At 40.0% G+C, this 144,179-nt stretch overlaps 6 protein-coding genes across 6 annotated transcripts; 4 read left to right on the top strand and 2 right to left on the bottom strand.

Annotated features, from left to right (window-relative positions):
• Nucleotides 1-5,632: 5,632 nt before the first annotated feature.
• LOC139208814 (homeobox protein engrailed-1-B-like) lies at nucleotides 5,633-8,777 on the top strand. The gene is made up of 2 exons (XM_070838563.1): nucleotides 5,633-6,185; nucleotides 8,458-8,777. Exons 1-2 carry the CDS (start codon nucleotides 5,633-5,635, stop codon nucleotides 8,775-8,777), a joined length of 873 nt encoding a protein of 290 aa, XP_070694664.1.
• A 74,354-nt stretch (nucleotides 8,778-83,131) lies between these two features.
• On the bottom strand, nucleotides 83,132-92,155 carry insig2 (insulin induced gene 2). Its single transcript, XM_070838506.1, has 7 exons — nucleotides 92,045-92,155; nucleotides 90,225-90,443; nucleotides 89,438-89,610; nucleotides 86,549-86,673; nucleotides 86,161-86,327; nucleotides 85,350-85,449; nucleotides 83,132-85,156 (listed from the first exon to the last, which is right to left on the bottom strand). The coding sequence occupies exons 2-7, from the start codon at nucleotides 90,350-90,352 to the stop codon at nucleotides 85,115-85,117; spliced, it is 735 nt and encodes a 244-aa protein (XP_070694607.1). The 5' UTR covers nucleotides 90,353-90,443; nucleotides 92,045-92,155; the 3' UTR covers nucleotides 83,132-85,114.
• Nucleotides 92,156-99,656: 7,501 nt separating this feature from the next.
• LOC139208316 (U3 small nucleolar RNA-associated protein 14 homolog A) lies at nucleotides 99,657-102,411 on the bottom strand. The gene has a single exon (XM_070837954.1). It carries the CDS (start codon nucleotides 102,389-102,391, stop codon nucleotides 100,028-100,030), a length of 2,364 nt encoding a protein of 787 aa, XP_070694055.1. The 5' UTR covers nucleotides 102,392-102,411; the 3' UTR covers nucleotides 99,657-100,027.
• An 867-nt stretch (nucleotides 102,412-103,278) lies between these two features.
• Nucleotides 103,279-119,218, top strand: ccdc93 (coiled-coil domain containing 93). Its single transcript, XM_070837864.1, has 23 exons — nucleotides 103,279-103,365; nucleotides 103,770-103,883; nucleotides 104,111-104,205; nucleotides 105,225-105,336; nucleotides 105,771-105,869; nucleotides 107,029-107,085; nucleotides 107,292-107,392; nucleotides 109,238-109,274; nucleotides 109,656-109,754; nucleotides 110,367-110,417; nucleotides 110,788-110,874; nucleotides 111,340-111,456; nucleotides 112,281-112,343; nucleotides 112,659-112,732; nucleotides 114,539-114,620; nucleotides 114,769-114,843; nucleotides 115,033-115,104; nucleotides 116,843-116,951; nucleotides 117,105-117,187; nucleotides 117,384-117,421; nucleotides 117,573-117,657; nucleotides 117,907-118,020; nucleotides 118,333-119,218. Exons 1-23 carry the CDS (start codon nucleotides 103,279-103,281, stop codon nucleotides 118,387-118,389), a joined length of 1,908 nt encoding a protein of 635 aa, XP_070693965.1. The 3' UTR covers nucleotides 118,390-119,218.
• A 1,018-nt stretch (nucleotides 119,219-120,236) lies between these two features.
• fgf9 (fibroblast growth factor 9) lies at nucleotides 120,237-122,836 on the top strand. The gene is made up of 4 exons (XM_070838323.1): nucleotides 120,237-120,411; nucleotides 122,016-122,144; nucleotides 122,343-122,446; nucleotides 122,654-122,836. The coding sequence occupies exons 1-4, from the start codon at nucleotides 120,237-120,239 to the stop codon at nucleotides 122,834-122,836; spliced, it is 591 nt and encodes a 196-aa protein (XP_070694424.1).
• Nucleotides 122,837-124,930: 2,094 nt separating this feature from the next.
• Nucleotides 124,931-143,612, top strand: tmprss3a (transmembrane serine protease 3a). The gene is made up of 14 exons (XM_070838321.1): nucleotides 124,931-124,997; nucleotides 125,176-125,225; nucleotides 126,497-126,716; nucleotides 127,615-127,728; nucleotides 132,317-132,433; nucleotides 134,532-134,655; nucleotides 136,897-137,016; nucleotides 138,718-138,764; nucleotides 139,550-139,715; nucleotides 141,460-141,629; nucleotides 142,240-142,335; nucleotides 142,499-142,641; nucleotides 143,374-143,526; nucleotides 143,568-143,612. The coding sequence occupies exons 1-14, from the start codon at nucleotides 124,931-124,933 to the stop codon at nucleotides 143,610-143,612; spliced, it is 1,632 nt and encodes a 543-aa protein (XP_070694422.1).
• Nucleotides 143,613-144,179: the final 567 nt, after the last annotated feature.

The raw sequence follows: 144,179 nt of genomic DNA, 5'->3' as shown, positions 1-144,179 counted from the left end.
GCATCCCTTGTCCTGGTTCCAACAGTGGGTAGAGTACGCCCACAACACCCTATGGGTTCCAGACCCCCCTCTTTCCCATCTGTCCAGGCCTTCTTCCGCTGCTGCCACACAACTTGTACCCAAGCCAGAGCCTCTCTTCTCCGCTCCTCTGACCGCTATGCCAAGATAACAACCACCATCAATCCAAGGCTGCTGCATCTACTTCTTCGTCTAGTTCTCCTTCACTTAGCTGTGCTGCTGCGGCTGCAGTCCTCATTGAACTGTCCTGAGTGACCTCACCGGCTCGCCTATCTGGCTTCACCAGCATGAGTCCTGAGGCGTCCTCCAAACATGGACTCCAAACTAGGGGTGCAAAATCTGGTATCGATACAGGGACAGTATTGCCAATATGATACTGATACTTTTTACTTAGAAAAGCAGCTTATCTACTTTCGTGTAGGGGAGAGCAATGCTTCATAATTTATGAAGTGAATGCATCATCAATATGCAGAAATAAAAATCAATGGGGAATAACCTTGGTGAAATGATAAGATAATGATAATAATAAATAATAAAGAATAATAATCTGCATGTAGCCTAAATATAGGAATACTAATGTTCCTTTGACAGTGAACACAAAAGGGTTATCATATTCAGCCATATTCATATTTCAGGTTTGAGGTATATATCTTCATATGGGTATATACTGTATTTTTCAGTTCCGGTAAAATAATTCATTTCGATTTATTTCAACTAGCTAAATATATTATGACTGTCTGAATAGTCTATATTTGATCAGTCTGCTAAAATTACAAGTATGACGACCACTTACACTTTGAATGACATTAACTAATGCTGGAGATGACTAAATCTTACTTTCACTTCTATAAATCAGCTACCTGGATATTCTTGACCATGCTAAAGGCCTCTGCCAGTGACCTCTGTCTCGGTGACGGGGGTCTGGTTCTGGTTTGGGGACCCCGCGCCCCCCCCATCGGTTTTCTTTTGACTGTTCTTTTATGTGTTCATATAAATATGTGGTGTTGCCACAGTAGCATATTTGTTTCCTGCAAACATTGCAGCTTGCAGTATTTTTGTCTGCAGCTGTAAAATAACTCCAAACGGCGCTCCCCTTCCTCTCTGCCATCATGTAGCCATCAGTGCGCTGCTGAGTGACGTCTTAACCCTTTAACCTTCTGCTCAATCATATAGTAGAGCACATTTTGACTCACTATATCTTATTGAAAACATGTTTTATTTACGACATCTCAACCGTTTGGTAGAGGCCAATATTTCAAAAAATGTGGGGTCTGTTCATAAAAAAACATTGATGTTTGTAATTAGTGCCCCAAGGAAATAAAATATATAAAAAATACATTTTTTCATTGCTTTTTTCTTGGTAAGGACGTTAAAGTATCGATCAATACCGATACCAATGTTGGTATCGATCTATCGATATTTTAGATCGATCCGCCCACACTACTCCAAACCAGGTTGTTCTGAAGTGCACTCACCTGCAGTAAATGACTGAGTTTTCACTGATGTGCTGCATTTGGGTCCGAAACGACTTTTCAGTGAGAATCATAAATCTGCCATGAAATGAAACTTAAGTCCCCAAAAAGCAACAGAAATGTTGAAGTTCATTCAGCAATCATTACATCAGATGGTGTTCAGATGAAAAATGTTTTTGTTGAGTTCATCCATTTTTCCCCTCACCGTATCTGACTTCTAAGTGTAGAAAGCTGTATATTATAACAATGGGTAATACTTTAACATAATCTTTAATAACCTGCACATGTTCCTAAAAGGTTCAGTGAGCTTCACCTCACAACATGGTCCAGGTTCCAGCTAACTGTCAGTGAGCTGCACTGCTACATGTTTTAGTTTTAAGAGGTGTTGCTGTGGCAGCAGATCCAGTAGAAGAACCACAGACCACAGACTCATGCCAGCTCCTGCACGTTGAAAACCAAATGCGCTCAGGTTTGTTCAGCTTGTCAGATGTGTTAAGCAACATGTCTGGCTCATCCTCTAGGTGTTTTCTGTGCACTGCGTGTAATTATATTATGAACAACTGAGAAGTGGAGTCACATTCCCTACGTGAACATGGCTATGACCATTGAAATTGACTGTGACACAGTGCTACAGGTGGGTGGTGCGTTTTAACACGCATCCTTCTTTTTGACCACTAGATGTCGGTCAAATATAATTTTCTCTCCCTGTGTGCTCACTGGGCTGCTGGGCTCTTTCGGTGTTTTGGGGTTGTGGAAATGGAAATGCATTGTGAGGCACCTTTGTGGAAATAAAAGATGAGGAGTGAACAGTCAATTGTAATTTCAGCAGCTGCCTTCTCAACAGGTTTCCTTGGTGCCACTATTCTCAGTCAGAATACAACTAGTTTGTTCTTCTACTTTTTTCCCTACTTTACCACCAAGCTCAGCCGTTAAAATTAATCACTTAGTTCAGGCAAGATGTTCATAAAATATGTATTTGTAATTTTATTTTATTTTTCGATTGCAGGCGTTTCGTCAATAATATAACAGCAAAGTAAATGAAAGGAGCAGCTTGCTGTAAGGTCAGACTACAACCTGTGTAGTTGGTCTGTGTATTAAAGATCAGATCAACGAAGGGATTCTATCAGGCTAAAATGGGCACACAGTTCACAGTTAACACGCATGCATCCTCTGTACACTTCATCTTTAGACTTCATCGGTGATTTTGCTGCTGTCTTTTTACAGATCTTTTTTTTTTTTACAGCTTGGTACTCCAGTTTCTTCAGGTAGAGTTTAGAATGTCCAGCTTCCTGTTTAACAGCCAAACTGTCTCTGTGACATTAAAAGCCAATCTCCTGCAGAGGGTCAACCTTCACATTTCATTTGGATTCAAAGACGAACGGTTCATCTCTGTGTTTGGTACGTTTACTAATAATTAAAAAAAAAGTGTCCACTGTGCTGGAAGAGCTGCCATCATCCGTGAGTATTATTATGGTCATTAAGAGAGAGAGAGCTTATTCAAGCCAAACTAAGAACTACATTCAAATGCGTTTTATTACATTATTTCATCATGTTTTTTGTTTGTTTTGAAATAATGTCCCATAATACCCCTTTCCAAACAAATGTCTCAGAGTAAATGACGGCAACATGGGTTATTCCAACACTCCTCCGTCTGCCTAATGTATTTATTTCAACAGGAAAATAGTTTTTATTATTTCTAAATCATTATCCACTGATTCGTGTGTTTTGCTGTTGTCATTCCGGATCCTTTGGGTGCTGTCTCCCTTCACTGACACCAGAGATAACCTCAGATAGAATCTTAATCTTCAGTATAAACTTTGAAGATGATTTGAATCGGAAACAATCTTTTCCGACACGGCGTCTGAAATGAACAAATGTTTATCCAGAAACAGCCCTTATGAGCCTCACCTTATAGTGTGTGTGTGTGTGTGTGTGTGTGTGTGTGTGCTCTGTAAAGGGGATAATCCCAGCAGCACCAGCATGACTGGTTTGACGTTATTAGAAGTGAAACCAGCGGGAGGAAAACCTGATTCGGGTTTAACTGGCATCTTGTTGATATGTGGATTTTGGCAGTTTATAGTCCTATAGGCTTAACATAAACTGTATGATGATAATTATTATGTTGGCAAATGGCAGTAATCTACAACGATTTGATGGTAAAATTAATTAACACTTACAGAGTAAAGTGGTTGTGTTCTGGTCCTCGTGTTATTTTGTGGTTGTGCAAAATAAAAATACCAATATTACCACTGTGGTTATTATAGGATTATTATAGGAACACAATGGATAAACAGCATTAAGCAGCCACTAAAGACAATACAGAGGACAGAAACAATATAATAATAATAATCCATACAGTCTATCGGCTTCTTTTAAACACACTGAGACCCTTTAGGTGTAACACCGATGGCTTCTGCACTGAAAAAAAAGACCCAGACACATCGAGTCCTTGGAGGAATGTCACGGAAACAGTAAAGGGATGTTATGTTATACACTAAATAAGATTAAAGCATGTTAGAATGTATCAGTTCAAAAATGATAGTTTTAATATAGACTGTAGATAACACAAGTCTTCGTCCATTCTCGGTGTAAAGGGCGCACTCAGGCCTCCGGATTCACATTCAAATAAACATATGAACCAAAAGCCTTAATGTGAATTACACCAATTAAGTTGTTCCTTCATGCAGTCTCTCTGCATTCCAGGCTGCACAGCTACTTTTCTATTAACACCTTGAAAACACTCCTCTGCAGCGCGCCTGTCTGTTACGTTGCATTTATTATTCTATCGGCCCACTTTGCACGCACTTTGATGAAGTGTTCGGCGCGTGGACGGTGACAGAGGCTTTGCGTCGCTTTTCTCCCGCAGCCAGGTGATGAACGTCCGGCTATTCAGGCGGAATACGCAGTAATTAAAACCTATAAATTATCCACCGGCAGCTTCTCTCTCTCATGGAGAGATAAGAGCGCGCTTTTCCAGAGCTCAGCCTGGAAAACAATACCGGCTGACAATAGTGGCTTTACCTCAGAAAGGAAGAGAAAACAGTGGAGGTGTGTGTGTGTGTGTGTGTGTGTGTGTGTGTATCAAATCAGTAGATGCATAAATGGACACGTATGAAGATGTAGCAGGTATACAGTTTAGTGTGGAAAAAAAATATAAGAAATATGGAGATGGTTTGCTGTGTAGGGTTCTGCTCAGCTGTTGGCCTGTTCTCGATGACTGCACTGTATGTGTAGTGTGAGAGAGAAGCCCAAAATGCCCTGCTCACCAAATCTGCACTGTGAGCGTTTACATACATCAAAGCGCAGGTTAAGTTGGGCTGCAGGTTAAGTTTCTGGAAGTTGTTCCACAAAAAAAATTGATAATTCTGGAATTAAAATATACATCTTGTTTTGCACCCAGTTAATAGTTCATTATATTTTAGATCAGCTGTTGAATTTCATCCAAAAACTACTAACAGGCAACTACGGGATAGTGTGTGTGTGCGTGTGTGTGTGTGTGTGTGTGTGTGTGTGTGTGTGTGTGTGTGTGTGCGTGTGTCTGTCTTAGTGTGATTGTTCTCCTGCTCTCCCTCAGCTGTATAAGATGTAACAGATACACCGTAACAAGGCTGAAGGCGCGGAGCAGTGATAATCTCTTGTTTGGTTTCTCAGTGAAGCCTGCTCGCTGCTCCATAGCTCCCCTTTTGGCTCAGAGACGCCTGACATTATTGGACATCGTCACCCTATTTCCAAAAGTGTCCTGGTCCGTGATTGGCCCGCTGCGCTTTGGATGTTATTCATGCGCCTCCGGTTGGTGTGTGTGATCGTGTGTGAGTGTGTATTTGTGAGCATGCTAATGTGATGTGAGGACTTTGTGAAGATCCGACTGTCATGCAGCTGTGAAAATCTCTGGGTGTGTGAGAGCAGTGCGCAATAGCAACTATTGCCAGTCTTATAGTAAGTGACCGACCATGACGCGCTGGAGCGCCTTTACGCAAGCAGGATGTCCACAGTTTGAGAATAATTACACTAACCAGCAATATTGCGGAGACAAAATAACTATGTTTTAGTGCTTCCTGTTGTCATATTTTGGATACAAACACAGGCCCAAAAACTGGAAGTGGATTGACAGAAAAGAAACCACGTTCTTCAGAGAAGCAGCGATGGAGGAGCAGCGGGATCTGAACAGCACGGATAGCAGCGAGGGAGAGAGCGTCTCCCCGTCTCCCAGTCTGCCCTCGCCCCCCATACTGCCTCTGCAGGTCGCCCAGCAGGCCCACCGAACCACCAACTTTTTCATCGACAATATATTGCGGCCGGACTTTGGCTGCAAGAAGGAACACAGCCTGGGCCATCGGGAGAGGGCGCAGACCTCCGGCCGTGAGTGCGTCCACCCGATGGTCAGCAGGCCGAGCCTTCCCGGGACGCCGTGCCAGGACTCAAACTGTAGCACTGACAGCAGTTCGTCCTCCGTCTCCTCCCCCTCTTTGGTGAGTCCCAAAAAGAGCGACGGCAGCAGCGGAGGAACCGCAGCCGCAGTCTCCACCGGGAGCAGCGGCGTGAAAGCCGAGGAAAGGACTGGCGGCGGGGCCGGGGAGAACACTTCCTCGTCGCTGGTGGTGCTGAACGGCACCGGGGCACCCACACCCGAAACCCAGCCGCTGCTTTGGCCCGCATGGGTCTACTGCACCCGGTACTCGGACAGGCCATCATCTGGTAAGGCAATAGTTTCACGAAGAGAAAAAACTCGTCGTTTTGTAATGGAGTACTGATACCACCTTTTGCTACTCCTAGCAATTATTACTGAAGTTTTCAGGAAAGTAAGCGGAACATCTTGTGCTTTTGAAAATCTATTGTTCACTCAATCTTATTTTTTTAATATTTATAATCTATATTTAAAGTTTAGTTCATCGTAATCCTACTCTCAGATAAGGGGGGCAATGTGTGGCACTTTAAAGAATGAAATGTGTTTATGTTGTTGGCTCAGAATTAAGCTTCGTTTCGATTTCAACACAGAATTTACAGAATTTAATGCAAATTGAAAAAAAATGTTTATTTCTATTTTGATTTGCAACGAGGATTTTTTTTTTTAATTATTAATTATCAATTACAACAATACAATATTCCCAACCTGTCAGCAGAATGAAAACATCTGCTTTTATCTTTTCATTTTTTATGGCATGTCTTTTTTAACTACATCAGTGTACTAGCAAAATAAAGATATAAAACTGATATGAAATAAAAAGAACAATACCAGCTGATATTGATTATGTGTAAGAGGTTGCAAACAGAAGATAAAACACTTGCAGCTAAGATTTTTATTTTTATTTTTAAAAGAAAGTAAATAGAAAAAACTTCCATCAAAAACTCCTGTGAACATGAACCCGCAGGTTGAGTCTTATTTATTGAATGACTTCACACTCTTTAAGACTCAACATGTTTTGTTAAATTCACACAAGCATTGATCCTAAAGGATTATGATTGTACAGATGACAGCCTTACGAGCTTCGGAGCTTTCGGCGGTGTGTGACACGTGTTCTGGTTCAGGAACTCGATGTACGGATCCACAGCGGACCTTTTTCTATCGACATGAAGTCATTCCCTCAGTGTGCGTCCTCTGGAATATGAGCTGCTGTCAGTAAAGCATGGCGGAATAAAACACAATGGAATTAAAAGTAAATAATGCCTATCAGCCCCATCAGCCTGCGCTACAGGAGACATTTTGAATTCATTATAAGCGCCTGTTTGATTTTATTGATCTCGAAATCACTGTCAGTTTTAAGATACGTATAAAATACACAGAAGACTCGAAGGCTTTACATGAACTGACTTCCTTTCATGCCATGATCTCACTTACGGTGTTATTGCTAAAACACACACACACACACACACACACACCTACTGATCACTCTGTTGTGTTTGAGCCCATATTTCATTGTGTTCATTTACTCAACAAGTAGCCTAAAGTGCTTCCTCAGAGTTCACTTTTAATCAAACAGCCTGCATGCAGCCATTATTCAGACCTAACCTAATACACGTGGGCTATTTCATAGCTGTTGTGCGTTATTTGATTCGTCGACACTGTAGAAGTCTTTGTGATAGCTTATATATATATAAATATACGACTTCGTTCAGTCTGGGTGAGCTTTCACATTACTTTTTTTAGTATTTCACCTATTTGCTCAAAGTGGGAATTCACTTTCAATTTAAAACAAACTCGTAAAAACACATAAAACGTGGGGAGGGTTTGCGCTTTTCATTCCACGCCAGCTTCTTTTCCATTTAGAGGCGCCTCTGTGCTTTAAACACACACACAGTGTTTTCATTTCCGTGAAAAGAAAACTGCTTTTTCACAAAGGGTAAAACAATTGTTATTATTGTATTGTGTGATAAACACCTGTGTGCTGTGTGTGTGTGTGTGTGTGGTATAAGACAAGAGTTCAGAACGCTGCTATATTCATCAGTGCAGTCACAACAAGGCGGTAATAACGAGTGTTGATGGGCTGATGCTCAGCTGGAGCTCACAGTCTGTAGCATCATTGTTTGTTCTGCAGCTCATATCTGCTGCTGCTGCTGCACTGACACACATAGAACACTGTGCAGATGATGTTACAATAATATAATATATTACTATTATCATTATTATTATTATTATAATCATCATTATTGTTATTATTATTACTACTTTTTTATTATCATCATAATCATTATTATTATTGTTATTATCATAATAATTATTATTATTATTACTAATGTCATTATTATTATTATAATTATGATTATGTCTTTCCCGAGTGTATGGGAAGAGTGTGTGTATGTTTGCTTGTGTGTGTGTGTGTGTGTGGGTGCGTGTACAGAAATCACAGGCCAATACTATACAAATGTTCCCGTTCTGTTTTTTTCGATCAGTTTATTTAGGATTTATTATTGTTCAATACTCGCTGAATATTTATGTTTCCGCTCTCGTGTTCTTTCGCCCTTACTGCAGGCCCAAGGACACGGAAACTGAAAAAGTCGAAAAGCGGCAAAGAGGACAAGCGGCCGCGCACGGCCTTCACGGCCGAGCAGCTGCAGAGACTGAAGACAGAGTTCCAGGTGAACCGTTACATCACGGAGCAGCGGCGGCAGTCTCTGGCCCAGGAGCTCAACCTCAACGAGTCCCAGATCAAAATCTGGTTTCAGAACAAGCGGGCCAAGATAAAAAAGGCCAGCGGCTTCAAGAACGGGCTAGCGCTGCAGCTGATGGCGCAGGGACTGTACAACCATTCCACCACCACCATCCAGGAGGACAAGGAGGACAGCGACTGACGAGCACCGGCCAGCCCGCAGCGGGTGGAGACAGGACTGTTGGCTTTTCATTACTCTTCTCCACACAAAACTTTGTACATAGTAAAGATATAATATCTAATTTAATGATGAGGATGAGGAGGGGAGCTGACGCTTTGTCAGCAGCTCTCATCTTCTTCACTTCTTCTCCTCCTCTTCTAAAGTGACTATACAAACAGACTGCAGACTCCTGGACTGACCTACCACCGCAAAACCAAAGATTTTATTGGAAATCAGACCCCTTTCAAAAACAATAATGAAAACACCCTCTATTTTGCTTATTTCAGTTTCTCCTGAGCTGAGAGTGAAATGTACCCCCCCCCCCCCTCCTCCACCACCACCCACAGCCATAATAAGCCCATGCCGGCAGTTTCACTTCACTTCAGCTCATGTTGCTTTGGTTCTGGGCGGCGTTGCTGCTGCTGCACACACCGGCCCCCCAACAGCCACCAACATCCAAACACTGCAAGAAGAGCCAGCGGCTTCATTACTTAGACTTTTGTTTTATCATTTTCTCTGGACCAATTGACTTTTAAGAACTGTAATAATCCTATAGTGCATTTACAGAGATGTCACACATATTTTAATGTGCCAAAAAGAGACGGATACAGGGATACAAATACAGAACAAGACTGTCATTTTAAAATTACCTCTGAGAAAAGCAGAGTAAATCCCTTCAGGATTATCCCCCACATCGTATAAATACTATAATATCAGCCACCATTGTCAATATAGAGGCTATGTTTTTCACCAATCAGCTGATTCCAGTAATTAAATCAATTTGGGCAGTAAATAAATATAGTGAACAAAAGGACTCTATACTGCCCCAAGAATCCTACTCTAGGCAATGTGTAAAAGGCTGTTTAGGCCATGCAGAAAACATAAATGAATAATTTACAGGATAAATAAAATATAAAACAAAGAAACATTTACAAACAAAACTAGATTTTTGGTGGGGTTCTAAAATCACAAAGACTGTAATTCCCCATAATTAGTAGTATAGGAATATTTAAGTGATACAGCAATATTCAATTTAATATACAGTGTCATGTTACCATTTGTCTATAATAATGCTGTATGACATACACACTTACATGTAGTTATATATATATAATTTTATAGTACTTTATTTGTCCAACCCCTAACCCCCTATTGTGTTCCTATATTTTCATTCACTGCGGACTTTGTATAATATCCCTCTGAAACTCTGACAGACAATAGGATTACTACAGTTTTTACAAAGGCCATATATACAGAAGACTTATACTGTATATACACCGTATCATAAACTGAGTATTTGGCCCTCTGTGCGTCATTTCCTCTGGTGTTGCCTTTATTTTGGCAGGTAAAGCTGCAGAGGCCTGCTGGCCTGCAGACACACAGCTAATAGCATCAGACTATCTGAGATACATGTTAACTACTCCCCGGAAAAAGCGGGGGGAATGTATTATGTACAATTAAACCATGTTTCCAAATAAACACTTTTATATTGAAAAAAGACCAAAAATCCTCAGGAGACATACTGACCCCTTTTTTTCTGGTGGATGACACCGAATATTCAATTAATACATTTGAGTGTGAATGTGTGTGTGTGTGTGTGTGTGTGGAGGAGGAGGGGGGTGGAGTGGGGGGGTCGCAGCTCATTGGTTCAAGTGAGTGGGACAGAGGAATCCATATTCATAGGTTTTTGGATAGAAGGTGAATTTACACTGCGAGACGCGCCGCTATCAGCGCTGTTCAAAGCGTTGCAGAGCATGAAATTGCCTCTCCGTCTCTGTGTTCACTCATTTCATCAGCCAGCCCTCTGTAGGCCTGAAACAAAAATATAAAAATGTTGGAGCTATAGGAGAGGGAATGTTCCTTTGTGTGTGTTCGGCAGAAAGTCAGACAGAGGAGCAACAAACAGCGGCTCTGCGGGCTCAGGCCGTGTCCGCGGACTGCGTCTCTTTCCCAGAATGAAGTGAAAACCCAGTTATATTTAGAAATTAGAGTAAAAAATTAAATGAAGCAGCCTAAAATGAGACCACTGTTTTAAACCATTATTTTACATTTAGAGGTTAACATCATAAACACATAATAACGTAAATAATATGTCGATTTCACATTCCTACAATTTGACGCGTCTCGTCGGATGAAAAAAATAATCTTAATAATTAATATTTCAATGCCGCTAATTGGCCCTAACAAATAATAATTCATTCTTTCAAATCAGTTCTGGTTTTGCTTTTAATGAATTACAGTAAACGATGACGTCAAAGCAGCAGTTCTTTAAAGCCCTTTAAATACAGTGTGGGTTTAAAGATATTCTGCCATAAATGAATTCAGCATTTTGGGTAATTTAGTCTAAATGAACAAAAAAGAAACGTATCATTCGCCATTTAAAATAATAGAATGTTAACAGGATCTGGTGCTTTTTAAAGATGTCCCCCAAAATGCAGCAAAAAACAAAACGAACCATCCAGCTGAACATCTGAAAAAGAAAAGTCTTTCTATACAAAAACGTGTGTGTGCTTGCGTGTGTGTGCAGCAACCTCCAGCCAAAAAGAATCCCTCCTTTTTCTATTTATCAACTGTTTTCATCAAAATTATTGCATTGCTCTTGTACTCCTACTTGGCTGAATTACAGGAGGAGCCTTTGCTACATGTCTTAATTGTTGAGTAGATCTTTATTTACTGAGGGAGAGTCAGACAGAGAGAGATGAGAAGATGTGATTTTAATCTGCCAGTAAGGAAAAAGTATGTGGAAAACTGAAATGCCCTCCAGTTACTTTCAGTAAGTGAATGAATCATCACTCTAATTTCCTCTTTGCCTCTATAACCTACTAAATTGTATCATGCCCCAATTGCATTGCATTTCTTGAGTGGTGATTTGGAGATTTTTGTAAAAGGATACTTAAATTATTCTGCATAGATAGATAGATAGATAGATAGATAGATAGTAAACTGAGAACCATGTTGCTGCTCCCAACAGTCCACTGTGTAATTATTTTGGGCCAAATTACTTATCGAGTGAGCATCTTCCTGATCATTCCCAGCTATTTCCTCCAGCCTGGAGGTCATCTGTCATCCAGAGCCTCATACTTCCCTTATAGGAAGAGTTTGCCTCTTCTATAATCAATCTGGAGTCTGTCCAAAGAAAGTATTCCCCTTCTTTAAAAAAAAGAAAGAAAACAGAGGGTAACAGTAGGCTGAGATCAATTTGTCAAATTCAAAGGTAAATGTTGTGACAGGCTGACTGGATCTTTGCCTCTACCTGTTTTCTTCCACTCTGCTGCTGGCTTCAGATCTGTTGGGTAGAGAAGGGGAGGTTTGCTTTCATAAGCAGGCCTCTGTAATTATCCAATAGAAACAGAGAGATCGGGTAATATAATTTATTCACATGTTTCAGTCCTGCTTTTTCATTCCACATATGCATAATTGTATAATATGTTGTATGGTATGTGCACACAGAGTGTGATGCAAAACAATTAGACAAATTAACATTTCCCTAACAGTTACACAGGCACTGTATATATATAAGTGTGTGTGTGTGTAGCAGAGGACTGAGTTTGCACATGTGAAGCTAAGGGACTGCAGAGTACAGACAGTGGCCGCACAGCCAGCCTCGCGGCTACAAAGCAGCTTTAATTTACATGCAAATGAAGGTAATAAACAGAGAGGAAACAAAGAGTCACTGCTGCTGTTCTCCCTGCTGATGAAGAGCTGTGTGGATGTACAGTATCAAAACCCATGCTGATTTTAAGACATGAAAAGCAAAAAAGAATTTGACATATGATTTAACAGTGATTTTTACAAAGAAGGAAGGTTAACCCAGGATCAGTGCAGGAGCGATGCATCCTTGTTATGTTTTTTCTGGTACTGACAAAAAAGATGATTCAAGTACAAGTGTTATTTTTTTCATCAAAATTCTAACAAATCATAAAAAAACAAGCCAAATTTTTGGGAGTGAGCAAATATTATAATTTAAAGTGGTACTTCCTAATCTGAGATACCACAAATAGGATTTAAACAGGATTTAAATTAGGTTTACATTTTAAATCTGTAGTAATGTAATGTACTATAAGAGATGCATTTTGTTTGAACACACAAGGAATGTAATTTGTCACTTTCGCTCTTGACTCATTTTGGGATCTCATGTAAAGCAACCTATCGCCAATATTTTGTGCTAAAGTTCAACAGTTTTATATTGACATTAAAAAAAAATCGTACAAATTGAAAATCCGACAGAATCTCATTCTCATCAGTGTAAAAACCCACACTGAGAGCATTTACATTGAAGAGGTAAACATGTATGTGCACGTTTAACCAAAATAATGGAACACATTCATGAGAATCAGGTCAGGCTTTGGTGTAGCGACAGACAAACTGTACAGCACTGATCCTTCACAGAATGACTAGAATCAATCAAACTGCATTATTGCTTTAACTGCATTAACTGCTTATTTCCGCTGATCAACTTCATATATGGGTCTCATCTGACCTCACTCTTGGTCAACGACTAGTATCACGTCGAAGGAACCCAGACCAAGAAACAGAAAATCTCCCTGTCTCCCTCGCCCTCGCTCTTTGATCCTTAGCAACACACATTCGTATCCATGGGCAGATAGGCAACAAGATGATCTAGTACCCAAAAACACAAGCAAACATCTTACAAGCACACATGCTTGTATACATGTGTTCTGTATGCACACACACACACACACACACACACACAGTGGTGGGTGGTTCAGGGGGAAGCAGACGAAAACTCCACATGCCTCCCTCTGTCTACCAGGCTGTCAACAAGTGAGCTGTGAGGGCCAGCAGAGCAGTTGTGAGCACAAATGGCCACCGTTGTATCATGGGTGAGTAACAAAAGTGGCATTGAGATGTACAGGCCTCCCACACGGGTGCTTAACCGTGTTTGAGTGTGTGTGTGTGTGTGTGCCAGTGATATGTGTAAATCATACATGGATTAACTGGAGGATGGTTTTATATGTGTATGTGTGTGTCCATATGGCTGTCTGTCTGCTGCTTTAATTCAGGAGGAAACCCAAAATCGCCACAGCACAAGAATGTTGATTGACGACAAAAGCGGCCTCAGGCTAGAGCTACCGCTAACTGTGCCAGTCTCCAGAACCCCTACAGAACCCCGATGCAAAAACACACTGGTGTTTTGGGCATTAAAGCTCTCCGGCCCATCTCCTCTCAGCCCCCATTTCCTCACGGACCATGCAAACAGGATTAGCTCATCCTCAGATGAGAGTGTTTCAAGAAGCCTGCCGTTCGATTGCGCAAAGGGCTGAGCGGGGTATCCCCTGCTGAGGCGACGCCATTTTGATTCAAGCCAGCAGTTAGGTGAGCATCACCCGAAACCCCATGGTCTGCTTGATGTGCTTCTGATTCTTTTTTTGGATCATGTCGCATGTAAGAGTTTTTTCACAGTCTGTGGATGTTTTGATTGCAAATGGTTTACCAAAGCTGAATTTATCATGTTAGTGTGTATGGGTAAATGTCTATGTGAACTACATACTTTAAAAGCTATAGTTGGTACCGTAGATTGCCATAAAACAAAATCATATTGTATAATTGCCAGTGTCAATGAGCTCAAAACAGATTGGTCTGTCTGTAGTGTTACTGATGTTTCTACAGTCTTCAATTGCACAAAGCCCCAAAGTCAGTACATCTCACCATCTAAAGCACACTCCCACTTCAATCTACGTGAAATGAAGAATACCAAAACACACCACAGTTTATTTGTTTTCCGAGCAGCGGTGTAAAACTGTCTTCTGCGCACCTTTGAGCGTCCAGTATGAAAGGTTACAGAGGTAATAAAAGTGACAGCGCTGGCATTTCCCCAAATCATCTGTAGTGGTTACCTTTACCAAAGATTGTCAAACAAAATGGCAGTAGTGTTTTAATTTACTATGTCTTAATATGATAAAAGAGAAGGGAAATTACAATGTACCGTAATAAATACCATACCATCCTTATCATACCAGAGACCGGGCACTAAGACAACAACTAAGACAACAGCCAAGGTCCTTTTTTTATCCCCTCTGCGGCCATAGGTGCAAAAAATATCTAGTATTGTAATGCAGTTTGGATAAACTCAATCACTGAATACATTTACAATACAATAACGCGCTGTTGAAATTGTGTAGAAAAGGTTGGAATTACATTTTTTATCACCTGAACATTTTTTATTGTCTATCATGGTACAACTGAAAGGCAAATGCAAATCAACATTTCAAAATTTAGAATGGACATTAGAGCAATAAAGGAAATGGAATCAATATACGATTCTAGATATAAGCTTGAATTTGAATTTAAAAATGTAATCTGCTATGTTGCTATTATGCATGTGACCCTTAATGATTATATTTGTCTTGCACATTTCATTTTTTGTTTGCGTGAAAGCCCTGCTTTGCTAGATCACATGCCACATAAATATGTATGAGTGACTTGGGGGAGGTTTTCCATCGTCGAAGCAGAGCAGACATTTATAGAGGTGTCAGAGATAGATAATCGAGGCGAGGGCTTCTCCTCCACATGAAATGAAAACACTGTTGCAGGAGCCTGTGTGCAGCTCCTCTGGGCAATAGACTGGCACCATGTTGTGATATTGAATCTTATCATATTCTTGCCTGATAAATGGTTACATAGTGTTTACAGTGGAGGAGAGATGGACAGTAGCACTGGTACTGCAGCTATTACAGAGCAACAGAAGGCAGGACACATGATTGCTATCAACAGTATGTGAGTTACAATGTTTTACACAACAATACAGGCACATAAACACACAGTGTTAAAACGTTTGCTTTATTTAAGCCAAGAAAGAGAATATATTAATACACAATATGGACTATATCGCAAGACAGTAATAAGCTAATTACATCTTTGCAAATGTGTTTGTGTTTCAGGTTGACTTCAAGGCTTTTGTAATTTCTTCAAACTCTCTAACACTGCATCTGATTGTATATGCTTAACTAGTAACACCTGCATTTACATATGAAATGTTACTGGAATAACATGTTTCACTATTAGTGTAATAAAAACCTAATTTGAATTTAGCTTATTCCTACTGTTTGTAGCCAAATACCCAACATAAATAAATAAAACTTACTATATCCAGGGTTTATAAAAGGTTACACACAAATGTATGTCAAAAATGTGGAGGGGTGTACAATAGTATCCCATTTTAATGATTTAATATATCTGACTTTGACAACAAGCCATAAGGTTGATAGCTAGCAACAATGTAGAATCTAGATTGACTTTATCTGCAAATATAATTTGCTTTAAAAGGTGCACTAATCAATATTTTAATAAAATGGGTCAAAGACTACATGTAAAGTAAAAGTGGTCACTTATAGTGACAAAATTACAGAGAATTACTGCCAATTCTGCAGTACCCCTCAGCTTTTTAGCATCTTTCAGCTTGTTGTTTGGATTTTACAGCCTGCAGATTTATTATTTTGGTTTAGTCTCACTGCTCTAATCAGCATTGTTCCCAGCAGCTGCAGGTAACTGTTAACTGTGTTCAGGTACGTTACAGGCTCAGACAGAGACGATACTCCGGATGCTAACATATGAACATGTATGCCACAACAACTTTAAAAGGTGATAATATGTTGATGTTGTGTTTACAGCTTTTCCCCCAAATGATAGATTACTGCTGGTTTAAGGACATTCTTTCCTTTGTTAATTGCATTAACATTATGTCAATTTTCCAAGAGCAGTTTTCCACCTCAAGCATAGGACCAACCTTGTCGCCAAACAGAATGTTACTGGCAACAGTTAAACAAGAGCAAAGCAGTAATTCTAAAACGCATTAATTTCAACACTGCCTGTTCAATGAAACATTGTGGTTAGTTGTGGTTTAGAAAACATAACATGAACCCTTGGTCTGAGAGCATGACCTCTAGTTTCTGGTGTGAAAATCAGACCCTTACTTTAAATTATGTGAAGAGCACACTCCTCCCTGCACAGGTACACACTTCTGGCTGATGGTTTCAGGATGATTTTCACTGTACTAGATTAAGAGTAATTTGAGATCGATACATTTGGTAAGGTTTATGGGCAGTAAGGTGCTGATGTTTTCAATGAGTATGAGAGCATAAAGTGTAGAGAGGCAGAGACTCACAGAGAGAGACATGGAGAGGTGCATTGCCTGTGCTCATCCCATGTGTTCCTCAAAGAGTTCAAGTTACAACTGGAAGGCATTTTGGGAATGGAGTTCAGCACAGACCGTGGCTAACAACTTTAACACCAGCAAGCGTCATGTGTGGTCCCTATGGAATTCTGTGTGTGTGTGTGTGTAAGTAACAGACAAATGAATTGCATGTGTGTCTGAATCTGTACCTGCGTATTTGATTGAGGGAGTTTAAGTGAATAAGTGCATCAGTGGTCTACAGTGTGTACTTACACTGACAGTCAATTATTAGACCAACACGACCACAATAAGCATCCGATGCAAACAGCTGTAGAGTTTCTGTAAGTGGCACAGTTTGTGAGTTTTATTTCTTCTATAGAGTGTTGTAAAACAGTACTGAGTTGACAGGCACAGTGTGGATCATAAGCTACATTGCTGGTCATTTGGATGTCATGATGTCATCTGCAAGATTTTTGGACTCCATACTGGCAGGTGTGAAGAGTGTGTGTTTGTGTGTGTGTGTCTGTGTGTGCGTGAGTGTGTGTGTCATCCAGGTCAGTAAGTTTTTTCTCAATATAATGAAAAATGACAAATAAGGCAATGAAATTATATGTATTTAATTTCTTATGGCATACCTGCATGGAATACTATCATATAGAATAGATGACTACAAATATCTTTTAGTCCATTTTTTCCTATTTTGTAAGGAGCTACAGGTTTTTGCATGCATCTGTTTTACACCCCCAGCAATTAAAGATGAAGATGAAGTTTGCTGTTGGAGACTTTTTAAGGACATACAGGATTTCGATGGAGACATGTAAGAACATTTTCTACAATCACCTTTGTGCTACTTAAGAGTCCTAAAGAACCTGGAGTTCATTTAAACTCATTTGTCTAATGAAATTGGTGCGCCTGAATGCTACACTGTAATCTAAAGTCATAGACTGTATTCCTGAGTGTGCATCTTTATGTGTCACATCTAGCCATGGCCACGGAATCAAGCTTCATAGTGCTTTCAAAGGGGAAGTCTTTGCAGCACAGCTCAATGGGTCAATAACATGGTCAAACTTGTTGGTAACTTGCTAGCTTACTGCACATCGCATGGAGGCTTGCTTCCGTCAAAAAAGATGATTTGAGCAAGTTATTTTTAATGCATTTTTTCATTTTTTTATTGAAGTGAAACTGTTAAAAATGAACTTGATTTTGAGAATTTAATATTACTCATTATACACAAAAGGGGGAATTACCCCACATTTCTAAGCACACTGCCTCATCAACAGAAAATATGTTTTTTGTTTGTTTAGTTAAAAAAAACCAAAATCTATTCTATTCTAATCTATTTAAATAGAGTTTTAGAATTAGTATATGCCTGAGGCAACATCTCGTAGCACCTAAATTCACTACTGCAACACAAAGCTGATTACACCAAGGTGAGGAAAATCCCTTTGTAAAACTCTAATGATTTTGTATTGCTCTTGGAATTAAAAAAAAAGCAGCAACATTTGCCATAATGCAACCTCAAACAATTTTGTGAAGCCCCCTTGCTTTTAAATGCCCACAAACTCCATGCCCCCAATTTGCAACATAAGCTTTCTGTTGTAAATTTGTAGTCTCCAAGTGCAAACTGAGATAAACGTACTGACATCACTTTGACATCATTAAGGTTATTTTCTTTGACTTAAAAAAGATCCTTCAGAAATTAAAAATTGAAGATGTACACACCATGCATAATAAATTGAACTAAATGTATTAAACTTTTAGAAAATGTCTACTTGGCTTAAACTCCTTACAGACCCTATGTGTGAAAAACACAGGTACTATCCTTTAAGAGAAGGTAGATTATCACTAGCTGTGATATAATTGAGGTACTGCTGCCTTAATTAACTGGGCAGTGTGTGTAATCAGCTGAGGGCAGTGTCTGGAAATAAAAATGGCTAATTAATTACCTATAGCTGCCGTTGTAACATGTCACAGAGGCACAAATTAGCTACAGGCCACCCCACAATTAATGAGAAGAATTAGATGGAACGACCTTGATGTACGGGTTGCAATCTGCTTAACACCATATTTATTAGAGAATATGCTATAAAATGCAGGTTCAGGTGAGCTTAAATTCAGCTCAGGTTCATTTTGAGCTGAGTAGCAGCAAATCTGGAGTCTATGTGGATGATTCTGCTGTAGGCCTAGAGTGAGGAATACATAAGATTGTGGGGCATAATTCTTGCTCATCGCTCATCCACAAGCAATTGGTTATATGCTTTTTAGCGAGGCTGAATGGCCACCTTTGTTGGATCCCAATTTATCATCTGCTCGATTTCAGCATGAGGGGATATTTGCTGCTTTTCCAGGGGACCCTCCAGAGTGCAGAATTGCACAGCTGGTCTGTATAAGCTGCCTGAGACACTGACTGATTAACTTACTGCAGGTGCATTTGCCAGCCTGTGTGAGCTCCAATTCAGCAGGAGTTGCTCTTCATCTCTCTGTCTGAGAGTCTGAGAGCCTCTTAAAAGTGTTAAACCCTAAGTTTATGTTATATATGCAGGAGCACATCTGTAATAGATATGGAATGTTATAAATGGGAAATATCAAAGCCGTTGGATACAGAATTCTGTAATTATCATGCGTCTTTAATACCGTGCGCACTTTTTTCAGTGAGTTAGAAGTTTGTTTTCTTGTGCCTGTTCCTTGTGTGTCCCGTGTTCAAGTTTATAATTGAGAGCACGTCCTTATTCCAGCCACCCGTGCCCTTTTCCATTGCCTGCCAAATCATAACCTTCCAAGAAGTTGGATAGAACCAGCCCATAAAAGCTCTATCATTGTCCCACGATCCTCACTTGTTCCCAGAGCTGAACTTTGGAAACCACTGCATGTGCAATTCAAAGGTTTATAGACTCTCTTAGTGGTAGACTTGGAGCCGGGGACTCCCATATGGAAATCATTACACAGTTGCAAGAAACAGATTTGCTTTCAGCTCCCCTTTTGGTGTGGAGGCAAGAGAGTATGAACGAGGTCAATCACGTGTTTTCATGTAAACAGAGAAACCGCATGGCAAATTAGTGCATTGAGCAGTTTATGGAGTGCACCTATTCCTGGAGGCTTCATGATGGTGTCTGCAGATGACGAGGTGCGCAGCGTTAGTAAATGGAAGCGCTGACCCTGCAGAGGTCAAGATGAGCCCCTGTGTGGTCTTTCAACATCTTACATCTGGATCGTATGAGGCACCTCTCGCACACAAATACAAACTAAAAATACCACACATGCTCCTTCTGAGAACATACACTTGATACTTCTTTCATAAAAGACTGACGTTACTTAACAATGAGGCATTGATTAACAGATTTGCTATATCAATAAAAGTTCAAGTTGCCGTTTTATATCACAACTTGTAACTTAGTCAGTCATCAATTACCTTTGCTGGTATATATGTTGCTTTGTAGCACGCTACAGTAACCAACTTACAGTTTCTATATCTTTATGATGTAACTAGTAACAGGTGCAGCAACATACCTACATATTCAGACTTCTGTGGGACAGGGGGATTTACTCTATCCCAGCCTAAAAATAGGAAAATAAATATCTGCATCTCCATCTCTTATAGTAAAGGCATGGGTGGTATGCTTGAGTGAACATAGTTGTTGGCCACATTCAAAGGCCGGGTGAAAAGACAGTGGAGAGGGAGAGAGGGAAGAGACGCTATAAATTGAATTTAACAATATACACTTTAAGACAGTCACTTGACAAAAACACTGATGTTGCTGCACTCTTTTGTACATAAAAGAAGTAGTTTGTGAAAACTCGGTAAAGGCCACTTTCTTTTGAAGTGGGCTTGAGAGAGAAGTTCAAACCGTGCCTACTCTTCCACACACTTGGCTAGTTGCTGCGTGAAAATGATGTTTGGTTTTGCAAAGTTACAGAAATGGTTGGATGTATGGCCCCAAATGTCCGCAATTAGATATTTTAGATATTAGATAATTAGGGATGCTTGACCCAATCACCTTCTCCTTTATCTCCTTCAAACCAGAAAGCCAATGTATTTTTTAAAGAAGAACAAGAAAGCAGTGTTGCTTTATTACTTTAACCAACTAAGAGTGCCCTCCTTGTCTGCTGTAGAGTTTTCTACAGTGTCGTAGAACAATGGCAGCTTCTGACAAGTGTTAGTCCATACACATAAACTGTTCTGGCAGTGCGCACACAGCTACAGAGGAGATGCCACACAGTTTGCTTTCCATCATGTTTCATGGTGTCGGTACAAAGAAGACTTTTGTTCCCTGTCTTTAAGATAGTGCCTCCTCCCAGGCATTGTACAAACTGCCCCAACACAGCATTAAGCCCCTAGGGGAATCACTGTCTTCAAATAAAATGTTTTTCATTTCAACAAGTAGAACATCTTGTACCAAAAACATAAGAAATTTACTCATTATTATTACATTTCCTTTCCACATTTCTGGAGAACCCTTAATAGATATTGACTCTGGCATGCAAAAGAGTTAAAGAAGTTTAGCTTTTCACAGGTGATGTTCTATTAATTCTCTCAAGGTAAATAATAAGGTAAGTATCACCCTGCCAGTTGCTGTAAGGTATATTAGCCGTATGGTATCTGCCAAAAACACGGGGGGCCATATGTGCTGCCATGCTGTTAGCAACAGAGCTGCTGTTACAACCTGGTGGCAACCTGCTGCTGAGAGCTCCCAATTCCCCCATGATACTTTGTCTCCTCTGAGTCGGACTCTTACAATCCTTATTGTGTTTTTTCACACAAATGAAAGGGACGTTATCCTCTTCAGAGTGTGATTCATCCTACTCTCCAACTGCACAGTGAGTGTGGATTTATTGTTGGGATGCAGATAGAAAGAAAGCAAGACTTCACAACACTTTGCAGCTCAACCTTAACAATCGACCTTAACCTTCCTCTGCGTTGTGATAGTGGCAAAGGTCAAGCAGAGATGGAATGAGTTTTAGGCTTTTCGAACCAAGGCACGTCTGACCTTGTCTAATATCGTTCAAGTCAGGGGTAATGGCCTTTACCTGTCTGCTTGGCTAGAGCTGCCGCGTGCGGGCAGAAGATGAGATGCTGTCCTCCTCTTCCTCACCTTGAACACCACCAGACACCACACACACAACCACCCATACTCACACACACACTCTACCGTATCCTCATATGCTCTCACATATGTACTATATAAACACACACATCTACTCTTACATGCATATGTATGCTCAAAAGCAAACACAGTGTATATCTGTTTATTCACCTGCATGCACCTGCCAATCAAATATTCATGAGCAATATGTATTATACACAAAACGAGAATTTTGTTCCCATACAAGCGCACACAAACACTACAGCTTACACACGTCTATGCTTGTAATTTACATGGGTTAGATATTACTACACATTCAAATGTAGTATACACCAATATACAAACACAAATGTGAATACACATAATATACAGACATATCAACACAACATCAACATCAAAATCACACAATATCAAAATCCACTACAGAATCAATTCCTTCGTGTATATGTGTATTTGTATATTTGTATATATGTGTATATATGTATACAAATAACTGTACATGTTTTTAAAATTATTTTTATTCTATCTTGATCAATACTAAAATCAAATGTTTGTTTGTGTATATATGTTTTATGTGCGTAGCATGAAGCATGACTATAACCTTCATTTCATTTTGCAATCCTGTGTTGTAAAATGACAAATAAATTACCTTGATACCCCGTAAGGTCAATAATGAACCTCGAAGCTCAAAGACTTCTTGATTCCTTTGTTTGTTTCCTTAATATAACCAGCTGCTCATTTGCATTTCCTCTGCATTTTTCTGTTAAGTAGCATTTTACTGTAAACTGCTGTAGGATTTTGTGGGAACATGAAATCCAGGTTAAAATAACATTTTCTGCTCCTTTTAATAAACCTGGATTTGTTTTGGGGGGGGCAAAAGCATTTACAGAATAATTCAATAAAACCATACATAAATGCATACATGTATAGTAAGGCCTTCACTGTTAACATGCATCAATGTGGAAAGAATAGGCACAAAAAAGTACACCGATTTTGTGGGTTGGACAACTTTGCCAGACACATGCACACATTGCAAGCACTGACACGCTAGCTAAGTGCTGCAGCTGCTGATCTACAGCTGGTGAAGAGGATCCTACCCAAGTTCAGCTCTGACTTCACCTTAAGGGATTGAGCATTCCTTTGTCATCAGTCACAGTGTGGCAGGACCTCAGTAACTTGTATGTCTCAATCCAGCCACTCTGACAAAATGCATCACAACCCTCACACTGATAATTGATCACACAGAGGTGGATGCTTGAGGCAACAACCAGTAACAGGTGAGTGAGAAGTGTTTGTAAAAATAACATTACCTTTGTGTTCACTCTGATGCTCAGACATTGGATACGATAGCTGTTTTCAACTCTGAGAACAAACTGTAGATTATAATTACCAAGAATCTTATGGACACTAGCAGTGAGACAGTTTTCAGTAACAGGTTGTCCCTTTCAACTAGCTGGTCCTTTAACTCACATATTTTATTTATTTATTGGCCAGAAACTCTTTCAGTATTTTTTTCTATCAATGGCCGAAAGGCTGTAACTGATATTCATTTTGCACTTGGAGCTAATATTTATGCATAAGGATTTCTATTTAAAGTTTGTTCTCTTTGACAGCACCTATGATTATACGATTGCAGAAAGATTTCAGTTGTAATCTCTATAAACAGAAATATGCATATGAATGCAGAAGTTGTAGGCAAGGGACAAGATTTTAATACTGTCCGTAGTGCGAGTCACGTTTGATCGGACAGTCAACAATTAAGATTTTTATTAGCTTTTTTGTTATTTATCTGCAGTCTTATGCAAATATATCTAAGATTAACCAAGATGTCAAAGAGAGGAGAGAGAGATGTCCAGTATCTGCATATTCGCTGGTTACACTGGTAATCAGTGAAACATTGGCCCTTATCCCGAGAGGCTAAATCATCATCAGCCAATGGGTTCTAACATTGGACTTCATTCTAACAAAGATCCAAACAGCGTCCTCACTGACAGTTTTGACTGTTTGTCTTCATCTAAACACCAAATTAATTTGTTTCCTTTTCTTTGGATTTGCACTTGTTCATGAAGTTTCATTGTCTGTGGTCGTCAACCTTTTCTTTCTATTTCAGCCTTAGTAACGATTTATTTCCAGCACTAGCAGACGGGAGAAAACAGTATGCCACTTCCACCAACTCTCTCTGTGGGATAATTGGCGCCACTTGCGATTCTTACCGGGATTGTCGACTTGCCATCCAGGTCGTAATACTAATATACACTGCAAATTCAAAGGCTTGTATTGGTGGGCTTTAGGCTCACTCACCATTGTGTTAACTCATTCAGTGATAGTGACTTAACAGACAGTTGTTCAACTTAAAATCTTCAAGATTACAACTTTAAGGAAAATGTTGTAAATGTCTTGATTAATACTACTGGGCATATAAAAGGTTTCACTCATAGAAGGTCAATATGTGTTGTTTGTACACTGTTGCATTTTGTTTTGAGTCCCAAGTGCAAGGATATTTTGTGATCCTGTGAAGCCCTGGAGGCTGTTAGATAAAAATAGAATACATTATTTTGCCCCTTAACAACCATTAACTTTGAAAATATGTATTGTTTCACATCTATATCCAGCTAAAGAGTACAGAGTAACCAATGTATTTTTGAGATTTGTTTCAAAATGCCAGGTATTCCATTGGACAAAATATTATTTTCAACATTTGCTGAATACTTCAAACACGTAACTGAAAAATGGAGGCCAATATATTTTAAATGCTGGATATTTCATTTGACAATGAATTGTATCCCATTCTCCACTGTAACGGCAAATAATCATGTGGATTGGCAGTGTGTGTATTCTGTGAGTCTGTACGTTCAGATCAAGCCTGACCCGTTGGAGGCTGTCAGAGGCTGAGGTTCAGCCAGAGTTCACCAGGCTACTGCCACCACAAACACCCAGGGAGTCTCGTTTCCATGTGTCACTCTAATGTGGCGGAGAGATGAAGAGCTGCCCACATCCAACCCTCTGTCTGTTGGGGCCAGACACAGGGCCTAACACTGACTTAAAGGGTGAGAGTGTGATATGTGTATATATAGGTTCTTGTGATGTCAGCATCTGGAAGCTCAATTTGAATATTTTCTCCCATGTGAAATAGATCTGATGTTCGTGAACCCTGTAAACACCTACAAACAAGGTTGGAGTCACATTTTTTCTGTTCAGTTGTGGACATATTTGAAAAAAAATCAGGGGGGGCACAAGAAACAACAACCAAAATGATAACAGTAACTATATTACTGACAATAGGAATATGACTAATAATTAGCAATATGGTAACAGTGAAAAACATGACAATAGTCAATATATGAATAATAATAACACAACTAATATTTGTAAAAAGTGGCGCTGGCTGATGATCCGCAGCAGTGATTCATGAAGCCAGAGAACCACAGCGAGGAGAACCAGGACCAGGATCCACAGGAACCAGAGATATGAGAATAGGACAAAAAGGCTCCAGGGAAGATACCAAGTTAGTAACAGACATTAAAGAGACATGTGGCATAAGGATGGAGAGGAAGAGGAGGAGAGAGGAGCCCAGTGCATCATGGGGAATCCCCCAGCAGTCTAAGCCTGTAGCAGCATAACTAGGGGTTGGTCCAAAGCCTGAGCCAGCCCTAAACTATAAGCTTTAGCAAAAAGGAAGGTTTTTAGTCTACTCTTAAATGTAGAGAGGGTGTCTGCCCCCCCGAACCCAAACTGGAAGGAGATTCCACAGGAGAGGAGCCCGATAGTTGAAAGCTCTGCCCCCCACTCCCTCCCATGTAGAAGTACGGTACTATGAGTTCTTTAAGATACGATGGAGCCTGACAATTAAGAGCCTTGTAGGTGAGGAGAAGGATTTTGAATTCTAGTTTGGATTTTACTGGAAGCCAGTGAAGAGAAGCCAGTACGGGAGAAATATCTCCTAACATTCTATTTTCTCGATTACTTTGGTTTATGACTAAATACCTGTAAAGCTAATGACATTCCCATCAACCTCAGCTGTACTGTGTGTTAAATGCTAGTTAGCAAATGTTATCATGCTAAGATGCTAAGTAAAGGATCATGTACACGATTTCTATTGGTTGTGATAAAAATGTAAGAAGTAAGAAGTCTGTCATAGACAATCAGACTCAGACTCAGACAATCAGACTTTTTTTGTCACCCACATCTGGTAATTGGAAAAAAATGCAGATTTAAAGCACTGGCTTCACTTTATCCCCTGTCTATGATGTTTAGCAGGTGTAGGCTAATGTTTACTGTGTTCACCATCTTAGTTTATTACACGAATTTGTTAAATACTAAATTCTGATTGGTCAGTCATTGCATTCTATGACCTGTTCTTTCTGTATAGCAGACCGTTGCTATGTATAACACACTGTTGTTTTGGATGAAGTTAATAAAATAATTTTCAACTCTCTAAAATCAATTTTTAATATCAATATTTTATGTCAAATTATTGATTTCTTTAGTATGAAGCCATGTAATAAGCGTGATAATTCAGTCCTGCATCACCCTGCTGGGCTTTGTTTTGCAAAAATGACCGCTGCATATGTTCCCGTACTTAGTACCATGAGAGAATGAAATAACTGGGTGGGACCATCAGGCAATCAGACAATCAAACACTTTGGAAACAAGTCAACTGGTACTTGTTATTGTGCTAAACCATTTGACATAACTTTCACACTTTCACATAAAAGCGACAGTGAGTCTGTAATGATCACTGCGCAACTACAGTACAGTAATTACAGTTGAAACAGCAAGTGGATGGTAATTTTACCATTCAGCTTAATTTTCTCTTTTAAATAAGTTGGTCATTAGCATATTTATAGCGGAAAGTTTGCTGAATAGGTCCTTGTGTTGGGTACCATGTGAGCTGGAATCTGGGCTTAGACTTGCATCACTGCTCTGCTGAACTTTTAAGCCATGCTACAAGTAACTGCAAGTCATGAGTCCATTCAACACAGCTCATTTTATATTATGTAATGCTCTATAATTATACACAGGATGCACAGTGTGAGTTTGTTTTTGGACAGTGATCAAATCTCTCAAACTTCAGTTGATACAGGAAACTACCTTGATGTAACTGATTGAGGTGTATTGCATCTGTAATACTTTACTCCTCTAGAGCAGCTAAATATATCAAACAAAAGCTCACCAAGAATATTAATGATAAAATGTCTTAAAGTTATGTCATTGCTTCTTAATTAATTTTAACCAATGATTAAATGACCAATGATGATAAAAAGTGATAATACTGAATGAAGTGACATAAATATGCTGAAATCATTTGAGTTATCTGAAGTATTAGCAATAGTAGTTTGCATTGCATTGCCAGATTATCTTTAAACACAACATTCCACAGCTAAAAATCTGGATTCCTGTGTTACTTTGGTCTGCCAGTTGGCCTAGCATACCACACCTCATTGGTCAATCACAAAAGCTGTGTTTCATTTTCTTTTAAATCAAATGCACAGTTTTTCTGAGGAGAAAAAAAAACATATCAAAGGAAAGAAAAAGATGATATGCATGTCCTAATACTGTACATTGAATAGTTGGGTGTACAAAGCACAGGATTGTGGCACTGGAGAAAGGAGTTGATGTGCTCCATTCAACATAGTTCAACACATCTGGCACCGTTTGTAGACGAGGTGACCTATTTAGGTATCTTTATCAGCAACACTAGGATATCAAGACAAGATGGAGGAAAGTCAAATGTGTTTTACTAATTTCTTAAGTCCAGGCAATACAGCCTTGAAACAAAGATTAATTTACAACAATAATGTCAATTATTTCCTGATGTATAGTTGGTAATGCTGGCAAGAAACATAGCTGATATGAAAAGAATGAAGGCATTCCACGAACAAGTCCTTCAAATAATACAATAGCGATTTAGGTGTGTTGCATCTGTAATGTCTTATTCCCCTACAACAGCTTAATATATCACAGTGGCATTTTCTGATCTATTAACAGGGCATCATTTCATGACATAATTTCGCTTTTCCTACAAAAATAAATCAGTTTCATGACCTGACAACGCTATGATTAAGGTTTGTGTAGGCATAGGCACAAAATATGACTTGGTTTAGGGAAAGACTATTAAAACAATAACTTTGTGGTCAAGGTGAAGGAATGAATATGGTCAAAGAAATTAGAATGACCTTTTTCTGAACTCGTGCACTTATGCTCTATAAATCATTTATGTGAAACTCTGCTGTTCATTCAGTTAAAATATGAGACCACACAAGAACCACAAGTGAGTCCACTTTGACTATTTTGAGGGTTAGGTTTAGGTTAGGTAAGATAAAATAAAACCACAAAAACAGTATAGCAGTACAAATAGTTAATTAGCATTATCACTTAATGATAAGATAATGTAAGATAAGATAAGATATTCCTTTATTAGTCCCATGACAGGGAAATTGACAAAATATGGATATAAAAAAATGATTGCTGCATTATCAGCAGTTCCAAAATAATTACATTGCAGTCTTGCAATATCAGCTCTGGGGAGTGAGTGAGCTTTGGAAAAAAACAGCATGTTTCCTCTTCACAGAAGAGGCCAGAATTCCACAGCCTGGCTGGTTCTCATGGAATATGTTCAAAGTTTTTTGGCATGATAACGACTTGTCATGTACTACACAGAAGATCAGGCACCAACATATGGTACCACAGTGCATTCTTTCACTAACGCTGTGTCAAAGTTACACAAGCTTTTTGGATGCTTAGACATCATTGACAAAATAATCCATAACAAGAGTTGTGTGTTCAAGATGAATGAAAAATGTTTGGAGTGATTGGAAATATTTTTATTGAGACTGTGAGCTGTGTTCATGGTTTTCATATGTGGGTAACAGATCACGTAAAAATCCTTAGCTCTGGAACCACATTATAGCTTTGGCATGGGACTAAACACAGCTCAGGTCCCCTCTGCTCTTTATCCAAAGCTTTAATCCATCTTTATCTACTGTGTTGATTGAGTCTGAAAGAGCTGTGGATGACTTCTACAGTGACATCATCTACTCTGATTTCTGCTACAGAGCTGAAGCAATAGGTAAGATAGGTAGATTACTTTGCTTCAATGCATATGCTGAAGTTTAGAAATTACTAAAAATAATTTTGTAGAGGTCACAAACAAATTTTCATTCTCAATGCACACGTTTGCTACAAAGACATTTTCTTGAAGTCATGCATGCCACTGGACATACAGTGACACCAAATACTTAAAACATGTGTGCAACATGGTGCAACAAACCAGAGTGAAAATAAAATGTATGAGCCTCATAAGAGCACTTGTTGTAAATCAGGTGTGGTCTTCAGCACAGCTGATGCAACTTATCAAGGGCCTCATTAGTTTCATGGGGTATGCGCAAGATAGAACACATCAAATACCTGCACTGGCTAAAGCTTTGTTCATAGTGACGTTTGGTTATATGTTAGAAATATAGGTAAGTCAAGCGAATTGTCCAAAAAGTTAAGCCATTCACGAACAAGGAAAAGGATACAAAAAGATTGCAAAGGCACTGAATGTTCTTTGAGATACAGAAGCATAGTTCACAAGTTCAAAGCTAAAGGAACACTGGCTACACTACCTTGACATGGCAGAAAGAGGAAGGTATCAACAGATTTCTGAGGGGGCAGGTGGCCAAAAACTAAAGCAAGACGTTGTGGCAGTAGAAACTGAGGTTTCAGTAGAAACTGAGGTTTCAGTTTCTACAGTAAGGTATGTACTAAATGCTGAAGGCCTCCATGGCTGAACTCCAAGATGCTCCAATATGCTTCAAACCATATGAATAAGCTACAGAAGTTTTGGGATCCTGTTCTGTAGAGCTATGAAACAAAACTGGAACTTTTTGGGATCATACGTGCTTCTCTGACTGCCTTATCACTGCATCATTTTCAGTTTCTTATGTTCCCAAAACACAATATCTACTAGGCACAATTTTGGCTTTGACTGGAGTATCTTGGAGTCTGGGTGGTCAGAGGTCAATGCATTTTTTTAAAAACCTGACCCAAGCTCAAACATCTGAATAGAGCGGGATGAGTTGTCTGATTGCCAAAGATCAATAGGATGCTGACAAATACAAAGGGAAAGGAGACATTCAGCTGAACAAGAAGTACATTAATATAAGGCATAATGTCACCATTGAGTTTGAAGGTGATGATAAGTCTTTGTTTGCACAAATGCTAAATATATGGTAGTGTTATCTATAATCTGTGAAGGGTCTGTCAGCAATTTCATTTTTGCCTTACGTGTCTATGAGATTTTATGGAATGCTTTCAAAGTGTGGTTTTCAGGCTCTGTCTAACCCCAGAATCAGGCACATAGTGGCAGAATTTCTCAATCACATCTACATTTCACGTAATGAAAAACTGCAGTGCTGGTGTTGGTTCATATGTGCTCAATGTTAAGACAGGCAGGGGCTCTAGAGGACCGTGCTCAGGATCAATAAACGTTCTGGCATAGGATTCCCATGCCCCTGGCTCATGCAGAGAGAAAATATATGAAGAACAAAAAAAGGCTTGCCAGCAAGCCTTTGGGGACTTTGTGTGTGTATTTAGTCTAGCTCCCAATGTCCTTCAGCGGTTTTGGTTCAAAGCGCGTGGAGTCTGAGCCAAAAGCAACTGTGAAAGCGGCCCCTTGATCACAGTGGCATTGCTTTTGATTGAATTTAGCATTCAGTGGTGGGTCGAGATCCCAGCAAGAAGGTGTGTGAGGTATAACACACAGAGGTCGAGGTAGTCATGTCCAATTTCCCACTTACGTGAGGCTCAGTTAAGAGTGGGAGAGGCAGAGTGAGAATGAAAGAGAGGGAGAGGGGGGGCACAACAAGGGGAAATGTAGATACCAAAAAATCATGTGGTTAATACCTGCAGAGATATTGTTGGACGTTAGAGTAGGGAAGCGTACTGATGATCTGAAATGAAGTACTGAAGGACGTAAGCACGCAGGTGGCTCATAAAAGGGCAAACTCACCCTGACACACATAAGCAGATGTTCTTGATTTCCAAAACCCCAATCAGGCAGAATAATTTCTGTGGTCAAGTGATTTTAATGTTACTGGCACTGGTCAATGATTTTAACCTGCGACCCCAGTCATAATTACAGTCCAAATTACTTGCTGTTTTTCAGTGCATTCGCTGTTCCTCCCAAAATACAATACTATTTCAATAAGTAATAAACACTTACATTCTTCCAATTAACTTTCCCCTCGATTTTAGCTCAGTCACACCGACAACTCAACTCATATGATGAAGGAATGAAACAAAGCCATCAGAGCAGGACCCCACAAACTCATCAAATGGGCTGCTTGTCCTGTTATGTTACATATGATGAAGGCATTCAGAGGCCAGAGAGCCTTTGCAGTAGTCTGTCTGAGTAAATAATGTAACAACTGTATCAATAATATTCCATCATTATTTGATTAGCCTACTGGTGATTAATGTCACATGGTTCCTAGCAAGACATCCTAAAGAAGCAGCTCTGAGTTTGCTGTAAGATGAGTTTATTTACAGAGAAACAGGAACATTATTTTATTATTATTTTACCTTTCACTCCTTGCCCTTGTAATACTAAACATCTGGATGGGCCATTGGTCCATTCAGTTGTTTAGTATACGCGTCTCTTTATTGGTCAAACCTTAAAGACATGCCAATGCAGCAATTACAGTGATGCAGGAAGAAATCTGATACAGATGAGCAAAGAGACCATTTACACCTGCTTCCTACATCTAACTTATACCCCAAAACCTGTCATACTGAACAGTGAATCAAGAATTCTGAGCAGAGGTATGTTTGGAGGTCACTCATAATGCAATCATTCATCCATCCATCCATTATCTATACTGCTTATTCGTCAGGGTCGTGGGGGGACTGGAGCCAATCCCAGCTGACTTTGGGCTAGAGACAGGGTGCACCCTGGACTGGTTGCCAGTCAACCACAGGGCCTAATGCAATTATACTGAATAAAAAATAAATACATTTTTTAGAAGTACGACACATCATTACATAACAATACCTGAAATGTACTGAGCAACATCAGCAGTGAGCAACACAAAAATTAGTTGGCATTGTAATAAAAACTCCTCAGACACAGAGACAAGAGACTTCTGAGCTCACTAATGCCTGTCCCTCAGTCTCTCTTTCACCTGACTAATTACTAATTATCTTCAGGAAGCCTCATCAGGATTTAGGTGGGGAAAAGGACGGGCGACGGAGCATTCAGACATAGAAAAGAGGCAGACGGTGGGTGTCTGTCTCCTCCCTCGTTGTGAATGAGGCACCACCGCCTTGCTGCTCACAGCACACTTGCCAGCCAGAAAGGAGACAGTCACAAGGCAGGCGTCAAGAGCCAATGGATGGTATGATTACAGTGTTCCCCCCTGCCATTCTTCACGTTGGCCTGATTGTCTTGCATCATGTCTCTGATGTGTTGCATACATCTGTCGCTGTTGAGTGTGATCATTTGCTGTTGCCACTGATGCAAGGCTCAAGCTTACTCTCCTGGTAGTGCATCGGTCAGGTGCACTACGCATTCACACAAGAGGAATCTAAATTGGAGGAGAATATTCTTCCACATGCATTCACAGAGTAAGTTCTGGCTCAGTGTCTTGCCCAAAGACACTTCGACATGCTGACGTAGAGGAGCCAGGGATTGAACTGCCAACCTTCCAATTGATAGACGGCCCACTCTACCTCTGGGCCACAACTTTATAGAAGCATCAAACATTTATGAAGCTGAGTGACAGATGGGTCAAGCTCCAAAAACGCTGAATCCTATTGCCCATATAGCAACTAATAGCATCTTTTGCTATCCCCTCTAAACAAAGGTTTCTCCATGCACCTGGTTTTTACAGGCTCTCTGTTTGTATAATGATGATAATATTATCAGGGTACATTATATCTATCTAATCTGTTTATTTTGAAGAGTCCAGATTTATGAAGTTTACAAAGCCTTTTCAACAAAAGCCCCATTAACATTATTTCCAATTCCAACAATCCTTGTTAAATGTAAACAAGACACCATAGTGGATATGAGAAAACATACCCATAAGGACACAAAAGAAATAGTCCCAGAGGAGAGACTCATGAACTGAGAAGAAAAATGCAGCAGGTCAGAAAAGACATTCTTTTTCCTGCTAGGGCTTCCAGGGACAGAGTGGTGATTCTTCATCCCTTATCTGAACAGTATCTGTGTAGGTCACTGAGGTGGGGTAATGTCTTCCTGGTACCTTACTAATGACAGGCCTTCCACTCCTCCTCCTTAAAGGTCATGACTAATACTTATGATCAGCCACCTTGACACTATGCAGGCAGAAAGAGGCCATAAAGCAGGGGAATATAAAACTCCCAAATTTTAAGAGGACCGGCTGTGGGGTGCAAGCTGGTTTTAAATGGATTATTGCAAAGAGGCAGCCAAAAAATGACATGCCTAATTAAAGAAAGACATTCCAGTGCTCTTCTCCAAAGGTTAGAACTAACAGCTTCTTCCAGACCAGCTTGTTGCCACACTGGTGGATACTCAGGTACATTATTTCGTATCTTGGCAGCCACAAGTAGAGAGACCTCAAGCAGAATGTTGGCAAATATTCCTCTACTTGAACTGTCTTTAAGCAAGGCATTGTTTCTACTGGTGCAAAACTGACACTGACCTTTTCATGGGAGGATGCTTTATCGTCCCAAGGTTCAATGTAAAATAATGTTACTGGTAAAGGAAGGAGTTACTTTATTTTTCATCATGGCCACTAAGAAATCTTGTCTCTGCCTGGCTGGTGCATATATTTTACAATCCCACAACACAGTTCTGGTCTACAGTTTAAACTGGCTTACCCACTGTTATTCATATCACTTTCTATCACTAAAACTTTCAGCAGTGTTCTATGTCCTCTACAGAATGGAAGGTAAGAATGTGGGGTTAAGTATCTTGAGGTGGTTTTTGCCTAAGCAGGCCTCAGGGACACACAAAACCCCATTACCCCATCAGACACATGGGGGATATAAAAGGACAGCACGCTGGACAGTCACAGTGGGGCTTTGCATCCTCCTCTTTCTGTCCAGACAGCAGCAGACGCCTGTCGCTGTCTGCAGGCGACTGCACATCCTCTGTTTCCCATAAATCACCCTGCGAAGATCAGCCATGTCAGGACACTGATTCTATCTGTGACCTGACTCCTGTACAAGTGATGACGTGACACTAAGTACACATGATGACCCCAGTTTATGACAGCGGTTCACAATTAGACACACCCATTCAAAAATGAGACAGGGAGTGATGGAATAATAGTCATGACTGTCATCATAATTTATTGCAATATAATGCCACTGCCAATATAATGTATGTATGTAACAGACAGCTGTCCAGTCAGCTGCATCAGTATGAAACTCCTCTGATCTTTTCTTATCTGCACTGTGAACTGAGTATTTATTTAAAGAGGCCTCTCTGCCACTGATTCATTACAGCCTTCTGTCTTCATGTAGCACTGTGCCACTTATCTGATACACAGCACCCAGGCTGATTTACAATGGCACTATCATCAGTATATCAATAATGGCCCGGCAGTACGACTATAGCCTCAGGCTGCTTTTATTTTCTCCCTGTTGAGGTTGAACAGATGTACTTACATCGCATGTTGTCAGCCATCTGAAAGAAAAAAAAATACTGCACAGACGGCAGCCATAGAAGAAGACAGTTTTCCAAGCCATGTCTATTCATTTAATTATAAATCAATGCAATCCACAAACTTAGGTGTCAATATCTAAATGACCCTAAGAAATAAAAGCTACAGGGTGCTAAACTGTGTTGCCTTTCAGGAATCAATCTAATATTGTCATGTCTTTTTAAAATAATTATAGATAAAAACTGGATGTGAATAAATACCTTTAAATAAACAGTTTTTGTTGTGCCACTGTGTCAATTCCAGTATAGACACTTCCTATTTATAACTTCCTGTTTAGTTCTAACTCGTTCTGTCAAGGCCCCAGGAAGTGCACCAGGCTGTGAAGACAATTCTGCAAACTGGCCAAACAATGTTATTACAACAATGGAGGCCCAAAAAGACAGCAGATACATTTTTTTGAGTCATAACATTTGGGAAGTATAGAAGAGCCGCACGATTACTGTAAATCATTTTATTCCCATTAAATATAGCGGAGAGCTAGTAGGCTCGGCAGACTCGAGATGCTAGTGTGCATGCTCCATGGGCTCAATAATGTGGAAGATCAGGGTACTTTTATGCCCGGGAAGTCGAACTTTTTTGACCTCATGCACCACCAAGTAATTATGAGATTTTATCCTTGTTTTCATGTCTTTATTTCATCAGTCCACATGGTCCGCTGCCAGTCACTGTGGATGTTCCTCTACACAAGCACACAAAAACATGTGCAACAATACGACAACAATACATTAATGCTATGACCATCCATTTTAATTTATTTCTCCTTTGATCCTGAAAAATCATGTTTTTGTTAGTTTTTAATAGTGGAAGCGGCTCGACCGTTTCTATGGAGACGAACACAGCCCACTTTTCTCCACAGGTGCCTCTTCCTTGTTAAACATTTCTCAATATAAAAACAACAATAACATGGAACGTCGTTAAGACCATCAATTTTGTTTATTTCCTCCTCAAGTCTAAAAATAATCAACTTTTTTTTGTCCGTTTTTCATAGCGGCAGTGGCGTCATTACCCATGAGACTCACTGACCACATGCCAGTGGAAAATCAGTTTTAAAAAGGAGAGACCAATCCACCAAACAGAAACTGGAGGTCTGATCAGCCAATCAACATCAGCTGTGTGTAACTGTATCTAGGCAAAAGTGTTGATAACACACAGACGGAGTACCAAGACATAATAGCTCAAAAACTATAGGTCATATCAATCGTCATAACATTGGAACAGTTTGTTGAAGATGTGGATGTGTAATTTGTGTGGATAACCTTAAAATGACGTGACGGAATGAGACATTTGAGGGGATCTCTTGTTGCTTTGAGGCTGAAAATTTAAAAACTGTGAGTGCGATTGCTTCCATAGTTACATTTCTGTGGCCAGCACAAATCTTCCTACGTTTTGATGTATAAATGATGCATGTGGAATGAAAACTGTGGCAGTTTGACGATGTCACCCACTCTAGCTCTTGACATTCCGCCCCATACACACTAATGGAAAAAAATTGTAATTTTAGATTTCTGTTCAAATGAAAGGGAAAATTTTGTGGTATTTTTTGCGACAGTTGGGCCGATCTCTAAGAAAAGACATAGCACACCATTCCCAATCGAGCAGCAACTTTTGATGTATTTTTTGTGTCTCTGCTGGCAACAGTGCAGGACAAGGTCTTTGGCGAAAAATATACGGAAGAAGAATATGGAAAATAGTTATCATGGATAATGATAATGGGCCTGTGCTGCCCACCCAGCACACTAATTAAAACATTGTCATTGAACTAAACCAAATACATCGTTAGAAAGGTCTTGACCTGGCAAGCAATGTATATCAGTATGAAGATTCTACATGGGCCTAGCTTTAAAATACTGACCATTGAAACTTAAGTTTGGTGCTTGTTTGAGGGTTTTAATTCAGCATCACAAGGGGCGACACACATGGGACCACACATGTTATAGAGAGCTCTTGACCATAGGTATCATGTGAGTACAGTCAGCAACTGTACAACTTGTCAAATAAGGGTAAAATATGGCTAAAAATAATTTTCACCCATTTGACATTACTAGTCTAGTCATTTTGACTGCTCAAAGCACTTTTACATTACATCCTCATTCACACATCATGAATCTAAGTTGGAGGAGAATATTGTTTCACACACATTCACAGTGTCTTGCCCAAGGACACTTTGGGCACGCTGACTCACAGGAGACGGGGATTGAATCACTGACCTTCCGATTTCATCAGATGCTCCAAAAAACAATAACCTGGCAGGTTGTAGGTCTGGTTATCCCTGAACAAGTATGACCAGCTGCTCTTCCATCTTCAGTTTGGCTGACTACAATCAGATGTCGCGACTGGGCTGTTTTGCTTCTTCTGGCACCAGAAACCTGCAGCGTTTGGAGGGCAAGATGGATTCTATCAAGTATCAGAAAATCCTTGCCATCTGTGAGGAAGGTGAAGCTTGGGTATCATTGGACCTTCCAACAGGACAATGATCCCAAGCATACCTCAAAGTCCACAAAGGCTTGGCTTCATGAAAAGTCCTAGATGATACTAGAGTGGCTATCACAGTTGCCTGTATTGAATCCCACAGAAAGTCTCTGGTGGGATTTGAAGAAGGCGGTTGCAGCATGCAAACCCAAGAATATTAGAGACCTGGAGGCTATTGCCCATGAGGAATGGACCAAGATTCCTCAGGAATGCTGTCACAACCTGCTGTCTGGCTATGCATCATGTTTGCAGCAGGTCATAACAGCAAAAGGGTGCTCTACTGAGGAGTAAAAATGCTTGTCAAGAAGGGGTTGTGCTAAACTTGGAGAAACCACCTGTAATATTAGTTGTGCTGAGTTGTTTGAAATGTTCTTGTTTGAGTTGTTCTTTCAACACCAATTACCAATACATTTGCATTGGGGGTTGAATCATTTTGAGTGCACCTGTATATAATTTTCAATCTGGCTCAACTACTCCTTTAAGTCTGTGTTTATTGTCTACCAACACATTTAATAATCAGCTCACTCAACTATAAATGTCATTAACCTTCACTGCCAGTATATTGACAGTGCTGTTTAACAGTGATTAAAACATTGAGCTACTCCTTTAAAGTTTCTGTTGTTGTTGTATGCCATCAGACGTAACTGTTTAGAACCAACATCTTGTAAAATACACGGCTGGACTAATTAGAACATCAAATATGTCAACTAACCTCTACAATGTCAATATAGTGGTTTTAATTGGCCAATGTGTTTTCTCAACTCATCAACAACATGTACAGTGCACTGAGAAAAAAAGTCAAATTAATGTGTGTACACTGAATAACACAAACAAGCCTGACTTTTCAGTTAATAGGAATAAACATTTTATTAACATACTTGCAAGTAACATAAATTTATGTTTCTAGTGTAGACACCAATTTGTTGACCATTACAATTTTGTTGAAAGTAATGTAAGGTATCATGCAAGGTATGCATACATGACAGCATTAAGTAACATATAGCCTGCATTATAATCTAAATTGGGTGTCACAGTTTTCTCAATTTTGTCTGAGACGGGCCAACAGTGCCAGACACTCAAAACCTCTGGAATGGAGGACTATAACAGTGAGCAGCATGATGTAAAGTAACAGAAGCAGGTGCTTCAATGTCAAGGTTTGACATTTGAAAAATCTAATTTTTATTCTCTTTTTCAGTGCCCCAACTTTTCCTCCTTAGCAAAGTTTAGAAAATCTTTTTTACAGCTGATTTTTTTCAAACTTATGGAATGTCTTTCAACAGGTAACAACAGTTGTGTAACTCAGCAGCTAAAGAAAGAAATGTACTTATTAGATAAAGCTGAGGGCTCTCAGAGATGTTTTCTTATGCAAGATGTGATCCTCTGCGATCTGTGATTACCCATAACTCCCCTCTGAGAAGCTATCGTGTGGCCATGACATACAACAGTGCACTCTTCTCCAGGATGTAGGCAGGCAGGAAGATGCTATCAGCTGGCAGGGCAAGTGGACTTGGCAGCTCCACAGGATTCATAGCCAGAGCCAGAGATTCGACCTTCAGCCTTAAACCTACAACCTGCATTTCAAAACAGTAGGCAAGTCTACAGAAAGAGAGCCCATGCACCTCACCTGGACATGTTTTGTCACTTCGTGTTCTCTGTCACCTTGTACAAATGTTTTGACTCAGAATTGATTTCTTTCTTGCCGAGGCTGGTCACATTGTGTGTGAGACAGACAGAGAGAGATGGGAGCAGACATGGAGGAGAGAAGGAGGAGTACCTTTTCACGAGCTAACTCCATGCTCTAATGAATACAAATGGGCCCTCATCTGCTCCACTTTGTATGGCTGGTGGAGGGCAGTGTGTGACATCAGCAGGCCCAGCTCCACGGACACTAAAGGAGCTAATCATTACCCTTTCAGAGCCTATCTATCACCAAGCTAGCCCTACTAATCTGCCTGTGTCTGCACATGATGGATGTTTTGCTACCTCTAATGCCAGCTCGCTCGTGCATGCAGACAGATAATCAGAAAGGGAAGTGAAAGCATATCTCATAATTACGATTATGATCCATACTGTCGAATTACTACCAAGGGGTTTTGCCGCTCTGAAACTCACTCTCTGATGACATTCATAATCATTGATCACTGTGGAGATCCTGGTGGTGATAATAAATGAGTCATGGCAAAGGGGTGGAAGACTAATGGGAGGTGTCTGGCTGGATGTGGAAATGGTAGGATATATGGATTAAACTAAGGTTGTTTTGCGAGTATTGGTTTCCTCAAAGACCATCTTCATCCCACTGTGAGCCAACAGACACACACAAGCCATCTTAGTGTCATAGGAAAGCTGGTTCAGATATATATGGATGATGTTGTTTATGTATTAGCCTAAACTCAGATTTACAGAAGAGCATTTGTCAACTTTTGAAGACAATAAGCTTTCAGACTGAGAACAAAAGCTTTAGAATAGCGAAAGTTAGAACGATGGAGAATGAGCAAACCAAACAGACCTCTTCCTCAGGCTAAGCCATAGTGCCAGCTTGCTAATTTCTATCCCCTGATTAGGCGTTGTTAATTCCTGGAGACTCTCTCTCTCTGTAAGTGAGCGTCTGGAGGGGTGGGGTGGTGGTAAGGGGAGTAGTGGGAGCGTAATCCTTGGCCTTTACATTGGCCTGTAATGATTCTGGAGCTCTGCGGCTAATAGGGCATTATCGGGGCCCCCGCCTGGCCGGACAGCTGATTAATGTCGGAGGAGAAGACACGGGGCCCGGCCGGGGCCTGATAAAGGGGCGCTGGGATTGGAGGGAGCAGGATGATGAATGGGCTACAGAGCCCATGCCCGTGTCTCATTAGCGCATCCCTGCTCTTTGCCGTTGAATTAATGTAGCGCGTCAGTGCTGCGGCCGGCATGGCCAGCTCAGGGAAGGAACACTTCCCCTGAGCTGGGGGGTGGGTGGGGGGAGTGACCTGTCTGGTTGCAGGGGCTAATTGAGGATAGTTTTCACAGATTCACAGACACCCATACCATCACCATGCCAACCACAAATACGCACACTTACATGATAACAGTCTTATGTACAGTATCTGTATTTTACATCCATCCTTTGTCTGTATCATTTATCCTTAAGGGTCGCAAGGGGGCTGGAGCCAATCCCAGCTGCCAATGGGCGAGAGGCGGGGCTGGTCGCCAGTAAATCGGGTCTAGGGTCTAAGGGTAATTTAGGGTCACCAACCTAACTAAGTCTTGAGTACCTGGAGAAAACCTACATGCAACATGCAAACTCCACACAGGAGGTGTGGTTCAAACCTGGAACCTTCTTGCCATGAGGCATCAGTGCTAACCATCACACCCTATGTTGCCCTGTATTTTACATGGTTATTATTATAATTTTCAAAATGTATGACTTTTACTTTTACTTAACTACTTTTGAAAGACTACATTTAGAAATATCGTACTTTTGACTGCACTATATTTCTGTGAAGCTTCCCATTATTATAACTTTGAAGCATAGCTTTGAAGTCTGCCTTTTCTGAAATAAAATAAAAGAGTATAAACAATAACAGTAAACTGCTCAGTTTCATCAGATGGTCATACTTGTTCAGGGATACCCAGAAATATGACCTGTCAAGTTATCGTTTTTTGAAACATCGGTCAGTCAAGTTTTAAGTGCTTGCTGCAACAGTTTGAATATCAATTTGAACTTCATGGTGGTGACGATGGCTACGGCAGATAAAGATGATAATTCCTCATCAGAGCACCCATGACCATATCTGAAGTCCATGTTTGAGAGTTTTGAAATGAAGAAAGACAAAGGTGTCTGTGCTTGTAGTATTTGCAATGTTTATGCCATGGTTGGTCAAATGACTTTTTATGGATTTTTATGGATTATCCCACCAAGTTGTCACATAGGGACCAGGTCCTGTCTAAGACATGTCTATACTGCAAGTTATTATGGCAGTGTTTGGATTTTATTCTTATATCAGCGTTAAAAGATGTGGTGGAATCGCAGTTGGCAACAATTGTCATTACTGGTATATACACTGTTGCCCATTAAATTGGAATAATTGTTCAATACCCCCAATTTTGTTAAAGCCTGAATACACAGTTTGCAAAGGTTAATTGTGGTTTAAGTTTCACTGTGATATGTTTGGAAGAGTTTGATCAATAAAGTTGAGAAGATATACACTTTATTTATCAAGAATAAATCACATTGTCACAATCATTTCATGAGAAGAGGTAAAAAACATTTTATTCCAACTTTATGGGCAAGATCTGCATGAATTAAGTCATCCAAAGTATCTCACTGTTTTTCAGTAACACTAATTGGTGGATTTAGTTTGCCAATGACAGCAACTCTGTGTGCAGTCAAATCCTGCTGCAATGCAGTAAGGAATATTTTATCATGTTAAGTAATTGTATATATTTGTATTATGATATTTAAGTCAATAAATAAATAAATAAATTTAAAAAAAAAACAAGGGCTAATATGAGAAAGTCAATATACCACAAATTTATGTGGTCAAAAAACCCATTAGACTGATAGACCTTAAAACTGATTGGACTACATCCACAATGGTACATTTTGTGTGTGTGGCGTTTTCTGTTTAAGTGTGTATGCATGTCGTGTGTGTCTGTAACACATGCTAAAAAATGAGGATGTATCCTGTCTCATTTACTGCCACCAGCTGTACGCCCACCACCCTCCATCTCCCCCTTGCACCCGCCCCTAAAAAGTCAATTACATCCAGGGCTGGGGAGCTCATAGATACATAATTAGATTATTGTTAAGGATGCTCTTGCCCTCGTGGCTGTGGGGACAATGTGACAGCATCTGAGTGACACCAGAAGTGATAGGGGGCGTTGTCCCTGGCTGAACCCCTGACCCCAGCTTGCATCAGGGAGGTCATAGGGCCAAGTGGGACAGGTTGAAAACACACTGCACCAGGGAAGATAGGCTACCTAAAGACCTAAAGAATACTTTCACATTCAAATGAGGAGGAGCACCACAACTGCTGTTAGTCCTTCAGTGCAAGCCAATTATTGCTTGTTCACTTGCGCATGACTTTAAAATCGGACAAATCAAACTATATTTATTCATATCATACTTATATCAAAATATGTGGTCAAGAAGTAACCATGTGCCAGTCAAAATATGACGAAATGAAAGTGTCTTAGTATTTTAGTAATCAAGAAGAAAATACTGGCATAGAGTTGTCACTCATGACGATGCTGTGCTTCTAAAGTGCTGCTATTTGGTTGAAAATTGCATTTGAAATGTAATGTTTTGTTAAGGCTCGGATTGAAAAGGCTGTGTGAATCCTTCCCTAATACATCAGAACAGACAAAATAATATATACAATACAACAGGGAAAGCAATGACATAGGTTATAAATTCTTAATGCAGTAATGTGAATGAATGTATTCAACTGTTAAACCTTAATCTAAATAATTTACTTATTTTATTATAGATTCTCCTGTATAGTATACACCCATTAAATGTACGGAAAAATTTATGCAACAATACAATAAACATAAATTTACAGAAAAAAGGACATCCCTTGAGGTTATTCAAGTTGATCTAAAAAAATCCAGACAGTCACACTTGTGGTGCTCACAATAATTAAATATGCCAACAAACAAATATTTTGTGGGTGACAGGAACCCAGACAGACAGCTATGTCACAAAACATAGCTGAACACAAATTTAGCATACCTCAGTCCCTTGCTCCCGGGGACACTCCCTATGCAACATTATTAAAATTCAATGAAAAGGTTAAGAGTATGCATAGCCATTAATGAGTTAATGATAATATCAATAAATATTACTGCTGCTACTTAAAGTATTGCTACTATTAATTAAATTTATTTTAGTTTGTTAGATCTGCAAAAGTCATATGTCAATACCATTTTGCTTTAGCTCAGACTTATGTCAGTATGCATTTTATTATTATTATATTAGTTGTCAATATTTCACAAGCCAAAGTCCTATTCCAATTCCTGTAGATTCATTCATTTCATATATCTGTAGAGTGAAGTGATTTTGATACTGTGGTATCACTTATAGGCCAAGCTTTGCCGAGTAGCATCAGTGGCATTATGATGTACCACTATTGATGAGTAGGAAATGCATTTGCGTATTACCAGAATAACACATTAATGAAATAACAATTACCACAGTGACATTCACAGCACCAGCAGCCTCTGAAAAAGACATCATGATCAAGTAATTGTGTACAGAATTAAAATGAGCCAAACATTGTGCCCTGTGGAGCTCCACTGGGGATTTCATGTTCTAAAAATATGAATAATTGGATTAGTCAGTGAATAAAGGATAAATTCATAAATGGTACTAGAAAAGGAAAGAGTCCTTCTCCTTTGAAAACTCGGTATGGTAATATGCAGTGTGTTTGAATGGTAAACGTGTACAGTGAAGTGTTTTGAGAAAAAACCCTAGCAGCTTGTCACGGTGGGTGGCAGAGCGGCACAGTTGTTTAGGGATATATGACCCCATGGGGGGAGTCAAAGGTTTATTAAAGAACCAGTAGGTACTAGTTCAAAATAGAGCCCTGACCCATTACGCTCTCTCCCCACCCCCACCTGCTCTGTACACACACACACACACACACACACACACACACACACACACCAAAGATACATATGCACAGCAAAAGCACAAATACACACTCACATGGTCACATTGCATGCATTGCAATGGTGGTAGAGGAGTCTTGTGTACAGAATAAACACTGCAGCTTTGTGGCTTTAAGTCATGAATTCAGCCATCGCAAATTGCAGCCAACCTACTAACTAGTTGTTAAAGAAAGACACATACAAACAGGATTAGAAAAGAGTAAAATAAAATACTTATGTAATGTAATTATAGGTTGATAAGTTGGATAAGAGCCAATAAATAGTACAGTGAAAGGAGTTATATCATGTAAATTACAGTATTAAGCAAGCATGTATGTAAAATGGACAGTGTAGAAGGCAATATGTACAGTTGAAAAAGGTTAGTTACAGGTAACAAAAAGTACAAAATACAGCAGGCATTGAGCCTTACAGATACAGCAGCAACAGTGGTAGAGCATTCAATTGTTATACAAATGCAAAAAATATATCCTTTAGGTATATTTTGTTTACCCTCAGCAAGGGTTTTAGGCTGTTCTCTCTACTATACCAAAGTTGAAGTACATTATATTCATAGGCCTTCACAACTTGTTAAGACTCAGACTTCTGGTTGAAACTGTTACTGTGTGTGACTATCCACCTAAAACGTTAGCTATCAGCAACATGAATCCAATAATAATCTGAATAGAAGTGAGTGGGCACTGTGACATGTAAACCCTGGTACGGACTATTAGATCTGTCATCAGATCCCTGACATCAAGTTGCATCGGCAGGTCTAGCTCTCACTCTGCATTGGATCATGGAATCTGACCTCCTCGCCTCCCTCTGAAACACAAACCAGCTTTCCTTTCCCATCCTAAAGGGGGGAACAAGAGTTGCTCAAAGTCATAATAAAAGAGGCTCAATCTCTCCTGTGAAGCATTGATGTCTAGACAGCTCCTCTCCCATGAAAGGCTCAGAGGCCACGTCCCTCACGCTCATCCTCTCCTCCCTTTGTCTTGTCCCTGTATTCCTCCACCCTCCCCGCTGGCACAGGACAATTACCAGCCAATGCTACTTCCTAAACGTGTCATTGGGGGCCGAGCGATTCCCCATCGGGACCCGGCAGCCAGGGTCCGAGGGCGGGACACCCGTGATCGACCATGCAGAGCTGCAACACAAGAGAAAGACTGGCTGCTCTCCAGGGCCTGGCGGATGCAGGTGTCAATCATGGCAGGAAAAGAGGACAGAGGGGGAAAAAATGACCCAGATGATGACAGTAGGCTGCATATTTATCTGGCACTAAAATGGACAGCAGTCATGATATTGCCACATTATTTATTTGGGCAATTGGTGGTCTTGGTGGTTTATTGAAAGGTAGAATAATGTATTCTGATCTTAACAGAAATCTTTTTTCATGTAAGAGCAATGTATATTCCATAGGTTTACAGCTCACACCATCTGTCCCTGCATCTTTTTTCCGCTCAAATTGGATCCTGCGCTCTATCTCTTAGCACTGCCTCCCTGGGCTTATCACTAACTAATGACTACATCGGCACACCAGCGAGGGGGAGGTCCAACACTGTGTCTAGGCCTTTTCATGCCAGAGGGGCCTCAGCCACAAAAGGCCATCCACAAAAGACCCTTCTTATTCTCTCATTATTGACACCCTTAATTGTTTGTGCTGTCTGATAATGGCCCTCAAAGCTTCACCATATCAGCAATAACCTTCTGTCTCGGTTGTATGGGGTGGATTGAGGGGGGAGTGTGTGGATACTGTAACCTCTCTGATTCTGAACCATTCCCACTGCTGGGGGACTGAAATAAATGTTGAACTATCAGCAAGGGTTTTGAGCTGTTCTCTTTGCCACTTTCACAAGGTTGAAGCTCTCTATATTCATGATTGTCGTCCAAATTTTGTGCATGTGAATTCTTAAACCCTCCGGAGGTCATCAGGGAATCCCATTTCCATATTGTTTATTAGCAGCTTTGTGTGTTTGCCATCACTGCAATTCTAATTCGGAACCACAGGCACTCTGCGATATTGTTGTCTTATTAATTACGTGCGGGGGTGTAAGTACAAATCTCTTGATACGTCAGGCACGGTTTTCAAAAGCGCTGCATTATTGTGAGAGGAAACGTTAGCCTTAATTAAACGACACACTTTTATTAGCGCAGCGTGTAATGGTGGCTTCCATTCCTGTCAGCAGTGAATGCCTGACGCTGGTGGTTATGCCAGTCAATGGCCTTTAAGAAATAAGAACTGTCGAATCCCATTTCAACTTGTGTAATTAGAGGGAATGCTCTTGTCATTAGTCAGGCATAAATTGCCCACTTACCTTGGCTTATAAATATTTGATAGACACTTCTTATAAATTGTTAGGGTATTGCAAGAAATTTGCCTGAAAGCAAATTAATAAGTTATTTATGAAGAGTGTTAATCAGTTATCTTTTTGCATTCAAAGCTGTAGCACAGCATTTTTTTGGAGTAGGTGTAGTCATTGAGACAAGCAACTGATAATACGGGCATCTGAAGTCAACTTCAGTTGTGCTGAAACTTTTAGACACACAAAGTAATTGGTCATACACAACACAAACAGTAGTCGTGCTAATAATGCGCACTCATTCACTGGTTAAACAAGAGCACGCAATTCCATCAGTCTCGAAGATACACGGTTTATTAAGTTCAAGATGTAACAGTGTTTATGAATGGCTGACTGGGTCTCTAAACCAGTGTTTTTGTGCAGTTGCTAACATCTTTTGGTGTTGTACAGTAATGTTATATTTAAACTTTTGCTGCTTTCCAAAAGGTACCTGCTAAATTGTTTCTAGCAATTAGTTTGTAACGTCTGTAACTGCTTGCCCAGTAAAAGTAACTTGTACATTCGGAAACTAATTTCATTTGTGAAATTTTAGGAGCTTCCCAAATGCAAATTGGCACTTGAGTTTCCTTTTGTTCCATTAGGAACTCTTTGCTATTTATTAGAGAAGCGGGCTAGCTGGGGTATGATTTTTTTTTGTTTTGTTGTTGTTGTTTTATTTTTCCTTTGGCCTCCCTGAGTAACTGGGGAAAATGCATGACCCTCCCTCCACCATGAATAACTGTAGGATATTGTATTGTATTATATTCACACCAAATATAGGTACGATTGGAGCCAGTGTAGCAAGCAAGCGGCATGGAGGGAGTGAGAGTTATCACCAAAACAAACAACACATTTCTTAAGCAAAATGCAAATCCTCCTCACAAACAATGGCATCATCATACAAGCTGGGTCTATACCTCAGCAGAACATGGGTGCACGACAGCCACCCTTCCTACCACGCAAAACCAACTAATAAACCTAACCCAACTCAATAAACCCATACATTGCGCGCACACAATAAACAATAACATACACAACAGTGGCAACAGCAGAAAGAATAATATCAGTTGGCAGGTGCCCATTGTTAGATTTTGAATAACATACCATTTCATGATTGCATTAATGAAAGTTAGTTGGAAATGAAATCCTGGAGCTTAAAAAAAGCCTTAGTTTTATGCACCAAAACTCCTGTCTAGGTCAGATCCACTCCAACTTTTCATTAAACAGCATTATTATAGGTTCTATAGGCTAAGAGCTGCCAACTGTAGCCAATGATCAGGTGCAGTTTCATCACTCCAAATCATATTTGATTGGACACATTTATGCAACTGTTCAGAGTCATCAAAAATATCTTTACATTTCACAGGATGGGAGAAGACAGGGAAAATAGTAAAATACTCAAAAATAATTTTAAACATATTGTGCAACAACTAGTGAGAAACCTTGGAAAATGCATTTTTCATGTCATTGTCTTTACAGTATCAAGAGTAAAAGTTTTTGTTATACAGCTGTCCTGTCAGTGTACATAGCCTATTATGGGATATTTATCACTGATTATAAATAGTATTATTCTGTTGCAGCTGGTCATGGTGAAGCAACTTTATACTGTTGAGTAGTTTAATCTGATAACACCATATTAACTGAATCTATGTCAATCTCTCTTCAGTAAAGCAAGTAGTGACTAAAGCTGTTACATAAAAGCATATTTGCACAAGTATATTAGTTTCCAAATTAACTTAATTTCCAGCACTATCTGCACCTACATGCTACACCAATCCTTAAAGAGTCATTCTGTCAGCTGCAACATCTTTACTGAATAATTATACAGCTGATTCTGCATGACAGCAGACATGGTTAATAGCAAAACTGTGATGCAATTGCAGAGCCTCTATTTGGCTATAGTAATAACCTACCTGTTCCAGTGAGGCTGATGTCACTGTCTGTCACATTACAGTAGCATGGGTGATGATAGACACTGAGCACAGGGAGAGATTGCTGAGGTGACAGTGGGAAAACTGAACAGGTCTATTTGTAGTGGCTGCACTGCAGAGGGGGTTTTCAACACTTCCAATGAGTAAAGATAATCCAGTGGCAGTGTGAGTTCCTCCTGTGTCTAGACAAGAAGAGTGACAGTGCTGCTGGAGTGACTGACTGAGTCATTTTATTATTGCAGCAGTGTGAGCATTTAACACACACAAGAAAAACACAGACAGTATAAAAAAAAAAGGGGGGAATGGACAATAAAAACAGTCTGCACATGGCATAGCATAGCATAGCATTGTACTGAAGTCATCATCGTCATGACTAAGTTCAAAGCAAAGACACAATGCAGCACAGAACATTACACAATGATTTTTAATATGCACTATAAACTATAGTGTTGCAGTAAGTACTGAGAGTTTCATATGCAAGAGTGTTTGTGCAGCTGACCCTAGTGCTGCGACAACACATTTTGTGTTATAGAGTGCAATGGCTGATGGGATAAAGGAATTTCTGGCTCTTTTACTTATGCAACTAGGGGCTGAAGATGAAATTCACTGAATGGGAATGTATACCTATTGTTTTGTAGGCAATATTCACAATTTGCTGTGGAAGTTCCTGCAGGAAACATTATGCATTAACAAGCCAATGTAGGATTCAGAATGTCATGACATTCTCAATAAAGGACAAGGACAAGAGCAACACATGTGAACCCACTTCAAAATGTACTTAAGAGATGAATGTGGTTGAGTCCAGGTGTCTTTCTATGCCTTGCCTTTTTCCTTTTTGTCATTTATTACAAACTCATTTTGAATGACAGGGCAGAAATTTGCAATTACCCTGTTTATTTGTGGGTTAGTACAGCGACTCATAGTAGTAACTCATAGTAGCCATGTCTGTCCGGGTCAAAATGATCACTATGAACAGATAGAAGAAATGAAACGAACTGCTTCCTTATTTATTACGTTACGCACAACATGACCTAGCATTAGCAAGCCACATGATGAGAGCAATTTCAACCAAAGGTGCTTTCCCTGTGCATATTCATTTTCTGTCTCCATCACCAGCAGCCATGAGTATTTCTTATTGTTCGTGTAGGTAGCCTGAGAAAGTTTTGTTGTATCAAGTTTTGTTGCTGCATCTTTTTTTTCCTGTCAGGATTTCAATGTGCACACAGCACCAATCTTAGGTAGCCAGGCAGACAGGTTTCACAAGGCAAAGTATCATAGGTGCAAACATTTATAACTGTAGATTTAATATTTTTCCATATGAGTTATGACAACTCATATGGAAAAATATTAAATCTGTATGAGAATGATTCTTTCACAAGCTTTTGATCCATAATGAAATCCACAATGTTAGCCGTTTCTGCTGTACTGTGTGAGTTAGTTGCAGATGCCCCACTGTGTGATTTAAGCTGATAAGACAAATTTATTCTTGCTTGAATATCACGCATAGAGAACCTGTAAACAATGGTGGCAGAGGACTATATTGTGCAGATATACAGTAGTAAATGTCTCTCAAAGGGTTTGAGTAGTCCTCACCCTGCAGCCCACCCACATTTACAGAATGTGAGCACTCTGGCTGAGTCCTTGACCCTCTCTGTATTCTTCACTCTCTCTGTTACGACTCCCTTCGATCACACACATTGAGCACTAACATGTGACAGGCTACTGCATGTTAATAGTACGACATAATGGCTTTTAGTGTATGTATGTCTCATACTGGTTCTGCAGTTGTTTTAATTTGCATGTTCTCCAAGCATATACAACGCACATCAAACAAACAATCAGCCAACCGCTTAATGTTATCTGAGCAAAGCATGTAAACCTATAACTGTCCATAACACATATGAGCTAGACATTTTCCCCATGCATCTGATGGCACTTCAAATCTAGCCCTGGGACACTGTCTGGATCCTCTTACAAGTCTTTTTGCTGGTCTGTAACTCATTCAGGGTGTTGATGGTGATGAAACCAGCTCCTTTCCCCTGACCTGCACCCCTGCTGCCATTTCAGCCAGCCAGCCAAGAGATTCATTTTCAAACTTGTAGTCTTCAGCCCCAACAGGCACTAACTAAATTACTCAAGGACATTTATCAGGCTTCACACAGCTCCCTCTGGAGACACAGAAGGACTTATACAACTTTTTCACATATGCAGCAGTACTCCCCAGCACGTGTAAACATACTTTGATGTGTAAAATTGGTCAACCTTTAACAACCCACAACTCCACTGTAGCTATTGCCACATTTCCTGCCTTTGTTTCCACTATACTGCAGTCATTGTGGGGATACGTTCCTGGGAAACCCCAGGTTATGGGTTATTAAGTTCTTGTAAAAGCCTAGATGTGACTTTGGATGAGATTTTCTCACAGAACATGGGCTTTGAATTTTCACTTCACTTCATCTCTGTAATACAAGCTGCTGCAGTGACATTTCATGTCAGTCCATTTGGAAAAGAAATCCTTCCTTTATCTGTTCTTGGCTTTAGTGTGCCCTTCGTCGTCCTGAACTTTGGAACTCATAAGTTTTGGCTGTTTGCAATATTGATGATTGTTTTGCCACTGCTGTCACTGTCCCATTCACATGGGACCATCATATCATTCATTTATAAAGTATTAGTTTCAGCAAAAATTAAACATGCAATTTGTTGAACACAGAGCCTTCCTGAGAGCAATAATCCAGCACAAATTAAACCCATAGTCCAAGTTCTCTGACATAGTTCACTTTTGTATATTTTCTTCATCAAAGCCTACAAATTATAAATGATTCATTGCTTTATATTTGATACCATTTGTAAGTATCCCTTGCAAGCAGTTGACAAAAAATCTCGATGGGATTTTTCATATTGAAAGAATCCAGTTTAATAATGTTCAGGCTTGTGCATGAAATCACCACATTTGAATGAGAACACACGATAAAAGAAATGCTCTGCAATGTAGGAAATTGGACTTGTTGATAGGTGTGTTGGAGGACAAAGGCAGGCCACAACAAAAAGATGGAAATGATTTCAAGTGTGGATAAATGAAACTGTTGCAGATGTGCCAACCAATTTGTTGTAATCCTCAAACCTAGTTGAAATACAAAAGCATACAGTTATTAAAATAAACCAAAATACCACTTTGTAGAAATCTCATGTGAAACAGGTGGGTTTATCAAAGAGTGGAGACGATGGGAAAATGGGGTATAAAGGAAAACGGACAGGAGAAAAGACTAAAGGAAAGAAAACTTAATCCTTTTTTCTTTGTGTGTGTGTGTATGCGTGTGTGTGTGCGTGTGTGTGTGTGTGTGTGTGTGTGTGTGTGTGTGTGTGTGTGGGGGGGGGGTAGCAGAGGGGAAGTTCAGGGAAGGGTGCCTAATTTAAGACAGGCTACAGGCCAGCTGGTGTTGCGATGGTATAGCCTGGCAGCAAAGAGTAAACACACATTCCTACCATAGGAATGTATGCATGTCTCCCTATATACTTTGTGTGTGTGTGTGTGTGTGTGTGTGTGTGTGCGTATATTTTATACATTACCAATGTGCTTTCTTAAGGCTTCTTTGTGATAAAGAGCGTACGTGTGAAACAATGCTTCATATATATACAATGATGAAGTTTAAATACAGGAAATATGAAAATAAATGAAATACACTGTTGACTTGTTTATATGAGCAGATGTGTATACCCTTCACCACCACCACAGACACACACAACCACACATACACATCCAAACCACCGACACGCTGCAAAATACATTATAGATCTGGATGGATTATGGGTCAACAGACCCCTAGGTACAGACTTAATTAGTGGTCATTATGAGTCTATGGCCAATTGTATCTCTCTGTCATTGTTTTGAGTCTTTGCAGTGACTTGATCCACTTTCCAACAAGATGTGTTGCAAACAGTCACTTCAAACAGGGACTCTGGACCAGGGAACCCCTGACCCCTCCATGGGCCTGTATCCACTAGGCCCTTTCAGTAATTCATCCATGGTTATAGGCTCCATACACACAGACTGCACAAGCACAGGTGCATTCAGCAGCACCAGTACGGTAAGGTGCTGGCATGCACACATGCTCACACAGTCTGGACATTCCACACATAGCCTCCCACCAACCTGAAAAGTGGCCAGAGAGCTGGTGACCGCTTCTCCTGACCCCACTCAGGACACTGAGCAAACCTCCCACAGGCAGGACAGGTGGCAAGGGAAGAAGCTGAGGGGAGTGGAGGGAAGGGCAGACTGTTTAAAACAGACTATGTGACCCCTGTAACCCCTCCATTTCAGACCTATGACCCTCATTGACCTCTGAGGCACCTGCGCAACTCGCTCCGCGATATGTGGACAACTTGTTGCCATGCACCATCGAGTCTGATGCCAGAAAGCATATGTGTATACTGTACATGCCTGCACTGCAAAATTAAAGTTTAAGTTATACAAACATAGACAGGAGTGCTGTGCATCAAGAATTAATTGTCTTAGATATTCTTGTTCCAGGTAGATATGGATTTCTACAGCGTGCACATGCTTGTGCTTCACATAAAATATCACACCTATACAATACATGTAATGAACACGGAGCAAGCAACGTTTCATGTGGACAGGTCTGTAATGTCATTGTTTTATAGATTTTTTATCAAATTAGTTCTTAGTCTTTGTTGGTATTCTTGACCCACTGAGGGTGGTAGACTGCACTACATTTTCAAGCACTTAAAAGTTAAAAATGTCAACTTTTATGCAAATAAGGCTGAAATTTGCCTGGAGGCTCTGCGACAATTCAATATTGAGGCCATAATGCAATAGTAGGTCAGGCTAGTCTTTACCTTACGGTGGTATGGTAGTCTCGTCCAGTCCCTCTTTTGTACGTCCTTTATAACAGATGCAAAGAAACATTTTTGTATTCTCTTATATGTGTTTGCCGTTCCTGCTCTTTGTTATCTCTATTTTTTCATTGAAGAAGAGCTGATCACACTGGACAGTAGTGCAGGCATTAGTACTGCTTGGTCTGCTTCAGGAGTGATAGGGAGGGACTCTGAGAAACAAATGACATTGTGTTGTGTATTTATATTTTGATTTCATTCTTGACTGATGAGTCTAGAAGTCTCAAAAGGAGCTCTGTGTGTTTTCCAAGGTGCTGTCCTTCCTGCATTCTCCCAGCAGTCTGGACACCAGAGCTCTCTGGGAAGCAGAGGATGGGCAAAGGGCAGGTCACAGAGCCTCACACTCCCTTAAAGTGTCCACCTTCTCCTCTGCGTTTTACTGCCTGTCACTGCTCTGTTGGTGCAGCAACACCAAAGGAGGCAGCTGGGAAACTATTTGTTTTCAGTGGTGAGGAGAACAGTAATGTTCGCTGGAGTAAGACCACTGAAGAACTTAAAACTCTTGGACAAAACAGTCTCACATGCACCGAACTGTGTTGCACGCTATGGTCCTCCTGGGCTCTTACTTAACTAGGCTTTTACAGTGGCCTTCATGATTACTACTACTGCTACTACTACTACTACTGATACTACTACTACTAATAATAATAATAATGATAATAATAATGCATTTTATTTATAGAGTACTTTTCTTGAAACTTAAAGACCCTTTACAAAAGGTTAAAACACTTTGATTGCTTTGATTACATTACATAGTTGAGTTTGGATTAGAGATTTGATCATGGATGATCCATCCAGTCTCTGATGTGTTTGGGGAGAGAGTTCCAGAGGGAGGGGACAGCCAGGAAGAATGTTCTGACTGCCCCAGGTCCATTGCTTGGTCCTGAGTGGTGGAGACTTGAGGTTGCCATCAATAGAATAGAGACTGCCTGTGGTGGTAGAGCAGGTTGGTGAGGTAGGACGGGGCCTGGTTGTGGAGGGCTTTCTGAGTGAGGAGCAGGACTTTGAATTGGATCTGTTGAGGGACAGGGGGCCAATGGAGGTTCTGAAAGACAACTGTGATGTGGTCAGGTGTGGGTGAGCAGGCGAGCAGCAGAATTCTGAATGAAGTGGAATTTATTTAGAAATTTGGATGATGTGCTACAAAGAATGCTGTCGCAGTAGTTGATCCGGGACGTGATGAGGGCATGGATCAGGCTTTCGGCAGCGGAGAAGGACAGTGATGGAGCTGTTCTGGTGATTTGGTTGATACGTTCAAAGAAAAGGTTGCTGTTGAAAATGACTCAGAATGTGTAGGGAGGGAGAAAGAGTGGGGTTATCGATGGTGAAGCAGAAATTCTTTGTGGTCTTGGTGAAGGATTTGGGACAGATGATCATGTCAGATTTGTCAACGTTGAGTTTGATGAAGTTTTCTTGCATTCAGGATTTAATTTCAGTAAGGCAGTTGGTCATATCTGATGTCAGCTATGTGCTAAGTCCTCATAGAAATTTGGGGACTATGAATAGAAAAATAATTACTATTTATCCCAAATTCATATGGTTCATACACACACACACACACACACACACACAGGTCTGAAAGTCACATGCATGCATTAATGGAAAGATAGCAGAATGAGATTTTGAAATGAAAAAACACACAGATAAACTCATAAAAACACACACACACTCCCTGAAGAGGAATGTGCCGCATAGCATAGTGCCCCAAGCAGTACCCAGGAGTACCCAGGAGGTGGCACCTCTCCAGCTACCCTCTCACACCCTGTACCCTGGTCATTCGTGGACTTGAACTGGCCACCCTCAGGTTCCCTATAGAGTGAGCTACTACTGCCCCTAAAACTGGCTTGATACGATGACAAAACCTACTTCATGTGGTACTTTACAGGTTCCCTGTGGAGTTTTCGACCACTATAGAGAGCTGTTTTTACTTGAGAGTCCCCTCATGGTTTGCTCTCGTGCACATGCATGAGGACATACGTACACAAGGCATGCAGGTGACGCAATACACATTCCAACCAATGGCTTCACACTATTCCAGTGATCAAAGTGGTGGCATGTCAAGAAACATAATTATGTGGCAACAAAGGCAGCGAAGAAGAAGACTGCAACCTTTTAAACATGGATTCTGACAATACAGTTGCAAACCTTTAAGAAAAAAATCAACTTTGCAATGTCTGTGGAGTAAGGAAATGCATTCATCACATTTCTTAGATGTGGGGACCTAACTAATTCTAATAACTACTGATGCTATTTCACATGATGTAACTTCATTAGAAATATAACTAGACTAAATATAACATAATCAAAAGTACATTTCACATTTTGGTTAATATTTTTAGGCCAATAGAAAAGATACAAGTTAATTACTAACATGCTTTTGTAGGAGGCAGACATTTTGGAAATAGTTGCCTATTTCCTCATCCAGCAGACACAGAGCAGCATTATCATTTATTTAGAATGATATTCAGACAGTACAATATTGATTATCTTTTACTCTTACTCCTATGGAAAATTTCTGGCTTTTAAGCAGCAAAATGCTCCACAATGTTCTCCAACTAGACTCTAAGTGTGTCTGCTGTTTGGTGCCGGGCAGGCAGTAAACCAAAACAGTGAAGTCGGAGGCCATACAACTAAACAATGAGCTGAAAATTCTAATAAGCTTCATATTGCTAAGAGGAACTATTGTTGTTAATCATTCTTTCCAGATTCATTACTATGAGCGAAACCTTTCACATTACATATAGTCATTTGATCCTTTGCTGATAATATATAATTGCTAAAAAATATAGATTAGTGCAGCAAATTTGTATTTGTTAAAGTGCATGTAAGTGGATTGAGTTTCTACTCTGAGGTTCTATCTAAAACAGACGATATGCAGATGTGTCACAGTGACACGACTGTGAATATTCTGAAAAGATTTTGTTAAAAAAAATTCAAGGTCCAGCAAAACACCATCTATTGTCTCAGAAGCCGATTTGGGAAATATTGTAAACCCAGATGCAGTCTCATTCTAATTTGATGAGAGATCAAAGTGAAGAGACTGCAGCATGGCAAATCTAAAAATTACCTTTTGGCCCTTCCCTTTGTTTTCACTCCAACTTACAGTCAGATGTTTTTTTTGAATATCAACTTCCACATTTACAATGCATAAATTCATTGTACATTCAACAGAGGGGTGGCGATTCCATGCAGAGAAATGAGGCCTTGGATTTGGGGAGGCCATCAAGCCTCCCGCTGTGTTTCTCATCCAAACTCATTTGGATCTGTGACTGGGAACGAATCAAGGAGAATTACTTCTACTCAGCCGAAAAGCTATCTCACATGCCCACAGACACTCTCTCACACGCACGCACACACACACACATATGTATAAGCAGTACACACACCCACACATGTCCTCAAACACAGCACACTGCGTGCTGCAAGAGTGATTTTTAGCATCATCTTTCATGGTTTTTTAAGATCTTCTCTCAGGTGAAAAAGCACTATATTATAACTCTTCTGTTCTCATTTCATTTTTAAATATTCCCTGGCTCATCTAAACGCACCTTTTGGACTGTTCAAACTGTTAATGTGATGATAGTGTAACCTAAACCATGCACTTGGAGGGAGGTGGAGGGGGGGTCTTTAGCTTTTATCTTGGCCACGATTATCAAAATAATTCACTTTTGTGGGATGGTTTTGCAATTTAACATCAGAGGGTCCAAGTTACTTATCATAGCTGGAAGGTTTTATTGAATTGTAAGTGAAATTGACCAAAGAGGTACAGTTTTTGGCCAGTAGGAGCTGTGGAAAGAATCAAAGATTTGGTTTTTCCCTCCAAATAAACTTAAGACTGTCAGATTGTGGAAGCAGACCAAGGGAATTGTCATACAGAATTTCTGACATGGATAATCATTCAATTGTTATCTATGGTAAGTCTCAAAGCAGTGTATTGATGGGTGTGTACAGGTTACAGTAACTGACCATTTGAGGTTTCGACTATAAAAATATTTAACATGTGTGGTCAGTTTAGTGAGGGTTTGCTCTTCATTACAAGATTATGAAAATCATTAAGTTAGATAAATTGCTCTTGGACATTCATACATTTTTTTCTTTAAGAGAAGTCATCCTACATCATAAGTAACTTGTGGAGATTAATAACAGACAGAACAGTCAGGAAAAGCAGTTAATCACTGAATCTGTCAATTCTTTACTTTGACATTATTACATTAGGTTTAGAAAATTTGGCATTGCAAATCTGTAGAAAACAACACAAATCTTATTTGCAGTCAAACTGACAGTATCTCTTATGTTAGTAAGAAACAGATTGAAAGATCTTCAAGATCTTTTTTCCACACTGCCAAAAATATAAACATTAAACATGGACAGCCAATAAATCACTAAACTCCTCATGATTTGGCTTCAAGCTTCAACATTTTGGGGAAAAGATTGTTTTTTCTCTTTTGTATGAAAAGGTTCATAACAATCCAAACCTGTCTCCCTAGAGATCGAGTTGATACCAAAGTCAGGGGTTTGCGTTATGTGGTTAGGTTTAGGCAACCATTTAGGCATATATGCCAGTGAGCATTGTTTACTCCATACTTTACTCCATGTCGCCTGCACCCAGTGCTCCCCAGAGCTCCACACACTCCATTGCATCATCTGACAGACTTGTGGGGAGCATGCAACATGGAGAAAAGTTAAACATTGTTCATTGGCATATATTACCAACATTGTAATGAGTGAGCTAGTCTAAGCAGAAAAAGAGGGGCCAAAACCTGAGTTACAGTTAAGTATCCTATCCTGTTTTGATGAAAACCACAGCTCTCAAATTTGCAGACTCTAGTAAGCTAGCCACACATCCATGGAGCTTAGCCATTAGCACAAAGCATACCGTCTGTGCTGAGTGAGCAGCAGCCATGAGCTAAAGGCAACGTTACATTGGTTGCCATTTTTCTTGTGTTTATATGATTTAACAAAGTTGTTTATTTGTTGCTGAAGATGTTAAGAGAGAATATCCGTTGGTGTACAAAAAAAACGAGAGACCTGGGTGGGAGCTGCAGAAGTCTGGCAGCATGCGTTCATGTGTTGTGGGGGAGTGACTTTGGAGGAAAGCCTGGGTGGATATTTTCAAAATCTAGCTACTCTTGATGGTTTCACCAATTCTGCAGAACCTTACTTTAAAAGACAGCATATGCTCATTATCATGGTCATTTTATCAAATTAAAAGTGTCCCTCGCTGTTTAAGTCTCGATTACTTCTATGGTTGTATTCATGAGTAAGAGTACAGGCCTTGGACTTGTACTGATGGCATGCAGAGCAATAACACTGATCAATTAAACAACTGAATTAATCATGTAATAGCCTATTGGTCTTCAGTACAGCAGTACCCTAAAGGCTCACAGTTCACAGCAGAGATTTTAGCTTTGAAAATCATGAGCCAGCTGACTGCGTGTGTGTAAAACACACGCAACAGAAAGTGATAGTCTGGGGGGGGGGTCAGACTCAAGCTGGGCTGGAAGCTGCACCTCGGCCGTAGTTTCCGTATATCCTCTCATGGTTCTCTTTTTCTTAAGAGTCTCCCAGCAGGAGCATCAGCTCTTTGATGTCAGCCTGTGTTTAATATGAAATGGATTGTGTTCGGCAAAATAGAAGATAGCAGGGTCTGTACCATGGACCACCTGCAGTCTCTCCTCCATGGTCCATCATTTAAGAGCTCTAGAACAGCTGCCTCTCAAACTCTAGGAAGGAGGATACAAAAATAGATAAGAAGCATTTGATGCAAAAGTGTTCTTTGGAAGAAATGACTGTGAACTAGTTTGTTCTTTTAGACTGTGAACTTAGTTCAAAGTTCAAATTGTGTGACGATGAATGTGAAATAGTTCATTTTAATGTGTGGCAACTGAGCTTTGAGCTAGCTCCCGTGAAGTGCAAACTATTTGCAAACTTATTTGAAAGAGAAAATGAAGGTGAACTGTAAGATAATTACCAAAACTATCAGTTGCAGTTTACAGACAAACTTTACAGCTCATTCGTTTTTTTTGGCAAATTTACTGTATGGTGCAGTCTTGCCACTCTCATTAATCAATTCCAACTGCAGCAGGCAGCTGTTAGACCCGTAAACATTTAGCAGCTAAAGAGCCAGATGATTATCCTGGAAGTTGGTGAGGATCAGAACAGATCTAATTTCAATTCAATTCAATTCAATTTTATTTGTATAGCCCAATATCACAACAGAGTGTCTCATAGTGCTTTACAAAGTTCACTGAAAGGAGAGTGGCATAATTGCTAATGCTGCTTTCATTACATCTGCAGTGCATAAAGGTAAATAGGCAACTGTTTGCTAGCATATTGTATTACCACTAACTATTTCATAAATTAATTAGATGTACATGTTGTGTTTACCGTTTGGTAGGAATCTAAGTTGGAGGATACTATTCTTTCACACACTGATGCTATTCTTCAGGAGTTGGGGTTTAGTGTCTTGCTCAAGGACACTAAACGGACAACATGCACTGATAAAAAAACAAATAAATGTGTATAAAGGCACAGATAACAAATATCATTTTCTGAATATCTTGTCAAAATTCCAATTTCATTTTTGGCCAGCAAAAAAATAAGGGAAAGATTTTAATGGAGCAAATAAATAAAATGCATAGTGTGACTTACTTGTGTCATGTAAAACTGTATTATTCATTTATGACAAAACTAAAGGTTGCAGTAACATCACTGAAATGCTGGTTTCAGAAAAAAACAAGTTAAACAAATAATGAAACGCAGAGACACAGCGCTGGCTGACACACCTCTCAGTCCCCAGACTGGCCTATTGCGTTCTCCTGACACTTCTTTCCCAATGAGTGCACTCAGCCGTAGTAACTATGCAAGAAGAGCGTCTATGAGAGGGTGTGAATTCCCACCTTTTTTCCCTACACAAGAATTACACACCATGTGTTTAAACTAGAGGCTTTTGGAACTTGATCTTCAGTGAAGTGTTGCCGGCAGCAATGCCACAGGCGTCCTTTCTCCTCCTCACAAGTATCTCAGCGATTTGTGAATTCTTCAGGCCCCATCTGCCTCCAGGTGTCACAGCCGCGGTCACAAGCTCTGGAAGCTCAGAACACGCCCTTCCCAAAGCCTGTGGACACAGCCATGTTGTCACGCTCTCATTTTGGTGTCATGCCACATGTCAGTCACTCAGCACCAAGGCGAGAGGCCAGCACTTACTTGCCTTTCACACACCTGCCACAGACACGATTCAGGAGGCAAAGCTTCAGGCATTCATCGTTCATAAAGTACCTTAACTAAGAGGGTTAAAAATACAAACTCATAGGAAAGACAGTGAAGTTCTATCAGGTGTCAAGACTAAAGTTACATGTATACTTCTATATGAAGGGGTTATGCCATACCTTTGGTAGCCACGTGGATAGGCTCTGTCGCTACGTGTGCATCCTCACAAATGTAAATGTAACGTTTAAAAGCTACAGCAGCTACAGAGATGTCACATGGAGACAGCAAGAACTGTGATTGGTCCGTTTGGTCTGCTTATGTTTTCTGCAACAAGTTTCTAATGCTAGTAGAGAGATTAGACAGAGAAAAAAAAACAACATGCAGGAAATCAAAAAAGGCTCGCACAGATCTAACAAAGCCATTTCCCCTACCCTCTGCGTACTGTGAGCCCTGCTATCTGTCGCAGTGAATGAAAGAATACAGAGATTGCACAGAATAGTCTCATATTCGCTTCCCACCGTTACTTGTATCACAAAGTAAATGAAAGCATGTAAACACATGCTTATGTGGAGATTGTGATTACATCTTGATATAGTATGATATATCCATCTGGTATTGTGGTACAGTCTGAAGCTAAGCAATAAATCAAAACCTATGCCTATAAGGTGGAACTCCCATTAAATCTATTGCATCATCACACCCACTGATGTGTGTGTGGGGTGAGAAAGTAACCAGGGTTTGAACTTCTTTCATTGGATTTGTTTTTTTCAGCTACTTCTGTCACTGTTTGGTTGGACAGTGGAGTGGACGCCATGCTGCCTTCAAGGTGAGACTGTCCCAAAGTGTGTGCAATCATCCCACAGCTATTGAGTCTCACCTCTGTTTTTGGCTGTTCCACCCATGTGTGGCCATGTAGAGCAGATGTAAACACTTCATCCCTTAAATATAGTTCAGGACACTTCATAAGAATGAGTTTGAATAGCATTTCTCCCTGAAATTATGAATGTGGCCTTTACCAACAGCAGCGTCAGCTCATCACAAGGCTGATTTGAATACATTGTTTCCTTTTTGTGCGCACCTTGAGATTCACCAAAACATGACCGCAATGATGAGAACACACTGTTGCACGGGCATCAATAAGAACACGACTGTAAGTTTCTACGAGAAACACAACATTGACCCCCAACTTCTTCTCCACTCCCCAGCTCATTAAGGCTGCGGCTGAGTGTGGTGGGCTAATTGAGTGAATTGTCTAACTGTGGACAGTGTGTGTGTGTGTGTGTGTGTGTGTGTGTGTGTGTGTGCTCGACTATGTGTTCTCCTGGATTGTTGTTAGAGCCCGGCTCCTGACAAAACCAGCCTGGGCCCTCAGTGACTAGATAACGAGCTGTATGCCTGACAGGTGTGTCGAGATTAGGGGCGAGCTGTTCCCTAACACCCCCCTACCCACACACACACACACACACACACACACACACACACACCCATCACCCACCACCCCACCATCATCCCATCCTCTTACAGTAAACATCCCCATCAGCCTGCCTGCCCACTCTGGGGAGCGAAAGGAGAGAGCATGTTTGACATAATTAATTGGCTCTTTCTATAAAGTGAGTCAAAAGAGATGAAAAGGGTTATCGGGCTGAAATAATTAATTTGGAACTAAATTTGCTGACAGTTGGGTTCTCTCAACAATTCACCTTTTTTTCTCTCATCAGTGCCTCTTGAATGACGAAACCCTGATACTGGTTGGCTTGAAATGAGAGCGTTTTAAATGAAATATGGCTTAAAAGGAATTTAATTAATTTGAACCTGCAGAGAAGGTCTTGCTCTTATACATTTTTCATAGATTATTGCCTTTCATTATGAGGCTAATGTAGCAAGCATTTTATTCCAATTAATGTGAAATGAAAGAGGAAATTATGTGGATTAATAATGGCGGGGGTGGTTACACACATCTCTTCAATTACCATCCATATAGTACCCTATCCATATCTTACCATCACAGTAATTAACGGGTTTCAGGAGGACTATTATGCCAGTCAATGAAAAGAGTTTGCTATCGCTACCCAGACAGAGAAGCATTGCTAGAATCATTCACAGCCTGATTGAAAGGCCATGACTGGGATCAGTTAGGTTGCTGATTCTAATCATAGTAATTCATTTAGGCAACCTCTTGCACTGAGTGGACAGGCAACGTTTGCATATTGCATTGATGAAAGCTAATTTACCCAAATATTCGCCTGCCCACTCATTGAATAGTCCTCATGTTCCTCTTGGCTGCTGTATGTTGAACTGCAGTTCAGACGTTTAACAATTGTTGAGAATGTATTGTATGTTTGTGAGCGGGTGGTTATGTGCTTCTTAATGTGTTGAATGTAGTGTGAATCTGTGTGTGTGTGTGTGTGTGTGTGTGTGTGTGTGTGTGCGCGCACATGTGAAAAAAGAGAGAGAGAGAAAGAGAAACGAGAGAGAGAAACTGGGAGAGAAAGAAACAGAGAGAGAGAGAGAAATACAAAGAGAGAGATAACAACATTGTTCTTGAAACTTTGATGCCAATAAATCCCTTTGAAAGAGAGGGGAGGCACAGAGAGAGGGAGAGAGAGAGAGAGAGAGAGAGAGAGAGAGAGAGAGAGAGACAAGAAGTGCTGAGATCACAGCAGCTGCTATCACCATTAGTGCTAATTATGTTCTTTGTTGAATGGACAAAGGAGGAGTAATTGAATCTATCACTACTCTCTCCTCTCACTCTACTTAACCTGCATGGTCCAGTAATACTAGAAATCTACCCTTGCATTTAACGTCCTCAGATATTTCTTTTATATCATGAAAACCAATATGATAGTTGTTACTTTGCAAAAAGAAAAAAACTCTAAGCAACTTAAAATATTAATTAAAATATTCATTCTCAAATCAATGGTTTTCAAGAGCTTCACGTAGCCTAAGTGCTCAAAGTGAGCAGTGACTTCCATTTTCACTAATGCTCCCTTTTTATGATTTTGAAATTTAAAATGATTGTATTTACCATTTGCTTGCTTGCTTGCCAAGCTGGATTGGTTTTGTAGTTAGTAGAATTTAAAATGTAAAAATGTAAAACTGTAAATTAATTTCCAAGAGTTTCATAACAGCTGTTACTTATAATCATTAATCAGTCATTTAAATGTTTGAAATTCCCCAGAGCTTTAAAATTGTTCCACAATATTCCTCAGTATGTAATATTGCTTAATATCATTTCAAAAACTGAAATATTAAGCAACAATTCTAAGTTTGAGGAAATTTAAACTATTGCTTTGTAAAGTACTTTGCACTTTTTTGTGATTTGAAACATGTTGACATAACATTATCATAATTAGTACTGCTTTTAAATAGTAATAGTATATATATATATAATATATTTTAAATCATGCATCAACCAGACAGACAAAATATTTTCATAGACATTTAGGAAATAATACTGATGAAGATTTCACACATCTTAAAAAATGTCTTAAATTCTTCAACATCACACCAACAGCAGTCTTATTAACAATTTATCATCTGAATGAGCCACAACGTTGCACTCCTCTCTCCAGAGAGCAGGTCCAGCCATCGTATGTGGTAATCTCACCCCAGCCTGCTGCTCCTCCTCAATGAGGGAGAGCCCCAATGCTCTCAAGGGGCCCCTGGAAGGATCTGGGGCCAGTGAAGCAGCACTCCACAGGGGACCCACCCTAACATCCTCCACCTCTCCCTCAGGAGTGCATATAATTGTCATTGGATGCTTGTTAAAGGATCCAATTAATCAGAATGGATTGGCCATTACAGGTCAGTGGACAGGGCACCCTAAAACAGTTGGCCTTTAGTTCATATCATATGTGGCTCTAAATGAAGACTCACTGTACCATGACTCCATAATGTCCCCTTGATGTCCCATTAACATTTATTACTCTAGAGAAGATATAGGGGTATCGCAGCAATCATGTATCAATGTGGGTGCAAGACCTATACTCCTAGATTTGGGTCTACAATGCTAAGAATGCTTTATGGCTCAAGTCACAGTGCAGTTCTTTGTGAAAGACTTTTCTCTCTTTTGTAGAATATAGCAAATGTCTGACTATAAATTAATCTTGGCACCTTATATAGATTTAGTCTATATATATATGAAATTCGGTTTTAGTCGTACTTTAATCTTTGTTATTGTATTTAATTGTAATGAGCAAAAAATTACATTTTTGTCTCATCTGTTGTCATGCTTTGTCATATTTGTTGTTTGTTGTATACAGTTTAGTTTAGTTATGTCAGAAGGTTCTTGAAATGTGCACTAATCTGTACACCTGTTTATACAATCATCTATGAACTATATGCTTTTGTGGAACATCTATGGGAAAGCTTAAATGTCTAACAGCCTATACTGATTCTGCACTACTATAGCTAATACTACTGGCAGATTACTTTATTGCAATATATAAAATGTTGCTTATTGGCAAAACAGGTAAAAGCAGCAAAATCAACTCCTGAAGAAAACAGATTTGGGTGATGGAGAGTACTGTTTCATTAAGCAGAAGTAATGTGTAAATCTTCGGTCGCAGTTGCAGGATTTTCATTTTTTGAACATCACAATTTTGCCATTATTTGTTGATTGTAACTCATTTAGTCACAGTTTTTATTTTCATGGGTTTTACTCTTTTCATGTTTTTGAAAATGTTATCAACAACTTTCAAACTTTCCGATTTTAACTTTCCGAATTTGCTTAATTCTGCTTCTTACTGCCCTCCATTCTAATGTGGCTGAATTACATTAATCTAACATTACATTTGGAATTATCCATGTTTAGAAAGTATCACAAGAGGACAGACATCAGAGTGAGGACAGTTTCGACATATACCCTTTCGCAATACCGACTAGTGCTGCCAAATTTGAAATGCAAACCTCTACTGACACCTAAACCTATATTATTGCTTTAACCCATTTATTTCATTGCTTATCTATTTGCAACACAGGAGAACCTAACACTTAATTGGGACCCATCAGGTTGCAGTCCGGTAGCAATAATAACACAGGATTAAATATATTATGATCAAGCACAAAACACAAATTTGAAAACAATGTCACTCCATTTGCTCATGAAGACCAACTGATGTGGCTGATAGTTTCGGAAAACACCAAAGTGGACTACGTGATGATTTTTTTTAATTTATATTTAACAAATAACCAACAGGATCCCGCATCCAAACAGCTAAGAGTAATTTGTTAAGCATGTAGGATTTTAAACCACTGACAAAACATAACAACAGAGGAATCTTTTTTTGTCCGGCTTTGTCTGGTACAATAAGCAAGAATGAACAGTTCAAGGTGTTTGGCCAGTAAAGTGGTCTGTCTTCCCTTCTGACACTACAGCAGTCAGTGATTTAGGCTCGGTGTTCACTGGGAGTCTCTTTGATAGCAGCTACTGTGAAGCAGATGCTTGAGTGGAATTGCTGGTCACAGCTTTTGTTCTTGCTCCCTGACTATTCTATTTTGAGCACAGTATTCTTCATGCTGTGAGTTTCGATATTTTAAACTTTTTATGATGAAATTATAATACCAGTGAAAGATCTCTTGTCTACTGCCTTGTACCTGCTTACAATATGATAGAATATCGACACATACTGACCTCCAAGCCTTCTGTGAAATTCAGAGAAGATATCACCTGAATGCAAGAGGAAGAAGAAGCTTGTACTGTGAGGAGAGGCTCCCAGTGGACACATTACCTATCTTCCTGTGTGTTCGTTGACCACACAGAGAAAGAGACTCTGGGGACCGTGTGCAGTGCTGCCGGTACAGACTGTAGTCTTCTTCTTCACACTTTTAAATCACATTCTCTCTGCCTCCTCTGCAAAATTAGAAGCAGAACTTTGACTGAGGAGCAGTCTAGAGTAGAAGTGGAAAGAGAGACAGATGGGAATATGAAAGACAGAGGAGTGCTGAAGCAGAGGGATTGTGTTAAGATGAATGATAAACTGCCGAAGAGCACTTTCTAGTGGCACGACAGAGGACTAGCATGTCGGATCAGGCTGAACTCCACTCAAGACAAACATCATCCACAGAAAGTGTAAATATTGGGGGGACCTGAAGGTAATTATATCATATCACTGATAAAGGAAATTGCTTGAATAATCAAGTATGCAGGTAACCTCAAAACAAATCTTAAAGCCTCTTCACTCAGAATAACCACTATACATCCATTAAATGTTATTTTCAAAAAGTCAGTGCAACTAAGAATTCTAGCTCTGGTCTAAATATTGTTTCCATATGATGGACATCTATGTGTAAAAGTATTGAGTACCACACCCTGTTTTAGAGTTTAGGTGGATCAAGATGTAGACCAGTTTCCATTTTGCCATCCATTCATCCATTCAATTTTTTTAATTTACATTGTACACTGTAGTTCTCTCTGAACCCTTAACACCATGATGGTGGCTACTCTTCCAAACTCCAAGAGGACAGCAACAGTAACATCAATCCATATCCATAATGCATCACTTTCTGATATCACAGTGGAGCAACTGTGCACCAGTGCTCTCTTAGGAGCCAGGAGGTGCAGAGAGAAGATAAATTATCAATCCCACAGTTGCTATTGTGCTTTTAACACAGTGAGAGACCACATAGCACACCAGCTATGTCAGCCTTCCCAGTTCTGGCTGTGAAATCCTTTATTTGCGGCGCCAGTGTACGGATAATATGTATGTAACCAATGTCCTGGTGATGAGTGGCTCAGTCCCCTGTTCCAAGAATAGAGCTATGTTCCAGTGTCACATGAAGTTCCTTATGTGGAATTATATCTCAGACAAAACTGTATGAGATGACAATATGCAGTGAGAGTAGACCAAACAATATGAAATGTAAAAAAAAATAAATAAATATTCCGTATCAAAAGGTTCTATTGGTACTTACACAACATGTGTTTACCTTTCATGTAATACTAAAATGAAACTCTTATATAAATGAATAATAAGTAATATAAATAAACCTTTGAATTTGAAATTGTTTGAAATATGACATTGTCATGGTGTCACGGTGCTTTAAGTTCAATATCAACCCCATAAATTGGTCTAAATCCTAATGATTTCATGGTAAAATTCAATGCTGTAATGATGCAATTAGCATGTATTGTAAAATGTACTTGCATTCTGCAAAAACAACTGAAAAGTAATATAATAATAAAAGTATATTGTGTACTACGTTATCACTATGACAAATATTTTATAACTTTAGGCCATACTGCCCATACAGTCACTTTTATTATCGATTTGTTAGTTAACCATTTCTTTATTGTTAATTTGTAAATGTGTTATTTTAATGTGTTTTTGTTGATTTTTATATTTATACATTCACAGTGAATGTATGAATTCATTCATTCACAGTGAATGTATAAATGTGTCATGTGTGGGACAGTGACATCATTAATACACACAGTAATAAATCAGTGTTTCAATTCTCACAAATTTACTGTCAGCACTGCAAATGGTACACATTATCGTCAATGGGTTTTCCCCTTTTTAACCCTTTGTTTCCATGACTTGTGAAATGAAATTATGAAAGGATAAATGATGAACTGCTGATACCCTGTAAAGAAAGCATGCCAAACCACAATAAACAAGATAATAAAGGTCCTTCCGAGTTCCCAGAAATGTCTAATTCAACAAGGCTGTCTGTTGTAAATTTGTTTGGAATAAAACAGTTTATAATTCAGAGAGCACAACTGAAATACCTCCTGACAGATAGTACAGATGAACTTTGTTCCCAGAGGATGGTGAGTTCAGCTGAGTGAGTCAAGGCTTTTGGCTCAACACCTCTTCTGATAGACAAGTTTTCAACTGCTGGGACACCAAGCCAAGACTGCAGAATTGTAGACATGTGTTGATTCCGCATGCTACTTCTGTTCAGTAAAACGGTTCATTAACATAGCCATGTCAAATAACCTTAAACCACTGGCAACAAATCAATCAGTGCAGATCAATGTAGCATCAATGTCACCTTGTCAAATACTGACAAAGGTGATAAACTGTTTCTTTTCTTAAACCAAAAAAGAAAGATGGGAACATGTTTTGCATGACAAAATCTGATATTTTTTTTTTATCAATGGAACGGTTTTAAATTTTCAGGCACCTCAGAGGGAAAAACACATATTCCCAAGATTCATGATGTTCAGGTATTGCTCATTTGAATAGAGAGACATCAGATTTCATCAGGATGAGAGATTCTGTAGCAACTTGGTTTCTTTTGGTTGAACAATACTAATTACCTGTCAGTAGGTCAGCCATGTTGGCTAAATATTGTCTCCATTATGTCAATGATTCTGAGTTTGCAAAACCTTTGTATAAAAATCCAAGGGGATCTAAATTATCTATATCTACCTCCTAATTTAACAATGTGGCCGTGGAAGGTGTAGGTGGTGGCTAGAAGCTCTGTATTGTGCTGTATTCAGTAAGGCCACTTTGAAATGATCCAGTTGAATCAAGCGCTTTCATAATTATACTGAACCCATATATTCCTTTTAATAAAATATAGGTCACATTAGGGAAGCTAAATATGATCTAACTGCAATTTCAGTCGGCCTTTAAGGTATTTTTATAGAACGACTTTATTTCAGGCACCAGACCTGGTGAGGTATGCCAATACTGAAACCAGAGAAAGAAGATGTGGCAAGATAATTACCTAGGCTAGTCTCAAAGCTTTTCACCTTGAAAGCAAAGCCATTTTTGTTTTTTTTACAACCAAGGATATTATTGATGTAACAATTAGAATTCAAGCGCCTCTTTCATGTCACCTCTAAATTGAAAGCTGTGTTCCCTTGTCAAACACGTGCAGGGAAATTCCACCCCCTCCTGCTCTGGTGCTTGCAGGTAAGGCACAGGGCTGTATGGAGGCACCATGGCCGCCTCCTCTGGCAGTTTTTTTTTCCACAAAGGGCCTTGGAGATGAAGCAGCACCAGCTGTCAGGCTGTACACCCTGTTCCTCCTCAGGTGCTCATGTAAACAACCTCTGCTGCAGGCCCCGTAACAAGAGAGCTCACTTTCCACCTCACAGCACCACACGTTGCTCCTGTTAGAGATGCATTCTCTCCACGCAGGTTTCCCTTCTAATCGGGGGTGTCAAAGACAGAAGAGGGAAAGAGACAGAGCGGGGGAGGGAGAGAGGAGCATTTCACAGGAGACGTCTGCATTCACGGCTCTAAACTCTACATACGAGCAGCCGAGTGTCGCACAGATGAGGTAACTGTCAATCACGAAGCACCCGCCTGTGCAGGGCTCACATGGTAGGCTGTAGCAGAAAAAGACAATGTGCTCCCAGATCATTTACACACCCGAGTGGGAGAGCAGCGTACATCTGCAACTGGAACAGATTGTTATATGTGTGTTTTGAAGGGTGGGAATTATTCGCTATACGAATACATGTCTGTTATTTACGGAGCTGTAAAGGCTGTGCTGCTACTATGGAGTAGCAGGGCTACAGGCCATGAAGGCACTGACTCTGTCTGAGAAACAACACACATCCACACTTCTGCTTGTGATGACCCTGGTGAATTTGTATTTTACATCATATGTTTGTGCTGAAGATACAAAACATGAGGAGCAACCATTTTTTTCATGAAGTCAACTAATGCCCCTCTGGAATGTAATGACTTTGTGTAATGTCAAAGAGGTCATAGTGATGAACCTGCACATACTCATCCTCAGACTCTCTGTATGGTGCTGTCAGCTCAACTGAGCTTCATCTTTCTTATCTTTGAACTAATTGGTTTGGGGTTTTTTTGGTATCAATTCCAGCAGACAGCAGTTTTCAGGGAAAAAAGGTCTCATAAGAACATTGTATGCTTTGGGTCCAGCGCTAAATGGCAGACAAAGCCAGTGAACATAGTGTAGTATTTAACAGCTGAAGAGCCGGAGTAATGGGTTTGCGTTCACCAATCCGTTTCACATTCCAAATAAATGATATTGTGTCTTTGTGTCTACGTGGTGTGTAAAGAGGCAGCTGTTTATTAACAAGTTTGCTATATTAACCAAGTGTTGGTTAACTATATCTTAAATATAGTTTGCCATAACTATGACCTTGCCACTAACATTAACCACACCTTAGGTGCCATGTACAAATATTGTAGAAAGCGTGAATTTAAACATTGGACATGGGTTAAAAATCATTGCAGTTGCATTATCTATATGACTTGTGGATTGTGCTAAAGACACACCGTATAAATCAGACTTTCACACTATGTCCAGAGAAGCAACTGATTATACACATGTATGGTGTCATTGGGTTTGGCATTTGATGCCAGTCCTCTTGCTAGTTTGATCCACTACACTTTAAGAAACCCTCATTTGAGGAGACTCCTGACTACATTAAGCTACAGATCATGCTCTCCTAGATCTGCTCCGGGCTCCATATCCGCACTTATCTCTGGCAGATGATTGACAGGTCGGGGTTTATTTCCCCTGAGACCGCCTTCTAACCCCCCTGTTCTCCCCTCATTGGATGATCTCCCTCCTTGCTCTCATTACACCCCTTATCTCTGTGCCCTGCTCATAAGGTTTATCTTTTTAATTATGTTGCCGCTAACCTGCTGAAGAGGCTTCGTGAGTGCCTATCAGTGGCCTGGGTCTCCTGTGTTCCAGACCCTTCTGCTGTCTGGTCACACACACACACACACACACACACACACACACACACACACACACACACACTCCTCTTGGTCCCACATGGGCCAAGCCTCCCTCTGTTTCCTCACATACAAAGCTGAACCTTTGTGTTTAGGGTCTACTGACGAGAGATAACCTGTTCATGCACAAGCTTAATTATACATTCTGTTTCACTTCCTCTCTCTTTCTTTTTTCCTCCGACTCACTGTCTCTGTCTTCCTCGCCTGCTTATCCTTCTCTTTATCCCAATTGTTCATACTCTCTGTCTCATTTCCTTGCCTGGAAGGGGTTTCAAAGAGGCTTTTGGGGGGGGTGGGGTTCACAGTTCAAGGTCAACAAGCTCTCTTTTACTGTGATGGTGCTTTCCTGGTGCGCCAGGGATCTAGACTCAGCTCTGGAAGAGATTAGAGGTCTGACTCTGTGCGAATGTCAGATGTCAGAACACTTCTAAACCCCACAGTCACAACAAATAGGTACTCACAAAGACATTTCTGGAAACAGTAAGAGGGCGGATATTTCGGGCCAGCACAGTCATTGTCTTATGATTTGTGAGTGCTGAAGATGTACAAGTGGAGTCAACCCAGGCTCAGCGTATTACTGCTTTCCAAAAAGGCTCCTTGAAATACTCCAGCCAGTGAAAGAGTGAATGACATCAGCCGTGAACAAGGGTGTCAAGGGGGCAGTTGGGGTCAAGTGCCACGGTAGCAGGGGAACATTCAAGGCCGTCACCCCTCTCACCCCTCTTTAGGCTAGTCCACCGGGGCTCCATGTAGACTCACAGGCCCCCCAGGGTTTAACACTCAGACTGTGAGCACACAGCAACAGTAGGGGGTTCCAAAATAACACAAATCATTGTCTCATAAACATGATAGTAACTAAAAGGTCAGAGGTCTGAAATCTCTTTCAATCCAGGAAGTAGATTTTCCTGTCTGTGCACATGACTGATTTCTTTCATACAAAATACCAAAAATAACACAACTTCTGTCATTCTCAAATTCAGTCTGCTAATGAAAAGTTGTTTGTTAACATTTTTTACATGCTAATGAAAATTATAGTTTTTCATTTTTAACCTCAGGATAACTGTGTATCTATGTCTTTGTCCCAAAACAAATCCTAATCTGGATGGGAATTACTCAGCTGCAGCAAACCAGGGAGGAATATTTCCATTCTGAAAGACACGATGGCCATCTTGTGAAATTCACACTTCACAATCCCAATTACAGCCTCGTCTCAAATATTCCTGTGCATTTGCCATCTATGCTTGTTGACAATGAAGTGTGCAGCCTGCCTGGCACGATATCAGAGGTGAATATAGGGTGGCGGTGGTTAGGGGGGGTAATTGATTTGACTTTAGAGGCAACGAATCCCTGCGAGGTTTGAGGGCGAACAGAGGAGGAGCAGCCATGGAGTGTGTAATCACTGGGTATCCATGACACCACAGACAATAAGCCCTCTTAATAAGCCTAATCTCCATCATTGGGAAAGAGGAGGAGGCAAGAGAGCTGAGAGAGTGAGGGAGAGGTGGCCCTTTTTGGCAGCTAAATTGGTTTTTCTGGGGACTTGTAGCAGGGATTAAGCACAGTGTTAAACCCTTTAAGTGACACTGAATACCTTGATATTCATGAAAACTGGTCACATATCACATTTAGTTGGACCGAGGATACGAACATGCACACTGTATGGGTGCCATATTTTGTTGTGTGTTTTTGTTGAGGAATCAACCAACAGAATAAAATGTGATTTGGATGTTCATACTTACATTATTGCTGGTTATTGCTGTTCATTTGTAACTGTTAAATTATTACAGAATTTATTGAAACTGTTGTATTATAAATGTGTATGGACCAAAACCGGTCCTTCAGGGATTTGTTCCACTAATAGGAAACATTTTGTGTAATTTACTGTCTAGATAAAGATGATAAAATCTTAAAAAGCTAACTTTTTTGCTTCTGAACCAGTATTACAAAGCAATGTCTTCTTTGACCACTCATTACAAGGTGCATATCTCTGAGTGGTAAACATTACAAAGTCTTGTCTCAGACTGAGGCCTGAAAAAGTTCAATACTTGAAAAAAGAAAATATTATTAATGAAAACATTTTTTTTCTTATTTGTTGCCCTGGTCATCATCTTGACACCTCTTGCATTCATGTTGGGGTCAATCATGAAGGTGCTGATCTAGCAGGCTGGTAAATACTTTAATTAATTTATAATTATTTAATATTTATTTTTTAAGCAAGTGTTTAACAAACACCAAAAAGAGACTGCTGGAACAGACATAGCTGTAACAATAGCAGGATAGAAGGATGTTTTAGACAGATTAAAGCTAACAACATGAAAAATGGAATTGGAGGAGTATTGGTGAATCGTGGTTAAGAGTCAAAATGACATATTACATACACTGCTACAGAGGTAGAACTCAGTTTGAAATGTGCTAAAATATTCTGAACTAAAGGTTCAGAATATGTTTAGAATATATTTAAAAGATAAAGAAACGTCCTTGCAAAGTCAAAAATGAAGTTGAAATGTTCTACTTTTTCACGGAGAGAGAGAGAGACTGCACGGAGTCACAAAAGCTAAAGGAACAGTTGCCCCTCAGTGTGGGAGTCTGCAGGGAGCATGTGTGTCACTGTGTGACTTTATATGTTTGACTTCACTGAACAGCATCAAAAACCATTCCGTTTGTTGAAATCAAGCAGAAGCTTTGTAAAATATCTCGCTCAGCCATTCCACGTTTGTACATGTTAAAGTGACCAAACATGTCACCTTAATGGCAGAATAATGAGGCTAGCTGGTGAATGTGATTAGATAAAAAAGGTAAGCAAATGGGGATGGACACACATACAGAAGCTCAAACATCTGCCAGCTCCCTCCTTAACTTATCCAGCTCCATCCAGCTTCATGACCTGCAAGTGATGTACAGCTTAAAAGCTGCTATGTTACAGGTTGTTATGCTATTTTGGACCACACACATACACCATCTCCCTCTCTCTGTCTCTCTCTCTGACCATCTCTCTCTCTCTCTCTCTCTCTCTTTCTCTCTCACACACACACACACACACACACACACACACACACACACAGCTAAGTGGATTACACACTGATGATTTGTGTTTGACCAAAAGCATTTAGTCACGGAGCGCACAGCAATTCAAACCAAGGATTAGGACCCAAGCATGTCATCCGTTTGGTCAGCAAGCATGTCTAATGGCATCAGTGATTTAGAATGTCATATGTGTCTGTCAGCATACAAGCTACTGGACAAACAGCAGTAAACAGTGGATAAGAGTTGAGAGAGCTGAGTTCCTGCTTCACATTTCAGGTCCCTAGTTCACACTGACACCAGACACCAGCAGTGAAACACCAGCAATGGGCCTTTTATTGTTGTCAGACATTGACCAATACAAATACCATGGAGGTTCCTCACTGAGCCGCAATTCTAGCAGACCAAAGAAATATACATACATATTTATTATAATGTTTATTAGAGTATTCAATGTATTTAATGTATGTATGTGTTTAAGTGTATGGTTATTAAAAATGTCCACCCTATACTGGTGCGGGGGGGTCATCCTGTCTGCTGCATTCACAGAATTTCTGTTGTGTGGATTTCAGTGTCCTGTCCTTGTCTAAATGCTGATTCAGAGAATTTTAAACTTTCTACTTTCTACTTTTTTGGTATATAAAACAATTCAAAATGCTAAAAATTGCAAAAATAATGGCACTAGTACCGTTCAAGGCCTGTATATTTATTTATTTGTTTAATGGTCAGATTTAAATACATTGAGTTTAAAATGATTCTTCAAATTAAACATTCATCCATCAATTATCTGTACCGCTTATCCATCAGGGTCATGGTGGGGGGGGCTGGAGACAATGCCAGCTCATGCTCACACTTACACCCATGGATTAAAGATGCTAGTTTGTTATTGTAGAAACCCCTAAATTGCACAGAAAGTATGACTCACATGACCTCTGTGGTCCTTCAAATGGTCAGCTGAAAAGTGAAAGTCGTTTACATGAAATACTGACATTTTACTGTGTTTCAATGACAGTTAATAATGTGTTCAAATTATAATGTAGTAATATATATATGTCAGTTTTAAATGTGCAAGACATAAAAACCTAGATGTCTAGGCATCTTTTTGCCTTTAAATCAGTTGTTACTGGGACAAAAACACAGTAGTATTTAATTGCATGAAATAAAAACCCCACCTATCAGACACATTAGTGAAATGTGTGTTTGAAAATATACCTCACAGGAATGTTATCAAGGAGCCGTCAAAAAGAAGACGCAGTGAAGAAAGACAGCCAAATAGAATTCAGAATTTCTCATGTAAAAATTCAAGGACAACCACACATCGTGATGTTTGTACGCTGTGTCCTGAGTGCAACGGCCCCAAACATGTCAACCTTTTGGCCCGTAAACTACTTCTCAAACTACTGCTCCACACATTTCCCAACAGTGATGAACTTCATCTTCGCCTGAAATTTAGCTTTGTACCTTCCCAGCAGGAGGAGGGGGGGGGGTCAAAATTACCAAGGGGACCGTGACAGTGCCTTTGTATCTTCAGACCCTCTCTGAGAAAATTCGGTTTGACCTCCATGACCGAGTGACTGTGGAGTTTGTGTCAGGGCAGGAAATCACTGTATGATGACAATGCCATATGTGATTAGACATAAACTCACTTTCTGCCTGAGGAGAAGCACAGACTGCCTTTGTGCTCAGGCAGCCGACACCAGTGCTGGTTTTCGTGGCTGTGGTGACGAGCATCTTGATGAAAGACCTTCACTGGTCCCCTGGCACATTTTGGAATTTGTTAAGAAATTACTCAGCTCTGTCATCTGTCCAGGGTGTAGTGGTTGTCTTGGAAGTTTCTCTTCTGAGTACATGCTACAGTTTTTTGGATATCTAAGAACTTCTCAAAAATAGAGGTGATCTTTTATTCCATCAAGTATTGTTGTCAAGAAATCTATATTTACAGGTGACTATTAAAAGTTTTTACTAAAGTGAGTCTGAGTCTGTGAGACCAGGTTTTATCCCAGTCTGTTGACATTGGTCTTGAACTGTCTTTGCAGCGGTGCCCCATCCTGTTGGATCCCCACTGGCTGGAGGTCTATGGAGATTCACAGACTTGAACATTCGCCCACAAAACACAACTGTTCATGTGTGACCAGACCATTGTTCCCCCTCACACAAAGTCCTCACTTTGATGTGTGTGACTCTTGCTGTCTGTGGATACGGCAATCCTAAAAAGAAGTTGCCAAAAGAGACCTTTTCCTTTTTGTTCAAGACATACCACAACAGCATCAGCTTAAAAATGTCTTTGATATTTTCCGACAATGACACAGATTTTTATAAAATGATATACATCAATAAACAACAAGCATGACTGATGATATAGTAGAAATGAGGCAAGAAAGAAAATACATGACTGTCAATAGATGAGCGTTAAATCTTTGTCGCTGGAAGGAAGTCACCTTTCGGGGGCCCCATGTGTATTTGGGTTTCAGGGGCGTGTAGGTCGGGGCCCCAGTCTAACAGCATTAGCTTTGAAGCTGCCAGGTTGCCATAGGAACTTGGTGCCTCATGCAGACACCCCTTTGATTGACATACATGTTCCACGTAGACAGCCTGAAGACGACAAAACAATACAGGGCGGAAGTCAGCCATTAGTCTGATTACAAGTCTTTAACCTCCTGATCCCTCTTGGGACACTGTGTGTGTGTGTGTGTGTGTGTGTGTGTGTGTGTCTACTTACAAAGCACCAATCACCAAACACCAGTTATAGACTCATATCACATGGTTATACTTGCATTTACAACAGAAAGAAATGAGATATTTTATCTGCTGTAACTCTCTCACCTGAATGAACAGGTGTGTGAGCCCTTGTGTATATTCACCCTGGTCAAAATCACTTCATCCATTCACATCAGGTTGTTGACAGCATGGGTTGTCACATCAGTGAGGCTGGTTAAGGAGCTGTGTAGTATTGTGCCCCCTTCTGGTCACCCACGCTACAGTTTTTGCACTCATGTATGTCAACAGTAAATGGAACAGAGAAATTTGGCACAAACTTCAATTAACACAAGACATGTCCTCAGTGAAACCACCACATGATTTGAATATTGATATGTCACAGAGAATATCTAATGTTGTGGGTTGGAGTGTCTAACGTCATATTAGTCTTGAAAACTCATTTATTGGTGGTGTAGCGCAACACAAGAGAGATTTTCAACTTTTTGGGCAACAATTTTAATTGTCAAAATTGTATTTTCTCAACATATTTCAGTTCATCAAATCAAACAGGCTTCTTTGTAATTCTATGGGTAAACTATTTATTCTCTCTTGTTGTGCTGTGTTTTTTGATGTGTGGGGGTGTCTTTTAATGCCTGAATGTGGGTTTTTAAACCTTGTTTTTATAGCCGTGACAAAAGAAAAATTTCAGTTTTTACCTGAACAGACAATAAAGTTGAATTGAATTGAATTGAATACCAGGAAACAAATCCATATACAATATAAAGGCTATAACTGGCTTACTTTGACATTATTCACATGATAAAAGGACAGTTTGAGGTATATTTTTCTTGCTGTCAAGAAACCCAAAGCAATAATGAATATATCCTACTAAGTATTTGTATCTATCAAAGTCTGATGTGCGTTTTCTTTCTCTGTGCTTTATTTATTTATTTAACCTTTATTTTACCAGGTAAAATCAGTTGAGAACAGCTTCTCATTTATAATGATGACCTGGCTCCATTGTTGTTGAAAATTGATGAAAAGACATCAGTGAGCTATGTTGTTGTTCTTGGTGGCATGTTCCTTCATTCCAATGAACACACACACTGTATTTCATTTTGGCGCAGTCCCACATACACCGTCCTGCTGCCCCAAACACTCACTTGAGCACTAAATGTGGATTAATCCACCACTGAAAGTAGTCCCCTACAAAAGTGCCACTTTGTCTCGTTTGAGTATGTTTTCTGAAAACTACAGAGCCCAGCTGTTAGAGGAAAACATCTGGGCCTTTTTAAAAATGAGAGTATATATATGTGGGCTGTATTTAAAAATGTAAGTCTTCAATAGAAATGAATAGGCTTGGGGCTGAGCCATGAATGATACACAAAATCAATAATTCTACAACCTATGAATGTATGGATCATTTTGATATCATTGTTTTAGTTTTCATGGTTTCCATAATAGCAAAATGGTATGGAGGTCATTTAGAACCAGTCAGCATATTAATCATGCACACTGTGTCAGAAGTGTATGACAGAAAACTGACCAGAAATGGTCTGATCACATTTCAGCTGAGATCTCATGAGGGACTCACTGTCAGTGATCACAACATCTTCAACAGCATCAAGAAAGTCAAGTTTGAGTGACAGATCAGTAAATTTGATGGCTTATCAGATAACGCTGCACATTGGTTTATGATGCTCAGAGTTTTACATCTAAGGAAAGTTCTCAGGGTGTCCATTCTTTGTCTTTCATTGTGAGGATCCCAAAATTGACAGCAGAAATACTTTGTTCACCTTACAAAGTAACCCAGGAATGTGTGCTTGAATGTATACGATTGGCCAATGCAGCGCCTTGCTGGATGATGTTGCTGCAAAATTTGAGGTATTCTTTTGCCAGTGTCCTCTGCGTTTCCTCCTCCGCTACATTGCCATACTGACTGCATTCAAATGAATAAGGATGCTGTGTTACAAAATTCTATTTGTCTAGTCTGATTGTTGTATATTACCACCAGCTGTGGTTACTTGGTAGTATGTGATGCTACTATAATAAACTATAATAATATGCCATTTAAATGTCCGGATACATATGAAATACACATGAACATCTTCGACTACACTCTTGATCATTCACTTATTCGTACATTCACTTGTCCTTTGTCTGCAGCCTGAGCTCTGTGGATGTAACAGTAGACTGAACAGAGTGTAATGAAAAACCAATTAGCTGCTTTTGGCACCAAACACCCAACACAATCATCCCACCTGAGATCAGCTTCACATTAATTCTCCTCTCCCTTAGCGGCCCAAGGCCTTGTCCAGGCTTTAAATGCTTCTCATGGCCGTTTGTGGCTCTCTTATTAAAGGACATGCTGACATGGCAAAGCATCTACTGCTTTGGCTGGAATTATGACTCCTGGATGTGATGTTGCTGCTGCAGCGGCTAAGCCACAAAACTCCATTATTACCTTTATTCCAGCTCCTTCTTACAGAGCTGAGGAGAGTGGAGACACTGGTGGAATAGGAGGCTGATTGTGATTGATGGCTTCCCATTAGCAAGTCTGTTATCGCTTCGGCTGGGGGGAACGACCACTGAGTTGTAACACAACACATTACCTGAGTCTCTCTCCCCAGCCTCAGCCGAGAGCAGCTTAAATAAAATATAGACCCTCTCTCCGAGATCCTCATTCCCTGCTCAAGGCACTCCGACTGTTATCCCGTCAGCTGTGATTTGCTGAGCATTCCCACTCAATAAACACATCATTAGTATTCATATTAGCTAGAGCCAGTGTTGGAGATATTGGCACTCTTCTCTCTCTCTGCTTTGCAGACCTGGAAGTCCTGAATGTGGATGTGCTGCAGCTTCATCAAGTCTGATTTTTTTTGCTTTCTCCCTCTTTCTTTTGTCTTTGGTGCTCCCTGTCAAAATGATTGATTAGGACCAGGGCACAGAGTGTCCTGCATTACCCCAACAAATGATCTGGCCCTTGCTGGCAGACCTTGGCCAGAAAGAAATCAATATTTCACCATTAAAATCTATCAGAGTAGAGTTAGGGCAGCGGCTGTCACAGGCGACGCTATCAAGCCACTGCAACATTAAGCCTGACACCTGCAGCACATGAGTAATCAATATCTAGTGGCTCACAGATCATTTGTGGTCACCTTTTAAGCAGTGATGGATGTCTCCTCAGGCAGTGATTCATGTTGTGACACCGTTTAACAGGGTTTTATTCCAGTTTAGACGGTCATCCCTCAGAGATGAGCTGGAGATGGAGCGCTGTGGTTCCCCGCTAAGACCTATTTCATTGTATTCGGCCTGTCCTCAGCGATTACTGTGTGCCTTTATAGGTTTTGTGCCCCGCTATGTGTGAAAAACACGTAAGCGAGTGCAAGGTCAGACATTATGAGTTTCAGCACCAGTGGCAGACCTAGCAAGTTTTACATTGGGTGTGAAAAAGGTGGCAGGTGGTTTTGGCGGTGATCGGAATTATATGAAAAATTAGATAGTAAAATGCAAACGCTTTAAATTTGTTATTATTAAATATTGAATATATTAAATTATTATATTATATATGATAGTATGTTATTACAGGCATTAATAAATGTGTATGATGTTAAATATGGTTTAATTGATTCCACATGCAGCAGAAAAGTGTAGAAATGTTCCACCTGACACACAACACATTTGTAGGTTAAAATTCTGTGATTAATGAGCATTGTAAACTAACGGCATGGTGGTGCCGGTCAGCGTACTGTTCATCTTAACACCACTCAGCAGTGGTTTGTATTTAATCATCGCTAAGTCTGCAACAATTAAAATTTAAGTGCTGGAACTTTAATTTGATCACAATCTCACTTTCCTCAGACAAACACACACACTTGTTAACTTGTTAGTAAATCCATTGGTGATGTTCATGCTCAAGTATCCCAGTGTTCCCACTTTCCCAGTGTCTGGCCGCATTCCAAATACCACATAATATAATGTTTTTTGTTATTTTTTGGTACTTTGTAGACTTAAGGATAGGAGCTACCAGGTAAAAACTGAAAACAGTACTGTATTAGGGGTTATGCTGGTAGGGGCAAGTTGTTTCACGTGTAGTATTGGTGGAACAATGATCAATGATCCAACAATGATCAGAACATCAGTTTGACTACAGTTTTATAAGAAATGCATCACAGCTGTAATCATTTCATCCTGAGTCTCTGTCTGCTAGTCTGACTGGTGAACTGGCAGAATGACATTCCATTGCGTTACAGCAAAAGTTGAAAAACTTTTTACCAGACCCCTTTGAGTTTTGAAACGAATGAGTCTGTCTGTCAAAACATGGCATCAAGGTGTGTTCAGACAGACAAAAGCGAATTAACGCCTCATGTCATTTGCAAGAATTCGACCACTGCAGAGTTTGTGTTTATTTACATTAAATGTGGTACTTTCTGTTAATTTCCCTCCAGGCTCTCCTTTTTCTTCACAGTCCGAACCTTTATGAAACAATCCCCCACGATGCATCCTCAATGCGCACAACCCCAGACTATTAGTGTCAAATAGCGTCTCTCCGTTGACTTTGGATGCAATAGCAACATAGTGCTTATGTTGCTTGATGAAACTCAACTGTTGTATAGTTCTAGACTGTAAGGTGCGGTGGGAAATAATATGGCAAGGCCAATGTGAGTGTTGGCAGCTGCCTTGCTCAGACACCCTGTGGATCCGCCTGTGTGCAAAACTAAATTTGGCATCAAACGTCAATAACTCCAGTCTATGTTTAGATGAAGGTTAAAGTTAAAAACCAGTACCTGAATCATCATATGCAGGATTATTAAAGAGGTGTGTTGACCAAAACATATAACGTGCAGAACGAGGTCTATGAGGAGTGCAGTGATTGGCTCCCCTTTTAATGGTTCCTCTTCAGCAAATATGTGAGAGCTCTCAACCTTGCCTTCTGACCCTCATTCTGTGAGAGGAGATAATTGCTTGTCAGAAATAAATAGAGAGATTAATGAATTCATTAGTGGTGGGGAGTTTAGCTCTTCGGAGCAGCACTTACTGCTATGACACATCACGCCTATTGTTTTACTAGCTAGTTAGCCTGGAACAATAACATTCACGCAGCAAATTGCCTCATACACTCATGTAAACCGTAGAGAAACCGTGTCCTTATCCTGGAATTTAGCAATAATGTAAACAAAGGCTCTTTAAATCCTGATTATTCATCTTAATTACTTTTGTCTATAAAAGCCTGTGTCAGTGGGAGCTGGTACAAGACAGGACACATTAATCCACATTAGCAATGAACACTGTACCAGTTGATGTGTGCAATTTTGCAGTGGCACTACAGTTTGGGTTTCAGCACTTATGCCAGATATGTACAATCTCCACTTAATTAGCTGGACCTTTAAATTGATCTTAGACCTTAAATGCAAACACAGACAACTAAGCTTATATTGTAAAATATCCCACACAAGTGTTGTGTGTTTACCTTAATTTATTTACATTTCAAATGACATTGTAGTCAATGTTAATGAAAGACTAAACATTTGCCTTAACATTTTGTAGTTGTGATCATATAGTGTCTCTGTCACTCAAAACCAGATGTTGTAGAAAATAGATAGGCACTTTATGGATAATGGTAAAATGATCAGCATATCTACTCTGCGTCAGTTTCATTATAAACCAATCCAGTCTCACTCTTGGGTCACTATCAACTCCAGGTTGTATGAACAAAGGTTTTGTAACCTTTTAGGATCTGTGAAGTCACTTTCTAAGCCCCAAAAAGTATTTCTAACAACATATAATATACAATACTTTGTACTCTCTTTTTAATGAGGGCAGAATAAACTCCATTTTATATCTGAGATACATATTTTAGTACAATTACTAAGTTGTAAGATATTTTCAGTGACAAGTTATTAAAGACAGTTAGAGGAATGCATAACAAACATCCAGGTTGACATGTTAAGCAAAATGAAAGATAGCAAAGATCCTCATTATTGGTTTAGGAATACTATACCTGCATTCTGTAGCACTTGGGGAACAATAACAGAACTGTAGGGATTACAAGTTTTTTCAGGAGGGCTTTTCCACATTTTGAAATTAAATCATGATAAGGGTTGGAAGTTGGAGAGGCCCTTCTGTGGGTATAAAGCCACCTTTGCTGTGTGGCACCTCAACCGTACTCTCACTCAGTTGTCTCACTCTGGATTCAAATGATTGTGCCTCATCTTTTGCTGCTGAAGTTGTGGCTTCAGAAAGCTCTTCAGGTGTTTCATGATACTATTTTGGTTGTTTCTATGATGAAATATTTGGTCTTAATTCATTAGAAAAATAATGATTTTATATTTCTTTTTGTGTTAAACACTGATTTAGTTACAAATGAATTTTTATTGTCTGTCATGTCATTTGTAACTCTGGATTGCTGCTACCTTAGCAAGTACACTCACAGTAAAAAAAGAAACTCAGGATTTCGTGGAAATATTAGGGTTAAAAAATGTATTATGTGTTGAGAAAATCTATTCCCTACCCCACTTACAGTATATTTTCTCTGCAGATGTTTAACCTTTCAAGACTCTCCATCAGACATGTATCACCACTGCAGTTTAAAAGCTCATATCACCACGAATCAGGTAAATGGAGAAACCAGATGCACTGAAAAGGCCATGGTCTTTATTACAGCAAAAAACTGCATATGTATAGATTTCAGAGGTGCTTTAGTGAGTGGAACTATGAATTCTTGCTTAAATGACTATACAATTCACCCTAAAAGAAGTACAATTTCTTTCATTTTGAAAAATATAACTTGTCATATTTTAAGTTGAAACATTTTCAGAAGTTGCTACATGCTGATATAAAATAAGCTAGTCCCAATAAAATCTATTTGAAAGGTTTCTCCACCATGTTTTTTCACATCACCTATATCATAAAACATTACAAGAGCCCTGTATTCTAGTTTGTTTTAAATGCTCCAACTCTATTCTATCATATTTGATCACAAACTGTTATAAAACTGTCCCTTAAATCATCCAGTCAAAAATCTTATATACACACACACACACACACACACACACACACACACCTTCACTGCTTTTATTGTGCATGTTATTTGTTCTTATATATTAGTTTGTACCAGGAGGGATCTCAATCCGTCCACCTAACAAATCACTACTGCATACAGAGAATGACTACAATTTTTACCGGACTTTAACACTGCTAAACACTGTATATGTAGGTATATGTAAGTACCCTGCACTCGTAACACCGCAAGTATACCATAAGTTTACTGTATTACCCAGTGAAAACAAATGTTATAGACAATTTACATTGTGTTAGTCCTATGCTAGTGTGCCTTTATGTTATCGAGGATCATACACATGGTTTGCACATGCACCAAAGATGTTTTCTTTGATTCTACTTGAAGTTCTACCAACCTATCTATTGTCATATATTTTCGGTATTAAACACCTCCGGCTCATTAAGGATAACCATCAAGTTTTAGTCAAGTAAGGTAGTATGAAGACAATATGCAAGGAAATTTGGCATTCCTGCTGTTTTGGGGGAAGCAAATGCTGCTTTTGGCCCTTTAACCAGGAAACTGAGAAGGCTACAGAGATATATTTTGGACAAATGCTGCTCCCTGAAAGTATGAAAATATTTTTTTAAATGGTCCTACAATTAGGGAATTCTGTAAGAAAATGTCTTAATGTGCTTCGACCTCAACCCAGTATTTATGTATGGGTGAAACTCATTTCCTAAGCTGGTGTAAAAACCCATAGAGCTTTGCACGATCAGTAAGAAAGCGCTCTCTTTTCAAGTATCATTTCATTCTTTGGATCCCATGACAATGAACAAGTTGGTGACAAGCTGGACAATTGTGGCTGGTAGAAATACCCATTACAAGTGAACACTGAACACCATCTGTCCTCAAAGCCACAGCAGACAAGCAAACAGTACACATCATCATTCCTTTATCAAGAAAATGTAAATGCAGATTTAAGCTAATTACATACAATAAAAAGGTCTGGTATATAGATACATATCTTTCTGGATAGAGTTATAAGTAGTGTAAGTGTTCTCCACTGATACGTGAAAGATGTGAAAGAATCAGGAGATAAGACCAGACTTAAAAACCCTGTTTGACTATGGTTGGCACAATGGAGCCAAAGGTTTTAAACATTCAAGCTGATCTGAGGAATGGCAGATGCTTCGCCACTAATCCCTTTCAAGGTAAGTAGAAATAAACTGTACCAAAGAATAAAACATACAACAAACTCTGCTCTTATTGTTCATCTCAGCTCAGCTTAGAATGTAACCAACGGTCACCCTGAGCTCTGAACTGCCTGATGAGAGCCAATTAAAAATACTGTCTTGTCCAGCGGAAAGCACCACCTAGACTATCACCAGCTGAGGCCATGTTTGACAAGCCTGACTAGCTCATCCATGGCCATGGCCTGTGCTGCATGTAGATGTTCTCTGATAACCTGCCTCTGGCCTTAGGTTGGTGCAAAGACAATTTTAAGCAGAGGCCTGATGGAGCCAAGAGATCCTTCAGTCCTGATGAGTCTTTTCCTGAATGAATTTGTATTCATACTGAAAAAACAAAAACACACAAGAGCAAGAAAAAAACCATTAGAAACAGGATAGCTGACTGCATTTTCATGGCCGATTTCTTTAAGTATACAACTTTGGAGGACCGTGACAAAGCTCAGCATGAGCCTAATAGTAATTCAATTCATTCCACTTTTGGCAAAGCAGATTTACTGAAATAATTCAAATTTCTTACCATGGCTAGCTGCCGTCCTATGTTTCCCATTGTTATCACTCCTGCGAAGAAGATGCAAGGTAACCAGGAACGAATATATAGGAAATCTGGAGAGGTATACCTGTGCAGAGAAGACACACACAACAGAAACTCATCATTTCTTAAGCAATAACCTGCACACTACTGTACACTGTGCAGGAGGTTTTAATTTGTTTTAGGCAGATGCTATTTACACCCAGGTATAAATAGCCAAAGTGGCTATTTATACCCAGGTGTGTGTTGGAAAGAAGACAAATTGTTTTTATATTTGTTTTTGACTTATCATTTTAACCCAAACCATGATCTTCTTCTAAAGCTAACCAAGTAGGTTTGGTGCCTAAACATAACCGAACTGCAACTGAAAATTGATAATAATAAAAGAAAAGTGAAATATATAAGTTATAAGAACACTCTTGGTAGAAAGTCCAGAATCTAAACCACTCAGCTTTCTGTACATTGCATCACCGGACTGGGTGTAAATAGCCACATGGCGGCCCTCTGGCTATCTGCATCCGGGTGTCAGCTTTGTCCTAGTTAGTGATGTAAGACCCCCAAGTGTATTTAAAATTGTATTAAAAAGACTATGTTGCCTGAGAACGACATTTATGCTAAAACATACTCTAACTATTGAAGTCCATACAAAATCCCTGATACTAATGGATGGTTGTTGTAGTTCAGCTGGTGTAATCCAATTCATTTTAGCCACAGTCCTTCTTGTATATGTTCCACAGTTATTAGCATTAATTTGTTTCCACACCATATTAATATGCAAACTAGGTGTGAGAGAACTTACTGAAAGACTCCATTGTAAACCAGAAGTTGGGTGGCCAGCGTTGCCAGCAGAGCAATGCTGACTCCCAGGCCAAAGCCGCTGCGTGAGCGGTCGAATGTCCACCACAGACCAATGGAGAGAGCCGCCAGAGTCAGAGACAGCTGGACGTTGTTGGCAAAGTCCACTTTCTGACAGAGGTAGGGTCAAGGGACAGGCAGTCAGTGGCTGGCAGCTCCAAACTGTATTTGTATAGCTGTGTATCGCAATACAGTGGTGCTGAGGTGATATAACAACAGCTTTAGCCTTTACCTAGTCAGAATAAAATCACTTAAACTGCATTCCTCTGATTAAATACTACTGTATGAGAGAACAATGACAGATACATAAATCTCCACAGCTTTAAGGATACAGCACTGGCATGGTTGATGCCCACAAACACAGCCACACAGCGCATCACACTAGACCATTCCCGCTTGAATTTGTGTGGCTCGCCCAGACGGCTGTCTATGCAGGGGTACAGCAGCCCAATCATTGCTGTAAGGGGAAAAGGGAGACAATATGCAGTGCAGAAAAACAAGAGGCAACACAGTCAGCTTTCACTACTCTTGTGGCATATTAGATATACGTGGCAGTATTGTTTTGCTGAGAATAGGCATTCAGATAGCATCCACACAACCATGGATGGAACTGAACCAGTTTAATGGACACTTAAGCCTGGGCGTCTTGTTCCTATGAAGGAGGGTTAGGAGGTGTGTTACATGTCTGTGCCAAGGGGCCCGTTGTCTCATGATGCGTTAAAGCACAACGCATTGCCTGTTTGTGCATTGGAACAAAAAACCTCATGTATTGGATTGGCAGTTTGAAATGAGCACCTGAAAAGCACTGAAAGCCAATGTGTCCTTGCCTAAGAGCAAGCCAAAAAACTAATTTCAGACACTGCCAGTTGGTATTTTGAAAAGTAACTGCGGTGATTTGCATTGCAGCTCACTCCCTGATAATCTCTGACATAAGTAATGTGGCTTCAAAACAAATGTGTTTTGTGAACTGTCAACCAAATAGCCCTCCCCTGGGGGATGAAGCGTAGTGTATGTGTTAGCAACAAGAGGAAGTGACAGGTTCCTGCAGAAGGCATGGCTCGTCTGGGGAGGAAGAGAGCCTTGGGCTGTGCTTTGTGCTGAGCCTCCTGAGTGCAGGCAGTACTGCGGTTTTATACCAAGAGGGCAACATTTCAATAACACTGACCAGTGTGGCTAGTGCCTGGTGGGCATGTTGTGCATTCATGTTAAGCTGTGTGTGTGTTGTATATGTGCGTGTGGTTATACACATACATGGTCTACGTATGTGTTGTTTTAAAATGCCATGAGCTGTGGTTACACAAGTGTGTGAATTCTTTAACGTAATTGCATAAAACAATTTTAATGTGGGCAATTAATTGTTCAGCTCAGTAAGATTAAAAATCTCATTTGCACTTTGATAATATTAATGGTGGTGGTTTATAATACAGATAGTTCATTAATACAGCTCTGCAGTCGGTGTAAAGATTAAAATTTTAGCAGTGACTGAACAATCTTGTCATAAGTTATGGCTACACTCATTTGCGATGAGATATACGATATGGGTGGGAATCTTGCAATATGATTTTGATTTGTGTTACATGTGTGTGTTACAATTACTCAATTCTAAATAATTTCTCAGTTCAGAGCTGAATGAAGGCACTATTTCCAGGTCTTAGTCCAGTAAATAGCTATATGTACACAGCATTTGTACCCAAAGCACTTTACAAGGTATTTGCTGCTCATTCACCTCTTCACCCACTCACTCACTCACTCACTCACTCACACACAGACAGCAGCGAGCTAACACACAGGGAGCAATTTAACCATCGGGAGCAATTTGGGGTTGGTGTCTTGTCCAAGGACACTTCAGGGAGGTCGAGATCAACCCACCAACACTTTGACCAGTGGATCACCTGCACTACATCTTGAGCCACAGCTGTCACAATTCATGCATATATTTAGGCCACAGAAATGCAATAGTTTAGTGCTTCACTTCGCTAACATTGCTTTCAAGGTGATGGTGTATGAACAAGAATCATGATTCAGCAACTTAGGTACAGCTTACAGCTGAAATGCATGGAGAGAGATATACGTCTTCTATGACACGTCCATTTAAAATAGATTTCCTCAAATGGCAACAACTGTTTGCAAAAGCCAAAAGTAAATCCAGTTAGGGGTGTTAATAAGTAAACATTTATCCATTAACCATCAATAAGAACTTAGAAGACTGATTAACGCTATAATTTATACAGTTAAAAAAATATTGATGTTATTAAAACGAGTGCAAAGTATACAAACAAAAATAGGTCTACAGTGTTAATTAACAAGAGGTCAATAAACAGAAGCTAGAGGGCATAATGTGGGAGCCGTGTCCCTCTCCACACATTAGCACTGAAAGGTGGACCATATCCCTTCAGTAGTAGATGGAGCTAGCCACTGCAGCGAGAGTACACCCTCTGTGGCGGTGGCTGCAGATGACGGGGACATTTAGTGGGACTTGAGGCGAATAGTAGGCTAGGAGTTCCTACTTTAAATATATCATCAACAAGTGTATTGCACATGTAAAAAGAAACCCCTTCTAATGAAAACAAACATTTGTTGCATTGGTACTTTTTAGTTTTTTAATAAGGTTCAACAATCAGTCAGAAAAAAAAACCCTGTATTAGCCATTTGTTAAGGGTCATTTTCTGCCAGATCATTACACTTAAAGTGCAGTTTTGACATCTGAGCAGAAGATCTGTGCAATACTATAACTATAAAGTATGACGTACTCGTGCTAAATGAGAAGACTTCTCACCACCACCTCTCAGCGCTTCAGTCAAGAGTCAATAACCACTAAGACTTTCCCTCCTTTTTACTTCCTTCTGTCCGTTCCTGTCATCTTTTCTGCCACCTAATGGCGGGCGGCTGTGGCTCAGTGGTAGAGTGGGTCGTCCCTCAATCAGAAGGTCGGGGGTTTGATCCCCAGCTCCTATGGGTCACCATGTCGAAGTGTCTTTGGGCAAGACACGACAAGAACCCCAACTTGCTCCTGAAGCATGGCTTCAGTGTGTGAATGAGTATGAAAGAACAGTTCAGTCCAAATTACATTCCTCCTGTGTGAATGAGGATGTGATGTAAAGCGCTTTGAGTAGTTGAAATAACTAGAAAGGCGCTATACAAAATACAGACCATTTACCATATTGATAAGAATAAACCAGACACAACTTTTTCCATTCATTATGCAGGGTGTGTTCCCATACCTGAGGCTGTGCCACAGCAGGGCGGCACCCACCAGGCCGAGGAGAAGATACTGCTGATGACATCAGGGGGAAAAAGTGTGACATTTCTCTGCACTTGAAGTAAGTTAAGCACCAGGGCCAGGAAGACACCCACAGAGAACAGCATGGCCCCTCGGATCACTAGGTTTGTGGTCCTACAGTACGGAGAAAAAGAGTTTTCAATGTCACAAAGGTGGCTCTCTCTTAACCTGGCTGGATCACCACAGTAACTCATGCTTATCAAATGTTACACAGCAGATCATCTTTACACTTGGAATTGATTTTTGTTGCCTTAGTATATAACTTATTGTTCTAAGTTGGTGTATTGTGCACATGTAACTTTTATTCTAATTTTTATTTCATAAAACTTTATCTTATTCCATGGAAGGATTTATTTGTTAAACTCTAAGCTGCCCCCAATAACTAAGCTCAGGGTACTAACTTCTTTCTAAGAGAGACGGTGAAATATGTTGCACTTATTGCCTGTCAATAAATCGACAGTTGTCAATTCATGACACTTTCGCATCTCTTAATTTTATTACTTAATAAACAATGTTGCTGAGAATAGTTAAAGTAATAACTTAATAATACTAAACTACTGCAATAAATAAAAGGCTTCAAAAAGACACCATGATCAGTATCAGACAATAATGCGTCCAGCGATCGGCTCCACAAATCCTAATCGGAGCTCCCTTAATGAAGACTTTAAAAACTCTGCTTTTGGTCAACTTGTTCTTCTTAGGGTGAGCATATGTAGAGAAAAGCCAACCTGTTGGTGATGACTGAGATATAGGGGCCCTGGGAAGGCCGTAGCGTCTGCCCAGACCCGGACCCCGACCACTGCTGCTGGCCGCTGGTCACTGCGCTGTCACTCATGGCTGTCAATGTTATGGACATTCGTAAGCCTCGGTCAGGAAAATGTAGACAGTTGTTTGACGGCTACATCCACTAGTGAGTTCGATGTCCTTCCCTGACATCCCAGATGAAGCTGAAAAACAAGGAAAGGTAAGAAATCAAGACAGACATGAAAAACCAACCTAAAACACAACTTACATTGTGCTTTTCTGTGATTTTAGACACTCACTACCTGTAAACACACACATACATTTGTCTGTCTAATTTTGTCATTAATAGGCAATGACTGACTTAATAGCTTCTTAAGATAAACTTAAGGTAAGGGGTGTTCTTTTAATCCCCTGAATGGAGAATCACAGATAGACATCAAAATCAGAATCAGAATCAACTTTACTGGCCAAGTTTGAACAGGCAAACAAGGAATTTGACTCGGTGAAACTTGACTCTCTATGTACAGTGAGGAGAAAAATAGAAATAAACTTCAACAATAGGAAAAGAACAGGACATGTATGTTGTAAGATCATGAAGATGATGCATCCAAATAATTCTTGGGTGAATACAGGGCTTCCACAACATTTGGTAGGTTATTATTAATGGTGTAGATGTATTATTACTGATTGTAATACTTGTTATACTTTTTACTGATATGACTTAAAATACTGTATCAGTAATAAAATACTTAACTTAACTAAATTTGTATTACAACAAAAGATTAACCATATATTAAGCATGTATAGACTTAGACTTAGACATGTATGTATGTAATATTCACTGTTAATTATTAAATGACAGAATGCCAAGAATGTGATGGAGTTACATTAGTTAGCAAATTACAATGAGTAGTGACAGATGTCTTTCCAGAAAAAAAAAAAGATTTACTGTATTTTCTTTGTACTTAAATGGCATTGTGTGTCCCAACAATAAACTACATAAACTTTCCTTATACCTACTTGCCTGTACACAACAGCTACATGTTAATTCTATCCACATCTAGCTATAGGTGTAGACTTGTTCTTGGCTCTTTTGTATGCTAAAACGATACTTACCGAATGCAAATACTTGGTCAGCGTCAGCAGAGATATCCCATGTTATTTCTATGCTGTGCATTGTGCACAGTCTCACTGCATGTGTACGTGTAGCATAGCTGTGTAGTTAACACTGTGGCACTAACTGATGGTACTGATGATACCACTTTTCCATGAACAGGACACAAACTGTACTAAACTAGTTAAAGTGGAGATGAGGTACCGTTAGAAAACTAGCGTTGATGGCATTCAGCTGGTTTCTGTTGGACTGCACTCACAGTCTGTGCCTCTGAAGCAGTGAGAATACATGACTGAGGACAGTTCACTTCATGTGACTCTGTATGGTCATCTGAGGCACACCGTTGACTCATTTGACTCATTTTTAATAGTTACTCAACTAGCTAGCCACGGGGTAGCTAACGTTACCTAATGAACTTAGCCTCAATAATTCAGGGGCGTCAACAGCATTTGCCTGTCTTTTGCTATTTGCTGCTGATGGCTAGTCTTAAAAGACGTAATGAAACACCTAAATAAAACCTGAATAACGAACATGTACCTGTGATGACAGCGGATATGCTAAGTTGTCTTGACGTTAACGTTTGTTTGCTAGCCTGATTGCATGTGATAGCTAATAAGCTAGTTAGCATTTGTCATTAACAGCTAGGTTAACAGTTGTTGCACACTGGCTGAGGTCAAAGACAACACTTACCTTATGATGACAGAGCCGTCCCACACATACAATTAAACATTTCATATGACAATCAAAATAGCTCCTCGTGTAAATATTAATTAGCCTTCTCTTTCTCTCTCTCTCTCTCTCTCTCTCTATGGAGACTACTTCCGGCTGCCTAAGTTGAAACACCCAATCAGCGTCTAAAGCGTAACCGCGTTACACGAAGATAGCTTGTCACATGATTAGAGTCCACAGTCCATGGATTAAACCAAAAGACTATTCCTATAAAACAATTAATCCTATATCTTTATACATCTAATGTTTACTTTTACATGCTCATGAAACATACAATTGTACTATTATTATTTTCACCTGGAAATTGTATATTTAGATATATATGGAACAAAGCATAGGTGGAGTAAGCATTATAGAAGTATTATAGAGGTAAACTACATAGGATCTATGGATACTTTGAGACCCAACATCTAAGCAGGAAACAACAAACGAGGACTGCTATCACAACTACAGATTGATGAGATACAGCAAACGACAAGAGGGAGCCAGGGGGACAAGTTGGAGGGGGATGTCACCATCACCCCCACACTCTGACATTGGGTACCAAGCCCCAACAATTTAGGAGAGAGATTTCATCATCCCAAGGTCGACTGACCTGAGATTGAATCAAAATCATTTGTAAACTGGATACCCAGCAGTACATCATACATATATCTAATATATAGATATATATAGATATATCTAATATATCTATATCTATATAGATGTATACATATATACACTAGACAATACGTTTTTCTAGCAGTTAAAGTAACAATGTAATTTGTAACTTTTTATAAATGTAAATGTAATAAAACTCCCTAAAAGGCTAGAAAACACCTATGTGCTGTAGTCATTTCTCACACACGCTGTGTTTTTTTGCAAGACATTTGACTTGCTCTTGTGACCTAATAGGCTTACAGCGATGCAGAGCTGAAAATCACAGTGCAGAGTGGCGGACTCTTAATCCTCAATCCCATCCACACTCCATTTTGTATTCAGCAAACAGAAGCCTGCTGCTCATGATGGGGTTTCAGGGATAATATCTGACTACACAGTAGTTTGAACATAAACAGACTATCCATGCTCTCTCATTTCACCAGTTTACTGTAGTTGTCATGCTACGGATTTCAAAAATCCCTGAGAAAGGCTCAGAGCAAGCTGTTGTTATTGCCTGTGATGATGCCAAACAAACTGACAGAAAGAAAGAAAGACAAGGAACCAAGTTCTTAAAGACTGAAATTACAACAAGTCATTATTTATTCATATAGAATAATTACAAGAGTAATTTGAACAAAACATAACTTCAACACAAAAAACTGGACACTGAACTGCATTATCTAGCTTGTAACTCTTAACACTCTTATAATATTACAACATATATGAGGGGTTATATTTACATGAAGAGAAGTTAAGATTCTATAATTAGCATTGGAAAAAAACAAACAAATAAATCAGGCCAAAATCGAAATTGAAGACACTTGTGACAGAATGTGGCATACCTGGCACATGCATGGAGATAACATTATAAAAAAGAATAGAATATAAGAATAATATAATCAAAGAGCTTATGAATAATTTAAATGTAAAGTTTATTGATATTTGTAACACTTACTAACTTTACAGAGTTTGGTTAACGAATGAATCTTTAGTGGACAGGCTTCAGTACTTCTAAAATCCTGGCTATAACCTTGGCATGTTTATTCAATTTCACAGCCATTCAAATTACACATTTACCTCATAAAATTACTCAACATACCTCGTTTTCAAAAAATAAGAAAAAAATGAAAAAGAGAATATTCACAACAAAAGCTAAACTGAACAGCATAAAATGTATCCAATAGAGGATTCATTTAATACTATAAGTCTAGACTTTCTAGTCAACAAATCTCCTGAAAGGACCTATTTCACCAATTGGTTTTGTACATCTCTCAAACCTTTCTGACTGCCCTATCCTATCTGTGGTAATTAACCCCAAGACCAGTGGTTCCAACTTTACAAACAGCTCACAAATAGTTTCATTTTAAAATAGATTCAAGAATCTCCTGAAACAGTTGCTCGCTGTAGTTTTTAGGAATCATTAAGCAAACAAGAGGAAATATAGCATTTGTTTTTGAACGGGTTAATCCACATTTGGCAACGAGCATTTGGGGCAGCAGGACAGTGCATGCTGAAGGACTCAAAATAAGCTGTTGTGGCTGTGTTCATACTAATGAAGGGACATGTCATTCAGTGCAACAGTGTGACTCACCAACATGCTTTTAATAGATTCTGGGGAAAAAAAGGAGTTCTACGCACAGAGGAACAGGATAAATCAGGATGTCATACACACATGACGCGTGAGTGAGCTGGATACATTTGTTGCTGCTGTGAGTCTTTTCATGGGATTTTTATCACATTAATGAGCTTATTGCCAACGCTATGCACTAATAAACATTTTCATAGCGTTTTATAATGTCAAATCCTAAAAGCCAATTTCATACAAAAACTGTGACACACACCTTCAGGGTCAGGGAGAATGATCTGAGCATGGCCACAACTCACTATCTCCATATTCAGGCAGCTACGGTGATTCATTCATGCTCCTGTCATTTATTTTTATCTAATAGGATGACTCTGCAGGTCCTATACACCGTACTACTTGTAGTCCCATGGGAGATTCACTTAACCCTAATAATTAGAGTGATAAAGGAAGTCTGGTAGGTAAGAGGAGGATAGGGGGCTTTCAATTAGTTGTCAAGGGCTACTTGGAGGCCCCCTGACACAGTCAGAGCACAGCCAGGGATTCAATTCATCATCCTGCCTCTGCAAAACGCTAAGGGCCTTTTCATTATCAGACCATTGAGTCCCACTGTCTGCTCCTTCAGTATAAATGTGAGTGATTGCGTGCCGGGATGGGATGTGGGTGTGGATGGCGATGGAGGGGTGGGGTTGGGCCCTCGTCGTAAATGTCATCCCCATTGGACCGTTACAGGTCTCGGTTTCCAAAATAATAGGCCCTGTGACCTCTCTGTTGTCTATAATTAACCTCTAACCCCCTCCCTCCCTGCCTCATCTACCAATCCCCAGACAGCAATGATGTGGGAGATGTTGTTTGCCAAGGCTCTCAAACCTCAGCCACAGATTCTCTCTCTACAGGCAGAGGCGTGCATTGAGAAAAAGGTATGGAAGCAACAAAAGAAAATGGCTCCTGCTCTTGTTGTCCACATGAATGTGTCACATGCACTCTGCATTATGACCTCTACAATTAAATCTTTCAAAATTCCTCTTCATCTATGAGAATGTGAATATGACAAGATCTGAGTAAGATTCAAACCAGGTTCATAAGTACATTGAAAAATGTGACATCCTTTGTTTTTTGTCTGGAGAATATGTTTAAATCCAAATTCAGGAGCAGAGAATTTTATTTCATTTGTGCATGTTACAACAATCTACACCCACAGGGCACAAAGCAGAAATGTGGAGATCCCTCTTACAATGACTGTTTGACACTCCCCCTCTGTCTGTGTGTGTGCTTGACATGCTCTGAATCTGCATTAACCGTGGCTGTGCTGTGCCATGTCTCCCGCAGTGGGGGAATAGAATAGCCAGGTTTGGACAGACAAGCTCGGTTAAAAAGAGAAAAGAGAAATGAGCTGGAGAACAGAGGTACCTCCCCTGTGCAGACATACTGACATTTACCACAACAATGAAACATCCAACCAGCAAATTGTGGCAATGGTAGGTGTCGGCTAAATAATCCCGTTCACAATAGAAAGTCAAATGATCCCTAATGGCTGGAGCTGACACCTGTACATAATGACATTTTGAAGATGCTCGCACAAACAATTGCAGAAGAAGAATCGCACGAGGAAGAAATGAGACATAGGGTGGGAGAGCTTTTCTCTGTCTTTAGCAGCAGTCAGGGAGGAAAGGCATCCCTCATCCTCGGGCAGTGGAAACAGAGAGGAGTCATTTGTGGCGCATCATTGTCTGTGCAAATTCTTGGGACTATGAGGAGGAAATGCAAATGCCCTGTTGCTGCCAGCACCACAGAAGCTATGCCAGCATGTGTGTGGCATATTGAATGATAATGACAAAGCGGGCTATATCCCCCGTGAGCAAGCCTGCGGAACAATGATTACAGATTGGCCAGTGTGTCCCTCGGCATCACAAGGGATTCTGATTCTAATGCTAATCAGAGCTGCTGCCCATTGAAATATATCTGTACTTGCAAGGCAAGAGGAAATAAGATGGAATATCCCAGTTAGCCTGTAATTGTATGATGAAGCCCTGTTTATTTTGATATTATAGCCCCTAGGAATTTCTACAGTAGCTTTTGGCAGGCTTAACCTATTGCACCACCTGCTGGCCTCAGGCTGGTACCAGGGTGATACAAGCTTGTTTTTGCTCTAAGACACTTTGAAGCAATTATCCGCCACCAGGCGTAAAATGTTGATGTATGAGCTTGACTGTATTGTGCTTTATTCAATTTGTTATTTGAGGTGGAGAGCCAGTTAAAACCCCCCTGTTAGCTGGATCATACAGGCACGCTCTAATCCAGTCTCTACACACACAGCACATCCAGTGGGATTCATCACTGGTTCAGGTTTTACCACTCTCATCCCTCCCTGCTTCATCAGCCTGCATCAGTCACATTCCCCCCCCCCCATCCCTCTTTAAATGTACGTTATTTTCATTCTGAGGAGAGAAACAAGAAGGAGAGCTGAGGCAAAGTGATGCTCAGCTGCACACTCAATGTAGGTTAATGGAAGGGAGGAGAGTCTGAGCTCAGACAGGCTCCGATTGGCTGGCTGGCGACGTGCAGCTTCTTCGCAGCACAACCTGTCACTGTTAATCAGGGGCCATCTCTTAACAGCCAGCCAGGGCTATCGGAGAGGTGAGCCCATTGCTATTCAGGACGAAACAGATGATAAATCATTTGTACATAATTAGTGCTCAGCAAGGTTACAACTGACACGTGTTTTCATCTTAATTAGGAGGGAAATTTGTTCCATTAATTTAATTTGGTGTGCATGAGCGGCTCTGCACCTAACTAAGTTAATCTTACACCTGTCAGGGTGGGAATGGAGTTGGGCCTTGGATTGCAGTGGGAAATGAGAAAGAGCCCTCTATCAGATTGTTTCATGCACAAACCTCTTTCACTGTCATGAAACAGCAAATAAAACTGCAACTTTGAACATCTACTCTTGTCCATAGGAGGCAGCAACTGTTGTTCTTCTGTTCTTCAGTTGGTTTGGTATTAGGCAACTCAGCGTGATGACAAATACGATAATATAACCCTCTCTTCTGTAACACCTCATAGCCATAACACACTACAGTAACTGATCAGGGGGCAGGATATAAGCCAGTCTTGCATCTAAATGCTATACAGCCAACCAAGGAATTAGGCATTCTTCGCAAAATAAATATTTAAGCAAGTCTCAAAAATGGGCATTATGGAGAAAAACATGTTCCATCTTGAAAGCTGTAAGCCATTCATACCCCTAACCCTCTGATTTACAGACACATTAACCTGCATATATTTGAATGAGAATCATGTCTGATCTCGTTGCAGTCCAGCAGACAGGAGTAAGTCCAAGGACTAGGTCTCTTTTCATTGTTGAAAGCTGTATAAAGCTGTAATTGCCCCAAAGAGGTAGTTGGATAGAGAGGAAGGTGGAGAGTGACTGATTTAGTAACTATAAGGTTTCTAATGGAATTCTCCTCTGCCTCTTGGGCACTCAAGCTGACAACCATTACCTGAACTGATGCATAGTCCATTATGGGATCCCCCACTTTAATAGAGTGTCTATCATGTGAAATACAGAGATGTCAGGTGCCAAAGCATGCACCCTCACCCATGTGTGAAGGTTTAACCCAACTGAAATGGCTTTTCTTTTAGACACTGCTGCATGGCCTTACAAATGTATTGAAAATCAACTGAGAAAAAGATGGGAAGGAAGTCAAGCACAAACTGAACTAAAATGCTGTTGTTGGAGACCGTGTGACTCATAACTGTGACCCTCTTCAACCTATACTCTCACAGGTACTGAATGCAGTGTGGCCAGGCTGCAGCATGTCTACAGACCATTCAAATAGGCTCAATGTTATGTTAAAGTTAATATATATATAGAAATATATGAGCAATTTTTTTTTTGACAGCAGGAAAATAGTCTATCCATCTATCTATCTATCTATCTATCTATCTATCTATCTATCTATCTATCTATCTATCTATCTATCTATCTATCAGACTGCATCTAAGGATTATTATTGATTAAATAATAGACTCGATGAGTAAATTGATTAGCTTGATTCATTTTCTTTTCATCGATTAATCAAACTATTGTTTCAGATCAATATATTATTGTTAATAGAGCTGTGTACTATTTTTTTATAATACCTTAGTTTTAGTATCAACACTAAGTACTGTTATACTGTATATCTTTGACAATACTTTGAGCAATATAAGCATGTTGAAGCCACAGTTCTCAAACGTTAAATGCTTCTAAAATCCAGCAGCCGTAATCTTTAAGTACCAGACTACAGAATGAGTAAACAGTACAAATCACGCCACACATTTTAGTTTTCAGTCAATAACCAAAAAGCTTTGAAATTTGGCATCATGAGGATAGTCATGCTTCCTCCAAAATTTGGTACTGCTACTGTTCAGGATCAGCCCTAAATTTGCTTCTTTGGATTGTGTAACTGCTACTCGCCCTGTATTAACCTTACTTTTCAGCTGATTAAATGTTTTCCATCTTGTCATCATACAATATATATCAGCACCACTCTTTGTGCCTCTGCTGAATTTTAAGCTGTGCCACATTCATTGCGGATCATTTCATACACCGTATTTTACATTTTTTGTAATCTAACTTGACAGATTTATTGTGTTTTACTAAGAGAACTTGGCTAAACTTAACTGTAAAGTTCTGCACTCAACTTTAAAATAGCGACTAAGTACATTTACTGAAGGGCTCTTTTGTCAGTGACAGTACACATGAGATTTACCTGTATGTAATAGTTCCACTCTCTGCTGTGCTATAGTCCTACTCCACTACATCTCAGAGGAAAATGTGTTCATCATTACTCCACTCCATTTATTTAGTCACCAGTTACTTAACCTAGTTCAGGCACTAGAAAACTATAATAATAACTATATATAATACAATATGTTTGTACAGTACACTGAACTTCCCATTACATGAAGTAGTTGCAATAAGCACCAATTCATGTTGCTTAGACATAAATGAATCAGTAAAAATACTTCAGGAATAGAATATACAGATGTATAATAAAATAGTATTTAAACGCAGCCATTCTTTTGATGCTTTGGGGACATTTTGCTGTTAATACTCACATATTTTTACATGAGTAACAACCTCTTTAATAAAGGAGCATTTTACATGATCCACCAGAAACTACAACAGGCTTTGTGGAGTTTCAACAATAACTTCTTTTATACATTAGAACTACATGACAAATTGGTTCCACTTTTTCATTTTAGATTTTTCTTGCTCTTAGATAATGCTTTAGTTGTGCAGCCAAGTAAGACAGCATTAATGTGGTACGTGGAGGTATGGTATAATGCATCTTACTACTGGGCAAATAAAGAATATAACCATCAATAATTCAGCACACAATCTTGTGACCACTTCTTTAACTCCAAAGGTGGTATTTATTCAAATATTCTTACATACTTGGTTGACTTTCTTTAATTTATTTACCAGATTGTAATATCAAATATACAATATGAAAAGCTCCAGAAAAATATGAGTTACAGTATTTGTCAACCACATAACTTTCATTTCAAGATTTCTACATGGACTCAAGTAAATTGATCATTCTCACACAGACCCACACAAGACTGAATGTCTACAGAGTAGCACAGTAGTGGTGACTGACTAAAAACCTGCTGCGGTAGTTTGACTTTTCATTTACTTTTACCCAGTGAGTACGAGTAACCAGAAATAGTAGTTGCTAATTTTTTCTTTTCCATGAGTCGATGCTACTGCTGTTCTCAGCGGACACATGCTTTTTGTCCTTCATCAGCTCCTCCTGAGCCATGGGCTCAATGATGGCGCCCAGCTGGGTGACCACCTTTGGCTTGGTGATCTTTTTAACTGTCCGCTCTGTGTTCCAGGTGCGGCCCAGTGGAGAGCGGATGGTGCTCTCAAACTGTGCATGGTTCTCAAACGGGAAGGGCAGCGAGTTCACCTGGTGGGTGCTGATGGAGCTGTTTCTCTTCTCCGAGATGATGACACCAGGCAGACGTCGATCTTTCCTGGGTGGAGGTGGTGCTGCCTTAATCCTGAACCTCCTGCTTTTTTTGCGAGACGGCTTCAGGCCAGTCCCTCCCCAGTTGCCCCACCCAGGCAGCGTCAGATCCACCACCTTACGCCTCCCTTCATCCTCCTCCTTCCTCTTGTCCTTAAGGAAATCTGAGATGACGTCATCTCCTGCAAAGGCTTCTTTAATGAGCCCCCTCTGATCCAGCTTTTCACACTCAGTGTCCTCAGTGTCCTCGACGGTTGGGGTGAGTGGGACTTGGATGACTTTTGTCTTTTTGGTGAGAACCTCTTTTAGCTCTATCCCTCTCTTCTTTTTTTTGTTTTTGCCGGCCTTTTGAGTTGCAGGTTGCAGTTTTTCTGTGGCTGGTGGCTGCTGGGGCTGAACAGGAGCATTATCAGGGACTGACTCCTCCTGACCGCAAAGTTCAGTGTCCTCCAGAGTCCTGATCCTCATCAGCCCTTCCTCCAGTTGAGCTGAAGTGTCTGGGTGGCTGTCGTCTGCTGTTGTCCGATCCTTGGTGGTTTCAGCCACCTGACAGCCATCTGCTATTCCTTGGAAAAGGCTTGTAAACTCTGATAGCTCCTCTTCCTCTTTGTCTGAATCATCTGCACCCTCTGCTGCAGCTTTATTATCCTCCTCCATTTCCTCGTCATCCATAGATATTCCAGTTACAGTGTCAGCCTGTGCCTGACGTTGTTTCCTTTTGCTGTCAAACTCTCTGAGGAGAGCTTCCTCTTCTGTTTCTTCAACCTCCTCCTCTTCTTCCTCCTCAACTTTATTTCCCTCCCCAGGACCATCTGCTCCAAGATCAACATTGTCATTTATCTCTTTCTCAGAGGGATCTTCAGAGAGCTTTCCTCTCATCCAGGGATTTGAAGAATCCAGTCCTTGCTCTGCATCATTTACAAAATCAGGCAGCACCTCTGCATCAACTGCTTCCTCCTCCTCTTCCTCATTATTCAACGGAGTCACCAGCTTCTGGGTCAACTGTTTGTTCACCTCCAACTGCTGCTGCATGGCTTTGCGAGCCCCCTCATCGTACTTGGCCATGATTACCTTTGACTTGGCCCACTTGCCGCTGTTCTGGTGCTTCAGCGACATTCTCTCTTGCATCCTGGCCAGCTCTATCTTATTCAGCTCCTCTAAGGCAGCAGCTGGGTCTGACTTCACCATCTCATCAAACTTCTTCAGGAATTCTTTATTCTTGGCCTTGTTGTGCACTTTGTGGTATTTCTTGCTTTTGATCTTCCTCTCTCTCCGAGCCTTGGCCTCATAGTAAGACTGCAGAGCCCTGGCTTTCTGCAGCTCTGCACGGCGGATCTTGGCCTCCTCAAGGCTCATCGCCCTCATGGAGGCCTCCTCCGCATGGGTCAAGATGGGGTCATTGATGGGCTGCTTGTTGGCAGAGAGGAGGGCAAAGATCTCTTGCTCAAGTGGGGTTTGCGCCTTCCAGGTGGTCACCACCCTCTCCATGGGTTTAGGGCCAGAGGGCTCCTGGTTCAGGGGGAAGACCAGCTGCTCGGCCCTCTGGTTCTGTTTGATGATACTTTTCCACCGGGTCACCTCTGTGGCTGTCTTCTGAAAAGACACATCCCTTTGGATCCTCTCGCTCTCCTGCTTTGTGAGAGGGCATTCGATGGTCTTTTTACTTTGCTGCAGATTCCTCAGCTGCTTCTTGGCCTTGGTTGAGACAGCGGGTGTTTTTTCCATGGTCCCGATGAGGTCTGATAGGTCAATTTTTTCGCCTTCCCCCTCCGCGTTGATAGTAAACTCAGACATCTGGACAGCCGCCTCGGACCTCTCCCCAAGCCTTTTCTTCCTCTTACCACCGAGAGCACTGATGGCCTCCAGCAGCTTTTGATGTTTTCGTTCATCCTCGCCGCCTTCCTCGTCTTCCTCACTGGTGATGTTTTCATCTGCTTCATTAAAATCCTTCTCCTCGTCGTCGTCATCGTAGACCACCGCTGTCCTCACCGCTGCGCTCTCATCTGCACCCCTGCAGCGCTTTCCCCCACTTTTTTTACTCATCTTCTTCTTTGAGACTTTACCCATGCTGCACTCAACACCGCCGGTGTAGAACGGACTGGACTGTACACACGTGTGTCGTAAACGGAGCCGTTGTCGTAAAATTCATCGCCGCAAAATGTAAACAGCACTGTCGCAAAATAGCTCCATTGTCCTCCCTCTTTCTCTCTGTGATGAAACAATGCAAAACACAAAGAATTACAACAATGCTGAACTATTAATGTACGGGGATATGTTTCAAAACAATGACTGGAAACGAAAATATAAAATGTGTAAAATATAGACAAAACCTGTTCTCGTTTGTACAAGTGGTAAACGCATATGATTTAATCGAAAACTGTGCTTTTTTTTTTTTTTTAACAAACATACATTTTAAAGAATACAATCTATAATAAGCAAAAATTTAATTTAGAAATGAAATAAATGCATAAAGTCCAAATCCAAAAACGCTTTGCTATTTTTCCTTTTAGTTATTCTCTAGAATAACTCATAATAATAATCATCATAATAACATAAGAAGAAGAAGAAGAATTTACGGTATAAGTTCACCAAATGTTACAGAGACTGTGCAGTCTTTAACTTAAAATTCGAGTAATAATGTGGAAATGATGACGTCTGTGTTACTTTATTTTGTCATAGAAAGTATTTATTTAGACCTTTATTCGGTTTGTAATCTTGCTGCTCCCTCTGCTGGCTCAAAGTGGGCATGCAGGACACTGCACCGTTTAAAACACCGTGTATGGTTTCAAATCACGAATGTATAAAGAGGACAAACACTAGATGAGATAACACCCGTTAAAACGCCTCTTCTCGTGGACAGCCGCAATGAAAACGGTACGAGAATAACAAGGGTGGCCTGCCCGTCACGTGTTACGGTCATGTGACCGCTCGTCAGTGTCAACATTTCGTTTAACATGGCGGCAAGTACGTCCGTTTTCCAAAGAGTGAGAACTGGCTCGAAAATAGGTGCCCAGTATGACCAAGAGGGCAACCTCATTCAGGTAAAAATCAGTTAGAGCACATTCTCAGCACGAGAACGAGGCGTTTTGTGTAAAGATGTTTCATGTCAACAAATAACACCGACACTGGTTAGCTAACCGAGGAGCTGACAGCTGAGAAGCCAGCACATAACTGGCGAATTGAGAATTTAACCAAGTATGAAAGTCTCAATAGTAAGTTCAAAAATAGTCTGAAGAACGGAAATATTTAGGGACACGGACATTACTCGACGAAAAAACGGTCCTCTGCACGAATTCCTTCTTCAGACACGAGCTAACTTAACCGAGTTGGACAAAAACAGCACCTCTGCTGCTGTGTGGACTTCAGTGCTTTTGCCTGAGCAGCCCGGGTGAAGGTTGTTTCTACAGAGGTAACGTATATGATATGATATGTTTTTGGCTCCCAGGTGGAAACCCGAGAGGATGAAGAACAGACCGTGAAGCTGGCGGAGATCCTGGAGCTCCTGCTGGCAGCTGGATACTTCAGGGCACGGATCAAAGGATTGTCACCTTTTGATAAGGTTTGTGCTCTTTCCCCTCTCATGTCCCGTCTTGTTCTGGGGAAAACTCCCTGATCCATCCTGAAAAGGGGCATTACCAGTTATTTATGCTTGTTCAGTAGATAACGATACAAGGTTTGCAGTTCTGTTAACTTAACTTAAACACCCACGAATCAGGAAGTTGTGGACAGTGCCACTGATCTATCACAACAGTAAATGTCCTCTCTTCTTCCTTTTCTCCTCTTTAGGTGGTCGGTGGCATGACCTGGTGTATCACCACGTGTAACTTTGACATCGATGTGGATCTTCTTTTCCAAGAAAACTCAACCATTGGCCAGAAAATGTACGCGATGTCTTAGCTCACTGATTGTTCCTGAAGGCCCCTATGCACTGGGGGGGGGGGTCTGGTCATCAATCTGAAATTGGGTTTCTTGTTAGCAGTGTGAGACATGTCCACTGGTGGCTGGTTTAAAGCTTCAGTAACAAAAAGCAAACTTAAGTCAAAATGTCTGAACTGTTTTTTGAACTACAGCTACAACCCACATCTATAAACCAACCAATCAGAATGTGGCATGAGATGATGCAGAATATACTGACTGACATGACAGTGTAGGAAACACTTTTGAATACAATTATAAGATAAAACAGCACCAGCTCTTGGGACAAAGCTGGACTTTCCTTTGCTGATTTTTTTAAACATAGCACAGGTGGATGACACAAGTTGATGACTTGTGTCTCCTTGCATTATTTCTGTTTACCTCATAGCACTAATTCACCAGACATTCATCACACAATCTGACACAATCTGACATCAAATTTGATATCGTGCAGTCTGACACAAATAGTGACCAAGATTTTATTAAACTCACCGTGTGGCTTACACTGAAACTACAAGGTCACGGATCGCAGTGTTTAGGGACCTGTAGCCAAAACATATTTACTGCTCAGGCTACTGTATGTTTATCATTTTGTTTTACTGCATTTTATTGTATCCAGGACGCCTAGTTTACTCATCCTTACCCAGTTCCTTTGTTAGTTGATAAGAAATATGACAAGCTGGGAAATCGTACTTTTCTCTTTTTTTCACTTTGTAACCTGTTTGATTTGAAACTGAATTATTTTGCATGCACAATCATGTAATAACAAAAAAAAAGTTTGAGAATTTGATGTAAGTCTCTTGAAAGCTCCATTCATAATAACTCTAAAGGTTAAAGTAGATTTCTAAGGAAAAGTCTTATTTTCTGCCTTTATTTTTGTGGTTGACCATCAGTTCTATTGGTTTTGAAAACAATGCAGTAACTGGAGTCATTGTAGCGAAACGATTGATTCAGTCAGTGACGAATGCTTTCTCTCTCTTTGCAGTTCTCTGACAGAGAAAATAGTGTCTGTGCTACCAAAGATGAAGTGCCCTCATCGCCTGGAACCCCATCAAATCCAAGGGCTTGATTTTATTCACATTTTTCCTGTGATACAGGTGAGACAGTTCATCCTAGACAGAGGTACAGACTCTTCCTGTGTCAATAGTCAGCATCAAATATGGCTATTTGTGGAGGTCATTTAAAGAGTGTAATAATGATAAAGTCAGACAAATTTACTTTCTGTGGTTTCTGTCTGTGATTTGTCCTCAACATCTTTTTGGCCTCCATCAGACTAATGTATTTTTTAACTCATAACTGTTTGTCTGGCAAATTTGAATACAATGTATGTGGGCTGATAACATTTGGTTTGGTTACTTATTGTTGGACTTCATTATCAGCTCATAAATGTGGGACACGTGCTTTTTTGCTAGAAAATCCAATTCAAACAACAGCCAAGTTTATCATTCAGTGTTTGCAGAAGTCTGCGCTGTATCAAGTGCCCTTTGCTTCATCTTGCCTCTGATGAGCTGTGTGTTGTGTCTCCTGCCAGTGGCTGGTGAAGCGAGCCATAGAGACCAGGGAAGAGATGGGCGACTATGTGAGAGCCTACTCAATTTCTCAGTTCCAGAAGACCCACAACCTCCCAGAGGTAACAGTACAGTGCCAATCAGTCACAGAGCCACAACTTTGTCATAGTGGTTGGTGGAGTGACAGCTAGTAGATTCTGATTCTGAATGTGTCAGAAAAACCAGAAAGGAGACTGTCTGAACATTTTGTTTATTTCAACACAGCATAACAACTTACATATAACATGTATATACATATAACATGTTACAGCAAAACACATCCAAACATTCAACCTCTTGAAATGAACTCACACTTTGGATTTCCTGGTCATATATAGCTATCTGTAAATAACTATCTACCAACGGCTTTGTAAGGGCTAATGTCTGTACATGATTTATTTTGTCACCACTTCCTCTGTCTGTCATGCGAATGTGTTTCATATAGGTTTAGGCCTAATTTTGACAAGGTGTACCTACCAAATGGAGTTTTTTTTCCTCTGTACCATGCGCCTACCGGAGCTGATCGCACCCACTCTAGTCAGTGCTTTTAATCCCACAGGAATATTTACAGTTATTTATTATTTGCAGTTATTTGAATACTGGATCATTGATAGGTTTATACACTGTTGCCCATAAAGTTGGAATAAAATGTTTTTTTACCTCTTCTCATGAAATGATTGTGACAATGTGATTTATTCTTGATAAATAAAGTGTATATCTTCTCAACATTATTGATCAAACTCTTCCAAACATATCACAGTGAAACTTAAACCACAATGAACCTTTGCAAACTGTGTATTCAGGCTTTAACAAAATTGGGGGTATTGAACAATTATTCCAACTTTATGGGCAACAGTGTAGTTCATCTAATTTGGGAACTTCAAGTATCCAATTGAAGCAAAGTAAATCTGAAATGTTGCTCATGTTGTCACGTATTCATACAATTTGTTTATGACTTGTTTGAGAGGTTAGATGCCTGCTCTTCCACAAAGAATTAAGATGAGATTGTAGAAATGACAGCATTAGATATTAATTAAAAATGACTACACCAAGGAAAAAATATGCCATTCCTTTTCAAAATAATGACTAATTCAGAATTAGCCATATTTTGCCGGTGAGTGTTGGTAATTTCCCTCTTAGCTTTACAGTTTAACATGTAAACCAAAATGTTATTAGGCTGTCTTACATAAATTGTCATGACTTGTGAGCTGGGGGCATGTGCTGTGAAACCCTGTGATCTAGGATGAAGAGTTTCACCAGAGAAAAGACAAGGCAGTAAAAGCAGTTCTGGATGTATTGGTGAGTTACTACACCAGCAACCATAACATTACATAAATTATGTAACTGACTTGATTGAGGTAAACACATGTACATAATTGCTGATTATACTGTATGTTCAAAAACAAAAAGAACATAACATACGTTCTCTAACTGATCCATCTATTAGTTATTACTTTTTACACTGAATTTAAATTCCATTGCTTCAAACGAACACTGTCTTCCAGGAAGTGTACAAACCCCAGAGGAAGTACAAAAGGCAGAAAGATGCAGGGGAGCTGGTCGACGAGGAGTCCAGGCTTCACTCCACTCTGTTGGAATATGGCAGGTAAGATTTTACATCAGCTTTGTGTGTGTGTGCTATGCCACTTTTACTGTATCTTTTGCCCAAGTGGCTTTAAGACGTATATATTATATAAAATATTCGTCAGCCAACGTATTGAGGTTGTTTTATTTGTCATTTTACAACACAGCATTGCACAATGAAATGCAAGTATGCGTCCCTTCTTGCTACACACATAAAGTAGTGATGATAATATGGTCTTCATCTTCACATTACAAGCTCACCATCTGGGAAATATTGTCTATCGACTATGACTGCACCTGACAACAGGCGTCATTGATGTTACCACCAACTCTCCTTATCCTGCCTGTCCTAGTTTGGACGTGGTGTTGGGATGTAGGCAGGTCTCTGTACAGGTGTTTCCCTTTGTATGGTCAGTCAGATTCCTATCTAGTCCAGTCCATTTTCCTGCGACCAGACATTACCAACGAGCAGCCTTAGGTCTAAGATGGGTTATCGGAAACAAAGGAAAAAATATCACAGATTAAAGCAAAAATGTAGCAAAATTTGAAGGAGCTGGTGTCCACACCGTCCACACCATCGCTGTCACCGTGGGGACAGATAAACACACATTCCCCAGACAAGTATGTAGAGTTCACCATCACCATTTCTGCCACCTGCCATTTCTGACATGTTCAGAGAACGTTTCACATAATCTGTTTGCATCTACTCAGGAAGGAAGCTGTTATACAAGCTGCATGTTTCATCACTGACAGTGCCTTTAATAAAGATGTGCTGTATGCTTGAAGACATTTAAAGATTCAAATGAAAAAGCGCGTTTTAAAAAGTAGTATTTTTACAGCTTCGCTGTCCCCTTTTCTCTGAATAATCCATAAACCTCACCGTCAGTGGTTCATTCTTCTTTAATAAGTAGTTCCATTAAAAGCTGTAAGGGTTTTGTATGAGGGACAGTAATACTGGAAAAACTTTTTTTGTTTGAAATATAAGTTTATTATTTCAATTTATTTTTAACGAAAAAGCCAAAAAATCCCTATCATCAGCTTCTCAATTGTAAGAATCTGCTGCTTTTCTCTTTCTGATGTGATGGTAGATTGAATAACTTTAGATTTTGGATCTTTTCCTGAAATTTTATAGACCAAACTGGCAGAATAGTTGACCATGGACGTGACTACAAAAGAGTTACAGCCCTAGAAAATGTGTTGTTTCATAATTTGAGTGCACCAACCCCTTAAGCATCTAGCTCAAAGCAGGCGTTTTGTGTAAAATCTTTGTAATAATGTTTTCTGTAATAATGTGTATAATGTAATTTTATAGCATGTAACATTTTCCTTTCCTTTCTTATAAGAAAACATTCTCTCTGTCACTGCTTTGCTGACTTTTTACCCCAGTCATATGTTGTTGTAGCCTTAAATCCACACATGTCATGTCTTATCTGTCTGACATATTGCTTTTTCATTCATCCACCCATCCCCTCCTCTGAACTAGAATGTCAGATTTCCTCCTGTAAGTAGTGTATGAACATATAAGGCTTTCGTTTTCTGCAAGCCTCTACTCACAGCATTGTGTTTTGTGGTTAAGCGTGTCAGTCAGAGAATGGAAACAGCTCTCACATATTTTAGGCATGTTGGATGCAAACTGTGGTGTGGCTTTGACGCTGTCTATGTATGTATGTATGCATGCATGCATTCATTCATTCAATCATTCATTCATTGATCCCAGCAGTCCTGTCTTGAGGGGGCCGTTTATCTCTATGCTGGATTACTGCCATTTGATATGTTGTTGATGTAATGCATGATGTGTAAAAACTCCTTTTGGGGGAAAAGGTAATGCTGACTTTGTTTTCACACCTTGGTTTTTCACTCTCTATAGGCGATATGGATTCAGCAAACAGTCCAAACAAGACAAGGTAAGTGTTTCAATGATTTGGCTTTTACAAAGGAACAGTTAGCAGAGAGCATTTCAATTCCTTTTATCGCTTTTTTGGTGTATACAGTAAGATATACTGCTGTATGCTTCTCCTCTATCCCAACACATCAGACGGACGTATTGACTTTGTTAAAGGGGAAATCCATTGATTTTCCACGTCAAAGTGTGTTTACATGTGTTGGGGAATCCCTGAACCAAACTATAAGAATCTGTGGAACAAAGAAGACAATATCTCTGGTTTTGCTGCATTGATTTTGACTCTTTTTATGTCTGTCATGAGTCTCATAATATTCTAGAAGTGCGGTGCTAAATGAGTGGAGTATTTGAACACATTTGAATGACTAGACTGTCTCCCCTATAGGTGGACGAGAGGAGGGTTTCCCTGACCAGTGGCTCTCAGGCGGCGCCCCTTGGGATGGCGGAGATGTCAGAAGAAGACAACATGCAGGCGGTGGAGGAGGTAGGTACTTTATACAGTGATATACAGTACGATACAGTGAAGTAGCAGAAATAAGAGTGCAGAGAGTCAACAGAGACCCCTACAAGCAGTGAATTAACAGTGAAATAACTATCAAAATGTATTGTGATTTAAAAAATGTGTATTGCAGTTCATGAAGTGTCTTCTTGCCATGTAAAACATGATGTGCCCTAAAGAGAGTAGGTTAAAGAAAATATGGTAATATTTTAAAGTCATGAGAATTTAGAAACTTCAGTAGATCATGTGTAAACAGTGAGTCAATCATCATTATCATAAAAAGTTGAACTTGTGGTTATGCATGGTTTATTACTGAGTAAATACAGAATGCATAACTCTACAAATGCCTAATTCATAGTTTAATTCATTCATTTAAATCACCTGTGAGAAGACGAGTGCGTAGAAAGTGTCCTTATGTTTAGTTTTTTTTAGTTGTATGTGTGTGTCTTTGTGTTTGTGTGTCTATTTTTCACTATTTCAACCCTCTCTAAAGGACGTTGCTGCTGTATGAGATTGTGCTCTACAAATAAACTTGAACTTGACCTTGAGCTGACTGCCGTAAAATGTGATGTAACTGTAGTTGTGTTTCTCTCTTAGATGCGAATCAAAACCCTGATGACCAGCATGTCTGCCATGGCAAATGAAGAGGTAGGTAAAAGCCTGTTTTCTGTCTGGTAGTTTTTCTCCTCAACTGTGCGCTGCTGAGAATTGAATCGCCACATTGCTCCTCTGCTTTTCTGGGCTCAAACTTCACAAACCTCTTCTTAACTACATTCTATCTGCTGCTTTAGGTTAATAATATTAATACCCCTTAACTCCTCTTTTTAATGTTATGTGCAGTATTCTCTAGTCTCAGGATTATTATATGTTCAGTTGAGCTTTGTCTGCTTACTGCATTTTTTTCTTATTGATAATCTTTTTGTATCACTGCATTCACTGTAAACTCCATAACGAAATGGCTAAAGCATACATTTGAATTATACAATTATGTCGGATTTGACTGGAATTTGACTTGCAGGGGAAGCTGACAGCAAGTGCAGTGGGTCAGATAGTGGGACTACAGTCTGAGGAGATCAAACAGATTGCCTCTGAGTATGCTGAGAAGGTGAGCAACAGTCACAGATGATAATGATGTACCATATTGGAGCAGATGTAAGATGATTCTCATTGTAAGATAACCCCTCCCCCTTTTCTATCACCTGTCTTTGGAAACAGACACAACAGGACATTCAGATCATCAGCATTCATATTACTGGTAGTGCCTGAAGTCAGTATTATTAGATCTTACTGAAAGAACAAATTTAGAGACCCTGCACACCAATTGCAACTTAGTGGGCACTTCAAATGACATTGAAAAAGATATTTTAGGACCCTTTTTTCTAATTATGATGCAACAGGTAAATATATATTGGTCACTGCTTTCATTTGTAGAGGCATTTGCAAAACACAGCATACTTGTTTAAGCAGGTTGTAGTGACCCAGTACTTGAATTAAAAATGTTTACACTATGGCTAGTTTCTATTGGCATGTTCTTGTTGTAATACGCTGTACCTCCCATATGTCTTTGCAGCAGTCGGAGCTGTCATCAGAGGAGCGTTCAGAGCGCTACGGCCCACTGCAGCAACACCGCAGGGCAGTGGCCTCACTCAACAAACAGATCCAGCAAAAGACTAAACAGCTGGAGGAGGTCTGCAGTTCACTGTTGTGCACTGTGCAGTTAACTCATACCATGCCCTGTCCTCATCTGTTTCAAACACTTAATTACAACCAGATTCACCGTTATCCTCAAGTGTAAAAGCAGTTTGTTGGAGACATTACAGAACGTGCATTTTTCTTTTTAAATTGCAGGATACGCATGTAGAATATAGGGCAGAGGACCTCTCATAGAGTAGACAATAATATACGCAGTACTTCTACACTGTATACAGTCAGCATCCATTTCCCTGGTAGGATACCATGAAGTTAATTTTTTGCATCAAAAACATCAAGAATAGGTTTGAGAGCAAAACTTTCCACGCTGCAATCAAAAATGTTTTACTGAAAATACATTTCTGATCAAATATGTATTAATTCAAATCCAAACATTTTCTTTGCAAAAGTTTTGAATCCAAAAGTTTAGGATGGTTTGGATGTCTGGTTGTCGAGCTGAATCTGGAGCCAACCTGTCACTCAGGTCGACTTGCTAAAATAGACTTGTCGTACTACTTTTAGCGTAGGCCCCACCCACAAGACTCAGCTCAAAAACAAAAACTTTTGGATTTTCATTAATACATTTTTGATCAGAAATGTATTTTACTCGCTATAAAACATTTTTGATTGCAGTGTCAATAGCTTTGCTCTTAAACCTATTCTGTTTGTTTGCATAATAAAGACACAATCGTAACCTTATAGGACACAAAATGGACACCTTAGTGCTGAAACAGTTGTAAAATGAATTTTACCATAATTTACAGCAGTAATCAAGGAAGGCATCCTGACTATCAGTAACAAGAACTTTTATATGTTTGACAGCTACAAGCCAAGCATGCAGAGGAGAAAATGGGCTGTGATGACGTCAAGACAAAACTGATGGAGGTAAGACCAACCTAAATGAAATGCAGCCAGCTGAGTTTGCCCATGTGTGAGCAACTGTTTGGTGGTAGTAGTATACTGGTAGATTAATGACTGTGGAAGACTGACAGTGGAATATCAATCAGATTTGTTTTTCAAGCACTAAACTGTATCAGAGATAGCTGAAGAATTTGTGTGTTACAAAATTATATTGATTACATTACAATAAGCCATTCATTATTGATTTGGAAAATGATCATTGAGTGATTTATGTTTTGAAAAATGAAGCTGAAACAATGGCAAAAATGGCATACAGCAGGCGTTTTTGTATCTTCCCAGGCTAAAGAAAACTCAGGGAAACTGGAAAAAGAGCTGAAGTCTTTAGAAGAGATGGAGGAACAGGCTGACAGCAGGTGAGTGGTGGAGAATAATTATCTATGACTTCTTTGTGTCTTTTAATCCTCATGACACAATGAATCTCCCTCCGAGGTTTCTTTTAGTTCTCAATGTTCCTCCTTCATTTCCAAAAGCTGCTTGTCTTCAGATTTGCTTTGGAACGTAGATCCTCTTTAAAAGTTCAAAATTGAAATGGGAGTGGATACACAGTTATATGACTTCTAATACAATTGTTGGATATATGGCCAGCAAACAAACTAGTGATTGAGAGTAATTGTGCTTCGGGAACTTGAAGAAGAGAGAACAACCCATTATCAGGAGGCAAAAAGCTAAAGTTTATTAAGCGCAATTTGTTTAGTTTTATTGAGGACATAAGGAGTCATCAGAGCTCAAAGTTCTGTGTGAAAGGTGCAATGAAACGAGAACATCAAAACAGAGTACAAATAAAAGCATTTTAACGTTGAGTACTAATAACTAGGGATTTAATGGTATGAAAAACACATGGTAAAATACCAGAACAAAAAGTATGATATTTATCCTATTAAAATAGAAAAATGATGACTTGTGATAAACACTTTTACAGCATTAGTTGTTACTCTGGCACAGTCTGAATCGGCAGCGAGAGGCTGCCCGAACACTGCGGAGAGAAGGATTCATTTGACATTGATCGCTGTCCATCTTTATTTCAAGTAATCGTGCTTACCTGACTAGCATGCTACAGCTGATCGACAAGAAGTGGTGCATTGACAGAACTTAACGTGTAAAGCTCATGCTGTAGAATTTATATTCTGCTCATGGCAGGCATTTGATATGTTATTCAGTAGATTTCACAGTCTCACAACAGCATTTGAGGGATTATTTCATCACAACATTGCACAATTTGATCTAATACCCTCTACTATATACTCAAATACTTTAGAGAAATCTGTAGTTTTTTTTAGAAAGTGTTCCAACCCTGTAGGTGTCTAGAGATGAGAGAAGCAACATACAGCCAATGTAATTAGGAAAACGCTGTTTATTGCTTAGTGGACCAGTGGTTAGTAAATGCACAAGCTCTCTGCTCAGTCAGACACAAAACCGTAAGAAAGGAGGCAGATAACAAAGGGAGAGGGCTGCGGATGGCACCAAAGCATAAATAAAAGAACCAGAACACACTTACTTACCCTCAAGGATCCACTCTGCCTTACTAGTCTACAACTGAGAGAAACAGAACAGACAGTAACAAAGGAACTATGTGTGGTACAGGATTAAGGATAAGGAATGTGTGAAAATGATAAAAGAAAGAAAGACTTGCTCAGATCCCAGATACAGTTAAACTAGGGCCTCAGAGTTAGCACAGGTCAGTAAGAGGCACAGAGGCAGGCTTTCAGTTGATTTCTGAAACCAGGGACAGTAAAAGAGGAGGAAGACTCCAACACAGGTGGGCGGACCGGGGGCACAGACTTGGGGGAATCCCTCCGGAGAAGCAGATGATGTTGACAGGTAGACTAATTGACAGTAAAAATAACACAGAATAAACCAAAGCAAAGACGATGAGGATATTTACTCCCCTCTCTGGGCTAAAGCAAGAGTGTGGAAATATTTTGGAGAAATCTGAAACTTGACTGGCTGAAAGGCTGTAAGGGCTTCATGTGTTGCACATAGATGCAAATGTAGGAAGAAGGAAGTTTACAGACAGTATACATAAGCACACAATATTAACAGTAGATCACTCTAAGTTCTATGAGGCGTTATGTTAACTTTCATGTATCACAAGTGAAGGATTGAAGCCTGTGACCTTTGATTGATTGGACAGTCTAACAATACTTTGTTCTGTTGAACAGCTTGCTGGAGAAGCTCGGGGCTCTGGTGACAATGAATGAGAACCTGAAACAGCAGGAGCATGAGTTCCGCACACACTGCAGAGTGAGTACATCAACACATACATATGTTCTGGGGCTCTGCATCCTGTTAACGCTGCTGGATGTTCACACAGAAAATAAAAAAGTAAGTTTTTAAATTCTGCTTGACATCGGTACTGATTGTTTCTTTACTGTGTGGATATTGCGTTCAGGAAGAGATGGCCCGTCTGCAGCAGAACATTGAGGAGCTGAAGATGGCATCAGGACAGAATACAGAGGAAGAGAAGGTACATATCCAGTTAGAATTATAATCTATATTCACTATCCAACACATATTCTATTGTAGCATATGTCATATACAGTATAATCACATACAGATTGTGAGCAGCCTTCTATCCCTGAAAGAAATCCATTCAAATAAAACTTCATTTGTTTTATTTGCACTCTTTTTTTTTCCCCTCTTGTTTCTTTCTCAGGAGAGGAACCAGCTGATAGACAAACAGTACAACACAGACAAAGAGAAACTACAGAAGATCCGTCTGCTCATGGTAACTACTTCACATAACATAATACAAGATTAGATGGAACTGGGGTGATCTCTGGGCAATTAGGTCACAGAAGTAGATAACAGGCTACAGATAGGAATGAGACAAATTGAGAGTACCAAAAGTAAAACAACAAATAAACACCCTGTTCATGGTGTAATTTACTGGTTAGTTTGCAGATCAGCTTGGCTGGCTATTCTCAATATCAGATGAATGTCTGATGTACTGATGCCAAAGTATTTGATTTTTACGGCTAGTTTTCTGCACATTTTACATTTATCAGGGACTATTGAGTATATTCAGTATAGTCAGCAGCCGATGAATCCTCATGTGGTGTTCAAGGGAGCATTTGGGGCAGCAGGATGTGTGTGTAGGATTGAGTCAAAATTAACTAGTGAGCACAGTGTGTGTGTTCGTGGTAATGAGTGAACATGTGCGAACCAGTGCAACAGTGTGCTGTTTTTAATAGTTTTTGGACAACAATGGAGCTCTGTAGCACATATAGATGCTTATTCAAGCCATTCAGCTGGGTTCAATGAACAAGTCAAACGAGAACAATTTAAATAGCTCAACACAACTAATATTCCAGGTGGTTTCTCCAAATATCACAATCTGGCACTTTTAATGACTGCAGCCTCAAAATTATTCAACCCCCTGAATAAGAATCCCACATAAGAGCACTTATTTGCGAATCAGGTGTTGTCTTAAACCTGATGCAACTAATCATGGGCCTCTAGTCGCATTAGGTGTGCTGTAGATCGAACACATCAAATACACAGACTGGCTAAGGGTTCGTTCACTGTGATGTTTGAATTCATGTAAGACATACGGGTAAGTCAAGCGAATTGTCCAAAAAGTTAGGAAAGGAGATCACTGCCTTCCACAAACAAGGAAAAGGATACAAAAAGATTGCAAAGGCACTGAATGCTCCTAGATATACCGAGGGAAGCATAGTTCACAAGTTCAAAGCTAAAGGAGCACCGGCTGCACTACCTGGACGTGGCAGGTGGCCAGAAATCCTTGAGTGACTGCAAAGGACCTGCAGCAGTCCTGGTGGCAGCAGGCACTGAGGTTTCAGTTTCTACTGTAAGGCGCATACTAAACGCTGAAGGCTCTAAGTACTAAGGGTGTTTGTCAAGGGGGGTTAAATAACTTTGAGACCGCAGTAGTCATTAAAAGCGGCATATTGTGTATTTGTCCAACTGCACTTAGTTAGTAGGATACATTCATTGTTGGTTTGGAGTTTTTAAAGTTATAGATACTCTATTTGTTAAGCTTAAACAGAATATTGATAATTCTGACTATATTGAATCGCAGCCTTTTGAGGTTATTTCAGTGCCTGAATTTACATTGTAACTGATGTGACTAATTTGTTTTATTAATGTTTTTTATTTTATACTGCTCTTCTCCCAGTACTTCTTTTTAACATTTTCTATATTTTATTCTATATATTTATCGTGGCTTAAACTGGGACCTGAGAACGTAATTTCGTACCTCCCCATGTGTAAATGTGTGTTGGTATGACAAATAAAGTTCCTTGAATCCTTGAATAAAGTTCCTTTGGAAGCTGGACAGGCATGTTGACATTTCATGCGCTACCATTTTGCGGCCCATTAAATGTGGAAACAGTGAAAACCTTAAGGAGTCCAATTTACAGTTGCAAGGATGAGAAAGCTTGGGGCATTTGAAACACTCTCCAGTTTGAGCTGAATCACTCTGGACTCTCGCTCTCTCTGTTTAGGCTCGAAGGAACCGCGAGATTGCCATCTTTCAGAGGAAGATCGATGAGGTGCCCAGTCGGGCTGAGCTCACCCAGTACCAGAAGAGGTTCATTGAACTTTACAGCCAAGGTGGGTCCTTCCTCAGTATCTGGTCTAATCAGAATTTGTGCTCGGAGAACACTTGATGTGCTGTCCTCCAACCATAAATGGACAACACTATTTGTATCCAAAAAGCAGAAACAAAGACATTCAATCTCTGGTGATTCTTCTTGTCTTCCCCAGTTTCTGCAACGCACAAAGAGACAAAGCAGTTCTTCACTCTGTACAACACATTAGATGACAAGAAGGTGTATCTGGAGAAGGAGGTAGTTAACCACAGTAGTCATTTATTATATTGCTTCTGCTAGAATTTGGCTTTGAATCCAGATTTATCTGTGATTTTTAGCAACTGTCCAGTGTGAGTATTGATGTAGGTCACAAATTTAAGATAGAAAAGTGAAAGTCACCAGCAGACTGATATAAGCTCTTAACACTGATGAAGATGTGCTTACGTCCCTGTAGGTAAATCTGCTGAATTCCATTCACGACAACTTCCAACAGTAAGTATAAATCAACTCCAATGTTGTGTGTGTGTGTAATATGAAATGCTATTGTATTTGATGTGATGGTATAGTAGAGACTACTGTTTTCCTATCAACTGGATGGTGTGTCAGTGTGTTTCTAAGCTGTGTTTGCTGTACCATTGTCCAGGGCCATGTCATCCTCAGCAGCCAAGGAGCAGTTCCTCAGACAGATGGAACAAATAGTGGAGGGAATCAAACAGAGTCGCATTAAGGTCTGGATTTCCTGTTGTATATAACTTGGGTCTTAATTTCACAAGTGTGTCTATTATTTCTGTGCTTTTGATAATGCTGCACTCATGAACATGGCGACATTGCTGAACAGAACAGAGCAAGAAACACGAGCAGCAGACAGGTGTTGCAGGATAATAAAGCAGAATTACCCAGAGGTCAGGTTCGCTCTATAAATACGAGCTGATGCAGCTTTTGTGTGACGCCTGTTTTCTGCCTGTCTGCTTTTCCAGATGGAGAAGAAAAAGCAGGAGAACAAAATGAGGAGAGATCAGCTCAATGACGAGTACCTGGAGCTGCTGGACAAGCAGAGGCTTTACTTCAAAACTGTTAAGGACTTTAAAGAGGTGAGGAACAATGAAGCATCGATGACGTGTGTTGAATAGTATCTGCTGTGACATATTTGCCAAAGTTTCTATAAAAAATGTTCCAAAAAGGTCCTTTAGAAAATACAAAGATGTTTGAAAAGGTTGAAAAAAACATTTAGAAAATGTATTTTTAAAAATAGTTATGTGAGTCATTTGTGTTTTTGTCTCATTTAAAGACTTTTGGGTGATATTTATATTTGAGATTTAAAAAATCTAATGGAAATCCATGTATCTGATGATGATGATGATGATGATGATGATATATTTTTTCTTTTTTTTGTGTGTCACAAGGAGTGTCGGAAGAATGAGATGCTGCTGTCCAAGCTGAGAGCAAAAGGAGCCTCTTAGCCCTGCCACGGCTGTGGGCAAACTTCTATTTTATGTTCTATGAAAGAGGAAATATGTAATCTATATGAGCTAAATTGATCACAATTTAATTGTACATGTATGGAGTTTCCACATTCCAGACTCAGATCATCGTTTTTCATGGCTAGGGTTAGGGTTAGTAAACCAACACTGACTTGCATGTAAAACCCAGTGAGCCGACGTTTACATTTACATTTACATTTACAATTTCTTGTGATCATTCAAGTTAATCAAACCTTTTAAGTGTTTCAAATGATTTGGCAGAGCCCTCAGCCATGGTGGGATTGCAGCCGCAGTAACAACCACAATGATCATGAATTACTAACCAATTCCTTAGCAGACATTTCTTTTTAAAAAGTATTGATGAACAATATGTGGGAGTCCCATAACAAACCAGTAAATGATGACAATTTGTCAATGATATCTGACAAATACCTTTACAAACAGGTAGCTGAGATGCCTCATTTAATCATAATTTGACTTTTTAAGTACTAGGAAGCTGCACTATCTGTAATACACCCGTGTTTCATGTTAATTACAAAGTTGGGCTGCAACACTAAAAGAAATAACAAGTGCCTGAACATGTTGGGTGATGATATTAGGTTGTAGGATTTTGCTGTACAAAACACCATACATTTCATTAGAACATGCAGATCTGTGCAGGTTTAAACAGTCGCTCTTTGTAAAGTTACTTGCCAGGGATGCTGTTCATGTGTGCCTCTGAAGTAGGAATTCACCTCATGTCTTACATTTGTCTGTCATGATTCTATGACCATGTACAACCAGTATTTAATGAATAAAAGAATCTTTCTATGAACAACTTAAAATGTCTTTGCTGTTAGTCATCTCAGATGAGGCTGTGTTCTATCAGACACTGTGCTGACTGAAGATGGTGTACATGAGAAGTCAATCTGGGAAGAAAACCTCCTGTGAATCACCAGAGTGTATTAGATCAAGAACTCTTAAAAAGTCCACTCCACAGGCGTATGCTCAAATATATATTAGCATTTATTTCACAAACATGCTGAATCAGATTGTCGTTCCTTGTGAAAAAGTAGTTTGTCAAACTTCACACGAGGGCTACAGTAGGAAGATTTGAGTCATATAGTGACTGGTCTGCACTGACCTCTGCCCTGTCCAACAGTTCTGGGATAAACTAGGACTCTGAGTGGGAGCCAGACTTGATCACCCAACATCAGTGTTAATGCTCTTGTGGCTCAGTGTTCAGGGGTCCACATATCGGCCATGTGGTGTTTCTGTCAGGTTAGCAAACCTAAGTAACTAAAATGTGAGTAAGTGTGGAGCATTCCACAAGATAACTGAACTGTATTTTTTATGTTTGTATTCTGAGTGTGTTCTTCGGCCTTTAATTATTTTCCTGCTCTCACTATCAGCTCAGCTCACTCTCCAATCTCAGTGATTGTGATACTGAACAGACAGTTTGCATGTCTCTCGCCCGTCAGAGGCCTGATTGGGCGACATAAAAACATCTTCATATACGCATGCCGGACCCAGACAGTAAAGAGTCAAAGTTTACCTGACTGAACTTTTTTCAACATTCTTAAGTGGCCGAAGTAAAACTATAAACTAGGTCAGTTACAACAGATTAACACTAGTTTTGTTAGTAAAAAAAACTTCTTTTGACTGCAGCTCCAAAAAACATCCCAACACCATGTTGAGGCTGTTGTTGGCAGGATTACTGATATGTCACTGATAATGTGGTGTACAGCTGAATATTTCACTGTGTCCCTGTCAGTCACTGCTTCAATGTAGAAAGAGGCGTTGAGGAGATAAAAGTAGGAAGTGTGTGCTGGCAGTTGTGTTTCACTATGAAAGTGTCCTTGCTGCTGCGCCCAGGCTTCCTGCTGCTCCTGATTTTCAGTGTGTGTGAGCGACCAGCAGGAGCAAAGAAACAAGAACCAGTGGTTTCACCTGAGGACCTCGGTACTCAACATAGACGTCTCTGGAAGCAGCATGTGAGGGACTCCCTGCTGAAAGGAAAAGGTGAGCAAGCACCTGTGAGACTTTTTGTTTGTTTGTTTTTCTTGTTATTTTACATGATTTGGTATTCAGCCCAAATGTTTTCTTTATTTCCTTTGTTTCACATTGGCAAAATCTCTACCACCCATTGGTACTTCACCAGACAGGGTTATGTGGGTGTTGAGGAGAAAAGCGTAGTATATCAGTATAATCAGGAGAGTGTACTTGAAGTAGTAAAAGTTTAAGTACTTGTGCAGAAAGTGACTGTATATTATATTAGATGAATGTTCTCAGTGCATGACTCTAAAAGCAGGATGTACTGCTGTACATGGTTGAGGTGGAGCTCATTAACGATTAACACTAATAATTTTATCATTTTCATTACGGATTCATCTGCTGATTATTTTCCTTATTCATACAAAGTTTGGTCTGTAAAAATTATTTTGCTCAAACCTCAAAATTATTAAAAATGAAATAATTAAAATAATAACAAATCATCGCTTTTAAAAAATAAAAAACTACAATACTCCCCTCTGAGATAGTGGAGTAGAAGAACAAAGTGGCAGAAAAGAAAAGACTGAATGAAAGAAGTACAAGTACCTCAAATATATATAATTCAGGGTGCTCTCTGAATCCTAATTTCCAAGGTTCATTTACTGCAGTTTTGATTATTTTGTCCACCCCATTTATATCACAGAGAGTGGGCTAATAACACAGCACAGTTCACCAGCAGCACAAACTACAGCTTCCAAAATGATCAAATGAATCAAAACCTGAACCATTCTGATTCCCTGCTGGACTGTAGTACAAGACTGCATTAGTTTTAGCCAGCGCTGTGGTTTCGCCTAATAAACTGGCAACTGAGTCTGTACCTGTGTGTGTTTGTGTGTGTTCATTCTTAAAGGATAGCACTATATAACCAAACTAACTCAACTTTATTAAGGAGGAGAAATGATTATGTTATATAAAGTTTACACAAAAATAAATAATAATAATAATAATAATAATAATAATGAATGAATAATAATGAACCAACGCTCTCCACATGAAAAAAAAACATTATTCACAAAACTAAATCTGACTTTTGCCCTTACTACACAACTATATAATACCTCTTACACATCATGCAAACAGCCCAATGAAAGCTGCAAAATATGTTTATATCATGCATATTTTTTAATATTTATTTATACTTCTCATTTCGTTTACACTGAACTAAACATTTATACTGAGCAGACAGACAGATGACCAGTTGTAGAAATAGCCAGATTGTAATAATATTTTGTGGCACATTAAATAGAGTACATACGCATACACACACATATACAAAGTACGTACACTCAGTTGTCAGTTTATTAAGTATGCCCGACACTGGGACACCCAAATAGATCCGTTATTTATCTTATAACTTACTCCCGTGCTTCTCCAGCTAACACAAGTCGTGTGGTTTGGAAGAGCAGCTGAAACTTTAGTGCATGTTGCCTGAAACTTCATATTCATATTATACAGACTTTGTCAGGAGGGAATCAGTCTGTTTTCGGTATTTCCTTTTGGATGAAACTATCCAGCAGAACAGCTAGTTGTTTAAGTTTCTATTCCAAACAATCAGTCGTGTCTTTGTAAAGCAGGTTCAGGTCCTTATCCAATCAGAGAAGGGCTCAAACAGCAGCTGCTCTACTGCCGTGCTGGGATTGGCTACCATGTCCAGATTCTACCCAGCGGTTTTGTGAGAGGCATCCACAAACCCACTGAGTACAGTGAGTTCACTCTACTTTTAGAACCCCATCACCATAATCTTGTGTTAATGTGTTGTGTTTTTTAAATCTGTATCTTCACTAGCGTGCAGTTTTCTTTTTTTCTTTTTACTTTGAGATATGTGTAATATTTTAGACCCAGTTTTTGAGAACAAGAATTGTTATGCATTGCTTTACCCTGCATTTCTCCATCTCCCCAAGGCTGGCTGAAGGTGTTTGCTATGAAACGTGGAGTGGTGGGAATTAGAGGAGTCAAGAGTGGCTTGTACCTGTGTATAAGTGGAGATGGACTGGCATACGGAGCGGTATGTAGCACACTGCACAGCTCACACCAGTAGTACAGCATGGTTTAGATATGCTGTACATTCATGTTTTGAGGTCTCAGACCTGGGTCAAATAGTGTTATATGAGGATGGATTTAAGACTTCCCTTAATAAACACTGCTACATGGCTGCAAAACAGAACAAAAACACAATCAGGTCAAATGTCTTCTTCCTGGCTGTCTTTTCCAGGAGCAGTTTTCTGACGACTGTCTGCTGAAAGAGAACTTGGAGGAGAATCACTACACCACTTACTCCTCTCTGTTGCACCCAGGCATCTATTTGGCTCTTTCCCACAAAGGAGAGCTCAGGAAGGGCAACAGTGTGGGCCGCCACCAGTCCTGCACCCACTTTCTCCCTCGGAGAACACCTTGATCATGGACCACTGTCGGCTAGCTCTTTCAGAATTGGAGCCAAATTAGGAATATGTCTGCTCAGAATAACACCACACTGGAAAAGTGGCCTCCACACAACAAATGGGCCTTAAACTGGAACAAGGAAAGACAAACAGCTAAAAGTAGTAAGCTGCCACATCCACCAGACAAAATGCTTTAGACCTTTACTTACTGTGAGTAAGGACGGTGAACTGAGCATCCACCTGCAGCTGCTCAGCAAAGACCTGACACAGTGTGAGGGTCATTCAACAAACAACGGCTGCTCATAGCGCAATACTGTCCCATTCTAATGGTATTAGCATTTAATATCAAACACTTGGGATAGTAAACAACAAACCAGTGTGTTCTCAGGTAACAGTATTCTTACATTCACAATGGATCAAAGGAGCCTGTGTAATGTTAATGTAAAGTTAAAGTGATGAAAGCACAGACGACTATCACCAACACTGCAGTTCCCTCCAGCTCTCTTTTTAGCCTCTCAAAGCTCTCTGGTTTTTTGGAGGTTTTCCAGCTAGAAAACTGCTCTCATCAGCATCATTACCAGCAGCAGAAGGCTGCTGTTTCCTGTAAAACAGCCCTGATAGACTCCGTGCACACCACCTGCCCCCCAGCACCAAACAGTAGACAGACACAGTTAGCAGCTAAAAAGGAGTTGGCAGGAGAGCTCAAATTAATGTGTGAAGTTTGGACAATACAGGAGTTACTGTGTGTTTGCTAAATATGTAACACAACTCTTTGCTAACAGCTTCATGAGGTCATACAGCTTGTTCCAAAATAATCAGCTAGTTCAGCGTTAAATGGCTTTGAGTTGATTTTCAGTGACTAATAGTCTCTACAAAGTCACTTCTGTGTGAACCTGTCCACTGAGTGTGACGTTTTGTTCCAACTAAGCAAACCACTGTTCAAACTATTTGTTTAACTATTTAATATTGTGTGAATTACCAAACAGAATCCTCTGTATTTTATAAATATATATATATATATATATATACAGTATAATAGTTCACTGCTGAATATTGTGGAGTGGAGAAGTCTTTAAAATGCCTTTAAAAATGTAAATAAATAAATAAACAAAAAAAGAAAGTCTGTGCTTTATTAATCTTATTCATTTTATATGTGTAGTTTTGTTTCTTTTCAAATGAAGATCCTGTCACGTTGGAGGCAGCAGACTATAGCTACCAGCTAGTTTGATGTTTGCTTGGCTAACAGGCTTACTTACATAATTTGACTAAGGTAATGTAACTTGATGACTGGTGACTTGAACATCCTGCAGTGGTATTTTCTGTTACAATGTTTTGACTTGAAAACATGACTGACTCCTAGAAATGTGTAAGAAACAGATAAAACAACAAAAAATGATTTGTTGTGTTTGAATCTTTTAAGCATTTAAGCTGAATGACAACTTGACATACCTGTGAACTTAAAGTAGCATTTCACCCAATAAAAAAAAGCATCACTTACTCACACCTAGTTGTGTCAAGCCAGTCATTTTATTTGTCAGAGTTTTGAGATCTGTGATTTCTGTCTCGATTTCAGTACAATGGAGGTGGATAGATTTTCCTTTGTGGTGCTCACAGCACTGAATATTAGAAAAAGTCACCAAGAATGTGTCACTCTGGATAATTCAAGGACAGAAATGGTCCCGTCGAAACCTGGACATTTCCAGTACTTTAAAGTAACTCTGTGTGCTCTGTGTGAAGCGATTCTTCCAGAGACGTTCTAAAAACATTTTTCACTTATATTTAAGTACGTGTGTATGGGGCTGTTTGGAGAAAGAAGCTGGACAGTGATGGCAGTGACCAGCAGCTTCCTTCCTCCGCCACCTGCCTCCCAGCGACTCCCTGGACACTTTGGGGACACACGAGTATGTAATCCTACCCACAGAGTGGGAGGTGCAGGGTCACTCGATCCCTATGCCGAGTGGCAGCACTCACCTGCTCGGGTGTCTCTTTGTACCACAGTATAGGCACGGCAGGAGGGCAGCCATTAAAGACAGGGAGAGGGGGGAAAGAAAAGGGTAAAAAAAAAAAACAGAGGAAGGAGAAAGGGAAAGGGATATAGGGAATCAGGGGGTATGGTCTTAGACAAGGCACAGTTGAGTGTGGACAATGGCACAATGACAAAAGGCTTCGTGGAGATCAGTACGTTGGACATAACTTGGTCACACCCAGGAATAGAGCTCACTCAGCCTTTTTCTTGAGGATGGCTGGTTGTTTTTTCCCTTTCTTAATTTCTTCTTCCGTTACATGCATTTTGTCTCCCTTTCCTCCACTGTAATCATCTCCACTTATGCCTTTGTCTCTCATTTCTTTTTTGCAGATCCTGCTGCCGACATTGCTGCTGCTGCTGACACAGTAACTCCCCCATCAGTAAGTGGACAAAATATGATCAATGAAATGTGTTCAAGACATTTGAGAATATCTCCTCAAGGTCCCCTGCATGATGTTTGCGCTGGTTTTCATACCCTTGTTTTTGCTTTAAAGAGCCACTACAACAGGTGACAATAAACAGAGGACATAAAGGGACATATAGGAGTTAACAAAATAAAAGCATCACCAACATATTACATCCCACATTGGTATGACTGACACTGAAGAGTAGTGGTAGTGACAGAGGTAAGAGGATACAGTGTTGCTGTGATAATGTGTGTTCTGATGTGGGCAGCGTGTGTGTGTGTGAGATAATGTAGAGAAAACGAGAGAAGAAAGAAAAAGAAGATGAGAATGATAAAATAGATGAGAGAGAATGACGGTGAGGGTAAATTGTGGTGGGTTGGAATTAGAATTGGGAAACATGGCCACCCGGACATCTACAGCGGGGATGAGTGCAACAGACATCCCGCAGAAGGGAGGGTGCTGTCACATGGTCCCTTTGGAGGTGCCTTGCCTGTGGGGAGGCCTATTTGCTCGAAGTTTCAGAGCTTGTTTTGAATAGAGTTAAATTCATTTTCTTATTTGACTCAGCGCCATTTAAGAATTGTCCCTCTTGGACACCCCCCTAACCTGCCAAACAGTTGATCAACTGGTGGTCAAACAGAAAACTGTTCTTTTGTCCAAACAACACAGGCTTGATATAGATTTATTTGAATGGGTGACAGTTTGTCAGTCTTCTTCACTCTGATAGTAAATGGTAAAATGGTAGATGGTCTGTATTTGTGCAGCGCCTTTCTAGTCATTCTGACCAGTCAAAGCGCTTTTACATCACGTCCTCATTCACACATCATTCATTCAGGAGGAATCTAAGTTGGTTCTTTCTTTCACTGCATGAATGTGTGTGAAAGAGGAGACTTCTGATTGATGGACGACCCACTCTACCCACTCCACCCCTGAGCCACAGCTGCCCCATAGTGTGGTTTGCACTGTTAACGACAGATCAGTGACAATGCAGAACTCTTCAACAGATCTTGAACCCAGATATACTCAGCTATACTGTCATCTTTTTTAAATGAATACTGGCTATACAGTCACACCTTCAGCCCAAACTGTAAAAAGTCTGTTGCCAAATCACTGAAATCTTGGACAAACTCTTCATGCTATGACTATGAGACTATGAGAAACTGCTCAGTAGATGCCACTTATTAAATAAATCATCAGCTGTTAGAGTTGTATGGCTCATTTCCCTCTATGTTGTCTTGATTTAGGAACTTAAGCCAGAGGATCCTGAGCAACCAGACCCCTCCAAGATAGAGGTGGTCTCAGTGACAGAGGAAGACCTCCCCGTTGTCGAGACCCCCAACACAGTGAACGTCAGCCCACTGGGCAGCTTTGGTGTTGACCCCCAATCAGAGAGCGATTCTGCCAAACCTCCAGCTGCACCCAGTCCAACCATGCCAATCACCAAGGTGCAGCCATTTATTCACGGTGAGACCCTGTGATGTTGTTGAAGTAATGGTTCTGCATGGGATAACGCATCATGGAGATTACAGCACAAAGGTAGAGTTAGAGTAGGTCTGCTGGAAATGTGACAATGGTGCAACATCTGTCCCAAGTTAAGTCATAGGTTCTAATCTTTAGCTCTTTGCTCCTTGTTCCTCTTCTCTTTCCCAACAGAAAGAATGATTCTTTTACCTTAATGTGCAATTCTGTGTCATTTTTATTCGGCTTTGAAGTTATTTTTATGGGAGATGAATGACGATTTGATCAATACAGGTTTACAGTTAGTTTAGCTGTGCATTGGTAAATTGGAAACTAAATGGTAAATGGTCTGTATTTGTATAGCACCTTTCTAGTTATCAGCCAATCAGCCAGTCGCACATGACACATGCTGTCAGTGAGCTGGGCACAGTATGATGGATTCACGTTAGTTAGGTTAGAGCAGTATGAAGTGAATATGAAAGCACCTGGATGTGGATTTTTTTTTTTCCTCTTCTCAGCAGAGTGTGTTTTGGATTATTTAGATACTGCTGGTGTTATTTTCTATGATTCTCGTCAGAAAACATAAAGACACAAACCAACAGTGAGTGTATCAGAGTGGATCGTTGTCTAAAAGCTTTTAAAATCACATCAATGAGCCACTGTTTAATTTGACTTAATCCCACATACAGTGTCCTGCTGCCTAAAAGAGTATAACTCTCCACTCCACCAGCTGTGGATTAGTCTGCTGCTGAAAATAGATTCCAACAAATGGATCATTTCCCTCTATTTCACCAAAGTTTGCTTGGGGAAATTATTGTACCTTTTTATGACGATACTACATATTTGTGAGCTTTTGTATAATATCTAAACATGGTAGATGCTCACAACTGTTTTGTCTCAATAGATGATGACTTGGAGAAAAGTTGGAAGAACAGGTTGCTGGCCCACCGTTTGGAGCTGCTAATTGCCTCATGCCTCATCTTGGTGGTCATTCTCGTTCTTGGCATCGGCCTCGGAGGTAAGGAGCTCAGTGCTGTGTGAACTTTGTCAGTTTGGCAATAATGGAGCCATTGTAGCATGGACTGCCTTTGCTCCATCAATATTTGATGCCATCCTTACCTGTTATACAATTTAGGTCCCGCCCACTGAGTGCGGTCAGAATGCATGAGCTCAGTGACACTCTGTTGTCCTCTTCCAGCTTTAATTTGATGGTCACTTATGTCACGTGAGCAGAGTAGAAACTACCTCTTTTATACATTCCCAACACGTTAGCGGAGAGAGAGTGTAACGGGGACAAGTTAAAAGAAGAAAGTTATCATTTTTAATATTGTGCAACAAATTCATAATACATAAAAATCACAACAATATACCCGACAAATACAACAATAATGCACATAACAAGCACAACAACACATTTCTGCTTGAATCAGCTGTAAAAGGTGCTGTCCTTTTTTCACATGATATTCTCTATGAGAGATGAAATGAACGTACTTCAGAACACAGGCGATACACTCCGGGCCCCGGGTTCCCTTTCAGGCCCGTCTGGTCTTTTCAACAAAGCAAAGCTCAAAGAGCAGATTTGAATGTGTGAAAGCAGTGTGTCGAATGTCTGAAGTCTGAAGACGCAGATTTGCAACAGAGAGGGAAAATATTACATTGCAGACATGTTCAAATGTTTGAATTCTATTTCTCTGTGTTAAAGTCACAGTTTACACCTATAAGGTTTAGTCCCAGTTTTAATGTTGTGATATGCGACAAGAATCAAACCTCACGTACTTATTTCCAACAATGTGCATAAAAACAGCTTTTTCTGTCCTAACCTAGCTGGTATGTGTCTGCTTGGATTTGAGAGTTCAATTTAGCTGACATCTGTGGCCCCAAGACTCTGGGGTCTGCTCCAAATGCTTATGACGTGGAATTAACAGCTAAACACGGCCTAACTGTGGCCCCTGTTTATGCCTCTCATACATACAGTTAGGCTATTTCTAGGCAGGTAAAAAAGGTTTCTGGTGGGATGTGATCATTTGGCCGACTTTTTGTTCCATTTGTGTGTTTTCCACTAACAAAAAGTTAACCCTTTCATGCATAGAGGTCACTACAGTGTACAGCTATTCAAAAGCTGTTTTCTTGTATATGCATGAGTTTTGATGGCATAGTTGCACATCAGCCACTACAGTGGATGCTACTGCATCATCTCGTACACTGCTGCCCAGTGGGAAGCCATTGCAAGTGAAACCAAGATGGTCGACAGACAGCCAGAAACACCAAGCTGCTCATTTTTTTTCTGTTCAAACCTTCTATAAAAAGAGACTATTGCAGGTAAGAAAAATATGGTGACATCAAGTAACATCTAAGGAGTCATGCAATTGCTAAATTTTCCAAGTATTGATTTTATATTGGGAGGAAATGATGATTAATCACATGTCCACTGAATTGTACATCATGCATCACTAGCTATATTTCAACTACTGGACATGTAAATATATCTTTATATTAAATACATATTTAAAGTTCAGACCTTGTTTGTCACGCCTAAAGATGAAAAAAACACTTAGTAAAAACATCCTGACTGAGGTTATCATAATTCATGCATGAAAGGGTTAAGATAGTAGAGTTCAGTACACTCAGCTCACTGATAACTGCTAACCATCAAAACCACACACCATATTAGGTCATTACAACTAAGTTAACACTTTAATAATCAAATCGTTTTTCAAAAAACTTCTCACCTTATCCACATATGTGCAGTGAGCCACATGACATACTGCTGAGAAAAATAACGACCAAGGCTGGATTTATAGTTTAGTGGGGGAGATAGAATTTAGCTTATCCTAAGATTCAACCCTAAGGAGTGGGGGGGGAAAAACAACACATTAACACCAACAAGAATTGTTATGTGTACATTGCAAAATAAATATTTAGCATATTTCCTCGGTATCAGGACTGCATTCATAAATAGGCAACCTTGTGAGCCTGGTTAACTCTATTGAGGTGGTGGGACAGTGTTAACAGCAGCAGCTGGTTGGTCCATTTCACCTCCAGTTACCTCTGCAGCTTTGTGATTTGAAAGATGGCAGAACTTTGTGGAGAGCAAAAGCACAGGCATTTAATGACAGACATTGGAAAAATAACTTTATAAAAAAATTATACAATGAAATGAAATAAAACTGAATTCCAGTGGAATAAGAATGATGGAAATAGATATTGAATGGTTTCACAATTTATGGGTTTATTTATACATTTAATTTATTCATTCATGCAGTTATTTATTTCAGAATGTCTTATTTACATACATTTACCTATATTCAACATTTTCCATTACAGAGAAACACCCTCAAACAGCCTTAAAGCTGAAAGTTTAAAGCCAACATGCTTGTGTAGAGTAAAACCACTAAAAATACCACCTCAGTGGCTACCTGTGTTCCCACAGGTGCAGAGAGCAGTGCTCACCCAAACAGTATTAGGAAGTACCTGGTGTCAAATGGTACTGAGTCACTGTCGGCAGCAGATCACATCTTACATGGCAGGAAGACCTACCATATAAGGCTGTGACTGAGTCAAGTACTTAATGCCTGATAAGGTGATGAAATATGAGTGTGTCTTTTCTGTCATTAGTCCTGCTGAATGAAAGAAATGCACCATTCAACCGACTCAACTGGACCTGGTCATTGTGCTAAAATGTGACCGCAATGTTACACAGATAGTCAGCGGTAGTGTCTATAAACTGAATTCCTGGATAATAAATGTTCATCTGCAGTTTTCTGGAGTGGTCCCAGTAATAAATGCTCTTAAAGTGTTGAAGTAGCAGATCACTTGACATGGTTATGGTACATTTGATTAAAAAAATACTATGAACAAAGTTGGAAGAACAAAATTTTTCACTCATATCTTATAATGTTTGATTTGAAACAGAGTTTATAATGAAGTGAGGCTCAGAATGACACTCAGCGAATGGGAACCTTAAAGATGCCGTTCACATAGTACTTTACCAGGTCTCACTGATGGTAGTAGTGATTGATAAAGGCCTCCAAGTCTGATAAATCCTCCATTGTGAGGGTTAGTCCAAAGTCTGTGGTTTATGGTTTTTGTTTGAGTTAGTGGAGTTTGCTTGTATGAAATGTCTGCACAGCCTACAGCTGGAAACAGGACGATGCCATGTTGTATCTCACCTCCATTCTCTGGTTCTCACAATACTTACATGTCTATTCATTTTGGAGGAGCAACAGCTAACGGGGCTGTCAATCAACTAATGGTATAACTTCTTCACTTACTCAGTAAGTAAGACAGACTTTTGCTTTTATAGGGCTGGCACCGTTTTGCTGCAGTCCAGCCAAAAAGTATCTATTTATTACTCGTCACATCATTGTAAATTCATCGTTTGGCCCTTCAGGATCCTGTAAGAATGATGACAGCTTTTCAAGAGATCGGTCAAGCTGTTAGGGGGTTTGATCTGATGCTCTGGAGTTAACCTGCTCCAGAACAGGTAGCTCTGCAGCATAGGTTACCATGGTGATCTGCCATAGTTAAAAGTGAGTCGCATCGTGGTTCTAGAAAACCCAATTAAATCCAAAAATAGCTGAGTCAGCGACTAATTGTACTTTGTTGCACAAGGCCCTTGGAGAGGTTGACTGACGGTGACTGACATTTTCTTTTAAAAATGAAGATGGTGTTTGGCATTGCTACCACTGGATAATACCAAAGTAGGAAATGTAAAAATCCTGTTCAAAGTGTAGACTCTGAAGCACTATGAACCCTAATTTGGTCCCATTAATCTGAAAAACCTCAGATTAATATTTCAGCCATGCTAGCAGCATGGTGCTAGGGATTGCCATGCCAGTCCACCACTTTGGTCAAGATTGAAATATCTCAACAAACTGGACTGGTTGCCATGAGATTTTGTAAAGACATTCAGGGTCTTGACGATAAATGACTTTGGGATTAATCCCTTGATTTTTCCATTGTGACTCCATGAGATTTACACTTTTGGCTTTTAGTGAAACATTTTGACTACTGTTGGATGGAATGCAATGAAATTGGGTCAGATATCAGTGGCACCCTACGGACTAATACTATCTCATGTCTATCGTGGTTCCCAGACAATGTATCCTTATGAATTTGTTGATTGCTTGATGCTTGTTCTTGCACCATCATGAGGTTGGTTTGGGGTTTTGAGTGAAATGTTCAACTGTTGGATGTACTGGCAAGAATTTGGTATTGGTATGGTACATTCATGACCTGCTCAGGATACAGTGTCAGCAGTCTGGTGATTCCCTGATTTTCCATCATGCACATTTTCATGTCAAAATTTCAGATGGACAAATGTTTGTAATGTTATGATGACCTGCAAAGTTAACAGTATTCCCAGCAGCCTCAGCTGTGCTTTTTGTTTTGTGCTAATTAACAAACTTATATGGGGGGCATTGCAAAAAATCATACCTGCTATTCATCTGTATGTTTGCAGCAAGCATGGCTGCAGACTCCTAGTTTTGTTCACCAGTGTTACTCCATCAGTAATTTGTCATTCCATCTGGGTTTGAACCATCTCTCTGTCTGTCTGTTTGCCCGTGTGTGTGTGTGTGTGTGTGTGTGTGTGTGTGTGTGTACAGTGGGTCTGAGCTGTGTGGGAAAGTTTCGTTGTGGCTCATCGTCTCAGTGCATCAGCACCTCGGCTCAGTGTGATGGTGTGGTGCACTGTGACAATGGAGAAGACGAGCTCGGCTGTGGTGAGTCACACAGAGACACACGCACACAGTGATAGATCATTCAGTCACTTAGCTAAATGGTTACCATGCATCAGGATACAAATAGAGAAAGATGAAGATCCTCTAAACTGGCATATTTGAGGACATAGCATATGCATGTGTTAGTAGCATGTCTTAGTATGGGCCTTAACAAAAACATCCAGCGTTTTAATAATGCATTGCTGATCATCTTGCTAGTGTCAGTGCAACACTGTGCTACACCACAAAACAGCAGTGTATTTATTGGATGTTGTCTCGCAGAACACTCAATCAGCTTCTGGTGTACTTAAAGTATAACATAATACAACATTGTCGTAAACGTAGACTTAAAGGTCTCTGTACAGTATTCAGAATATTGCTATTAATATAGCAATACGCGACTATTTGCTATGTAAGGATGCATGGAGTAATGGAGACCTGAGCAAAGAATGTAGTCGCAAGAAAAATTAGCCACTACCCAGTAGCTAAGAGAGGCTGCCATTCATGGTTGTCTACAGACCGGACAAGAAAGAATGAGAGATCCAGCTGTGGAGCTGCTACTGTGGAAGGGGAGAGGCACATATTTGTTTTAACCTTTAAATGTACAAATGGAAAAAATATGTTGTGAAATATTGTATTTATTATCCTGGATTTCATAAATGGGGGACGTAATTTTCATCCTCCCTGACAAGAATAAAACTTGAGAGATTGCTTAAGGAACATTTTCGTCACAAAACTGTAAACTTTAAAGGCTTGGCATGCTACTCATTCTGAATAAAGTCAACAGCACTTTGATTTGCTTTTTTAACAATGATTTTGTGCATCATCTCACATTCTGGCCACAATTAGATTTTAGTCAGTACAACAGCTCTGCCACAGTACACTGTAAGATGTCCTGAACTCTTTCAGTCAAGGCACAAACTGGCAGAATGACATTGACTATAGAGGCAACAGCTTGCTAACAACAGCTTAGTATGTGATGATCAGGGATGAAAACTGAACACAAACAGAAAACTACCTGAGCTGGTGGATGGACGTCAGTATTAGTATTTCAGTTCCATAAAAAAAACCCTACTGAGTGATATGAAAAAAAAAACAGGTAGTGGTTATTCTGACAAATGTTTTGATAGCGATATAAGTCATGATTTGAGTCGGTAATGGTAATTTTTACATTTCATTTTCACTGAACAAAATGATGATATATAAGCATGTTCTCCTACATCTGGATAATGTGATTTGTAGGCTGGAGCCTCACCACAAAGCTTCAGTTATAATGGTATGTTGTGACACATCTTACCTTTATTCAAAAAAAAAAAAAACTACAGCTCCTGGGATTTGGATATTGCTCTTGGCCATATTGCAATTTTGATATTTTTTTCAATGAATTGCTCAAAGCCAAGCAATTTATGGGCCGAGTAATTTATGGCCCTGAGCACTCAACACACTGTAACTTAAGAAAAAACATGCAAATAAAAAAGCCAAAGCAAACACAGAAAACAGTAGCAAACATTGAAAACACAATAGGTGATAATAGCGTGTCCCAGCTGTGTTCATCACTTTTCAGTGTCCCCTGGAAACAGATCCTCATCTAGCCTGTGCTACTTACAATGAATTTGTTCTCTGTGTTTGGTTGTGTTTTCTAAATGCTGCAGTTGTTGTTAAATTGATAAACATATATTCTTAATTTGCTTGTGTTTTCTTGAGCAGAAGTGCACTGAGCTCTCAGGGCCACTGCAGACTCCATTATCTTAAGGTTGTGAATACCTTTAGGCCAATAAATGAATAAGAGGAGTTAATGCTGACTCCTCTTATTCATTAGTTTTAGTGGAATTAAATTTTCAGCGTTGTGGAAAAGGTTTGTTAAACCAGCATTTGGACCCGCTGAAAGGTAAAACTGCAACTTTGACTGAATAATTTAGATATGACAAATCAAAGTAATAACAAATATTACAAGACTTTTGGAGATTTGTGGTTTCTTAACTCACTTACCAGATGAAGACCGACAGTTTCTTATCTTTGTGTCTGTCTTTGTGTCTCTGTGTTTGTCTTTGTGCCTGTCTGTTGCTCTGTCTGTCCTCGCGTCTGTCTTTCTGTCTGTCAGTGCGTTTAAGTGGGAGGACCTCAGTCCTGCAGGTGCAGAAAGGGGGAGTATGGAGAACAGTTTGCTCAGAGGGCTGGAACAACTGGCTGGGGATCTCCGCCTGCAAGCAGCTGGGATACTCCAGGTCAGATTGGGACTGTGGCTCACATCCCTAGTTTTCTCTTCCCTTGTTATCTTTAGCATTTTCTCAGCTCTATCACCATGTTATGGTGTGATGGAAGACTTGTGTCTTCTGAAATGCACGATGACCAGATGGTCCAACACATTTGTCCAAATATCTGAACAGGGATCACCAAGACATTTTGTTCAGCATGTGCCAGGATACCTCTACTAGTGCAAATGTAGACCAAATGCAGTGAGGTCCACTTTGAGATAAATGCTAATTTATCATGTTATCTTGTGTTTTACATTACGCAACAACATGGCCTTTCCTTTAGCACTTTGTCAGGTCAAAATTTAGATTTTTGTCGCACTAGTGGTAACAATCTAAAAATAGCATTTCCTTCCATCCTGGAGTGTACACTTCCAAAATACTTGCTAGTCTGTCAGTAAGAGGGATACCAAGATAAGATGTGCTCAGCTGTTCTTTCACTGAAGTTTTGGTTTTGATGCTATTTTCCTTGTTCTTTGTTTGTTTTTTTTGCTGCTCGTGTCAGGTGCCTGGTTCTTTTCCCTGGTATTTATCAACAGAATAGAAATATAAAAGAGTACCAATCTGCAGGTGTTTGACTTCACTGCATTCCACAGATAGCATGGGTTGTAGTTGCTGCGATAGTGGGCCAGTCACTCAGATTAAATAGAAGATCGCTTACGGTGACTGACTGCGAACAAAACCAAATAGTAATTTTTTCCAGATCTGGGTAAAAAAAAGGATGGAAGGTAGGTATCGTTTGACTGGAGAAGTTTGGATACTACTTAGTATCAGGCTATTTGGATTATTACCGTAAAGGTATTGAGAACCAATACAACCCTAACTTCAACCAATGATTACGCTCATTATGCCGATTATGTAATCTGTTGATTGTATTCGATCTTAATTGAATAATTATTTAGTTTGTAAAGATTCTGAAAATAGTGAGCAATTACCCAAAGCCCAAAGTGACACCTTCAGTCCAAACCTCAAAATGATTCAAAAATACATCAAAATCTTGAAAAAGATCTTTGAAATCATTCAAAGGAAAATGTAATGATTATCAAAATAGCTCCAATAAATTTATTGTCAATCAATTAATTGATTTAACAACTAATCATTTCAGCTGCACTTATTTGGGTGGGCTAATATGTAACAAAATATGATATCTGATAAACTCTTCGTATGTTTTGTATGCAAAAATCTTCATTTGTATACTAAGAAAAGCTGTCAGATAAATGAAGTGGACTAAAAAGTATAACATTTCCCTCTGAGATGTGCTGGAGTAGAAAGTGACAAAAAAGAAAAGAGTAGCATTTAATATAGTAGCATTATTGGAGTAAATGTAGTTCCACCACTGAGTTTGAGCAACCAGTCTACGAGTCTGAAGGCTTGTCAGATGTCAAAACGCTGCACAGTGGTTTATAAGCTTTTAGACATGATTTTACAACTATGGAAAGTAGAAATACGCATTCATGTCTCATAATAATCTGCTAGGAATATGAATTTGCACATATTTGACTGGCCAACGCAGTGCTTGGTTGGATGACATTGGCCAAGTGACCCTTCACGCTGGCATCCCTGCTGACCTAGAGACGTGGTTTTCTGTCTGAAAACATCATTATTACAAGTATAATAAGTGTTTTATAAGTGTTTTTGTTGAACTGGACTAAGGTGTTAATGCTGTTTTGTTACATCAGATGGCTGTAATAAGAAGCCAAGTGACCAACTGTTAATTCAATTGAAACTTAAAACTTAAAACATTGTGAGATTGAGTATCAGTGGTGTCCCTTTGATGGTAAATGGTCTGTATTTGTATAGCGCCTTTCTAGTTATTTCAACTACTCAAAGCGCTTTACATGACATCCTCATTCACCCATTCACACATCAATCATACAGGAGAAATGTAATTTGGAGGAGACTATTCTTTCATACTCATTCACACTCTGAAGCCATGCTTCAGGAGCAAGTTGGGGTTCAGTGTCTTGCTCAAGGACACTTCGACATGTTGATAGAGTATGTTATAGTCCAATTTTGAGCTCTTGTCTCGGCATATCAGAAGCACAGTATACAAAACTTCACAAGCTTTACATGGAGACCAGCCACTGGACCATTTTCATGTACATCACATATAACAGTCCCGTCCCAATATTTTAAAACAGTGTTATCTGGTTAAAACATCAATAACCCCACTGTCACTCACACACTCTGTCTGTGTTGCTGTGTGTCTGTCAGGTATGTGGAGTCGTTCTTCGTCTCTCTTACCTCCATTGATCAGGACCTTCAGCACAACCTGGTTTCCATCAACCTGAGCCAGTCACAGATCATTAAGCTACAAAATGCCACCACCTTGAGGTACACTCCATTACAACTTGTCATGTGTTGCTTCTCTTCACCTTATTTGAGCTTAAAGAGTACAATTAAGTCTAATCCAGCTCAATCTGCAAATAATGGTACTCATTTATCTATTTTGTTCTGAGCTGTAGGTGAGTAGAGGGCTGCAATAATATGTGGCAGGTACACATTAATGCAAGAAGAAGGAAATGTTAAGAGTGGAGATGCTAAAATAATGAAGCAATGAATCACCACAACTGAAAATAAAGAATGAAATCATAGGCCTAATGTTGCATGAAAAGCCTTCTGTTTCTGATGGTTTTCAGATCAGTGAATGAACCACATGCTGCTCCAAAGGTTGGGTCAAGTCTCTACAATTCTGTGGACATTTTCAGGGAAACATAATGGCAAAAGAAATAAGTTATTCATCAACATAATTAGGAAATGTTGCTAATTAACGTACCTGACAAGTCAGAAAAATGTTGATACATAAGAGATGAATGTAAAAATGTTTGAACATATCAGCAACATTTTCACTGACAACATATTTCATTTGTTTTGTGTATTTGATTTCATGCATATTTCTATTTATTTTCCACCAAAACGATCTTCTCCTAATCTTTGTCGCCCAAACATAACCACACACCTGAGTGTGGATGCAAACTCTGTATGACCGCCGTCCATCTCTCTGGTAGATAATTGTGAAGTTTCATTCACTCAAAGAAACACCTGTAGCACGATCCTGATGGTGATTTGTCAGCTATGAAAACAACTGAGTAATATATCAATCAATCAATCAATCAATCTTTATTAATAGAACACCAATTCATAACAGCGTTATCTCAAGACGCTTTCCATAAAGAGCAGGTCTAGACCAAACCCTTTAATTAAGAGAGAGACCCAACGATTCAGGAATTCAAAATTAAGGATTCAAGAATCCCCACATGAGCAGCATCAGATATTAAATATACAATATAGAAATAACATACAAATGTAATTTCTATGTAGAAGAGGAATAACAACCCAGTTACCACAGGAAGTGTTGGTATATATAGATATGTTGATCTCAATGTTTCTGGACCAAACTGACGTGTAAATCATCTCTTGGTATGAAGTGATCTGGCATTTTGATGGAAAAGAATTATATATTTTATTAGACACCACAGATGTCAGATCTTTGACATGCATTGTGTAGAAACGTTTCCCTGGGAATATTCCACATCAAATAATATAATATAACAATAATAATTATAATTTAGTATAGTAGTAGGTAGTTTGTCTGAATAGAATTTTGAGTGCAGTATGTTCTTTGCCTGATTGGGGGAGTCAAACTTTAACTGGCCAGAGGGCTGAAAACACCCACTGTTTGGCTACTTGACTGCTGGGGAGAACCACAGTTGAAGTGGATGCTCATATGAATTTCTTGAACCTCCAACTGCTGAACTACTCAACAACTACTCAAGAGTAGCCTAAACGTCAGTGAAATGTGTAAATGCACTTAGTTACTTTACTTCCAAGCCATCAAATATCTTCATTGACACTGATGAGTGTAACTGCTCTTCCGTTCTAAGTTCTAAGAAATATTCTTCTACAACTGAATCGTGGTCTGTGCCCCGTTTCCAGATCTGGAGACTCACTGGACATTAAAATCTGAACTTGTAGTACTTCTTCATTTTGCTGACTTTCTCTGTGATTTGACCTCCACCTCCTGTGTCACCACAGTAAGACTCAGTGCAACTCAGGGAAGGTGACCACTCTGAAATGTCTGGGTGAGAAAACACACTGCAGACTGAGTGATCTTGGTTTGACTCTGGATTTCTTTCTATGAGGATTTCAGATCGTGGGGCTCGTGCATGTCTTCTTGCACGGCATACACATGTGTATGTAGGTGTGTGTTGCTGTTTTTCCTGTCTAGACCACCCCTAAAGAATTACTCAACTTTTCAGTGTGTGCATAAGTGTGTGTTTGTGTGGTTGTATGTGTTTGTGCTTGCATGTCTGCATGTACAAGGGTTCAACTATTATGCATTTTGTGAAGGTTGATACTGATACTTTTACTGCTGACACTGCTTATAGCTGATCATTTGGATCACTGTTTACAAGCTGCAAAGGGGCACCGCACCAATTTTACACATAAAGACCAGATGAGGAGCACTAAACCTGTGAAAACAGTCATTTCAACAGTCAACAGTTGTGTAATTTCCTCTGTGGTTTTCAAAGAGCTAGTCTAGTCAAGAAAAAAAGCCCTGATGACATCATAAAAATCAGATCACTGACTTGGATCATTCTCCCCTAATGTCAGGGAAGTGTAATACTAAATCACTGCAGTGCTCCATTGGATTAACCTTTTTCATCTGAACATATCTGAACATATGAGACAGTGAAACTCTTCTGAAACAGGGTATGAAAATGTACTTTATTTATTGGACTGCCTGACTGATACTGATATCTAATAAAGGTCAACACATGCTGTTAATTCCAATTACTATTGTGTTTGCATCCATGCCTTAGAGATGCACAAGCTGACCTATGACCCTCCATCTATCTGTCCTCAGAGTGCGGCTCCAGGCCTGTATATAACACTCGTATCGTTGGGGGTAACATCTCCAAACCAGCTCAGTTCCCGTGGCAGGTCAGCCTCCACTTCAACAGTGAGCACCTGTGTGGAGGCTCCATCATAACGTCGCGCTGGGTCCTCACTGCAGCACACTGTGTGTATGGGTGAGTCACACATGCAAAACCTTCAATCTATAGATCTGAGATGTTATGCTGCAAGCATCTAGAAGAGATGTGTTGTAAGGGGAATTACCAATTAGATTGTGTCAGTGTCACTCAGATCCTTTTTTTGATAGAAAGTATGAAAGTACAGCGGTGGTTCAATCGCCAGCTCCTCCAGTCTGCAAATCCACTGAACGCAAATTGCTGTGTGTGTGTGTGTGTGTGTGTGTGTGTTACTGTCATTACCTTACAGGATTTTTATGTATTGGATTATGAACCACTTCTTCATGTGACCCAGGGCTACCCCGCGCAGCTTAAATGATTAGAATGCTATTGATGAAGGCGTCAGATGGTGTCAGCCAGCTTTTTTTCATATGGCTGCTATTCCATCATGCATAGTTTAGATTGTAAAAGCTGGAATCAGAGTATTCGTCACCTAACCCAGTAGGTTAAATGAGTTAGTGGCCCACAATGTGGACTAGTGTAGGACATACCAATACATACATGCAGGTACAAGGAGGCAAGATGTGAAGTCACAAAATAAGGAGGTAACAATCTGGGAACTTAAAAGAGCTAAAGGAATAAAAAAGATTTATAATGTAAGTATTACTACCAATCCTATTCTAATATCATTATTACAGGGTGCAGTAGGACCCACTGAACAGTAAAGCTTCCCCCCCTTTAGGGAAAGATGAGGTAATGTAGGTTCTATGAAGCATTTTTCTTTTCTTAATTCAATTCAAGTTTTTTTTTAACATTTTTCCAAAATAAAACATAAAAAACATAATGCAACAGAAGACAGCAAATGACAGTAAATCAATGAATAATGGATAACAAAGCATCACACGCTGCATTTTACAAATATGCTGTGATTGATTTCAAAATGAACACATACTATTTATCACCACAGGGTGGTACAGATGGTACACTACATGATTAGGAAAGGTTCTGAAATAACTACAGGGGACATTTGTGTTTTACTTCCATACAGAGGTCCAGGGGAATTGTGAGGAACATACTGTAGGCCTCGATGTTACTGTGTGCTGTATGGTGGGTCTACTACCAGTATAGGGACGCAACATCATACTTACAGGGGACTTCAGCAGCCCAAGACGGTTCACACTTTCTTATGATGAGGCAGAGGAGATGATCGAGTTGATGCTCCGTCACAGTGTAGCTGTCATGACCGGTGAAGGACACAAACACTGCAGTCCTTGTACAATACCATCCATGAGCTATGAGTCATTCCATGACTCTGCATGCAGAATACTAATTCCAAACTATTTGCACTGGCATTCTAAACTATGCATAGCTAGTGCCAAAAAGCACAGGCAAACATCCCTCTATACAAAACCTCTCTAGCATCCCTCAGCAACACTTCTATAGAAGACAGTCTCAGTTGCCACACACTTGTTCATGACCTGTGTGCAGCCCTCAAGCAGGATCATGCTTATATTAGAAAGATTGTTGATCTGTAAATCATATTGTTTGAGTATCTGAATAGGTACCAATTAGTACATACAATATAAATTCTTCTAAATGTATCTGTCCGTACTGCATTGGTGGACCGTTAGTACAAATAAATTGCAAAGAAGTTTGCGACTGTAATCTACTTGTTTACTGAACATGTGACTTGTGCTTAAACACTGGAAGGAAACGGACAACTATACCGTAGGTGGATTTCATTTAACTGTGTCCCTCACATATACTGACATAAATTTTCTATTTCACTGTATCTTCTCACCAGGTTCGCAGACCCTTCCATGTGGGTGGTGCATGTGGGGCTGACCGAGCTGCCGGTCCATGGGGCTCAGTCTCTTTCTGTGGAGCAGATCGTGTACCACACTCGCTACAGGCCCAAAGGGCTGGACTACGACATTGCCCTGATGAAACTGGCCGCTTCACTTGTTTTCAATGGTAATGAATTTTCAAGACCTTGCTGAATCCTCACTCTCTTTCTCATCCTGTTCTATGTTCATACATTCAGTGATTCGTACCTCACAGCTGTCCAGACCTCCTCCATCACATCTCAGCACTTTCAACTTAGTTAGTTAGTTTGTGAGCATATGATTAAACAGCAATTGATTTGAAAGAATATGCAGATAGTATAATATCAACGGGTATGTTAATTGTAGTTACACTATATTTTTACACAAGTTTAATCAATACAAACCACCTTAAGGCCCTGCTTTAGTGATGTCTATAACAAAAACACATTTGTAGAGATTCTAATCTCACGATTCCTCCTTTATTCTCTCTCTCTGTCTCCTCTTGGTCCTGTGAGGTGATGCTCTCTCTTCCCTTGCACGTTCGCTCTCAGGTGTCTTGCTCTCTGACTGCTGAGAGTCAATGTGTCTGAGTCTCAGCTGTCACCCATTAGTCTTCACCTTCTTCACTTCTTTTAGCAAATGGAGTTGTTTGTTGTGTGGTTGATTGATGCTGATTATGGTGGAAACTGCACATACACCGTGTGCACACTATGTTTGATACTCTCTGATATGTCATTCATTGAAATTCTCCTCTGTAGGTTATGTGGAGCCCATCTGCCTGCCCAACTATGGGGAGGAGTTTGAGGAGGGCACCATGTGCTGGATCTCTGGGTGGGGAGCAACTGAGGATGAAGGTGAGTCTGAACACAGACAACAGCTAATCTTTGATCTAATATTTCACCCATGCTGCCACAGCTGCATTCTAAAGTTGGTGTAATGTAATAGCTGCATTACTTACATATTAGTGGTCCTGCCATTCCTGACACGTGTATCCCTGAAATGATGTGCTTTTTCCAGGAGAGACAAGTGTGGTTCTGCGCTCAGCCATGGTGCCACTCCTCTCCACCAAAACCTGCAACCAGCCAGAAGTTTACCAGGGCTTCATCTCCTCCTGGATGATCTGTGCAGGATACTTGGAGGGAGGAACTGACTCCTGTCAGGTGCAAAGATGCTCTTCTTTAAGCATTAAACAGCCAATTCACTGTTCTTGTCAGAACAGTGGGTGTTTATTTGCCCTTTGGGCCCACCACCCAGGGGTAGGCACCGGGGTCTGGTGCATTGAAAGCCGGACAGCAGGTCCCAGGCATGCTGAACATGAGCATCGCAGACAAGTTCCAGGGATGTGGAACGGTACCATCCATCTCACCGCAGCACTTAGTCTGAAAACAAACTCCTAGAGAGGCCGGTCCTGTTCCGTAGTTGCCCAGGGTGAGAGGCACTGGATGGATGTGGGGCTACTCATTAAACCACTTCTAGCCAGCAACCTTTGCTGCATGTCATACCCTGCTGCGCCCAATTTCATGTCTGCCTCTTTACTGTCACTGCCTAATAAAGTTATACAAAAAAGCATTTTATTAAAATAACATATTAAAAAAAATATGTTAAAGGTGATACTTTTAGTGATGAACCTACAGAGAATTAGCACCTGAATCTGCAGCTCTCCCTTGCTTCACAGAGTTCATTTAGTTTTTTGCAGTAATTTACAGCTGCCTATCCAATCCTTTCTAAAAATAAGAAATCATTTGGAAACTATGAGGCCTGAAGAAATAAAATGTCACCATTTCAAATGTACTAAAATACTCATTATGTCATCTGTTTATGAGACTGTGAAGGATGGGCGATTTGGTTAGTGACCGTCTGTCTGACTGTTTGACCTGTGTGTGTCTCTTCAGGGGGACAGTGGAGGTCCTCTAGCCTGTGAGGACTCATCAGTATGGAAGCTGGTTGGAGCAACCAGCTGGGGAATTGGCTGTGCTATGAGAAACAAGCCAGGCGTTTACACTCGCATTACACAGTCACTCAGCTGGATCCGCCAACAGATGGAGGTCAGTACATGATAAGCTGTGTCCTGTTTCAGTACCTGCAGGAGAAGAATCCGGCCTACAAAGGATTGGCCTTTGGAGAAGACTAGTACAGAGCCATGTTCTACAGAGGATTCACTATGGTGGCTGCATTTCTCTGCACTAGAACACTAAATATACTGTATATACTGAGTATTCAGACAGTGGTAGGCTACATTTGTCAGAGCCTTGTCAACCCATTGTGATGGACTACAAAGTAGTTTGTGTTCTTTGTTCAGCAGTTTTAGACAGTTTCACAAAAAGAGAGACGGACTTAAGTGCTGGGCTTAGTGAACTAAGAGCCATGTTTCTGTGCTTAAGACAGAAAAGAAGAAAACATGGCTCATGGTGGTTTGTTATCAGCGCTGTGGATGGAGTAATGAGAAGAGAAAGGTGTTCAGAGAGCTGTAACCGGTTGGAAATATACAGCAGTCATATACACCGATCAGGCATAACATTATGACCACCTGCCTAATATTGTGTTGGTCCCCCTTTTGCTGCCAAAACAGCCCTGACGCGTCGAGGCATGGACTAAACTAGACCCCTGAAGGTGTGCTGGGGTATCTGGCACCCAGATGTTAGCAGCAGGTCCTTTAAGTCCTGTAAGTTGCAATGTGGGGCCTCCATGGATCGGACTT

This window comes from Pempheris klunzingeri, chromosome 10 (assembly GCF_042242105.1).
Source record: "Pempheris klunzingeri isolate RE-2024b chromosome 10, fPemKlu1.hap1, whole genome shotgun sequence".
NCBI lineage: Eukaryota > Metazoa > Chordata > Actinopteri > Acropomatiformes > Pempheridae > Pempheris > Pempheris klunzingeri.
This window is presented reverse-complemented; position numbering and strand designations above follow the sequence as displayed.

Excerpts from the sequence above, each read along its gene's own strand:
- ccdc93 (XM_070837864.1), top strand. The coding sequence starts at position 103,279 with ATGGCGGCAAGTACGTCCGTTTTCCAAAGAGTGAGAACTGGCTCGAAA. Across the intron at positions 109,275-109,655 it reads AACAGTCCAAACAAGACAAG|GTGGACGAGAGGAGGGTTTC; the intron begins GTAAGTGTTTCA and ends TCTCCCCTATAG. Across the intron at positions 110,418-110,787 it reads CTGCCATGGCAAATGAAGAG|GGGAAGCTGACAGCAAGTGC; the intron begins GTAGGTAAAAGC and ends TTTGACTTGCAG.
- fgf9 (XM_070838323.1), top strand. The coding sequence starts at position 120,237 with ATGAAAGTGTCCTTGCTGCTGCGCCCAGGCTTCCTGCTGCTCCTGATT. Across the intron at positions 120,412-122,015 it reads CTCCCTGCTGAAAGGAAAAG|GTTCAGGTCCTTATCCAATC; the intron begins GTGAGCAAGCAC and ends TTTGTAAAGCAG. Across the intron at positions 122,145-122,342 it reads CCACAAACCCACTGAGTACA|GCTGGCTGAAGGTGTTTGCT; the intron begins GTGAGTTCACTC and ends CATCTCCCCAAG.
- tmprss3a (XM_070838321.1), top strand. The coding sequence starts at position 124,931 with ATGGTCTTAGACAAGGCACAGTTGAGTGTGGACAATGGCACAATGACA. Across the intron at positions 134,656-136,896 it reads AAGCAGCTGGGATACTCCAG|GTATGTGGAGTCGTTCTTCG; the intron begins GTCAGATTGGGA and ends TGTGTCTGTCAG. Across the intron at positions 142,642-143,373 it reads GAGGAACTGACTCCTGTCAG|GGGGACAGTGGAGGTCCTCT; the intron begins GTGCAAAGATGC and ends GTGTCTCTTCAG.
- LOC139208316 (XM_070837954.1), bottom strand. The coding sequence starts at position 102,391 with ATGGGTAAAGTCTCAAAGAAGAAGATGAGTAAAAAAAGTGGGGGAAAG.
- insig2 (XM_070838506.1), bottom strand. The coding sequence starts at position 90,352 with ATGTCCATAACATTGACAGCCATGAGTGACAGCGCAGTGACCAGCGGC. Across the intron at positions 89,611-90,224 it reads ATCTCAGTCATCACCAACAG|GACCACAAACCTAGTGATCC; the intron begins GTTGGCTTTTCT and ends TCCGTACTGTAG. Across the intron at positions 85,157-85,349 it reads TAGGACGGCAGCTAGCCATG|TATGAATACAAATTCATTCA; the intron begins GTAAGAAATTTG and ends TTGTTTTTTCAG.
- LOC139208814 (XM_070838563.1), top strand. The coding sequence starts at position 5,633 with ATGGAGGAGCAGCGGGATCTGAACAGCACGGATAGCAGCGAGGGAGAG. Across the intron at positions 6,186-8,457 it reads CTCGGACAGGCCATCATCTG|GCCCAAGGACACGGAAACTG; the intron begins GTAAGGCAATAG and ends CCCTTACTGCAG.